General features: G+C 37.3%; 2 protein-coding genes, 1 non-coding gene and 1 pseudogene across 12 annotated transcripts; 2 read left to right on the forward strand and 2 right to left on the reverse strand.

Moving 5' to 3' along the window:
- Positions 1-9,965: 9,965 nt before the first annotated feature.
- LOC129563620 (U7 small nuclear RNA) lies at positions 9,966-10,025 on the reverse strand. Its single transcript, XR_008687364.1, has one exon. It is a non-coding gene; the product is annotated as a U7 small nuclear RNA (small nuclear RNA).
- A 1,941-nt stretch (positions 10,026-11,966) lies between these two features.
- Positions 11,967-23,568, reverse strand: LOC129563327 (putative ribosome-binding factor A, mitochondrial pseudogene; annotated as a pseudogene).
- On the forward strand, positions 23,038-117,625 carry RNF111 (ring finger protein 111). 10 transcript variants are annotated; one of them, XM_055435600.2, is made up of 15 exons: positions 23,039-23,790; positions 37,966-38,165; positions 58,722-59,620; positions 79,505-79,631; positions 84,717-84,880; positions 87,726-87,920; positions 95,625-95,944; positions 99,771-100,032; positions 104,475-104,823; positions 106,595-106,747; positions 108,079-108,205; positions 112,176-112,268; positions 113,501-113,596; positions 114,599-114,726; positions 116,442-117,625. In XM_055435600.2, the coding sequence occupies exons 3-15, from the start codon at positions 58,741-58,743 to the stop codon at positions 116,557-116,559; spliced, it is 3,012 nt and encodes a 1,003-aa protein (XP_055291575.1). In that variant the 5' UTR covers positions 23,039-23,790; positions 37,966-38,165; positions 58,722-58,740; the 3' UTR covers positions 116,560-117,625. The 10 variants fall into 10 exon arrangements, with proteins under 10 accessions (XP_055291578.1, XP_055291575.1, XP_055291574.1 ...); XM_055435601.2 differs by lacking the exon at positions 23,039-23,790 and adding an exon at positions 23,884-24,030; XM_055435603.2 differs by lacking the exon at positions 37,966-38,165 and having other exon boundaries at positions 23,038-23,790; positions 99,774-100,032.
- LOC129562477 (polycomb group RING finger protein 6-like) lies at positions 59,498-79,498 on the forward strand. The gene is made up of 3 exons (XM_055435611.2): positions 59,498-59,620; positions 62,313-75,762; positions 75,998-79,498. Exons 2-3 carry the CDS (start codon positions 75,121-75,123, stop codon positions 76,418-76,420), a joined length of 1,065 nt encoding a protein of 354 aa, XP_055291586.2. The 5' UTR covers positions 59,498-59,620; positions 62,313-75,120; the 3' UTR covers positions 76,421-79,498.
- Positions 117,626-118,157: the final 532 nt, after the last annotated feature.

Genomic DNA, 118,157 nt, shown 5'->3' on the forward strand with positions numbered 1-118,157 from the left:
CCAGTGTGTGAAAGTGAAAAGTGAAAGTGAAGGCGCTCAGTCATGTCGGACCCTTAGCGACCCCATGGACTGCAGCCTACCAGGCTGCTCCATCCATGGGATTTTCTAGGCAAGAGTACTGAAGTGGCTTGCCATTGCCTTCTCCAACTCTCTAGGCTATATTAACCCAAAAATCATGTTATCTGTTGAATAAATGAGTTTTTGTCTTTTAAAAAATCTGACAGTGGAGTTATCTTAAAATAGAGACCTGCACTTTCTGATCTGAATCACTGGAGGACACATCACCTGCCAAACTGTCAAGAATGTTTAACTTCATCATGAGAAAACAATCAGACAAATCTAGCAGTAGAACACTGCACAAAATAACTGTTCTGGATTCTTAAAGCAGTGTAGTTGTCTATTGGTATCAGTGGGGGACTGGCTCCAGGAATTCCTCAGATACTCAAATCTGCAGATGCTCAAATCCTTTATATAAAATGGTATCATGTTGGTCTTAGTCATGTCTGACTCATTGCAACCCCATGGATTGTAGCCTGCCAGGGTCTTCTGTCCATGGGGATTCTCCAGGCAAGAATATTGGAGTGGGTTGCCATTCACTTCTCCAGAGGATCTTCCCAACCCAGGGATCAAACCCAGGTCTCCCACATTGCAAGCAGATTCTTTACTGTCTGAGTCACCAGGGAAGCCCAAGCATACTGGAGTGGGTAGCCTATCCCTTCACCGGAGGATCTTCCCAACCCAGGAACTGAACCCGTGTCGCCTGCATTTGAAATGGATTCTTTACCATTTGAGCTGTATTTGCATATTTGTGCTTTCTAGGTGACTCAGTGGTAAAGAATCTGCCTGCCAATACAGGCAGGAGAAGCCGCAGGAGACGTCAGTTCGATCCCTGGGTAGGGAAGATCCCCTCAAGCAGGGAATGGCTATCTACCCTAGTATTCTTGCCTGGGAAATCCCATGGAAAGAGGAGCCTGGCAGGCTACAGTCCATGAGGCCACAAAGAGTTGGACTCAACCTAACACACGCATATTTGCATATAACCTGTGCACTTCCTCCTGCATATTTTACATCATCTCTAGATTACTTATAGTATTTACTACAATGCAAATGATATATACATAATTTTAAATACAATGTGAATGCTATATAGTTATCAGTACATGTAAAATTCAAGTTTTGCTTTTTGGAAATTTCCGGAATTTGGGGGGGAGTATTTTTGATCCAGCATTGGTTGAATCCATGGCTATGGAGGTCCTGACTGTATCATGAAAGTAAAAATAGTAGGGCACTTCTTGAATAAAGATGACTAAAGAAATATGGTAACTAAATTTTATCTATCACTGTTGTTTGGCTCCTGTATCAAAGACTGAAAAAGCTGCTAAATGGACAACTGGGAAATTTGGTTTTGTGTTAGATTGTGTTATGATATCAATGTTAAATATCTGGAGTGTTATATCATGGTTATTTTTTAGAATGTCCAAGTTCTTAGGAGATACTTGCTGATACTTCTTAGAAGTGAAGTGTAGTTCTGTCTGCAATTTATTTTCAAATGGAAAAGGGGAGCGGAGTGCAGAGTGAGAGAAAAAGAGAGAGAACATACAAATAAATTACAATAACTGTGGCAAGATGTTAATAATTGTGAGATGAATGTGACAAAATTAGGCAAAATTAACAATTAGGAAATCTAGATGAAGGGTATAAGGTTGTTCACTGTATACTGTTTATAATTTTTTATAAGTTTGAAGTAATTCAAATTAGGGGAAAACCATGTTGTTATCCAGTCGCTAAGTCATGTCCAACTCTTTGTGACTCCATGGACTGCATTCAGCACACCAGGCTTCCCTGTCCTTCACTATCTCCAGGAGTTTGCTCAGATTCATGTCCCATTGATTTGGTGACGCTATCTGACCATCTCATCCTCTGTTGCCCCCTTCTCCTTCTTCCCTCAATCTTTCCAAACATCAGGGTCCTTTTCAATGAGTCCACTCTTCACATCAGGTGGCCACAGTCTTGGAGCTTCAGCTTCAGCATCACTCCTTCCAATGAATATTCAGGGTTGATTTCCTTTAGGATTGACTGGTTTCATCTCCTTGCTGTCCATGGGACTCTCAAGAGTCTTCTCCAGTACCATAATTCGAAAGCATCAATTCTTTGGCATTCAGCCTTTTAAGGCATAATCATTTATTGATTATGTCTATTTTAAGACATAATCAATTGTGAAAACACATGTAAAATTGCAAATGTAGCTAGGGGGATGAAAGAGAAATATACAGCCTATAGTAGGAAAGGTTAACCCTTGTAGGTATGATAGAATGATCCTTATATTATGAAAGAGAAACCTGAGGTTCAAAAATGTTAATAAGGAACTTCTCTGTTGGTCCAGTGGTTAAAACTCCAGCTTCCAAAGCAGCGGGCCTGGGTTTGATCCCTGGTCAGGGAACCAAAATCCCATGTGCCGCGCAGTCAAAAAAATTTTTTTTATTTAAAGAAAAATGTCAATAAGTAGTCTAAAACATAGAGTTAGTAAATAGAAAATCTAGGATGATTCCAAACCTATTGCAATTTTTTCTGCAACATCTTGTTTTCCATCCAAGTTTATTTGCATTCCCCGAAAAGAGTTTTTTTCCTTCCTCCTAATGCTAAGCTGCAATTTATACTAGTCACTCTTTTTTATTTTTGAGACATCTTACTCTCTGTTTACCATCTTCCTGCCCAAAGTCAATTGTTCCTTACTCCTACCTTCAGGTAGGCCTTAGTGATGGTGGTTTAGTTACTAAGTCATGCCCAAGTCTTCTCAATCCCATGGACTGTCTTCTACCAGGCTCCTCTTGGGATTTCCCATGCCAAGAATACTGGAGTGGGTTGCCATTTCCTTCTCCAGGGCATCTCCCAACCCTGGGATTGAACCCCGGTCTCCTGCATTGCAGGCAGATTATTCACTAACTGAGCCATCGGGAAGTCCTCAGGTAGGCTTTAAAACCTTTTATATCATGATATATCCTTGCTTGACCTCCATATTTACTGTTGGCAATAGTTGTATAGTTGTATTATCCTTGCTTGACCTCCATATTTACTGTTGGCAATAGTTGTATAATTGTATCCTTCTCCTAATGGAGCTCTTCAGGTAATGACAGAGGAGATAAATCAGATAAGTACCCCCTCTGAAAATAACAAAAATGCTTGTTACATACAAATACATAGTTTCAGTTCAGTTCAGTTCAGTCACTCAGTCGTGTCCGACTCTTTGTGACCCCATGAATCACAGCACGCCAGGCCTCCCTGTCCATCACCAACTCCTGGAGTTCACTCAGACTCATGTCCATCGAGTCGCTGATGCCATCCAGCCATCTCATTCTCTGTCATCCCCGTCTCCTCCTGCCCCCAATCCTTCCCAGCATCAGAGTCTTTCCAGTGAGTCAGCTCGTCACATGAGGTGGCCAAAGTATTGGAGCTTCAGCTTTAGCATCAGACCTTCCAATGAACACCCAGGATTGATCTCCTTTAGAATGGACTGGTTGGATCTCCTTGCAGTCCAAGGGACTCTCAAGAGTCTTCTCCAGCACCACAGTTCAAAAGCATCAATTCTTCGGCGATCAGCCTTCTTCACAGTCCAACTCTCACATCCATACGTGACCACTGGAAAAACCATAGCCTTGACTAGACGGACCTTGGTTGGCAAAGTAATGTCTCTGCTTTTTAATATACTGTCAAGGTTGGTCATAACTTTCCTTCCAAGGAGTAAGCGTCTTTTAATTTCATGGCTGCAGTCAGCATCCACAGTGATTTTGGAGCCCCCAAAAATAAAGTCTGACACTGTTTCCACTGTTACCCCATCTGTTTCCCATGAAGTGATGGGACCAGATGCCATGATCTTTGTTTTCTGAATGTTGAGCTTCAAGCCAACCTTTTCACTCTCCTCTTTCACTTTCATCAAGAGGCTTTTGAATTCCTCTTCACTTTCTGCCATAAGGGTGGTGTCATCTGCATATCTGAGGTTATTGATATTTCTCCCAGCAATCTTGATTCCAGCTTGTGCTTCTTCCAGCCCAGCGTTCCTCATGATGTACTCTGCATATAAGTTAAATAAGCAGGGTGACAATATACAAGCTTGACGTACTCCTTTTTCTATTTGGAACCAGTCTGTTATTCCATGTCCAGTTCTGTCTGTTGCTTCCTGACCTGCATACAGGTTTCTCAAGAGGCAGGTCAGGTGGTCTGGTAAACAAATACAAATAGTTCAAACAAAAACAAATGTTTGTATTTGTTAGAAACAAATACATAGTTCAAATCTTCTATGTCCTTGCTGATTCTCTGTCTGTCTATTATATTAATTACTATGAGAGGTGCATTAAAATTTTCCCAAGAATGTGGATTTGTTGATTTTCTTTATAGAGCTGTCAAAGGTTGCTTTATATATTTTAAAGCTTTGTTTTTGGTGCATACAAAAGTACAGTTGTTAAATCTCAATTATTATTAAGGGAGCCTTTTTTCTTTAGTGGCTTTTTTTCCCCTTTAATACTGTACTAGCTGTCTCTTGGCTAGTGTTTACAAAGTTTTGCCTTCAGCCTTTATTGTGTGTTTCTTAAATGTGCTTTTCTAACTAGCATACAGTTGGCTTCGTTTATTTAATCTAGGCTGACAATCATTTCTTTTACCTGAAATATTTAATACAGTAATAGTTAATGTAATCACTCTTAAATTTGGATGTATGTCAGGGTTCTCCAGAGAAACAGAACCATTATCCAATGTATGTGTGTGTTTGTACACACACTTGGCTTATACAATTACAGAGACTGAGAAGTCTCAAGATCTGGTATCAGCAATCTGGACATATGTCTTCATATATGTTTTTTAGAAATATATCCTACTTGGTCTTTGTTGAACTTCCTAAATCTATAGATCAAGAAAACATCCTGACTTTACACCCAGGAAAGACAATGACATAATTAAAAGCCTGAGAACCAGTGGAGCCAGCGGTATAAATCCAAGTTCACATACAGAAGACTGATATCCCAACTCAAAACAGGCAGGCTTGATCTCAGGGATAGCACTTAGATCTGTCTCTCCTCAAAGATACTATTAGAAGAATATTATTATGACCTTAGATTAAGAAAAAAATTATTTATAATGACACAAAAAGACTAGCTACAAAAGAGAAGATTGATATATTTGACTACACTAAAATTAAGAATTTTGTTCATCAGAAGATACTATTGAGAGAGTCAAAATTGTTACAGGGTTCCCACATACCCTTCATCCAGTTTCTCCACATGATTGCATCGTATGCAACTATAACAGTATCCGAATCAGGAAATTTATATTGTTTTGATGCATGTGTATAATTCTATGGCATTTTGTCATACACAGGTTTATGCAACCACAGCTACAATCAAGATCCAGAACTGTTCCATCATCACATACATCTCCCATGTGCTACTACTTTAGTAGCACAGCCACTCCTCTCCCCCACCCCCACCAACCCTAATCCCTGGCAACCACTTATCTATTCTTCCTTTTTATAATTTATTTGAAGAACGTTATAGAAATGGAATCACTGAAATGGTCTTTTTTTTTCACTCAGCATAAGTCCCTTCAGATCCAAGATGTTACATGTACTAATAATTTTTATTTTGATTTATATTGTTTAGTATTCCATAGTATGGAGGTACCACAGTTTGTTACTAACTCACTCATTGAATAAAAGACTTTGGTTAATTTTGGCCTTTCACTATCACAAATTAGCTGCATTTTACACTTCTGTAAAAATTTGCGTGTGGGCTCAAGTCATTTCCCTCAGACAAAGGTATAGGTATGTGAATGCTGTGTCAAAAACTAACAGTTAATATCTCTAGTTTAAAAAGAACTTCCAAAAGTAGAGAAGAAAAAGTTATACAGTATGTATGTTTCAATTTTTAATAAACTGCCACACTTTTATCATGAGGCTATACCATTTTATAGTCCCACGGAGAAGGCAATGGCAAGCCACTCCAGTACTATTGCCTAGAAAATCCCATGGATGGAGGAGCCTGGTAGGCTGCAGTCCGTGGGGTCGCTAAGGGTCGGACACGACTGAGCGACTTCACTTTCACTTTTCACTTTCCACTTCCACACATTGGAGAAGGAAATGGCAACCCACTCCCGTGTTCTTGCCTGGAGAATCCCAGGGACGGGGGAGCCTGGTGGGCTTCCGTCTATGGGGTCACACAGAGTCGGACACGACTGAAGTGACTTAGCAGCAGCAGCAGCAGCAATTTGAGACATCCAAGTAGTATGCATATAAGTACTCTTTTAGATATATGACTTCCAAATATTTTCTCTTATTCACTAGCTTGTACCATATTTTTTTTTCAAAGAACAGGACTTTTAAGCTTTGAGGACCAGTCTATCATTCCTTTCATGATTAATGCTTTTTGCATCGTGTCTAAAAATACTTGCCTACCCAAGGATGCAAAGATTTTTATCTGATGGTTTTTTCTGAAGTTACTATAGTTTTAATTCTTAAGCTTCTGATCCATTTTAAGTAAATTTTTGTATATGTTGTGAAATAATAGTCAAAATTCATTTTATTACATGAATGGCCCCATTGAATGATCTTGGCATATTATGGGAAACCCACTGAACATATATATTTTGAACTATTACTGAACTCTCTGGGTGTTCCATTGAGGTATGTGTCTATCCTTAAAAGATTGCCACATTGTCTTGATTATTGTAACCTTATCATAATAAGGTCCTTTATACCAAGTTAATCCATAGATTCAACCCAGTTCCAACTAAAACCCCATGCTTTTTGAATAGAAATTGGAACACTGATTCTCAAATGTATATGGAAATGTAAAGGACCTTGAATAGCAAAACAGTTTTTCAAAGGGAACAAATCTGGGACTCACATTACCTAATTCCAAGGCTTATTATAGTAATTTTTTAAGGAGTTAGGAAAGGATTTCACTGTGGTGTAGATCTCCTCAGCTTCTTCCTCTTCATGAAATTCACCATGATAATAATTACAGGTATGTTATTAAGAATGCTGTTTACTGTCACACAGTGTTCCTTTAATATTATCTTTTAATAATAATATTTGTTTCTAGTCTCAACATAAGGATGATTCCTGATTCTTCTGAGATACATTACCTTGTTGATACTTGTGAATCTTGTAGCTGATTACATTTCCCTTTTGCCTTTGGCTGAAAGGAATCTAAAGCTAGATTTTTGGCTCTTGTCTAGAATTTGTCCAATATTCTATGGTATGTATTTCTGTATCACAACTATCTCTGGGTAAATTTTCCTATCCTCATTTATTTTTCATTGGTTTTCCACAGTCTAATTCTATTTAGGTTTCTACCCTGATATTGCATGTGTTCATGTAAACTCTTGCAAATGCTATTAGAGAATAGGACTGGGAATGTGTAAACATGTAAGTAAATGTAATAAAATATGGTTCATTTAAAGTGTCACTTAAGGCTTCCCTGGTGGCTCAGTGATAATGAATCTGCCTGCCAGTGTAGGAGACACAGGTTCAGTCCCTAACCTGGGAAGATCCCACATGTCACAGAGCAAGTAAACCCCTGCTCTAAAACTATTGAGCACTCTGCCCTGGAGCCCGCGTGCCACAACTACTGAGTCCATGTGCTGCAGCTACTGAGGCCTGTGTGCCCTAGAGGCCATGCTCCACAACAGGACAGCCACAGTGAGAAGCCTGGGCACCAAAACTGGAGAGTAGCCCCTGCTCACACTATTTAGAGAAAGTCCATGCAGCAACGAAGACCCAGGACTGCCAAAAATAAAATAATTATTTTAAAAATACAAATAAACTGGCACTTATGGCAAGGAATTAGTGTGTATTTCACATTGAAAATTCAGTTTCAAAATTTCAGATTGCATCACTGTCTCATTGTTAAGACAGGTTTGTTGCATAAACCAAAGGTGAAGCAGTGGAAAATATTTTTAACGTGAATCATCTTGTCTCTGTGTACTGCTTAACACTTAATACTGACCATGGTCAAGTAATTTAAACTTTCTCAGCCATAATTATCTCATTTATAATGGGAATGAAATTGACTTTACTTAATGATCAGTTTGAGGAGATGGTACCTCTTAGGTGAAAAAACAGAATAGATTATTACTGCTAACTAAATTGTTCCGGGATATTGGACAGCTATCTGATCTCTGTAGGGTTTACTTTACTTTGGTGGAAAATAAGATGACTGAACTAGATGATCCTTAAGACCCTTTACAACTCTTTTTTTTCTTTTTTAGTTGAGTTTTGACTTTGCTGAGTCTTCGTTGCTGCTCGGGCTTTTTCTAATTTCAGAGAGCAGGGGCTACTCTCCAGCCACAGTGTGCGGCCTTCTCTTTGTGGTTGTTTCTCTGTTGTGCAGCTCTGGCTACGTGAGCTTCAGTAGTTGCGGTGCACAGGCTTAGTTGCCCCGTAGCACGTGGGATCCTCCCCACCCAGAGATCAAACCGGAGTCCTCTGCATTGCAAGGTGGATTCCCAACCACTGGACCACCAGGGAAGTCCCCCCGCTTACAACTCTTAATTGAATTATTCAACAAATATTTATACAAAACTGAGTAAAACAAAGGACTTAGCCTTTAGAAGGTCACAGTATGGTTAGAGGGTAAATGGATTCAGTTCAGTTCAGTTCAGTCGCTCAGTCGTGTCCGACTCTCCGCAACCCCATGAATCACAGCACGCCAGGCCTCCCTGTCCATCACCAACTCCCGGAGTACACTCAAACTCATGTCCACAGAGTCAGTGATGCCATCCAGCCATCTCATTCTCTGTCGTCCCCTTCTCCTCCCGCCCCCAACCTTTCCCAGCATCAGAGTCTTTTCCAGTGAGTCAACTCATCACATGAGGTGGCCAAAGTATTGCAGCTTCAGCTTTAGCATCAGTCCCTCCAATGAACATCCAGGATTGATCTCCTCTAGAATGGACTGGTTGGATCTCCTTGCAGTATAAGGGACTCTCAAGAGTCTTCTCCAACACCACAGTTCAAAAGCATCTATTCTTCGGCCATCAGCTTTCTTCACAGTCCAACTCTCACATCCATACATGACCACGGGAAAAACCATTGCCTTGACTAGACGGACCTTGGTTGGCAAAGTAATGTCTCTGCTTTTTAAAATACTATCAAGGTTGGTCATAACTTTCCTTCCAAGGAGCAAGCGTCTTTTAATTTCATGGCTGCAGTCAGCATCTGCAGTGATTTTGGAGCCCCCAAAAATAAAGTCTGACACTGTTTCCACTGTTTTTCCATCTATTTCCCATGAAGTGATGGGACCAGATGCCATGATCTTTGTTTTCTGAATGTTGAGCTTCAAGCCAACCTTTTCACTCTCCGCTTTCACTTTCATCAAGAGGCTTTTTAGTTCCTCTTCATTTTCTGTAAATGTAATAAATGCTCTAGTAGGGGATATAAACATAATTTCATTGAGACAGAAAGGAAATTATGGGCTCTAATTGCAAAGGCAGAGGAAAATTCAGCCTGTGATAGTGACTTTCTTTGTTCCTTATTTTAGGGGGAAAGTCATTAGTGTTTCACTATTAAGGATGATATTAGCTGTAGGTGTTTCATAGCTAGATTGAGGAAGGTTCACCCCAACCATTTTTCATTTGCTGTGAGTTATCATGAGTGGATATTGAATTTTGTTGATTTTTTTTCTGGATCATTTGAAATAATCATCTAGTTTCTCTTTCATAGTGTGAAAATATGGTGAATTATATTGACTGATTTTTGTATTATTATGTAAACCATGCATTCTTATGATTAAACCATGATATAGTATCCATGTTCATGTATCACCAAATTTGATTTACTAAAATTTTGTTAAGGATTTTTGCACCTATGTTCATAAGGGATATTGTTCTAAATTTCCTTTTAATATGTTTGGTGTTGATTTAGGGCAATGCTGGCCCCATAGAATGAGTTAAGTTACATTCAATCACCTATTTTCTTTTTTTTTGGCTTTCTGGTAAGCTGGAAAACCTGCTAGACAAATTCCAAAAGAGCTGTAACACTCAGTCATCTATTTTCTACAAGAGTTTGTGTATAGAACTGGTATTATTTCTTCCTTAAGTGTTTTGTAGAATTCACCAGTGAAGCCATCTGGACCTCATGTTTTCTTTAGGAAAGTTCTAAAACAATGAAGTCAGTGTGTGGCTCTAATGTGATGTCCTCTCTCTCATTCTTGTTATTGACAATTTATTTCTTCTTTCTTATTTATATTAATCATAAACAGTCCGGTTACTGGTTTATCTGTATTACTGACATTCTCAAAGAACTAGCTTTAGATTTCATTCACTTTTCTCTTTTGTTTTTATTTTCTATTTCATTGATTTCTGCTCTTATTTTTTTCTATCTGGAAAATTTTAAAAATTTGTTCAGTTCAGTCGCTCAGTCGTGTCCGACTCTTTGCAACCCCATGAATCACAGCACTCCAGGCCTCCCTGTCCATCACCAACTCCCGGAGTTCACTCAAACTCATGTCCATTGAGTCAGTGATGCCATCCAGCCATCTCATACTCTGTCATCCCCTTCTCCTCCTGTCCCCAATCCCTCCCAGCATCAGAGTCTTTTCCAGTGAGTCAACTCTTCATGTGAGGTGGCCAAAGTATTGGAGTTTCACCTTTGCATCAGTCCTTCCAATGAATACCCAGGACTGGTCTCCTTTAGAATGGACTGGTTGGATCTTCTTGCAGTCCAAGGGACTCTCAATAGTCTTCTCCAGCACCACAGTTCAAAAGCATCAATTCTTCGGCGCTCAACTTTCTTCACAGTCCAACTCTCACATCCATACATGACCAATGGAAAAACCATAGCCTTGACTAGACGGACCTTTGTTGGCAAAGTATTGTCTCTGCTTTTTAATATGCTGTCTAGGTTGGTTTCATAATATGTGTAAACATAATGACATAGTACATAGGTATAAACATAGTACAGACTTTTTAAAAATTGAAATATAATTGATTTATAATGTTGTGTTTGGTTTCATGTGTACAGCAAAGTGATTCAGTTATAGATACATATATATTCTTGTTCAGATTCTTTTCCCTTGTAAGTTAGTACAGAATATCAAGTATAGTTTCCTGTGCTATACAGTAAGTCCTTATTGTTTACCTACTTTATATATGGTAGTATATATATGTTAATCTCAAGCTCCTACTCATTTATTCCCCCTTCCGTTTCCCCATTGGTAACCACAGGTTTCTTTCCTATGTCTGTGACTCTATTTCTGTTTTGTATATAAGATCATTTGTATCATTTTTTTTAAGATTCTACATATAAGTGATATCATCTGGTATTTGTCTTTGTCTGGTTTACTTCACTTGTATGATGATCTCTAGGTCCATCATGTTGCTGCAAATGGCATTAATTCATTGTTTTTGATGGCTGAGTAATATTCCATTTATATTTACAGCACATCTTCTTTATCCATTCTCCTGTTGATGGACATTTGGGTTGCTTGTCCATGCCTCGGCTGTTCTACATAGTGCCACCATTAGCACTGGGGTGCATGCATCTTTTTGAATTATGGTTTTCTCTGGATATAAGCCCAGAATTGGGATTGCAGGATCATATGGTAAGTCTAACATAGTAGAGATTTTTATGGCAGCTGTTGTTCTGCTTCAGTTTAACTTCACAAAAGAAGTTTATCAGCAGAGCTAATGTCTCACAGACTTACGAATTCACATTCTGTAACAAGTTAACTTGGTTCCTTTTTGTCACCTCTTCTCTCTGCCTCTTATTTATCTTCTAGCAGTTCACATTCATATTCCAGTGTGTGCTCCTCCAAAAATGTGTGCTACTAGCAAAATGTAGATCATTTACACTCATTCCAACGCAGCAGATCCTCTTTAAGAGAGATGTCATCATTCATGAGGGGTTTGTTTTCTTTTTCTACTATTTTGTCAGTTCAACCAGTCATTTCTCCTTTTGTTTTGGTCATACTGGGCTCAAACTTCTAAAGTCTTTCTTTACCCCCAAGCACTTTTGTCTTCCTTTTGTATTCTATTATTTGCTTTTTGAGTGCCTCCTGATTGAGCCCACAGAGATTTGAGTGCACAGCAGATTTCATTTTATTAGAGGAGACTGTAGGTTCCCTTAAGTAAATTTGTATGTGGTCTTCTTTTTCATCTGGGGTCCACAATCAGCAACTGCCAGTAACTAATCAGTCTCAGCTGGAGCTGCATTTTGTCTCAAGCAAACACTATAGGCAACACACTCCTCAGGGTCTACTGAGACATCAAATGGTGCCTCACATGGACAGTGCTTTTCAGTAAGATGGTTAAATCCTGTGCTCATTCTGTTCAGCAAAAAGAGTTGTCTTCCAATACACATAGCAGGCTGAAAAGTCTAAAGTCAGAGAGACTTTGGAAACCCCACATTCAGGTTACAGATCTCTTGGCTCACATCAGAAGTGTCCAGAGACTCTGTCAGTGCTTTATAAAGAAGGCCATCCCGGGCCTTTAGTGCTCATGATCCTCCTCCTTGGTTTTCTTTGAAGTGTTCTTCATTAGTAATTCCAACCTGGATGATTTGGAAATAGAGATCCCAAGGAAAGACCTTCATGTTGGGGGATGTATGTGGTGAATGCTTTTTCACCACTGATAAATTCTTCCCTAGGAGGATAATAAAAATAAGAATGGTTGTGTTAAGGAACTTTTAAAGTAACCAGTGAGAGAATAAAACAGTGATGCTGCAATAAGATGCCATGTTATACCTACTAGGATGACTACTAGATGACCTACTAGTAAGGAAGACCGACAATAACGTGTTGGCCAGGACATGGAGATATTAGAACCCTCGAAAAGCTAAGCATAGAGTGACAGTCTGACCCAGCATTTCCATTCATACGTATACATCAAAAAGAATTGAAAACAGGAACTCAGAGACTTGTACATCTATGCTTATAACATCATTATTCACAGTAGCCAAAGATAAAAACAATCTCAGTGACTCTGGAGAGATGAATGAATAAACAATGTTAGAACTTCAGAAATCTTGGTTTGGGAAATGTCTTATTACTTCTTTCATAATTTCTTCTCTCCGTGTTCTTTGTTCTTCCTTTGTGGAACTCCTGCAAGATATTTTACCTCTAGGAATTGTCCTCTATAACTCTTACCTTTTCTCTCATATTTCTTTCCTTTTGCCTTATATGCTGGAAAATTTTCTTCCTTTTATCTCTCAAACTTTCTATTGAATTTTAATTTTAGAAATCATTTTAGTTTCCAACCATTCTTTCTTGCTTTTATCATCGCATCCTTTTTTTGTTATAAAGGATGCAGTGTCACTTTAAAAAAATATCTGAGGATATTAGCAGGAGGGTTAAAATATTTTCCCTTTCTCTGTGTTAAATTATCTCTATCGCTGCAGTTTTTCTTAATTTTTAACTTGATCTTTTTTGCATTACAGGTTTTCTTCAAATACCTAGCATATCTTTGTTTTCAATATTTTTAAATTATGTAGTATAAAAACTAAATGTTTTAAAATTATATAGTATAAAAACTTTAATGTGTAAAAGGATGATGTCTATCGCCAGCCAGGTGTCGGCAGGTGGACCTATTAGTATTTAAAGTGAAGTAGTTAGTGTAACGGAGAAGGCAATGGCAAGCCACTCCAGTACTCTTGCCTAGAAAATCCCATGGATGGAGGAGCCTGGTAGGCTGCAGTCCATGGGATTGCTAAGGGTCAGACATGACTGAGCGACTTCACTTTCACTTTTCACTTTCACACATAGGAGAAGGAAATGGCAACCCATTCCAGTGTTCTTGCCTGGAGAATCCCAGGGACGGGGGAGCCTGGTGGGCTTCCGTCTATGGGGTCACACAGAGTCGGACATGACTGAAGTGACTTAGCAGCAGCAGCAGCAGCAGTTAGTGTAAGCTATCACACCAACTACTTAGCTAATTCAATCTGTTTTCATTTTTCTTTCAGAACTCCCTGCCCTTGGTTTTAGCCTAGGACTTCAAAGCCTAGATACTATGCATTCTATTTTAAAAAATATATTGTATTAGTATTTATTTGGCTAGGCAAGGGATCTTTTAATTATGTCATGTGGGATCTAGTTCCCTGACCAGGGGTTGAACCCAGGCCCCTGCATAGGGAGTGAGGTGTCTTAGCCACTGGCCTGCCTGCCTGCTAAGTTATTTCGGTTGTGACCAACTCTTTGCGACCGTATCGACTGTAGTCAGTCAAGGTCCTCTCTCCATAGGATTCTCCAGGCAAGAATACTGGAGTGGGTTTCTATGCCCTCCTCCAGGACACCTTCCCCACCCAGGGACAGAACCTGTGTCTCCTATAGCTCTTGCATTGCAGGTGGATTCTTTACCACTGAGCCACCAGGGAAGACCTCTTAGCCACTAGCCCACTGGGGAAGTCACGCTGTACATACTTCGTGCGCTGAAGAGAGGCATAGAGAGTTTTGACCGTGCCACATATAGACTTAATCTCTTATTTTTCATTTCTACATTTTTTTTCTTGGCCTCCCTTGTCTTTGGCCTGAGTCCTTTGTCTCTGGTGTATTCTGCAAGGTGCCCCAGCTCCCTAATTAGTGCAGCCCCTCTGGTAGTATTTCATGGTGTAGATTTTTCTTCACTCTGCTCAACAGTTAACAGCTCTCTATCTGATTTCTGTCTTCCAGATATTTGGTGGAATAATTTGCTTGGTGATGACCTGCTCCCACTCTTGTTGTTTCAGGTTTGTACCATTTTGATTCCTTTGCCATTTGTCAGGTGATATTGGGCATGATAAACACACATGACTGATCTGTTATTCCTCTACTAGGAAGAAATATTTAGTTGAATAACTTCAGAGGGTATTTTCTGTATGAAAAGTCCCCAAAATATACATCTCTGATGCTAGAACTTTAGAGGTTCTGAGAATGAACTTAATGTTGAGGTGTTTATGTAATTTTGATTCAGTAGGTGGCACTCTTTACTAGTTTAACTCAATCCTAAATTAGTGTTTGAATTTCAGTTCAGGGTAGAAAGATTTTATTTATCCTTATAATCCAAATAAGTACGTTTTCAGAATTGGGTTATCAACTCTGACCAATTTATATTTTTGTAACTTAAAATGTTTGAGTTAAATTTCAAAGTAAAGATCTGAAAAAAATAAAAATCTAAAATCTCCAACATTTCCAAATTTCTAAAACAGTAGTGTTAATAGTGACTTATGCTCTATCAAAAGTTAAAAATAATTAAAATCTTATCAGAAGTCCTGAGTACTAAAGACATTCACATTCAAGCTGTTAAATATTTTTAAAATGTCCTCTTATTACATGGACAGATTCATTTCATTCTCTTTTATTCTCTATCCTTCTTTCTGAATATTCCCCCATTATATCAGTGTTTTAAATTTGTACAATCTATAGAGTAAACAAAGCACAATGTCTGTTAACAGTCCTATAATCAAAAATCATAGTCAAGATACATGTTAGGCAGTTAAGTAAATACTAATACGGTTTAGGGAAACATTGAGTGCTTTTGGAAAACTTTACATAGTCTATAAATAACAAGCAAGTATAGAGAAACATCTTTACTTCCTGTTCTGAATTTGCAAATAATTTACCAGTCTTTAAATCATTCTTGAAGTTGTAATATTCAGTGTTCACATAAATCTTATTAGGTCTGAAGCAAGCCATGAAATGATAGAGTTTTAAGGGACTTCAGAGAGCAGAAGTCTAACTATTTAATGATCACAGACTTGTTTTGTTTATTACTTACAAAAGTGAGCTCTTTAAAAATTATGGTTTTTAACAACATTGGAAAAATATTCTAAAAAGAGTTCAAACAACTTACTGTAAAAGTTCACAGTTAAGTCTGTGACCAATTTTGACAAAATATGTAAAAAATATTAGTAGTGAGAAGACTAAACTACTCTGAGAATAATTATCAATCAGTCTGCAAGCCTCAGTGTGATGCTAGGTTTATGTAACCATGGGAAATGGTGACTTTATCTTTTATTTTTCTACAGCATTATTTAAAAAATATACTTCTAGGACTTCCCCAGTGGTTAAGACTCCAAGCTGCCAATGCAGGGGGTATGGGTTTGATCCCTGGTGGGGGAACTAAGATCCCACATGCCACATGGTTTGGCCAAAAGATTAAAATAAATAAAATGAATATGAAGAGGAAATCTTAAAAAACTAAAAATAAATAAATAAATACACTTTAAAGATACATACATACATAAAAATATACTTTCACAGAACCACATGGCTTTAAATATACCCAGAATTTGGCCAGATGGCCAGAAATATTTCAGGATACTTTAAGTTTCAAGTGCTTGTCTACAAAATTCCAGGAGTATTGTGTCTCCTTGTTAGTCCATAATTTGTTACTTCTGTTTTTCAGTAACTGAGCCACACAGATAATGTTAGTATTTGACTAATTCAAATATATCTTGAAGGTTGCATTCCAAAAACAACCAGAGAAACTTTAAAAAATGATAATACTCATGAAGATTATGCTATCTTTTGAAGTTATCATTCTACTCCCAAGTTTTCAAAATTGATTCCATTGACTTCAGAACATTTATTGCAGCTGATCCATTAGCACAGCTCAGTATTTCCATGTTTAGAATCAGCTCCTCAAATTCTTATCTACCAGATAGTTAGGCACTACTGGCCCATGTGTGCAGGCTAATTTGGTAAATATTATTTTGTTCCAGTTCCTGGCAAACAGAATTTGGTTTGAAGTATATATGTTGGGTGGGCTTCCCTGGTGGCTCAGAGGTTAAAGCGTCTGCCTCCAATGCGGGAGACCCGGGTTCGATCCCTGGGTCGGGAAGATCCCCTGGAGAAGGAAATGGTAACCCACTCCAGTATTCTTGCCTGGAGAATCCCATGGACGGAGAAGCCTGGTAGGCTACAGTCCACAGGGTCACAAAGAGTCGGACACGACTGAGCGACAGAATGGAACGGATATATGTTGGATAGCCCTGATCTTTCCATAGAAAGTAAAGTTAACTTTTTTGGAAGAGTTCAAAGATTTAAGACTAAAGATTTATGATTTCTTAGTGTGAAATTGAGACTAGGACCCCAATCTTCTTTTTTAAGCAAATTTTTATTGAAGTATAAAAATTTTTTAATTGAAGTGTAGTTGATTTACAACATTGTGTTAGTTTCTACTGTACATCAAAGTGACTCACTTATACATATATATACACTTTTTTCCATATTCTTTTCCATTATAGTTTATCACAAGGTATTGACTCTACTTCCCTGTGCTATACAGGAGGACCTTGTTGTTTATCCAGTCTATACACAACGGTTTGCATCTGCTAATCCCAAACTCCCATTTTAGCCCTCCCCCAAACCCTCTCCTCCATTAGCAACCGCAAGTCTGTAGAACTCCAATTTTCTTATTTAGTAAAGTCAATAGATATTTTAAGTGATATTTTTCTGCTAAAGAGAGAACATTATATATATTTGATCTTAGATTTTTGGGGGCAGTTCAGCTCAGTTCAGTTCAGTCGCTGAGTTGTATCCGACTCTTTGCAACCCCATGAATCACAGCACGCCAGGCCTCCCTGTCCATCCCCAACTCCTGGAGTTCACTCAAACTCATGTCCATCGAGTCAGTGATACCATCCAGCCATCTCATTCTCTGTCGTCCCCGTCTCCTCCCACCCCCAATCCCATGTATGTATATAAATAATTACAATACTTCTAATAGAAATATATGCAAAGATTGAAGTGAGTACCAAAGTTATAATGGTTATCAGATCTGTTGTGGGAGTGGGGAGAGAAGTATGGCAGTGCTTCATGAGGAGGGCTTTGAGGAATGGTTAAGAGTTTGGTGAGTAGATAAAAGTGGGGGTGGGGTCAGGGAGAGGGTGAGACTATTTTGAAAGAATGGATAGTAGGTGCAAAGGCAGGAAGATATTGGAACTGTACACTTTTTCTACAGAATGCAAGGAATTTGAGAAGTCTACTTAAGTCTAAGTGGGGACAGGGAGTAGAGTCATAGAACTAGGTGGTGTGAAATGACCCTGGAAAATCTGGATTTGGAAGAGCTTTATTTGCCAAGTTAAGGATTTTGGATTTTATCTTGAAACTGATGGAGGGTTATTGAAGAATTTTAACTTAGTGTCTCAGTTTCTGCCACTCTGATTTGAAGGTGGAGGTGATGCTGGCAAGAGTAGACCCATAGAAACCAGGAGACTATTGTATGTAATTCAGATGAGAGATGATTCCCCCCTCTATGTGAAAATCGCTCAGTTCAGTTAGTCATGTCTGACTCTTTGCAACCCCATGAATCACAGCACGCCAGGCCTTCCTTTCCATCACCAACTCCTGGAGTTCACTCAAACTCATGTCCATCGAGTCAGTGATGCCATCCAGCCATCTCATTCTCTGTCGTTCCCTTCTCCTCCCGCCCCTAATCCCTCCCAGCATCAGAGTCTTTTCCAGTGAGTCAACTCTTTGCATTAGGTGGCCACAGTATTGGAGTTTCAGCTGTAGCATCAGTCCTTCCAGTGAACACCCAGGACTGATCTCCTTTAGAATGGACTGGTTGGATCTCCTTGCAGTACAAGGGACTCTCAAGAGTCTTCTCCAGCACCACAGTTCAAAAGCATCAATTCTTCGGTGCTCAGCTTTCTTCACAGTCCAACTCTCACATCCATACGTGACCACTGGAAAAACCATAGCCTTGACTAGACGGACCTTTGTTGGCAAACTAATGTCTCTGCTTTTTAATATGCTATCTAGGTTGGTCATAACTTTGCTTCCAAGGAGTAAGCGTCTTTTAATTTCATGGCTGCAATCAGCATCTGCAGTGATTTTCGCTTAGTTGTGTCCAACTCTTTGCAACACCATTGACTATACAGTTCATGGAATTCTCTAGGCCAGAACACTGAAGTGGGTATATTCTGCCACTATTCCCTTCAACACAACCCCTGGCACCTGTCCTTCCTGTCAGTCTCACCCCTTTTCTGCTCTGGGTTTCCTGCCTTTGATCTGTTGCCTCTATTGTCTGCCTTGCCATCATGTTAGTGACTATTCTGAGTTTTTTTAAATCTCGCTTTTCTAATTACTCTCCACTCAGCAATTTCCAAATCTGATGTCTTAGTAGATGGCCTTACCTCATGTTTTGCAGAGATAAGTCTATTAAGAAAGCCCTCAACTTGTTCCCTGAAACTAACAAACTTAATTCATTTATACAATTACTTCTTCCTCCTCCCTACCTGTTTCAGTGAAAGGAATATCCCTTCTCTTATCCAAGGCCAATTCTCCCATCTGGGCTTTGAATCTCACTTCTTCTGCCTCCACTGAGCATTTGTTTATTTCCATTCACCTTTCTCATTTCTCCTTTCCCTTCAATTACCAATATGATTCAAGTCTCCCCTTTAAAAATTCCATATCCTGCTAGATATGTATCTTTCTTTTTCCATTTACTACAGATTTCATTAAAAAGTACTGATTCTTGTATAACTACCCCATTTAGTCCTTTCTAAACGAAGAATTGATGCTTTTGAACTGTGGTGCTGGAGAAGACTCTTGAGAGTCCCTTGGACTGCAAGGAGATCCAACCAGTCCATTCTAAAGGCGATCAATCCTGGGTATTCATTGGAAGGACTGATGCTAAAACTGAAACTCCAATACTTTGGCCACCTCATGCGACGAGTTGACTCATTGGAAAAGAGTCTGATGCTGGGAGGGATTGAGGGTGGGAGGAGACGGGGACGGCAAAGAATGAGATGGCTGGATGGCATCACTGACTCGATGGATGTGAGTTTGAGTGAACTCCGGGAGTTGGTGATGGACAGGGAGGCCTGGCGTTCTGTGATTCATGGGGTCGCAAAGAGTCGGACACGACTGAGCGACTGAACTGAACTGAACTGAAACCAGAACTTCTAAGTTGGAATATTATTAGCATTTTTGTTTAGATAATTCTTTGTTGTGGGAGGCTGTGCTGTGTATTTAGCAGCATTCCTTGTTTCAAACCACTAGATGTCAGTAACATCTGCTGCTGCTGCTAAGTCACTTCAGTCGTGTCCGACTCTGTGTGACCCCATAGACGGAAGCCCACCAGGCTCCCCCGTCCCTGGGATTCTCCAGGAAAGAACACTGGAGTGGGTTGTCATTTCCTTCTCTAATGTGTGAAAGTGAAAAGTGAAAGTGAAGTCGCTCAGTCGTGTCCGACCCTTAGCGACCCCACGGACTGCAGCCTACCAGGCTTCTCCATCCATGGGATTTTCTAGGCAAGAGTACTGGAGTGGCTTGCCATTGCCTTCTTCGCAGTAACATCTACCTAGTTGTGATAACCAAAAATAGCTCCATATACTATCAAATCATCCCTGGGGGTCAAAACCAACCCCAATTGTAAACCTCTGTTCTAAAATGTAGACGAGTTACTGAAACCGCTCCTACTTACTGATCTCCATACTGTGAAACTAACAGACATTTCCTATCCCTCACCATTCACTTCTTTATTGAAACTTTTTTCCTCATTGGTCCTGTTTGTTACATGTTTATCCCTTTTTTTCTGGCCCACACATAGCCTTGTGGGACTCTTTTTCATTCTTCAACTCTTAAAATATCAGACTTCCCTAGGTATCTGTCTCTTCTCACCTCTGCTCTGTGTGACCTCATCAGAACTATTCTTTTGGCTATCACAGTGTAAGTTAATGAGTCCAAATCTCTGTCTTCAGCTCAGACCTCTCTCCTAAGCTTCAAACATGTAAGTTCAACAGCTTGTGGAATCTCCACTTGGGGTAAACTCACTTGCCCAATGTAAGAATACTTTCCTTTCTCTCAACCTCCTCCCTCATCCTAACCAGGTGAAAGTTCCAGACACCCAAAGTTGGGTTTTTCAAGCCTGTGTCTCTTTCTTGAATGGTGCCACCCACCTAACCATTCACCATAAATCTGGAAGTCTCTGAGATTCTCCTCCTTCACCTCCTATAACCACGTAGTTATTATTTCTTCTTATTTTTTGTTTCTGTCCCTTCCTGCTCATTTCTACTGCCCTCACCCCTTTTTACCTGCAGTTCCAACTGGTCTTTGCTCCTCTCCTCTTGTCCGTCTCAGTCTATCCTCTACTTGCCTTATATAATGGTGTCTCTAATAGTCAAATCTGATTATTTTTCCTCTGCTATCCTTTAACGGCGTCTCATGGTTTTAAATATAAAATAGTTAAAATTCCTTTTCCTAGCAAAAATCTTACTTAATACATTTCTGTCTACTTTGCTTCCCTTATCTCCTGAGACTTTCCTTTCAGGATACATTCAGTAGATCTTAGTAGAGAATTTGTTTCATGATGTTTCAACTAGAGGATTCTGTAGCTTAGCATTGCTAATCTTTCTGTGGGCAGTGCCCTATTTGCTTTATGTAACTGTCTTATTTATGTTGCAAAATTTAAACGTCACCTTCTCTTGGTTTGACTACAGTATTCTATCTTTGTGTTCTCAGAGCATGAGTATGCTGTCCTATACCTTCCACATTATTTTGTAAATAGTGGGCTTGCTTTCTGGGTCTTCTCAAATACTTCAAGTAAAACAGTGGTCATGTATCTAGCACTCACAATGTCCAGCACAATGTCTAGCACATAGTAGGTACCTGATAAATATTTGTTAAATAAATGAATAGTACCAAATATACGAAAGACCGGAACTGGTACAGAGTCCAGAGAGGGATGGGTAGATTATCAATATTTGAAATGTCTTATTGGCAAAATTGGAAGTACTTACTGCCTGATAAGAGGTAGGGAGTGAGGAACAGAGAGTCATCAAAGATGACCATTATGTTCCTCATTAGATAATTGAAAGAGACAGTGAAATCTGAGATGGATGAGATTTAAACACTATATATGTACATTCATTTATTTATTTTGGACAAGATGCATTAGAAATGCCTGTGGGACATAACCAGTAAACAGCCATATGGGTCTGGATCCCAGTTAGCACTGTGCAACAGAAGTATCACATGAGTTATTAATGTAGTTTAAAATTTTTAACCTGCATTCGATTTTTAAAACTTGAGGTATAATTGACATTTTCTTTCTTTTCTCCCCCACCTTCCTTTCTTTTTGGAAACAGATTTACAAAGTTCAGATCAATTAGACACCTGCTATTTTCATCACTGATTTTTTTTTTAATTTTTAAAAATCACTGCCGATAGTGACTGCAGCCATGAAATTAAAAGATGCTTGCTCCTTGGAAGAAAAGCTTTGACCAACCTAGACAGCATATTTAAAAGTAGAGACATTACTTTGCCAACAAAGTTCCATCTAGTCAAAGCTATGGTTTTTCTAATACTCATGTATGGATGTGAGAGTTGTACCATAAAGAAAGCTGAGCGTGAAGAATTGACACTTTTGAACTGTAGTGTTGGAGAAGACTCTTGAGAGTCCCTTGGACTGCACAGAGATCAAACCAGGCAATCCTAAAAGAAATCAGTCCTGAATATTCATTGGAAGGACTGATGCTGAAACTGCAATACTTTGGCCATCTGATGCGAAGAACTGACTCATTGGAAAAGACCCTGATGCTGGGAAAGAGTGAAGGCAGGAGGAGAAGGGGACGACAGAGGATGAGATGGTTGGATGGCATCACCGACTTGATGGACATGAGTTTGAGCAAGCTCCAGGAGTTGGTGATGGACAGGGAAGCCAGGCATGCTGCAGTCCGTGGGGTCACAGGGTTGGACGTGACTGAGCGACTGAACTGAATGGAAAGATTGTTTTTCCATTTAGGTTATTACAGAATATTGAGTAGAGTTCCTTATGCTATTCAGTAGGTTCTTGTTGGTTATCCATTTTACACATAGTGGTGTGTACATGTCAACCCCAAACGCCCCCTCTATCCCTACTCCAACCTCTTCCCCTAACCTATACGTTCACTCACTGGAATTTGAAAGGAAGTTTTACTGATTCCAAGGCGTACATCCCTTTTGCCTACAGCCTATTAATGCACGTAATGAAGCATCTGTTGTCTCTTGATTTTTATAAAATAAGAAAACGTATATGATTGTACTGTTAGTTCCCAGCATATCTATTACCATTGTTTATATGATTCTGAAAGCAAATTCATTTCAACGGTGATGATCTCATTGATAAGGATGATTTGAGTACCATTTGCTGTGAAAGACTAAACCATGACGTTTTTGTTCGTTACCTTAAGTATAGTTAATAATTCTGTGGTTGTAACTTTCAGTTATGAAAAAAATCAACCAAGATGTAGTCAATATTTTGTTTAATACTGAACGCATTTCACAAATGAACATAAAATGAGTTTTATGATATCGTTAGGTTTCAGCAACAGACTGATAAACCGAGTACAAAGTGAGGGCCAGGGAAGAGGGAGCAGGACGGTGAGAAACAGGCATCTGAGCAAGCGCAGAAACAAACAGAGGAGGCTTGAAGGCTACTGCGCGCTCACTTTGCGAACTGTCGTAAAGCCTTGAGTGTCGTGCTCCCTCGGTAGAGGAGGGATTGGTTAGGCGGCGGCGACTGGAGAGCAGCAGCAGTGGCGGCGACGGAGGCGAGGTGTTCGGTCTGCGCAGCATAGAAACGCCCGCAGTTTCGGGGAACGAGTTCCCGTGGGACCAAATTAGGCATTCTGAACGCAAGCCGGGTCAGCTGGGCCGAACCAGGCGCTGCCGCTGGTACAGTTTTAGTGGCGGTGACAGACGCTGTTCTTGACCGTAGGGGCCTCTTAGGCCAACATCTGAGGCGCAGATCACTGGCTCTCGACGCGTCCTCTTCCCCGCTTCCATCTCCTGCCTTCCTTCCTGGGCCAGTGATTCCCAGAGCCTGGGAAGAGGGTGGCTAATGATTCAGGTGAGGGGGGCCAGGGGGGAGGGGATCGATCGGAGGCCGCGCGTGCGCGCAACGGGGGAGGGGCCGGGCTGGAGGGGAGAAAGAGGAAGGGCTGCGGCCGCGGAAGGCTGGGGTCGGCGACCGGTCGGTTACTGCTGCCTCCGTTGTGGCTTAGGGTCTGGGTTTCCGCGGAAGATTTAATTGTGTTTGACAGAGCGTTCGTCTACAGACACACCCACCCTCCTCAGTAAAGGACTGTGGGTGAGGGGATTTCTTTCCCTTTTTTGACTCTAGAGTCTTAGGACAGGGGCTGAGGACTGAGGCGTGAGAGTGCGATTTGACAATGGAGTGATGAAGGTAACCCGCACCCGGGGTGTTGGAGGGCGCTAAGTCAGCCCTGACGGTTAGGGAGTTGCCTTCTTCTGTGATCAAGGAAACGGAGACCGCGGAACAGCAGAAATACAGACGCGTCAGATTCTGTAAAGTGTTGGTTGGCTGGCTACTAAAAAAGAAGCTTAATATTTTTTTTTATTATTATCATTATTTATTATTTTTTTTACAGAATTTATCAGAGCCTGTAGCAATGTTGTGGAAATATTTGTTCTGTGCTGTAGAAATGAGGTTTGTCACATAGTTCTTAAATAGGTTAGAGTATATCTTTACAGATAAGTTCTTAACTCAGGTCTAAGTTTTAACATTTAAAAAAATACAAGGAAGTATAGGGTGTTCGTTTAATTTGTTCGTGTTTGTAGTGTGGGGTGAGTCCATTGTATTGCATGCTTTCCTGTTTCTTGATTTATGTGCATGATGAATTTAGAACTCTCTGGGGTGATAAGATGCCAACTGACATAGATTTCATTTTACAGTTCATAACGCTTTTTGAACCTGACTTAATCCAAACTTTATTTCATTTGGTGTTTTATGTTTAATTTTCTTGTTTTAGGGATCTCTTCAACCAGAAAGCTCAGACTGGGGAAAAGAGAAACTAAGGTTCCATTTCCTTTCCCATTTCTGTTTTTTTGGTCATTGCTTTCAAATGTTAGTATGTGATTTGGATATTACATAGAAGTTTTAAAATACTGGTTTCACTAGAGTGAAAGTCTACATTTTGATACTTTGTACTGTATGTTTTTGGTAAAAATTTTCATGTCAATGTAAACAATGTTATTTTTCATATTAAACAGTAGCGTTTAGTTGTGTTTATGAGACAGAACAAGTAGAATGAGAAAGAAACCCTTTCACTCGGAAAAGAATCTTAATTATTTTTTAATGCCTTGCTTTGTTTTACTCTCGTCCATCTCTTGTCATTTAACCTTGGACGAATGACATCTCTCCTGTGCATCTGTTTGCCTCTACAATTCATACTAGTATTCTAAGAACTGGCAAGGGTATTTATGAATAGGTCTGAATAATATTGTAGGGAAACTAGGAAGAGTAGAGTCTCTTCTTGTTTATCAGGGTTGCTGTATCTTATGTGTATGGATCTTTCTGTCACTTTCCCCCTTACATTTGGTGTCTTTTGGTCACTTGTATGTTAGTTCTTCACTGGAGTTGGTTTTTGAAGAAAGATACAGTAAGAAATAATTTCATTTTGAGAGCATCATAGGGAGGTTTCACCTTCACAGGTTTCACATCAGTACTCAATTTCTGCAAATAGTTGAAAAATAACTATATTGATCTTTTAATATAAGAGGTCAACAGTTTACTTGTTTAAAATGAAAGAATAATCAGCAGATATTTGTAAATAGTTATTTTCACTTTAAAATGTAAACTGTGGAATAAAAACCTCATTGAATCAAACCAGTTAGTTTTTTTCAGACCTTTATTATATTATTTTGTCAAAAAGGGATTTCTATAACATGCTTTACTTAGAGTATAATTATAGGTGTCCTTGTTTTGACTTTTCCTCTGGTGGCTAGGATTTCAATAGGAGAAAGAGAAGTGACATTACTAAACATGATGGTAAGACTATTATAACTTGATATTAGCATTCTATGAGTGACATTATCTTATGAAAGAGTATAGTGCTGGAGACAGGAGATATGGATTTTAGATGTAGCTTTGCTTTCTGTTCATTAGGTCTGTGACTTTGTATGACCACCCTGGGCTTCAGATCTCTCTCAGCTGTCAAATGAGAAGTGTGGGACAGATAACTCTAGTTTTCTCCAGGTCTCAAATTTAATGGTTTGCATTTTTAGTTAGGTGTTTTTGGTATTAATTGTATTCATCGTGACCCATTCCCCAGAAAGAAATGCTGTCTGAAAATGTAAAATTCTTCCATGGTATATGTATATTAGAGACGGGGTGGGGGGAAGGAGAAGAAAAAAAGTGAGTGAGCTATGGTCTAGATAATACTTCTGTCCCATTGTAGATATTACTCCTAATTTAATAGCTCTCATATGATACTAAAAAAATGAAACTTTATTTTACTCCTGGTATTGTGCTTTAAATCATTCTGAATAAAATTTCTTTCAGAAACCTGTAATCATCGTTCAATAAAAGTCCAGAAATGCTTTTGAATGCTTTATATCTCTGTTCTTTCTTTGCTGTATCCCATAGTGTCTTGGTAACAGCTGGCCTGAGTTTCTGCAGGTACTCAATTTATATCATGACGTGAGCAGTGAGCTACAAATGTTTAAAAACAAATACTAAACTGAACTTTTACTGCATTGCTATTTAATCATTCAGTAAGTATTATTGATTGTCTCATGTAATTGACATTATTCTTGGCCTTCAGTGAAGAAGTCACTCTGCCTCCTTGAAGTGTATGTTTTATTAGAGGAAATAATAAACAGAACAGCGTTATGTAGTGGTAAGTGCCATAAAGAAAACAAGGGCATATAATGGAGAATGAATGAAAGTGGGACTCTACTGTGCATTGAGAGGTTAGAAAGGGCCTTTTTATTTAGAGGTAATATTTGATTTGCAATCAGTTATTAGAAAGAATCATCTATAGAGGCAATCTGGAGGAAGACGGCTGCAGACAGAGGGAATAGTAAATGCATTAGATTGGGTTTGATTCTAGAGAATCTACAAGTGTGAATTAATTAATTGGTTTGTCTAATAGATTTCTTCATAATTACTAATAGACAATAGTAAAAAGGTTAAAAATATTTATGTGTAGTGACCAAATGTAATGTGTTGACATTATTTAAGTCCTGACTCAAACCAGTTGTTGAAAGTAATTTTTGAAGCACTTAGGAGGAAATTTGAATGTAGATAGCTATTAGATGATATCAAGGAATGATTGTTAGTTTTTATGAAGGATAATAATGGCATTATGTTTATATAAGAAAATGCCCATTTTTAGAAATGAAAACTGAAGAATGAGGAAGAGAAATAAGATGTCTGGTATTTGTTTAAAAGTATTTCAGAGCAAAAAAAGATGCGAGAGATGAGTGTAGATGAAGCAATTGTGAAATATCCTGATAATTGTGTTGGAGTGGTAGGTATATGCATAGTAATACTATTTTCTGCTTTTGTGAGGTTTGAAAATGTTCATATTTTAAAATGGATTTAAAGTAATTGATACCCTATTTAGATGTCTTCTCCTTTTCTTTCTCTTCCTCTCAATTTTGATAACATGTAGACTTTTGTTCCTCTTTCTAAACATTCATCATTTATTCAACAAATATGTCTGCTGTATTTCAGGCCCTGTGTCAGTGCTTGAGTTAAAACAAAGAGCAGGACCTTAAGGCCTGCCTGTAAAGGAGCTTATGGTTTGCTGGATGCATGGAGAATCCCTCAGTGTCGTCTGTGTTGACACGAAGTAATAGATTTCTGTGTTTTCCTGAGGGTATACAGGATCAGCATCTTAGTGTTTATGTGGTTACTTAAAAAACATTTTTCTTGAGACTTCCCTGGCAGTCCAGTGGTTAAGACTCCACACTCCCAATTTGAGGGTGGGAGTTGGTGGAACAAGTTCGATCCCTGGTGGGGGAACTAAGATCCCACATGCCATACAGAACTGCCTTCCCTTCCTCTCAACCCCCCAAAATTTGTTTTGTTTTGTTTTTTTAGAGAATTGAGAGTTTAGGAAGTTCTATATGCAGCACTGTGCCAGTCTGAGTCACTGTTGCATTCATTTCTCTTATTCATATGTGTTATAGGGCATCAGAATAAATAATTGTTTAAACCACCTTTTGACATCCAATTTGCCTTTATTTATCTGCGTTGGTGGTATATTGGTGAGCATAGCTGCCTTCCAATTTGCCTTTATTTAAATTTTTAAAATTTTGAAATAATTTCACACTTAAAAGTTTAAAAAAATGGTACTGAGAACTCTTCAGTATCCTTTAGTCAGATTTACCATTTTTAAAATTTTGTCTCATTTGCTTTAGTGGTCTTTTCTGAATCATTTGAAAATAAATTGCATGTATTATAACCATGTCTCTAAATATTCTTTGTGTATTGTATTCTTTTACATTATCACAATACAGTTAATGAGATTCAGGTAATCTAACATTGATAGTACTATATCATTATCTAATCTCTAGCCTCTATTCCTGTTCTTGCCTGGAGAATCCCAGGGACGGGGGAGCCTGGTGGGCTGCCGTCTCTGCAGGGTCGCACAGAGTCGGACACAACTGAAGCGACTTAGCAGCAGCAGCAGCCTCTATTCCAGTTTTGTCCCTTTGTCCCAGTAATAATAGCATTTGTACCTTTACACCATTGGCTGAGACAGTAAAGAATCTGCCTGCAATGCAGGAGACATGGGTTTGATCCCTGGGTTGGGAAGATCCCCAGGAGAAGGGACTGGCTAACCACTGCAGTATTCTAGCCTGGAGAATTCCATGGATGGAGGAGCCTGGCAGGCTAGTCCATGGGGTCGCAAAGAGTCAGACATGACTGATCGACTTTCACACACACACACAGCATTTCCCCCATAGGATTTGCGTCAGGAATTGCCAGTTGCATTTAGTTGTCATATCTCTTCAGTCTCCTTTCATCCGGAACAGTGTCTTAGGCTTTCTCTTTCATTGTTAACATTTTTGAAGAATACAGGCTTATATATGTCATAGAATATTTCTCAGATTGGATTTGTGGATGTTTCCTCTTAATTAGTTTTGGGCTGCTGCTGCTAAGTCACTTCAGTCGTGTCCCCAACTGGAGATTTTGTATCCTTTCCAGGGTATGATATTGAAGTACATGCCATTGGCCTGCCCCTCAGTGGTGATGTTAGTTTTTTAGTTTCTGATCATGGTGTTGTCTGGTTTCTTCACAGGGATGTATAGTTATTATTTTTCTTCTTCACCTAATAAGCAATCTCTGGGTATAACTTTGAGATAGTGCAGATATCCTGCTACTAATCACATCTGTATCTTCATCAAATTTCCCTCCTGTATTAACATCCATTGATGCCTCTTGCCTGTACTGATGTTTACACTGATGGTTGCAGAATGATTATTTTCTGACTCTTGTTTCTTTTATGTCAGTAGGCATTCTGTTTTAAGGAAGAAAAATCCTTTTATCTCATTGATATGGACTTATGTACTTCCTATCTGACTCAGTGTTTTATACGCTGTTACTGCCTTTATTTATTTTGTTGCTCAGGTTGTCTTGGATCTGTCCTGTGGGAGCCTTTCTTCCCTGGCTTCTGTGTCTTTTTGATATACTCGTAATTGTTTTTGGAGTATATTCTCTTTTTGCATAGCAAAATGTTCCAAGTTTAACTTACATCTTTTCTCAGTCCTGAATTCAAGCATTCTCCAAGGAGCCCTGGGTCCATATAGTGGGGAATGCAGTTTGCTTTTGAGTTACCTATTTATATGTAGAAATAATCGCTTCTTTTTTGATCAGGACATCTTATGAGACACTATATTTAAAATTGACTTTGATAGTGGGTTTATGAAGTAATTACATAAGATTAGCAATTATATTTACCATAAAGCAATTCTTTTATTATATTTTTCAAATAAGTAAGTTCTGATTTGATCTAAATTGTGGTCAAATGAAATAGAAGAAAAAAATGAAAGATTATTTTATGTTTTTTGTGTATGTGTGTGGATGTGGATATGTGAGGGGAGGGTTTAACCACTAAACTTAAAAATGACTCAAGATTTACATAAGACATTCTAGTCTAAGGAAATTGTTGCTTTTGAACTAAGCTTTTAATTTTTTTAAACTAGCTTTTTAAATGAAGATATTTTTGTCATAATATACAATAATATGTTATATAAGAGTGAAAACTCACAGGACATTATTCCAGGCATTTGCTGTTACATCTTGGTGTATTTCATGGCCATTCTCTCACCTGTGCGTACGTATTTGCTTTATTTGTCTTTTTAGCTTGTATTTTTCCGTGCAATATTTTGAATGATTTTTTATTTTTAAATTAAAATGTACATGGTTTAAAAGTTCCAAATGGCTTACAGTGAAAAAACAGCAGTCTCCTCTGCCACTTCTCCCCTTAGTTCTGCTTCCTAAATGGAAATATTTTCAGCTCTTAAAAAATTTTTTTTGCGTGTATTGAACTTTATATTTAAATAATATGTTTGTATATATACTTAGCCACTGTAATATGTCAGTTTACATTTAAAGAAAATAATTGTCTAATTTTTTATGATAAAATGCATACAAGGAATACCAAATTCACATGGTACAAAGGGTATACAGGGAAAGATGTTTCCTTGCCATCCCTGTCTTTCTACCATGGAGTTCTTTCCCCTGGAGATTTAGTTCCTCTTCTTATTTTATATGTATCTCCAGAGCAGCAGTTCTCAAAATGTCGTCTGTGGAGTCTTGAGAGGATTATCAAATGTTTCAATTTACCTGTTGGTTTGAAACTATTTCATAATAATACTAACTTATTCTTTGCTACTTTACTATGTTGACATTTGAATTAGTGGTGCAAACACAGTGATGCATAAATCTTCTGGTCCTGCAGTGCATATCAAGGCAGTGGCAAAAATTGTACCAGTAGTCATATTCTTCATCACTTTACATTTTCAGTTTGGGGGGAAGCTGATTTAATTTAAGAATATCCTCCATGAAGCAGTAGAGCTTGTTAATTTCATTAATCCTGATACTTGATTAGATTTTTGTTTTAATATTTGTTGTGATAAAATGAGAAGGATGTTATAAGACACTGCTGCTGCATACCAAACTATGATGTTTGTCTTGAAGAAAAATATTTGTGTGATTAAGATGTGAGCCGAACTAGCTAGCTGGTTGCTTTTTTCATGGAACACTATTTTTACTTGAAAGAGTGACAAACTATAGTTATTTAAACATGGATATTTATACCTATTTTCTCAAAAATAAATGAAGTGAGCCTCTCACTTGGACCAGCAAAATTTATTGCCAGGTAAAATTAAGGCTTTCAAGCAGAAATTAGAATTTTGGAAAACATATCTGCCGCTATGATCTTTGCAACTTCTTAGGATCTTGCTGATGAAATTGATGATATTAACATGTGATTTTTTTTTTTCTTTGCTATCTTACAGTGAAGTGTGTCAGTGTTTGGAAGATGTGCATAACTTAGTGGACCATCTTTTTTCAAAAGGTCCATGCGTGATATTACAAAATCATGTTGTGGATGTAAGACCTACTTAAGTGAAAGATAGAGCAATAGATTTTAAGTGAAATGGTCTGAAAAGTTTCATTGATATGGTTTCAGAGTCCACTTTGCAACTTACCTTTACAGAATTACACTTTTTAAGTTTTGGCTTAATATCAAAGAAGGATAATATCCACACTTACCTGAAAATACTATTAAAAATATTCTTCCTTGTGACTTTCTTAGTTGTCCAGTGGTTAAGAGTCTGCCTGTCAATGCGGGGGACAGGGATTTGATCCCTGACCCGGGGATATTCCACATGCCTTGGGGCAGGTAAGCCAGCACTACAGCTACTGAAGCCTGCATGCCCTAGAGCCTGTGCTCTGCAATAAGAGAAGCCACCGCAGTGAGAATCCTGTGCACTGCAACTAGAGGGTAGCCCCTGCTCACTGCAGCTAGAGAAAGCGTGCACACAGCAATGAAGACACAGAGCAACCAAAAATAAATACATAATAAAATTTTAAAAAATTCTTCCTTTTATCAGCTACATATTTGTGTGAAAATGGATTTTCATTTTAGATTGAATACAGAAGCAGATATAAGAATCCAGGTTTCTCTATTGAGATTTACAAAAATGAGCAGCAGTGCCACTCAGTTTTTTTTGAAAATATATTCATAAGTATTACTTATTAGCATGGAGTGGGTTTATTATTGCTGTTTTTAGAATTAAAATCTTTCATAATATTATATATACAACCCATATAATAAAAGCTCTTTAGGTTCCTCAATTTTATTGAGTGTAAAGGGGTTCATAAGTCAAAAAGTTTGAAAACTGCTGCTACAACTGGTTAACACGGTGGATTAAGCAGTTTTTTTAACCTTTTAAAAAAATTATTTGCCTACATTGGGTCTTAATTGTGGCATGTAGGAGCTTTGTTGCATCATCTTCCATTGCGGTGTGTGGACTCTCTAGTTGTGGCTAGCAGGCTCAGTAGTTGTATTGTGGCTTAGTTGCCTCAAGGCATGTGGGATGTTAGTTTCCCAACCAGGAGTCAAATCCACATCACCTCCATTGCAGGGTGAACTCTCAACCACTGGACCACCAGGGAAGTCCCAGGATTAAGCGGTTTTAAGCTTTACCTTTTGACTGCTTATGGAAAAGGAGTTCACACTTCTTTCTTTACTGTTTCTCCTAATATCGTTGAATCACAATTTTAGATTATTTTGCTTTATTGTTTTTGTTTTTTTGAGAACATACTTCATATTCCCTCTTTTATTGTATAAATATCAGTTTAACCTTTTACCGTAAGAATATAAATGTTTTAAGAGGACAAAGGTGGACTTCCCTGGTGACTCAGTGGTAAAGAATCCACCTGCCAATGTAGGAGATGTGGGTTCAATTCCTGGGTCAGTGAAATCCCCTGGAGAAGGAAATGGCAACCCACTCTAGTGCCTGGGAAGTCTCATGGACAGAGGAGCCTGGTGGGTTGCCGTCCTTGAGGTTGCAGAGAGTCATACACGACTTAGCGACTGAACAAAAGGGCAAAGATAGCAAGGGTTTATGTCCTTTGATTTTAGGAAATATTCTTATGTTAGCTTTAATAACTTCTTAGTCATTTTGTCCTCTGTTCTGTTTTTGTAATCGCTGTCAAATCCGGTGATTGTATTTTGTTGCTGTTCTGTACTTGCTGTTAGTTTTGTGTGTGTGTGTTTTAAAAAATACCTTTACTGACAGTTTAGTGGGGATTGCACGGAAATTTGAGATACAGTCGTGTGCATAATTTACCATGTTTGAATATAATGTGAACTCTTGCTTTGGTAAATAATAACAGTATTACTAGGAGCAGGTTATATTGTTGGTATGGAAATGGGCTTTTTTCTTAATTCTGTTGGTTAAATCATATTTAAATATGTGAATAAATAAAGCTTTTTAAAAATATATGCAGTAAATATGTTCACAAAACCTTTTTCTACTTTTAACCTCTGTATTCTTTAATACAAAATAGTCTTATTAAAATCATGTGGTAAAAATTTTTAATTACAGAATTTCTGCAGATTGTGATTCATTATCAAGGATTTAATTTAATTTCTCTGAAATCACGTTTCTTTAAAGACCTATATATAGTAACAGATGAAAGTGGTCATTTTATTTTCATAACCATCTTCCTGTCTGCCATTCCTCTATTTGCCATTATCCTTTTTCTCCACTTGAGGAAATCTTATTTTTGTGTGTGTGCTCAGTCATGTCCGACTCTTTGCAACCCCATGGACTGTAGCCCACTAGGCTCCTCTGTCCTTGGGATTTTCCAGGCAAGAATACTGGAGTGGGTTGCCATTTCCTTTTAAGGACCAGCTCTTAAGCTTCTGTGGTTTCTCCTCCAGAATCTGTAGCCTTCCCTTTTGTTTTTCTGTAGTATTTTGTGCTTTTCTTATCTTTATTTAGCAGTTATTTCATTTTATTAAAACTTAAGCATTCCCTCACTATGGAGGCTGAGTTCTGAAAATCGTCATGATAAAGAGAAGAAATTACGGTTGAGCATCTTAATGCAGAGTTCCAAAGAATAGCAAGGAGAGATAAGAAAACCTTCCTCAGTGATCAATACAAAGAAATAGAGGAAAACAACAGAACAGGAAAAACAAAAGAGATCTCTTCAAGAAAATTAGAGATTCCAAGGGAACATTTCATGCAAAGATGGGCTTAATAAAGGACAGAAATGGTATGGACCTAACAGAAGCAGAAGATATTAAGAAGAGGTGGCAAGAATACACAGAACTGTACAAAAAAGATCTTCACGACCAAGATAGTCACGATAACGTGATCACTGACCTAGAGCCAGACATCTTGGAATGTGAAGTCAAGTGGGCCTTAGAAAGCATCACTACGAACAAAACTAGTGGAGGTGATGGAATTCCAGTTGAGCTATTTCAGATCTTGAAAGATGATGCTGTGAAAGTGCTGCGCTCAATATGCCAGCAAATTTGGAAAACTCAGCAGTGGCTGCAGGACTGGAAAAGGTCAATCTTCATTCCAATCCCAAAGAAAGGCAAAGCCAAAGAATGCTCAAACTGCCACACAGTTGCACTCATCTCACACGCTAGTAAAGTCATACTCAAAATTCTCCAAGCCAGGCTTCAGCAATATGTGAACCGTGAACTCCCAGACATTCAAGCAGGTTTTAGAAAAGGCAGAGGCACCAGAGATCAAATTGCCAACATCTGCTGGATCATGGAGAAAGCAAGAGAGTTTCAGAAAAGCATCTATTTCTGCTTCATTGACTATGCCAAAGCCTTTGACTGTGTGGATCACAATAAACTGTGGAACATTCTGAAAGAGATGGGAATCCCAGACCACCTGACCTGCCTCTTGAGAAACCTGTATGCAGGTCAGGAAGCAACAGTCAGAACTGGACATGGAACAACAGACTGGTTCCAAATAGGAAAAGGAGTACGTCAAAAGGCTGTATATTGTCACCTTGCTTATTTAACTGATATGCGGAGTACATCATGAGGAACGCTGGGCTGGAAGAAGCACAAGCTGGAATCAAGATTGCCGGGAGAAATATCAATAACCTCAGATATGCAGATGACACTACCCTTATGGCAGAAAGTGAAGAGGAACTAAAAAGCCTCTTGATGAAAGTGAAAGAGGAGAGTGAAAAGATTGGCTTGAAGCTCAACATTCAGAAAACAAAGATCATGGCATTTGGTCCCATCACTTCATGGGAAATAGATGGGAAAACAGTGGAAACAGTGTCAGACTTTATTTTTTTGGGCTCCAAAATCACTGCAGATGGTGATTGCAGCCATGAAATTAAAAGACGCTTACTCTTTGGAAGGAAAGTTATGACCAACCTTGATAGTATATTAAAAAGCAGAGACATTACTTTGCCAACAAAGGTCTGTCTAGTCAAGGCAATGGTTTTTCCCGTGGTCATGTATGGATGTGAGAGTTGGACTGTGAAGAAAGCTGATCACCGAAGAATTGATGCTTTTGAACTGTGGTGTTGGAGGAGACTCTTGAGAGTCCCTTGGACTGCAAGGAGATCCAACCAGTCCATTCTAAAGGAGATCAATCCTGGGTGTTCATTGTAAGGACTGACGCTAAAGCTGAAACTCCAATACTTTCGCCACCTCATGCGACGAGTTGACTCACTGGAAAAGACTCTATTGCTAGGAAAGGTTGGGGGCGGGAGGAGAATGGGACGACAGAGAATGAGATGGCTGGATGGCATCACCGACTCTGTGGACATGAGTTTGAGTGAACTCCAGGAGTTGGTGATGGACAGGAAGGCCTGGCATGCTGTGATTCATGGGGTCGCGGAGAGTCGGACACGACTGAGAAACTGAACTGAACTGAACATAATGATTTGGAGAAGGAAATGGCAACCCACTCCAGTGTTCTTGCCTGGAGAATCCCAGGGAAGGGGGAGCCTGGTGGGCTTCCGTCTATGGGGTCACACAGACTCGGACACGGCTGAAGTGACTTAGCAGCAGCAACAGCAACATAATGATTATACGTAAAAATAAGATCTCAGAACTTAAGTGAACATGTAAAAGCCCTCATAACTATACATTTAGTTTTTAAAAAGAGAGACCAAATCCAACAATTTTTCTAGGAATTAAGATCCAAGTGTTTGTGTCAGACCTTTTTAGGCAAGTCATTTGACTGCCGTTGTTCTCAGTTCCCTGGAGATAATAGTTTTTAGTGAGGATAAAATGAAATAAAATCATGGCACATAGTTTCTTATAGGCTTTATCTGATCTGGCCTTTGACTACTTCTGATCACCTTGTATGTCATCCTCTCCTTTTATTCCCACTCCTGTTCTTTGTACATGTTAGGTTTGTTCCTACCACATGATCTTTCCTTACTATTCCCCCTGCTAGGAATGCTCTTTCTCCAGAACTGTGTAGCTTGGCTGACTGGTGGCTGGTTCCTTCTCATGATTGTGTCTTTTAGCTTCTTATCTAAGACACTATTGATGGTTAACATTTACTATTTGTTTTGTTGCCTTAAGAGCACATATTTCTAAAATTATCTTGATTATTTGTCTGCTTGTGTCTTGTTTGTCCTCATTTGCATGCAGATTCCTTGAGAAACTTTCTGTATTCCATTCACTGCTGATCCCTGTGCCTAGAACTTGTAATGGGCTCTCAATAAATATTTATTGACTGACCACAGTACATAAGTAAATGGTAACTAATATACTATCAGTGATATTGTATCTCTTAATATGTTAATAAACTGCTCTAAATTTCATTTCTATTACTTGGGTGTTGTTTCCAGATCTTGATCTGCTTCCAGATGCTTGGAATTGAAAAAGCTTGGGTAGCCTAATCTGTTATTATCCTCCTAGAACTGAATTGATCTTCCTAAAACCTTCTTCCTAGACTTGTGTTTACCTGTTTTATTCCTGTTTAAGTAAATATTTTTCCTCATGGATAGCAGTTCTGGGTAGCAGTTCTAAGGCCTGGACTTATTTTTCAGTCATCTGCCTTTATCTTAAACAAATTTCAGTTTAAAAGATTTTTGTTTTTTTTGTCTTCTGTCATCTTTACTGATCCCTAGTTGCCTCTTTGTCAGTTGGCAATGTCTTCCATAACAGGAAGAAGTCACAGTTTATGTACACTAAAACTAAAATCCTGAGGATTGCCTCAAAAGTATATGCGTAAATGTAGGTTAGGCTTAACATGTATGGAAATCCATATTAGGGTTAGGATTTCTGTATTTATGTAGAATGTGAAATTCTTGGAACAGGGTAGTGTTTTAACTATCTTTTAAATTATCACCTTGAGCAGTTACTGGTAGCAAAAAAAATTCAGAAGGTTTTTTTGAGTAACGTGGCTGACATTACTGTACTGGATAGTAACTACTTGGTTTCCCCAAACCAGTACCCTAGGATTGCTTAATAGCTTGCTAGTTTTGCTTTTTGCCACAAAAGATTTTCACTTGCTATCTGAATGCACAGATTCAAGGAAGATAAAAATGTCATTTAGTCCAAATAACCTTGGAAATCCCTAAAGTTGCCCATAAAATGTAAAATATAGATACACAGTCTCTAAAAGCCCAAAACATCCTATTTTTCCTTCAGTATTGGAACAAATTGTGTTTCATTGTTAAACACCAGATGAAGTAGTAGGCTGTAGTAGGCTGTGTTTGTGGTCCATGTTCTAGGAAAAATAAATGGCTCTAAACATTAGAATCTGACAGCACAGCAAGATGCTCATATCATGAGAGGCACATGGGAAGTGAAACCAACTAGAAAGTAGTAAAATATGTTTTTGTGTCCATTTTGGGCATTTACTCATTGAGCAGAATAGCAGGCATGACCTACATGGTCTAAATTATTCTTTTTTCTTCATGAGGTTCAGTGTATATGAGTGTATACTCTTATCTAGAGGTGTTCCCCCATTTAGTTTTCAGTATATCTTTACCTTCAGGTGTAAAATGTCAGTTTTTCTCTTATGACTCTTATTCTTTGGAACACCATATTCTTTAATTAATATTCTCCAGGTTACATATTTTGACCTAGATCACATCGATAAAGCAGAAACAACTTTTATCAAAGTATACATCTTGGAATTCACTCAGGGAGAAATTGTACCCTTGGATACTGTTGCTCAGGATGTTAGATCTTACATTCTCAAGGCAGCTGACATCTTTTCTAATCTAGTTTTCTGTTTTATTTTGTTACCCCAGTCCTTGTTTTCAGGCTTTAACAACTCAGGGTTTCAGTCTGATCAACAAGAGGAATTTGAGGTTCTTTCAAATAAGACTGACTTTTGCGGTGGGTGACCTTACAGAATTGAAGGCCTGCAAAAGAAAAAATTCATGGCAGGGGAAGATTGTGGACTTTTTCTGCCAGGATGATTGCTTAACATTTACAACAAAACTTTGAGGTAAATATTTCCATTATTCAGGTGAGGAAATTTAGGCACAGAATGGTTAGTAATTTGATGAAGGCTCATGGCAATGATGGGGTTGAAGGGATTTAAGTTCATTAGGTTTTGAGTCAACCTAAGAAAGGAATTCCAGAATTCAGGAGCTTAACATGTATTTCTGTATTGCCTTACAGGAAAACATTAAGCTGTATTTTTTCTCCACTGGGCATGGCTGTTGTCAAAAGAGAAGGAAAGATGGTGTGATTATGAGGGACTTAATTTTTCTGTGCTTTCTCTGTGTATTTCAGATTTTTTATAGTGAACGCATTTAAAAAATCAATTTAATTGAAGTATAATTTTATAAAAAGTATAAGGTACATATTTTACTATACAGTTCATTGAGTTTTAGCAAATATATACATCCATGTAATCAACACCCCAGTCAGGACATAAAACATTCCATTACTTTAGAAAGTTCTTTCTTGTTCCTTCGTCATAAGTCATCCCTGGCTCCTGTCCCAGGCAACCACTGATCTGATTTTTGACATTATAGATTAGTTTTGTTTGCTCTAGAATGTCATATACATACAGATTATATAATATTACTATTTTGTGTCTGGCTTCTTTTGCTCATCAAATGTTTTCTCTCTAACATTTTACTGTGAAAAATTTCAAGCATATTAAAGTTGAAAGAACTGTACAGCAAATGCCTATTTCCCTATTACCTAGATTCTACAGTTACCAATTTGCTTTTTTGTTTTATCACATATCCTTCTATCTATCCATTCCTGTAATCATTCACCAGTCAAGTCAATTACTGTTTGGCTTTGTATTTTAAATTAAGTTGCACACAGTGCATTTTACCCCTAAACAAATTCAGCTCCCATGTCATTAACTAGAGTTGAATACTTATATATTGTTCTTTGTTTTTGAAGTAAAATTTACATATAGTTAAATGCACAAATATTAAGTGTACCATTTAAGTCTTGTCAAATGTATACATTTGTGTAATCAAAATCTTATGAATAAGTAGAATATTAACATTACCATCACCTCAGATAAGTTCCCTAGAACTTCATGCAGATGAAATCAGTATAGGTATTTTGTATCTGATTTCCTTCCCTTAGCAGGATGTTTTTGAGATTCATCTATAATGTTTAATTGTATCAGTAGCTCCTTCTTTGCTGTTGTTATTGTTGCTGTTTGGTATCCCATTGTACCTATATATAGAAATTTGTTTATCTTTTCACTCCTTGGAGATTTCCCACTGTTTGGTTATTATGAGTGAATATTTGCATATTTGAACATTTTTGTATACCTGTATTTTCCAACCTAGGTGTGGAATTACTGAATCATAGGTTAGATAAATGTGACTTTGTTTGAAGCTACTTGGAGTTGTATGTGGAGTTCCACTTGTGCCACATCCCTTAACACATGGTGTTTTGGTCTTCTTAGCCTTTTAGCCCTTTTTGGGTATAGAGTTGTATCTTGTGGTTTTAATTTGCATTTCCCTGATAACGGAAACTATTGAGCATTTTTTTGTGTACTTACTGGCCATTTGTATATGTATATGTTTAGAAAAATGTTAAATATTGTTTACCTGTTATTTGGTGGGCTTGTCTTACTGAGATGTAAGAGTTTTACATATATTCTGGATTCAAGTTGGGTGTGTATTTGTGTAATATATACATGTAAATTATGTGTTGTTCAGTCGCTCAGTCATGTCTGACTCTTTGAGACCCCATGGACTGCAGCACGCCAGGCCTCCCTGTCCATCACCAACACCCAGAGCCTGGTCACACTCTTGTCCATTGAGTCGGTGATGCCACCTAACCATCTCGCTCTGTCATCCTCTTTTCCTCTTGCCTTCAATCTTTCCCAGCATCAGGGTCTGTTCTGATGAGTCAGCTTTCACATCAAATGGTCAAAGTATTGGAGTTTCAGCGTCAGCATCAGTCCTTCTATTCAGGACTGATCTTTAGGATTGACGGGTTTGAACTCCTTGCAGACCAAGGGACTCTCAAGAGTCTTCTCCAACACCACAGTTTAAAAGCATCAGTTCTTTGGTGCTCAGCTTTCTTTATAGTCCAACTCTCACATCCATACATGACCATTGGAAAAACCATAAATTTGGAAAAGACCCTGATGCTGGGAAAGATTGAGGGCAGGAGGAGAAGGGGACGACAGAGGATCAGATGGTTGGATGACATCACCAACTCAATGGACATGGGTTTGGGTGGACTCTGAGAGTTGGTGATGGACAGGGAGGCCTGGCGTGCTGCGGTTCATGGGGTCACAAAGAGTTGGACACGACTGAACGATGGAACTAAACTCATATCCATACATGACTACTGCAAAAGCCATAGCTTTGACTGCACTGACCTTTGTTGGCAAAGTAGTGTCTCTGCTTTTTAATATGCTGTCTAGGTTTGTCATAGCTTTTCTTCCAAGGAGCAAGTGTCTTTTAATTTCATGGCTGCAGTCACCATCTGCAGTGATTTTGGAGCCCAAGAAAATAAAGTCTGTCATTGTTTCCATTGTTTCTCCATCTATTTGCCATGAAGTGATGGGACCGGATGCCATGATATTAGTTTTCTGAATTACATGTATGTACATGTATGTACATGTAATTTTCTCTGTCTTAAGCTTGCTATCTTGACTTTTTCTTTTCTTAATGGTATTAATGGTATCTCTGAAGAGCAGAAGGTTTTTATTTTGATAAAGTCCAGTTTATCAGTTAAAATGTTTAGTCTTTTTTGTGATCTCTGAAATCAGTGTCACATGATGTGATCATGTACAATTTTTGCTCATTTCTTTTTGAAGTGTTAGCTTTTAGGTTTAAGTCTGTGATCTGTTTGAGTTATTTTTTGTCTCATGTGAGGTAGGAGTTGAAATTTTCCCCATGTAATTCACTGGTTGTTCCACCACCATTTGTTGAAAAGACTGTCTCCTTCCCATTGTCTTGGACCTGTTGTTGAAAATCATTTGATGATATGTGTGAGGCTATTTCTGGACTTTCCAGTGTATCCAAATGCTAATAGCACCCTGTTTTGATACAGTTGGCTTTAATGTCATCTTGCTGTTTGTTTTCTATTTGTCCCATCTCTTCTGTTCCTTTTTTCTCCCCATTTCTTGCCTCCTTTTGACTTGAGTTTTTTCAGAGTCTGCCTTCAAGGAATAATAGTTTATTTCATGTATAATACAAGAAACTTACAATGGTTTATTCTCTTTGCTTCCCTCCTGTGCTTTGCGCTATTATATTGACATACATGTTGCTTTTGCATGTTATTAGTTTGGGGATAATTTCTTTGTTGAAATTTGGGAGTGATGTCTAGAGAATTATCCTTGTGAAGGTGAGTATCGATGAGGAAGATGCTGATAAAACTCACTTTTTCTCATTCTACTTTGATAAAAGTGATCACACAGTAATGATTTATGAAAATCATAATTAAAAAGTTTAAATTTGATCAACTCAGAGCAGAAAACTTTGATATTTAAGGCCCCCAGAAAAGGATGGTTATATAATATATTCTTTTTGTAGAACTAGACCAGAATTACAACTTGGAGCATCTGTAAGTGACTGTCTCTGAATTACGCAGTTATTGACTTTAGGGAAATTATTGGGTGAAACATGTAAAAATTCCTCCCCTATGTTTTAAATCTATATATAAGGTAAACTTAGTTGTACTTTATATTAAAGGTTTTGCTTTTAAATAATTTTGTTCATCTTATTCTAAACTTTTATTTTCAGGTCTTGATTTTTGTTATTCAGTTTATATGTAATTCTTTTTCAGCTTTGTATCACTTGAGACTCTGGTGAACATTCCATTTATGCTTTCATGTGAAATCATTGCTAAAAACAGCTTTTAAAATTCATGGTGGAGGCTAATTTTTAATTATACACCTCATTTTATGTTGCTGATTATCTGTACATTTCCAGACAAGTTTTGGGACTGCTCTTTATTCTGTTTTAACTTCTAAGTGTGTTCTAGCTTACAGTTCTTCTCTGTCTACTGAAGGATAATGAAGTTGAGACTGTGCTGCCTGATGAGAGTGGTAGGGAGCTTAGTGTTTACAGGTAGAGGTTAAAGGAGAACATAGAGCTTTAGTTCTTGTGAAATAGATTCCTCTGTCTCAGATTAAATTCAGAAAACTTCTGGGAGAAATTTTGTAATTCTGTGGACCTTTGTCTCTTCTTTCATATGCTGATAAGAATCCCAAGAAGTCATCTTGGACTTCCCTGGTGGTTCAGTGTTTGAGAATCCAACTGCCAATGCAGGGTATATGGGTTCCATCCTGATCCGGGAAGATCCCACATGCTGTGTGGCAGCAAAGCCCGTGTGCCACAACTACTGAACCTGAACACTGCAGCTACTGAAGCCCTTGTACCTAGAGCTGATGGTCGACAACAGGAGAAGTCACCATAATGAGAAGCCCAAGCACTGCAATGAAAAGTAGCTCCTGCTCACCACAACTGGAGAAAATCTTTGAGCAGCATGGAAGACCCAGCACAGTCATAAATAAGTAGATAAATAAATGAAGTCATGTTATTTTCTTCTTTTATTCTTAACAGTATTAATAATTCTAGGCATAATTGTTTGAAGTGAAATGGCATCTTTGAAGATTATATGCTGTCTTTCAGAAGATCATGTGTTATCTTTCAGATCACTGGTTTTTAAAATTTTGTAGGTGTAATTCATCATTAAATATGTAGTTCATTCAGAGAACTTCTGCTGTGGAAAATAGGGTAACCAAGTCTCATTTCTTCCCATTTCACTTTTCTCTTTTATTCTTCTGAAAAACCTTCCTTGGTACAGCCTCCCCTTCAGAATTGAATTAGATTCTACTTCAATGTGTTTCAGTGTATACCTCCTTCATGACACTGTATTTTAATTACCTACTGATAGGTTTCTGTATCTGCTGCACTTTTCTTGGGTTCCGAAATCACTGCAGATGGTGACTGCAGCCATGAAATTAAAAGACACTTGCTCCTTGGAAGAAAAGCTATGACAAACCTAGACAGCATATTAAAAAGCAGAAACATTACTTTGCCAACAGAGATCGGTACAGTCAAAGCTATGTTTTTCCAGTAGTTTTTCCAAAGTTTTTTCTAGTAGTCATGTATGGATGTGAGAGTTGGACCATAAAGAAAGCTGAGCGCTAAAGAATTGATGCTTTTGAATGGTGGTGTTGGAGAAGACTCTTGAGAGTCCCTTGGACTGCAAGGAGATCAAACCCGTCAATCCTAAAGGAAATCAATCCTGAATATTCATTGGAAGGACTGATGCTGACACTGAAACTCCAATACTTGGACCACTTGATGTGAAGAGCTGACTCATCAGAACGGACCCTGATGGTGGGAAAGATTGAAGGCAGGAGGAGAAGGGGACAACAGAGGATGAGATGGTTGGATGGCATCACTGACTCCATGGACATTTTGTCACAGTTCTGGAGAGTAGAAGTCCAAGAACAAGTGTGTCTCTATGAGTGTCCAGATTTCCTCTTTTCATAAAGGACACCAGTCAAATTGGATTAGGGCCCACTCATAATGACCTCAGAGAAGGCAATGGCAAGCCACTCCAGTACTCTTGCTTAGAAAATCCCATGGATGGAGGAGCCTGGTAGGCTGTAGTCCATGGGGTCGCTACAAGTCAGACATGACTGAGCAACTTCACTTTCACTTTTCACTTTCACACATGGAGAAGGAAATGGCAACCCACTCCAGTGTTCTTGCCTGGAGAATCCCAGGGATGGGGGAGCCTGGTGGGCTGCCGTCTATGGGGTCGCACAGAGTCAGACACGACTGAAGTGACTTAGCAGTAGCAGCATAATGACCTCATTTAACCTTAATTGCTTCTAAAGAAGTAAAAGGGCCCTATATATAGTTACATTTTGAGATACTGTGGGCTAGGATTTCAACATATGAATTTAGATAGGACACAGTTTAGTCCATAACACATGAATTCCTTGATTTGGTATACATTCTAGCTGAAGAAGATTCATTATGGTCTAACGCCAAACCAAGATTGTCAAGGTTGGGACCAAAGATTTCCTAGTTTTCGTAAGAAGAAATGGCTTAATTCTGGTGTTTTGTCTTAATGTAATTGTAGTATATACTGAATGATTAAGGCACTGCAACGTTTAGTATTTGGAAGTCCTACCTAACTGTTCTCCTGTAATAATAAGTTTTATTTCCCTTATTCTTTATATCACAAAAGCATGATAAAACACACAGTCACACACAGTATATATTTAATGATTAAGACACTGTAACATTTAGTGCTTGGAAGTACTACCTAGCTGTTCTCATGTGATATAAATTTTCCTTTACTCTTTACATCAAAAAAGCATATTAAAACACAGTCACACACACATCTGGGCACATGTGTGCTTTGTGTACATATTGATTGTTAATGTATGGTTGCTGAACATTTTAACCCAGGAGATACATTTATTAATTGAAGTATTTGGTTTCCCTGGTGGGTCAGTGGTAAAGAATTTGCCTGCAGTTCAGGAGACCTGGGTTTGATCCTTGGGTCTGAAAGATCCCCTGTAGAAGGAAATGACAACTCACTTCAGTATTCTTGGCTGGAGAATACCAGGGACAGAGGAGCCTACCAGGCTACAGTCGATGGAATCACCAAGAGTTGGAGAGTCAGATATGACTGAGAGGCTAAGCATGCACTTGGTAGTATCTATGTGTGTTGACTTTGTCTTCTGCTGTGGAGTCATAAAAGCAGCTTTTCAAAAGTACTTCTACGTGTTTTTAAAAAAGTTAGAAAGCTTTAAGCCATGCTTGTTGTAGGGCATCCAAATAGGGAAGAGTCATTAGGTTCTTCTGTTTTATTCTGAATTTAAGAAAAAATGAACTCTCTGGATGCAAAAAGAAAGTGTATTACCAAGAAACCTGCAATGGACAAAGAAGTGTGTTTGAGAACTTCTGCTTACAGAAATTGCAGTCTTCTTAAAGCCTGTTCCTCTCCATCGTATTCATCTTTGTTGCTGTCATCATTAATAATATTTGTATTATTTTGTCGTAATTGCTATTATTTCAGTCTTACCTTTCTCTTTCCATAATGCTGAAATTTTTGGCAATGATTTGCACTGTCAGGGCAAGGGAAAGATTAGGAAGGTTGGAGCCTTTTTGCAAATTGCTTTTGCTGGACTTGGGTTCCAAGTAATGGAAATCAGAGCTTTTAAATCTATTTCTTCCTTGAAACTTTATTAAATATTTTAGACCTGGATCATGTAGAGTTTATTGTTTAATTATCTTGGAAAACGTGATTTGAAATAGTAACTGTAGCTCTCTGAAAAGGTTTTAGTCAGAACAGCAGAGTTCATCCTTGTAACAGTTAAAGAATCAGTGATACTCACAGGTTTTCTGAACTTTTCAATTTCTTGTTTTTTTAAAATTCTATAGTTCAGCCTTTGTTCTCCTACTTATACTTAACAACTTAGATCTGAAGAATGATACCTACTAGAGATTAAAGTTTTTAAATAACAAAGCTGAATCTCTTTCCTTTTTTTTTCTCTTTGGTTATTTTGCTCTCTGAATTTCTCAAAAAAAGACATTATAGATAGAAGTCACCTGTGTTTTCTTTATCAGTTAAGGAAATTTCATTTTAGGAATATAGTTTCATATTTTGAAGATATTTTGTATTTTTAACAGCTTTATGCTTTTACCGTTTTTGTGAATTTATTTGCAGTTTTTTTTGTACTGTTGACATTGTCATCTTGTACATTTTCAATAAAAATTAAGATGATATTGTTAGTCACAGTTGACCTGTAACCATGTTAACCATGGTAAGCAACTAAAAATTACCCATATTATTATAAATATGTCTGAAACATGCTGTATGCTTCTTTTATTGAGAACAGTCTGTCTTCTGGAGGGCTCAGAATCATGATCAGAACATGAGCCTTTTGCTTTATTTCAGTATTGCCCTCAGAATCTTTTCACATAAATAATATAATCTAGACAAACTGCTGACTCTTTAGTTATTGGGACAGGTGCTTTAGTTCTTCTGTCTTAATTTTTAGCTGTTGCCACCAGTATTATATCTGTTAAATCCAAACAATACTTATTCAGTTCAGTCAGTTCAGTTCAGTCGCTCAGTCGTGTCCGACTCTCCGCGACCCCATGAATCACAGCACGCCAGGCCTCCCTGTCCATCACCAACTCCCGGAGTTCACTCAAACTCATGTCCACAGAGTCGGTGATGCCATCCAGCCATCTCATTCTCCGTCGTCCCCTTCTCCTCCCGCCCCCAACCTTTCCCAGCATCAGAGTCTTTTCCAGTGAGTCAACTCGTCTCATGAGGTGGCCAAAGTATTGGAGTTTCAGCTTTAGCATCAGTCCCTCCAATGAACATCCAGGATTGATCTCCTTTAGAATGGACTGGTTGGATCTCCTTGCAGTATAAGGGACTCTCAAGAGTCTTCTCCAACACCACAGTTCAAAAGCATCGATTCTTCGGCGATCAGCTTTCTTCACAGTCCAACTCTCACATCCATACATGACCACGGGAAAAACCATTGCCTTGACTAGACGGACCTTGGTCGGCAAAGTAATGTCTCTGCTTTTTAATATACTATCAAGGTTGGTCATAACTTTCCTTCCAAGGAGCAAGCGTCTTTTAATTTCATGGCTGCAATCAGCATCTGCAGTGATTTTGGAGCCCAAAAAAACAAAGTCTGACACTGTTTCCACTGTTTTTCCATCTATTTCCCATGAAGTGATGGGACCAGATGCCATGATCTTTGTTTTCTGAATGTTGAGCTTCAAGCCAACCTTTTCACTCTCCTCTTTCACTTTCATCAAGAGGCTTTTGAGTTCCTCTTCACTTTCTGCCATAAGGGTAGTGTCATCTGCATATCTGAGGTTATTGATATTTCTCCCAGCAATCTTGATTCCAGCTTGTGCTTCTTCCAGTCCAGCGTTCCTCATGATGTACTCTGCATATAAGTTAAATAAGCAAGGTGACAATATACAACCTTGACGCACTCCTTTTCCTATTTGGAACCAGTCTGTTGTTCCATGACCGGTTCTAACTGTTGCTTCCTGACCTGCATACAGGTTTCTCAAGAGGCAGGTCAGGTGGTCTGGGATTCCCATCTCTTTCAGAATGTTCCACAGTTTATTGTGATCCACACAGTCAAAGGCTTTGGCATAGTCAATGAAGCAGAAATAGATGTTTTTCTGAAACTCTCTTGCTTTCTCCATGATCCAGCGGATGTTGGCAATTTGATCTCTGGTGCCTCTGCCTTTTCTAAAACCTGCTTGAACATCTGGGAGTTCACGGTTTACATACTGCTGAAGCCTGGCTTGGAGAATTTTGAGCATGACTTTACTAGCGTGTGAGATGAGTGCAATTGTGCGGTAGTTTGAGCATTCTTTGGCATTGCCTTTCTTTGGGATTGGAATGAAGACTGACCTCTTCCAGTCCTGTGGCCACTGCTGAGTTTTCCAAATCTGCTGGCATATTGAGTGCAGCACTTTCACAGCATCATCTTTCAAGACTTGAAATAGCTCAACTTATTAGTATTAGCTTATTAGCATTAAATATAAAATAATATAAAAGCTTATTAGTATTAAATATGAAATAATAGTTTCTGAGTATTTAATTGCATGTGACCTTCCTGATAATTATTTTTAACCTTCATAGAATCATTTCTCTTTAGGTTCTGTTCTCAGGAGTTAAAGTTACTATAAATCTGACTTCCAAATAAATGGAGTATTTATTTCTGCCTTATAGAAAGAGAAAAGGGGAGTTATTTCAACAACATGATAAAACCTGAAGAGTATTTTATGCAAAGGAATTATAAGTTACTGAATTATAAAAGATATAGCATATTTTAACATGAGTATTTGCTTGGGTGGGAGTATGAAGTTTAGGACCAAGTGTGGTATCAGCAAAAAACAACATTCATTCTGGAATAGCATAATTCTATAGTGTTCTGCAGTTTGTGGTTCTGGCTCGCTTGTTGAGCAGTGCTCTGAAAAAAGTTGAAGGCTTCAAGGTCATATTTTGGCTCAAGTTTGGTTGATGCTGGATATGCAATCCTTGATCTGGTAAATAAGTTCTCCTTCCTTCACATGACCCTCCACTCCTAGAACCACCTTTTGCCCCCACCACTGCAAAGCCTTCTCCCTGGTCTCTTCTTGTTTTCCTTGCACATTTTTTATTGTTGTATCTTATTTATATTCTGCCCACAGAACCATAAAGCCCATCATAGGTAGTGATTCTTGTGTATGCACTTTAACTGGTCATTGCATTTGCCTTTGACCTAGACTTCTAGTCATTCTGTAATTAATTGAATAACTGGGCATACACTGTATCAGTGAGAAATTTTCATTTTGACTTTTTCAGCCTACCATCATTTGGATCCACCCTACCTATCTTAAATAGTATTTCCTGCTTCTCACAAGGATGTGCTCACTTTTTTGTTGAGGTTCGCTTCAAAGAGTCTTGCATAAGTCACAGTAATTTTTATTTTTGTATTTTTTTATTTATCCATACTTCTTTGGCATCGTTCAACATATGTGACTGTTTATTCATAAGTAAAAGACCAAATCTCTTAAAATTACTGACAAAAATTAGTTCAAAGTCTTAAATGTGCTCCAGTGAATATTTCAGATCTTATTTAGCAGTATAGTTTAATTCTACATTTAGCTCTTGCATATTGTTAAATTTTGATAAGATATTAGTCTAGTTAAAGTAGGTATCTTTCCACTTATAAAGTCTTTTTGTTGGCCTCTGTCACTTTAAAAAAATAAAGAATTCTCGATTCCCTGAGTTCCTATTGCCAAGGAAACCTGGAGGCCATTTGAAGTTCAGTTTTGGAAAGTGAAAGTTTACATAATAGTAATCTCTAAGAGTAGTTTGTAAATTTGAAGCCTTTTGAAAGCTGACAGATTGATTACTTGAATGCAAGATTGTGGAGGTTTGTTTTCCTTGCGCACTTTTTGACTTTTTACTGATACTTTTCATTTAACTCAATAATAATAATTATTATGCTTTAATTGGTGAAAGATTTTGTGAAATGGTTTGATGATAGATTATTACTTTCCAAGCATGAAAATTTTCTTCATAGAGATAAGTTCAGAAACAACATGCCTAGGACTATAGAGTAGTATCATTAACTGAAAAGGATAATCAACTCTCAAATTTGCCAACAGTTAATTGCCACCTATCAGTTTCTGCCTTATTTTGTTATTAAATCGTCCAGGACAGGTGGTCATTTCTGGTCAGTAAGGAGAAATTTTATGCTTAGCAAAGATTCTCATAAAAATCATGCTATCATATATTTGATTTATATAGAAATCTGCTGATAACAAAGTTGTGTGTCCTAGTCTAGAAAAATAGAATATAATCAGTTCTTATTTTTCACTCCTTTAAAAATTCTTGTACTTTGATTTCAAAAGTGGCAAATGATCATTTTATAAAAAATTCACACCGTGCAGAAATTTGTAACAAAAATACATATGCTCCTAACCCGTGCTTTAAATCTCCATCCACAATTACAGTCCTAAACTAAGTGTATATTTTTCTATATTTTCTCCATGCATGTATAAACATAAGTTGTTTTACAAAAAAGGATAACATTTTAACAGACTTATTTGCAATCTGCTTTTAAAAAATTATCGAACAGAGGTTGCCTCATTTTCAAAGGCTGCATAGCAGATTATTTTATGCTTATGCCCTTAATTTTTAATTGATGTGTAGTTTATTGATAATATTTTGGTTTCAGGTATACAACATAGTGGTTCAGTATTTTTATAGATCATACTGCATTTAAAGTTGTTAGGAAATAACTTTGAAATAATGACTGTATTTCCTTGTGTTGTATTGTATATCCTTGTAGTTTATTTATTTTATATAGAGTAGTTTGTACCTTTTAATCTCCTGTGCCTGTCTTGGTCTCCCTCCTTCCGTCTCTCCACAGATAATCATTACTTTGTTCTTTGTATCTGTGAGTCTTATTTCTATTTTATTATATTCAGTTCAGTTCAGTCGCTCAGTCGTGTCCAGCTCTTCGCGACCCCATGAATCACAGCCAGGCCTCCCTGTCCATCACCAATTCCCGGAGTTCACTCAAACTCATGTCCATCGAGTCGGTGATGCCATCCAGCCATCTCATTCTCATTCTCTGTCGTTCCCTTCTCCTCCCACCTCCAATCCTTCCCAGCATCAGAGTCTTTTCCAGTGAGTCAACTCTTTGCATGAGATGGCCAAAGTATTGGAGTTTCAGCTTTAGCATCAGTTGTTATATTCACTCATTGTTTAATTTTTTAGGTTCTACATATAAGTGATAACAGAACATACCCTAATTTTGTCTTTGCTGTAAAATTATTGCTTGATTTTAAAAAAGGAAAAAAAAGTTTGAGTTCAGATTTGCGCTTTCACTTTTACCCTCCTCAGTTACACACACAGCCATATAGTTGCTGCTATTTTTAATTAACTGTTATTTGAAATTTCCAGTGAGCAAAATGATCAGAAACTGAATGTAGACAGTATGAATTTGAATTAATCTTTAGATAAAATTGTAAAAATATATCTTCTAATTTGTAACAGAGCCAATTTGGAGTGTTCGCTCATTTAGAAATATGGTATCTCTCCACTTATGAGGAGTGTGTTGTACAGGTCTATAGTTTATTGCATGTAGGCCTTTTTTTGTTGATCTTTCATTTTTTTTGATAGAATATACATTATATAATAGGTAATTAGCAATATCTTTATATCTCACATTTCATGTTGTAATATGAATTCCAGAGTCCAAGCCAGCCATGTTAGACATTTGTGCATTGTACCCTATAATTTGCAATACTGCCTTCCTAACCAGTTGAAACTGACTGCCAGATACTCTTCAAACTTGGCAGGATAGATACACTCTTCATTTTGCTACTGGCCATGATAATAACACAATCATGACTACAGCAGTAGGCTCTTTATAATATATTGAACTCCACCCAGTTTGTACTGATAGGAGACCTAAATAGGTGCTAGCTGAATTTTTCTTTGATGACTAATACTTAGAGATTTTAGAGTACTTTAAACAAGACAAACAAGAAAATCATTAAGTTCACTGAGTAATAGAAACCTATTATTTGAAAGACATTTAATTTCTTTTTCCAAAAGTAGTATGTCTTGTAATAGAAATTAGGGAGCTGAAACATCTTGCTTCTCAGTTAATCCTCCATAGTAAAGGAGAGTTTAGAATATTTTTTTCTTAAATTTATTTTTTAATTGGAGGAAAATTGCTTTACAGTATTGTGCTGGTTTCTGCCATACAGCATCATAGAATTTTTAGCGTTCATAGGTTTTGTGCCAAAAAATCTTTGTCCTTTATTTCTCTACTTTAAGGTTCTGTAGGAACAGATGATTTTATGCCTTTCTTTGACTCTGAGGATTTCATTTATTTTTAGTTATAAGGGAAGACCTTAAACGTTGTGTACCTTATGTGTATAATTGCTGCTCTGAAAAAGGAATAACAGCCATTATGCTAGGCACTGTGGTAGGCACTCTGATTTAACCCTTAAAGTACTTTTACAAGGTCAATACTGTTATTGTCCCAATTTTATAGAGGAGAAACAGTGTTAGTTTAAATAATATGCCTTAGGTTACACAGCGAGTCATGGCCAGAGACTTGAATCCAGGTCTTTTTAGTACACAAATGAAAACACTTAACTCTGGTTGACTATTTACTCCTTTTTGTCAGTGATCCCACTTAAATGTGGATTATAAGCTTCCCTTTCACTCAGTATCTTTTGTTGTTCAGTTGCTAAGTTGTGTCCTACTCTTTGTAACACCATGGATTGCAGCACACCATGCTTCCCTGTCCTTCACTATCTCCTGCAGTTTGCTCAGACACATAACCATTGAGTTGATGATGTCATCCAACCATCTCATCCTCTGTCATCTCCTTCTCTTCCTGCCTTCAGTCTTTCCCAGCATTAGGGTCTTTTTTAATGAGTTGGCTCTTTGCATCAAGTGGCCAAAGTATAGGAGCTTCAGCTTCAGCATCAGCCCCAGTGAATATTCACGGCTGATTTCCTCTAGGGTTGACTGGTTTGATCTCCTCGCTGTCCAAGGGACTCTCATCAGTCTTCTCCAGCATCGCAGTTTGAAAGCATCAATTCTTTGTCACTCAGCCTTCTTCCTTTGGCCTTCCCTGGTGACTCAGCCTGCAATGGTGAATCTGCCTGCAATGCGGGAGACCTGGGTTCAATCCCTGGGTTGGGAAGATCCCCTGGAGAAGGGAACATCTACCCACTCCAGTATTCTGGCCTGGAGAATTCCATGGACTATATAGAGGATCTCATAGAGTCAGACATGACTGAGTGACTTTCACTTTCAGCCTTCTTTTTTATGTTCCAACTCTCACATCCGTACATGACTACTAGAAAAACCATAGTTTTCACTATATGGACCTTTGTTGGCAAAGTGGTGTCTCTGCTTTTTAATACACTGTCTAGGTTTGTCATAGCTTTTCTTCCAAGGAGCAAGCATCTTTTAATTTCATGACTGTAGTCACTGTCCACAGTGATTTTGGAGCCCAAGAAAATAAAGTCTGACTGTTTCTATTGTTTCCCCATCTGTTTGCCCATGAAGTGATGGGACCAGATGCCATGATCTTCATTTTTTGAATGTTGAGTTTTAAGCCAGCTTTTTGATTCTCCTCTTTTTACCTTCATCAAGAGGCTCTTTAGTTCCTCTTTGCGTTCTGCCATTAGAGTGGTGTCATCTGCATATCTGAGGTTATTGATGTTTCTTCCAGCAATCTTGCTTCTAGCATGAGCTTCACCCAGCCCGCCATTTCACGTGATGTACTCTGACTTCCCTGGTGGCTTAGAGGGTAAAGCATCTGCCTGCAAATGCGGGAAACCTGGGTCCGATCCCTGGGTCAGGGAGATCCCCTGGAGAAGGAAATGGCAACCCACTCCAGTACTCTTGCCTGGAAAATCCCATGGACGGAGGAGCCTGGTAGGCCTCAGTCCAATGGGTCCCAAAGAATTGGATGGGACTGAGCGACTTCACTTTCACTTTCTTTCTTTTCACTCTTCTAATAAATAAGCGGGATGACAATATACAGCCTTGGCATACTCCGTTGTTCCATGTCTGATTCTATTGCTTCTTGACCTGCATACAGGTTTCTCAGGAGGCAGGTAAGGTGGTGTTCCCATCTCTGATCCACACAGTCAAAGGCTTTAGGATAGCCAGTGAAGCAGATGTTTTTCTGGAATTCTCTTGCTTTTTCTGTGATCCAGTGGATGTTGACAATTTGATCTCTGGTTCTTCAATTTGATCTCGGTATCCTTTGAGTATATTTTTTTCTTTAATATTTCCCCAAAGTTCTTAAATTCGCTATCGCTTTTTTGGTTATTATTGTAATGCCTTTATTTTCTCTAGCTTCCTAGAATATTTTGGAGATATAAAATATCTTTGTGTTGAAATCTTCCTCTTGGTGGTTTGGTTAGTCAGCTAGTTCTCTACCCTAAGTCATTTGAGGTCAAGTTTGTACTGGGAGGGTGGGGCACAAGACTTTTGCATTCACAGAGTAACCCTTAATGAGATAGTCAGACCATGTGAACTCTAAAGTGTAAACTTGTTGCTTTCTGTGCTTCTTGGTTCCTCTTTACCCTTTCAGGGGAGATAGTGATCCTGAGCAGACCTCTCCTAAGGCAACTTTCAGAGTTTGACAGTTCTAAACTCCATGGTCCTATATCTTCATTATTCTATATCTTCTTTCCTTTTTTTTCCATTTAATTATATGAAAGGGGCTTCTGGGCTTCCCTGATAGCTCAGTGGGTAAAGAATCCTGCAATGCAGGAGGCCCCAGTTCAATTTCTGGGTCGGGAATATTCATTGGAGAAGGGTTAGACTACCCACTCCAGTATTCTTGTGTTTCCCTTGTGGCTTAGCTGGTAAAGAATCTGCCTGCACTGCGGGAGACCTGGGTTGGCAAGATACCCTGAAGAAGGGAAAGGCTACCCACTCCAGTATTCTGGCCTGGAGAATTCCATAGACTGTAAAGTCCATGGGGTCACAAAGAGTCGGACACGACTGAGCGACTTTCATATATGAAAGAAAATAAAGAGCAAACATTTCTAGTTCATTTTCTGAAAACTTCTAAAACTTTAATAGGAAATTCAAAATTATCTTATGTATTCCTTTTAAAATCTTGTTCCTTTAGAGTTCTGTAAAATTATTTTTATTTAAAAATTTAAAATATTGTGTTAATCATAAAAAGGTATATTTATCATTGGTAGTGAAGTTTCAGAGAAGGCAATGGCAAGCCACTCCAGTACTCTTGCCTGGAAAATCCCATGGATGGAGGAGCCTGGTGGGCTGCAGTCCATGGGGTCGCTAGGGGTCGGACACAACTGAGCGACTTCACTTTCACTTTTCACTTTCACACATTGGAGAAGGAAATGGCAACCCACTCCAGTGTTCTTGGCTGGAGAATCCCAGGGACGGGGGAGCCTGGTGGGCTTCCGTCTATGGGGTCACACAGAGTCAGACACGACTGAAGTGACTTAGCAGCAGCAGCAGTAGCAGCAATGAAGGTTCATACCAATAATGATGACTCTTTCTAAACTTTATCACTGTATCGAAGTCAAAGTTCCTGAAAGTTGTATTGATAAAGTTAGTGGGTTTTTACCCCCATTATTAAATTTATACCATCACAGAAACTTAATTTATAACGTAAATTGCCAAATCCTAACCCTAATTTTTAGTTTTGAAAGTTAACCTTTTTAGCTGTTATCTTCTTTCATGCAGGATTTACTACTCATTCTGTATCCTAAACTAATATCAGGAGTAATTGGTATGCTGCTGTTAAGAATAGCGGTAAAATGATTGAATCAAACCAGTACAAAGAAGAACTAGTATTATGGTTTCAGTTTTAAAACACTGTATAATATCAAACCATTCATAATACGGCCAAGGAACTAGATATATCTAGTACAAAATTACCTTTATAGATGAGATCAACCAATAATTTTTATAGAAATAAAATACTAGATGGTAATCTTATTAAATAGCAAGTCGTTCAGAGCATTCTTTATTGATCCTTTGTGTCAATTTTGTTGCTTTTTTAATTAAAAAATATAGAATTGATATTTATTCTTTTCATGACCTTGCTCCTCTTCTTTTTCTTAGTTCAAAGTAGAGCATACATTTATACTCCCTTGGTGGGAACATCTCAGGTAATATGGGATGTTAATATTGCATCTAAGTACTGCGTGACAATGGAGAGAACAGTTTCTGGCATGCAAATGCACATACACATTCTGCACCATACTTACTTCTCTCCCTTACTCCACACTTCTCTCCCTTACTCTGTTCCCACCTTGAATTGGGCAGACAAAATTCACCAAAAATCAGAGCAGAGTTAACATAAAGAGTTCATTATTTTGGCCTTGGGGCATAAACTAATGGAAAAGAAATTGAATTTAGTAAATTATGCTGTGAATCATTTCTTCGTAAATTCTCTTATGGATTCCTGTTCTCAGAATTTATCTTGTTCTTTTGGCAGATTTTTATTGCCTCTCAGGATCTGCTTTACCAAGACCCAGAGGGTGATCGTAACTATCTGATGCCCAGAAATCTTAATTATGGCTTTACTTTTTGGCAATGGCTTTATTGAGATATAAATAAATATATAAAGATACAATTCACATACCTTACACATCTCACTTTAAGTGTACTGAATTCAGTGGTTTTTAGAATATTCACTGAGTTGAACAATCATCAAAGGAGTCTTCAAATAAATGGTCTTCTGTGACTTTTTTTTTTAGCATAGTGTTTTTGAGGTCCGTATAATGTTGTAAAGTGAATTAGTACTTCATTTCTTTTGATGATTGAGTGTTAATCAATTTTGTGGACTTACTTCTTCATCAGTTGATGGACATTTGTTAACACTTTTTGGCTCTTGTGAGTGGCTATAATGGTACTATTAATATTTGTGTATAAAGTTTTGTGTGGATATATATTTTCATTTCTCTTGGGTTATGCCTTGGAGTGGAAGTGCTGGATCATATGATAACTCTGTGTTTAATCTTTTGAGGAACTGCCAGACTACATTTTCAAAGTATATGTACCATTTTACATTCCCATCAGCAATGTGTGAGGGTTCCAGTTTCTTTACTTCCTTGTCAACATTTGTTACTATCTAGTTTTTATTGTAGCTCTCCTTATGGTACCTGCTTGAATCTTGAATCACATATACCTGTGCCTTACTCTGACTTGTTTTTCTTGCATTTAATTATGGTGATCCTGGTATGACTGGCTGCCTCTTACAGTTTGCTTATTGCTCTACACATATGTAAACCCATCTTTTGTTCCTCCTTTACTGCTGATCCTGCTGAATTACAGACAGGGCTTGATGACTGATCTTGGATACAACACTTCCTGCCCTTGAAGAAGATAGAGATTTCGATAGCTTCCTATAGAAATAGGTTGTTTTAATTTTTAATCGCTGTCATCTCTTTATCTATTTGATAATCAGTTCAGTTCAGTCGCTCAGTCGTGTCCGACTCTGCGACCCCATGAATCACAGCACACCAGGCCTCCCTGTCCATCACCAACTCCCAGAGTTCACTCAAACTCATGTCCATCGAGTTGGTGATGCCATCCAGTGGTCACGTATGGATTTGATAATAGTTACAAACAAAAATGTATACCTGTGATGTTGTTTATTCCTGTAATTGTCAATTGTGGAGAAAAAAATCTTGCTACTAAATATCTATCTTTTCCTCTTTTTTCTGGAAGTAGTTTACAAAGTGGGTGTTAAGTACAAAAATCATCTGTGGTGTTAGAAGTTAGGATAATGGTTAAAACTCTTGGTGGGTGGAGTGACTGGAAGGAGATTTCTGGAATGCTAGTTATCTTATGTTTCTTGATCTTGGAGCTAGTTATATAAGTGTGTGAGAATTCATTGGCTGTAAACTTAGAATACATGTGTTTTTGTTATACTTCAATAAAATCTTAAGTTAAAATTGTTAACAATGTTTAAATCATTTTTAGTACTAGTAAAGGTTTTCATTTGTCTTATTAACTACCTTTTAAATGAGTATATTTCTGTTTTAAAAAATTTAATTATTTTCAATTGGAGGATAATTATTTGACTATATTGTGTTGGTTTCTGCCGTAATCAGCATGAATCAACCATAGGTATGCATATGTCCCTTCCCTCTTGAAGCTCCTTCCCACCTCCCATTCCAAGAATGTATTCCATTTTGAGTCATGATATTTAATAACTTACATTATCACCATTCTTGTATATACACTGCTTTGGTGTAGATGTTTTAATTTCAGGTTCTCTTGTTAGGGCTTCCCAGATGTGCAGCTCATAATTTTAGAGACACAATGATTTAGGTTTTTAGATTGGCTGTAGAGAGTTTGATTTTTACGTGCTGCTGTGTTGCTTTAACTGAGTGATATGAAGCAGCTCAATCTTGGCTTTTTTCTTTTTATATGTATCTAAAACTTATAGAGAAGGCAATGGCACCCCACTCCAGTACTCTTGCCTGGAAAATCCCATGGATGGAGGAGCCTGGTAGGCTGCAGTCCGTGGGGTCGCTAAGGGTTGGACACGACTGAGCGACTTCACTTTCACACATTGGAGAAGGAAATGGCAACCCACTCCAGTGTTCCTGCCTGGAGAATCCCAGGGACGGGGGAGCCTGGTTGGCTGCCGTCTATGGGGTCGCACAGAGTCGGACACGACTGAAGTGACTTAGCAGCAAAACTTCATGAAATGTAGTAGTTGTGCCTACTGTCTGTTGGTGAGTTGAGTCTCATTAAGAGACTAGAGTAGTGTGAAGGAAAGAACCATGAAAGAGAAGCTATAGTCATATTCATTGTTTATAGTAATCCATCTGTCACAGTAACCATCAAAATATACAGAAGTATTTGGTATAATTATCACTTTGTGATACCAAAAGAAAAACATTATTGACTAATCAAAGTCTTTTGAATTCTGATCCTTTTATCTGTTTTTACTATAATAGGTTTTGGAGAGGTTGTTTGATTTTGACCAAATTCATTATGCTGCTGATGTTAGGAAGATACAATAAGATCAACTTTTTGATTAATATAAGTTTTGAAGTAGACTTATGTTTTATATTCCATGATCTTTACTCTGTTTCTAAAAATTGGGTCTGTAAGAGGTATCAGAAAAATGACTTGTTATAGCCATTTTATATCCTGATGAGAAAAAGGCATTTCTGCCCTATTATAGGAATATTCGTGCTTCCCAATTGATGCTTGTGATAGAGAACCTGCCTGCCAATGCAGGAGACTTAAGAGACGTGGGTTCGATCCCTAGGTTGGAAAGATCCCCTTGAGGAGGGCATGGCAACCTACTCCAGTATCTTTGCCTGGAGAATCCCATGGACAGAGGAGCCTGATGGGCTACGGTCCATGCAATCACAAAGAGTCGGAGAGTCGGACATGATTGAAATGACTTAGCACGCACTCACAGGAACATTCTCAATGGAATATAAGAACTCTTTAAATATTATAATAAAGCACATTGACAATCTTTTAAATATCGTGTTGTGTCTTCTAGGCCTTCCTTAAAGTTTCCCATGTCTCAATGGACTCCTGAATATAACAAGCTGTATACCTTAAAAGTGGATATGAAGAGTGAGATTCCTTCTGATGCACCAAAGACACAGGAGAGTCTGAAAGGGATCCTCTTGCATCCAGAGCCCATCGGGGCAGCCAAAAGTTTTCCTGCTGGAGTTGAGATGATTAATAGTAAAGTGGGGAATGAATTCTCTCATTTGTGTGATGATTCTCAAAAACAAGAGAAGGACATGAATGGTAACCAACAAGAGCAAGAAAAAAGTGTTGTTGTGAGGAAGAAACGCAAAAGCCAGCAGGCTGGCCCTTCATACATGCAAAATTGTGCTAAAGAGAACCAGGGAATATTAGGATTGAGACAACACCTAGAAACACCAAGTGATGAAGATAACGACTCCTCTTTTAGTGATTGTCTTTCTTCTCCTTCGTCTAGTCTACATTTTGGAGATTCTGATACTGTGACTTCAGATGAGGATAAAGAAGTCTCTGTAAGACATTCCCAGGCAATTTTGAGTGCTAAAAGTAGAACTCATAGTTCACGGTCCCATAAGTGGCCTCGGACTGAGACAGAATCCGTTTCAGGATTGTTAATGAAAAGACCCTGTTTTCATAGCAGTTCATTAAGGAGACTTCCATGCAGAAAGAGATTTGTGAAAAATAATTCCTCCCAGAGGACACAGAAACAAAAAGAGAGGATATTAATGCAGAGGAAAAAACGAGAAGTGTTAGCCCGAAGAAAATATGCGTTGCTCCCCAGTTCTAGTAGTTCCAGTGAGAATGACCTCAGCAGTGAATCCTCTTCCAGCTCATCAACTGAAGGAGAAGAAGATTTGTTTGTTTCTACCAGTGAAAACCACCAAAACAATCCAACTGTTGCCTCAGGTAAAAATTTTGTTCCTTAAATTTAGTATAGCGTGGAAGCTATTGCATTGTGTTTGTCCTTATTTTCTTCTACATTTGGTGATTTCATTATATTTAAAAAGAATATGAGGCTCTATTAACTTTTATGTTTAAGCTGTATAAATAACCAACTTTATTTAGCCATGACCCCTCTTCTGAGATACAAATGTTTAAATTTTCTAAAATTTTAAATAGAAAATTGTAATTTTTTTTTTTTCTGATGAAAATGAAGCAAGAAATTTTATTGAGGGTTGTTTTGAAAAAATTTTCATTTTATACATATCAGATTATATTTATGAATTGTTGATTTATGCTACAGTTTCTTTTTTTTTCCTAGAGTGCTTCTTTAATATGTTTATCTTTTATGAGTGCCTTTTTAGATAGCTATGTGACAGATTTCTTTTACATTAAGCCACAGTAGGGACAATTCTGATCACTAAAAAAGACACTTATTTTTCCTTAAGTATTCTATTCTTACTGTTTACTATTCTTTTGTCATGTTCTTTATAACCAAAAAATAATTTCAAGCATTTGAGAGGTAGCTTTTATTGTGATACTGGAACTCAAACTTTTAGTCCTGACAGTGCTCAGTCAAGCCTGTGATTAGTTAGTTAAAAATGGATTAATCATTAGCTCGAGTGCACCCCTCACCACAGTAAATGTTATATTTAGTTGAAATAAGTTTATGTTTAGTCTCTGAAATGTATATTACATACAAACCATTTTTACACTTCATAGTAACTTAAGGTAGTTTGATGAAGTGAGCCCTAAGGAGTGAAGTCTGAACTGAGGTAAAAGATTACTTTCTTGTGAAAGTATAAGGAAACTGGGATTTGAGAGAGCTTGATTTTTATGGGGCAAAGATCATGGTTTCTAGTTACTGGCAGAACTTTCCCAGTCTTTGCCTGGTGTCTTCCTGTTGAGGGCAAAGCCTACCAGCCGTCTCTGCAGATGACCGTTTCTCCCTCTTCTCTCCTTCTATATGGATGGGTCCCTTTCTTTTTTAAGACTCCCTTTCCTCTTCCATGTTTATTTTTCGATCCTTGCCAGAACACTGAAATCAGCAACTTTGTTCTTAATTTTATTTATTTTATTTTTTTATTTTTATTGGAGGCTGGTTATTTTACAATATTATATTGGTTGGTTTTGCCATACAGTGACATGAATCTGCCCCAGGTGTACATGAGTTCCCCCTCCTGAACCCCCCCTCCCACCTCCCTCCTCCCCTTATCCTCCCTCTGGGTCATCCCCGCATACCAGCCCCGAGCATCCTGCAACATGCATCGACCCTGAACTGGCGATTCGTTTCACATATGATAATATACATGTTTCAATGCCATTCTCCCAAACCATCCCACCCTCACCCTCTCCCACAGAGTCCCCAAAACTGTTCTATACATCTGTGTCTCTTTTGCTGTCTCATATACAGGGTTATCATTTGCATCTTTCTAAATTCCATATATATGCGTTAGTATATTGTATTGTTGTTTTTCTTTCTGGCTTACTTCACTCTGTATAATAGGCTCTAGTTTCATCCACCTCATTAGAACTGGTTCAAATGCATTCTTTTTAATGGCTGAATAATACTCCATTGTGTGTATATACCAAAGCTTTCTTACCCATTCGTCTGTAGATGGACATCTAGGTTGCTTCCATGTCCTGGCTATTATAAATAGTGCTGCAATGAAAGTCCTAGCTATGGTTAGTTCATTTTTTTTTTTAACCTACCAAAATACTTGTTTTTAAAAAAGTTCATTGAGATAACCTGAAAGAAGGTTACAGCAGCCATTCCTTGAAGTTGAAAGAAGGAAGTGATAATAGGAATTGTCTTGCTTAAATGTCACATTTTACATTTTTCTCAGGTAATTAGAATGTGAAGACTAGTTTGGGGAGTAGGAGTAACATAATCTAGTGTCTGCTTTAAATTAGTGAGACAGCATGGTTGGTTATGTAAAGCAGAAGTTCCAAGGAACTGGTATTTGTAAGGAAGCATAAGAGTAGAGTAAATGTAGGTCTGGATCAGTGTCTTTATCTAGGAAGAAAGGAGTTCCTATATCCTCAAATATTCAAGATAAATTCAAACTCTAATTCATTTAAAATCTTGTTTAGTACTGTTGTAGCATGTGGGTTTTTAAACTTTCTTTAAGAATTACATTATTTTCAAACATTACCCTTAATGGTTTGTCTCTGAAAACACAGATCCAAAAGTTGAAGCCAAGTACACATGATGTTTTCTCGTTTCTAGACCAGAATTTTGTTTTAAAGTAGTTTTTAATAATAATACTCATTTGGTGTGAAATTTTTAAAGTTCCAAGAAAGTATAAAGTAAGTTTACCTCTTCTTAGGTTCCAGTCTTGCTACCCAAAAGTAATCAGTTAGCAGTTTCTTACTTCCTTCAGAAAATGTGGAAGTATATATAAATGTAGATAAGTAATGTGGGTTTTAAAAATACCAGTATGTATAGTTACTTCATTTTTTTAAAAAAAAAAGCTGCATAATATTCCCTTTGTATACATGTTCCCCAATTTATTTAACTAACTTATTTTTGTTGATATTTGCTACATTCATTAGTATTCAGCGTTCTGCATGCATTTTTTACATGTCTAAGTAAGCATATCTTAAGGAATAATTTGAAAAGTATATCACAGGGTATATGCATTTTAAAATTTGGTAGCAGTTGTTGCCAGGACGCCCTCCAAGGAGTTTGCCTCAAGTTCTTCACGCCCCAACAGTGGAGGACATCATGATAGTAAAAATACCTAGTATTGGAGACTTCCTGGTAGTCCCATGGTTGGGATTTCCTCCTGCCAATGCACGGGACATGGGTTCAATCCCTGTCCAGTAAGATCCCACATGCCATGGAGCAGCTAAGCCTGTGAGTCACAACTCCTGAGCCTGCAAGCCTCAGCTCCTGAAGCCCAGGGCCCAGAGCCCATGCTCCGCAACAAGAGAAGCCACTGCCGTGAGAAGTCTGTGCACCACAACAAAGAGAAGCCCCTACTTGCCGCTACTAGAGAAAGCCTATTGTAACAATGAGTTTAGACCCAGTGTAGTCCAAATCAATAAATAAAAATTTTAAAAGTACCTAGTATTTGTTGAGTATTTACTCTGTGCTGGTAATGTTCTGGGCTTCCCAGGTGGCGCTAGTGGTAAAGAACCCGCTGGCCAGTACTGGAGATACAAGAGGTGTGGGTTTGATCCCTGGGTCAGGAAACTCCCCTGGAGCAGGGTATGGCAACATACTCCAGTATTTTTACCTGGAGAATCCCATGGACAGAGGAGCCTAGTGGGCTATAGTCCTTAGGATCACAGAGTTGGACATGATTGAAGCAACTTAAAACGCATGCACAGTAATGTTTTTAGTGTTTTATATGTGTTCTCATTTAATCCTCCCACTCTTTGGAGGTAGATTCTGTCATTATCATCTTCATATCATAGAGAAGCATTTAGAAAACCATTTTAGAATAATCTATATACAGAATAGTTAAATATTGATGGGACTTAGCTTTTATTCCACTTCATTGTATTTTTTTATTAATCTTTATTTTCTAACTTTTTATTTTGTATTGGGGTATAACCGACTAACAATGTTATGATAGTTTCAGGTGAACAGCGAATGGTGTATTGTCAAAAATTTTTAGTGCTCTCTTTAGATTCTTTGAGGTAGGGTTTTCTTCTAGATGTATTTTTAGTGCTGGCTTTTGACTCCAGGTCTAGTGTGTTTTAGTGTGTGTAAACAATTCAGTTCAGTTCAGTTCAGTCACTCAGTCATGTCCGACTCTTTGCGACCCCATGAATCACAGCACGCCAGGTCTCCCTGTCCATCACCAACTCCCGGAGTTCACTCAAACTCATGTCCATCAAGTTTGTGATGCCATTCATCCATCTCATTCTCTGTCGTCCCCTTCTCATCCCGCCCCCAATCCCTCCCAGCATCAGAGTCTTTTCTAGTGAGTCAACTCGTCGCATGAGGTGGCCAAAGTATTGGAGTTTCAGTTTTAGCATCAGGGGAGGATTAATCTACTGAACTTTAGTAATATAATTTGTAATGTGGATTTTTTCATAATGTTTTTTCATAACTTTTTATAATGCTATTCATCAGCGCTTATTGATTATTACTGTAGTGAACTGATGGAAAGAATGTTTTACATGTTAAGTCCTTTGTTTAAACTTCAAATTCTCTAAGGCAAAACTGTTGTAGATAAAGGGTTTTACCAGATTACCAAGAATGAGTTATTTAAGTCAGTACTTTATATTGTATAATAAATTAGTTCATATGTAGTCAGCAGATTTCTGTGTAATCCCTGTTTGCCTTTTGCTTTATCATTATTGTCTTTTAAATTTATTAGAGCGCTCTATTCAAGCCTTGAAAGCTAGAATGATACACAACTTGAGTTGTTGGACATTGAGTTATTTCCCTTTGCCAACTGGGTAGAGAATTTATACATCCTATTTTGTTCTCAATATTGCCAAGAATTTCATATATTTTAAAATAACCTAGTGACAGCTAAGTTTCAGAGAGCTATTCAGTGTGCCTTATAGTACTATAGGCTTTGGTTTCTCCCAATTAATTGTGCTTATGAGGATCTCCTTATTTTATTAACTTTAAATTAAATATGTATAGATTATGTTTCCTTCACACTTAAAGGAAATGTAAATACCATGTATGTCCCCAAATAAGAGAGCTAGAATATGTCAGTCCCACTTTCCTACTGAGGAGGAAAAAAAAGTTTTGAATCTCTTGAAATATATACATTTAGGGCTACAGTTAAAGTAGTAGTATATCTAAAGTAGTTTTAGTCTTAAATCTAAATCACTAATTTATTTGCCTATATAAAATGTTGAATAAATATCAATTTAGAAATGTTACGTGTCAGTACCCACATTTCCTGATAATAGGAATTGTAATAATAATTATTATTACTCACACAGGCCCTTAGGTACCAGTGACTTGGTAATTGCTAGAACCACATTTTAAGTCGGACAGTTTTCAAGATCATATTATTCTCATCTTTGTGTAAGATATAGCACTTACTGACTCCATGAGTGATGCTGTCACTGGAAATTTTATCCCAAACTACATATACCTTTTTTCCTTATATTATGACTGGAAGATCCCTTTTTCATAGGCTTTTTGTTTTGCTTTATATCTCATAGCTGTACACTTTATTTACAGCTTTTAAAAATATATCCAACAGGTGTATATTCATATTTTGTGACTGTACTCTGTACTGTATTGACTTTAGGGTTTTAAAAGTGTACTCAACTTGTAAAGATGCTTAACCCTTGGAATTGTAAAGTCCTTACACTGTGAATTATTTCTAAATTCATGAATATTTCTTTTATAAAAATAACAGTTTTTGTTATTTTATAATTTTTATATGGGAATTTTCACACTTTTAATATAAAAATATATAAGTATACAATGAACTCTTACATATTCAGAATCTAACTTCAGTTTTCAACATTCTGCCATTCTTATTTCATCTCTTACCTCTCACTTTTTTTTTTAATAGAGAATTTCAGAACAGTTTCTGACATCATACCATTTAATTTGTTTTGTATACTACATATTTCCTACAGACTGGTGGATCTGAAAGCTTGATTAGATTCAGGTTCAGTTTATTAACATTTCCTTGGTGGTGCTGTGCACTTTATGTTGTATCACATGTTAAAATTGATGAGAGGGTTTAGATTGTGTCATCCTGATCCTTCCACTATCCATCAACATTTCATAAAATACTTTTAGCAGCTTTGATGATCTTATCTAGATACATTATTTCATTAAGGGTTCTAAAATGCTGACTTTCTAATTCTGTCATTCTGTTACAATTATTAACTGAGTTCTCTTAAAAGGAAGAATTTTCCCTACATCAACTAGTTGGTTACTCTGAAATGTAGGTCATACAGGAAAGGTAAGACAAATGCTTGAATCTTTACCTTCATTTACTATTTTTTCAGAATAAACTCTAGCAATATTTAAAGAGACGGGCTTCCCTGGTGGCTCAGAGATTAAAGCATCTGCCTCCATTGCGGGAGACCCGGGTTCCATCCCTGGGTCAGGAAGATCCCCTGGAGAAGGAAATGGTAACCCACACCAGTATTCTTGCCGGTAGAATCCCATGGATGGAGAAGCTTGGTAGGCTACAGTCCATGGGGTCACAAAGAGTTGGACACGACTGAGCGACTTCACTTTAATTCTTTTCATTTTCAAGTACCATTTTGAGATCATGGATTTTGGCATAGTTGATGTGTTGCAGTCTTATTCTTTTTGATGTTCAAATAGTTTCATATTTGACCAGTGGGAGCATTTTCAAGTTGGTCTGTGTCCTTCTGATACCACTCAAGTAAACTTTGATAATTCCCTTACTCTCTGATTTAACAAGATAGCCAGATGCATCCTTTTCATTTCCTGTCCCAGACCTGGAACCAGTCATTCCAAGTACTCCTGATTGCTTTTACTGAGAAATGATATTTAAAAGCTATACACTGGGAATAAAACTGCTCATTGTTCTATTGGGTTATCATTGCTTTTCATCTTTCTTAATGGATGTAGTTTGTAAAGATTATAGAAGGATAAATCATTAATTCACATGACTATTTACTCTGAAAATTTAGGATTAGGGTTTTTATGTAAGCTTGTGTTTTACTTTTTGATCTGTTTACTCTTACATTGAAAATCTTGATTCTTAACAATATTAACTTTTATTCTATACAAACTATAAATACATAGACAAGTAAACATTCATATATGAATTTAAATGAAAATACTTAACAATTATTACTAACAATAATTCTGTTGAATATAATACAACATTTTTTCTGTGTGTTTCTTTGTTGCCCTTGGCTGGTTTTCTGTGTGGTTATGCCACCAATTTAATATGCATTTAGGATCATTTGTTTCATTGGTGCTGCAAGGTTTTGTTTTTTTCTTGTAAAGGATTTGTAAAAATTTTTAGTTTTGCTTTTTAATTCTGTGAAGCACATACCTGGTTCTGAAGTCAAAATCACTGCAGACAGTGACTGCAGCCACGAAATTGAAAGATTGCTCCTTGGAAGCAAAGCTATGACAGACCAAGACAGGGTGTTAAAAAGCAGAGACGTCTCTTAGCTGAAAAAGGTCCATATAGTAAAAGCTGTAGTTTTTCCAGTAGTCTGGTATGGATGTGAGAACTGGACCATAAAGAAGGCTGAGTGTTGAAGAATTGATGCTTTTGAATTGTGGTGTTGAAGAAGACTCTTGAGAGTCCCTTGGACAGCAGGGAGATCAAACCAGTCAATCCTAAAGGAAATCAACCCTGAATATTCATTGGAAGGACTGCTGCTGAAGTTACCTGATGTGAAGAGCCAACTCATTGGAAAAGAAAAGACCCTGATGCTGGGAAAGATTGAGGACAGGAGAAGGGGGTGACAGAGGATGAGATGGTTGGATGGCATCATCCATTCAATGGACATGAGTTTGAGCAAGCTCTGGGAGATAGTAAAGGATAGGGAAGCTTGGCATGCTGCAGTCCTTGGGGTCACAGAGAGTCAAACATGACTTAGTGGCTGAACAAAATCAAAACTTTTAAATAAGATGCATTCATTGGGGTCTAGTTTTCCATCTCTGCCCTCTCTTCCTGTCTTTTTCTCACTAATAGTCATTCTCACTATTTTTGTCTTAGTTTGTTCCATTTTTTCTCTTCAAAAAGATTAGCAAATATAAATATATGTATGTGTATATATGTTTACATATACACATCCTCCCCTTACAGCATAGCTCTCTTTTTCACTTAACAATATATTCAATTGTTAAGAGTATAGAGATATAATAGAGGAATAAAAAAAATGGATATGAGATGTAGGCTTTCATTCCTCTATTCATTCCTCTTTTATTTTTTCCACAGGTCCACAGTACTTATTGTATAGTTACATCCTAATTTGTTCAATCAGTCTCCTATTGATGAACATTTTGCAGACTTTTGCTATTATGAATCGACTTGCAATGAATAGCTTTTTGTATATGTCATTTGATAGTTTATGCTGTTGTATCTTTGGGATAGACTTGTAGGAGGGGATTATTGGGTCAAAGACAAAAGAGTATGTTATCTTTAGAATACGGCCAAATTTCTCTGTGAAGATTGTAACCATTTTAGATTCATCAGCATTTTATGAAGCCTATTTCCCCAAAGCCTTTCCAGCAGCCTCTGTTGTCAGATTTTAATTTTTTGGTCCATTTGATAGGCAAGAAGTAGTACATCAGTGTATTTTAATTTGCATATTTTATGAGTAATGTTTGTGTGTCTTTTCATGTATTTAAAGGTTATCTGCATTTCTTTTCTTGAGATCAGTCACTTCATTTGCCTGTTTTTCTCTCAGAATATTGGTCATTATTCCATCCATTTTTAGAAGTTTTTTATATATATTAGAGAGATGTATTCTGTATCACACATTTTCCTCAAATTTGTCTTTAGTTTTTGACTCTGCAGTGTCAAAAATTGTTTTGGATTAGTCACATTTATTGACCTTTACTGTTTCTGTATTTTTGATCATAATTAGTAAAGTTTTTCCCACTCCCAAGTTTATAAGGGAGCTAACCCATTTCCCTCTGGCCCCTGTATTGTTTACCTTTTTTTTTGATGTTTACAATGTGAAGAATGGATTCTTTTTTTCACATGACTAACTGTCCCAAACCAGTTTAAAATATTCTTTCTCCTATTGACTTGAGATGCCACCTTTGTCATATGTTCAGTTTCCATTAGCATTTGGATCTATTTATGGAGCTTTTCTGCTATTCCATTGGTCAAAAATATTCTTTCTCCTATTGACTTGAGATGCCACCTTTGTCATATGTTCAGTTTCCATTAGCATTTGGATCTATTTATGGATCTTTTCTACTATTCCATTGGTCAGTCTGTCTGTCCATGCACTAGAAGCACAATTTTAATTATAGACTCTTTCATATTTTCCTGATTATTTTCTCCTGTTTTTTCCTCCAAGTGAACATATAATCAACTTTTTATTTGAGGATGGTGGTAGTGGGAGACACATGATGATATATTTTTTGGAATTGTATTTGTAGGCTAAATTAGAGTGAACTGACATCTTTTAAGATTTTGAGTATTCCTATTCCAGAGTATGGAATGTCTTTTCATTTCATGAAATGTAGTTTTGATCTTGCAGTGAATGTTTTGTAGATTTTTTATCAGCTTTATTGAGGTATAATTTACCTATCATAAAATTTATCCATGTTGAATATACAGTTCAGTGACTTAGTAAACTTAGAGCTGTACAGCCATTGCCACAGTACAGTTTTAGAACATTTCTATTAATCTCAAAAGATCCCACCTGCCTGTTTACAGTTAGTCTCTGTCCTACACTTACTTCCTCATACAGCCTCTAATCTGCTGCTGTCTCTATAGACTTGCTTTTTCAGAACATTTCATATAAATGAAATCATACTGTATGTGATCTTTTGTATCTGGCTTCTTTCACTTCCCTTAGTGTTTTTGAGGTTCATCTGTGTTGTAGCAGATATCAGTAATTAGTTTCATTTTGTTTTTATTTAATTCTATTCATTTTATTACTTAGTTCCTTTATAATATGCCATTGTATTGATCAGCCACATTTTGTTTACCATTTGTGAGGTGGTGGACATTTAATTGTTTCTAGTATTTGACTATTGTAAATAATGCTACTTGTGAACATTTGGGTACAGATTCTTTGTGTATGTATATGTTTTCATTTCTTTTGAATAGATACCCAACAAAAGCGTCCCTAAGAAGAGTCAACGCTATTAAAACTTAAGTAACTTTGTGACTACAAAAGACAGGAGCAGTAGCAATGTCAACTGTAACAGGAAGATGCTTTGGATAGTAACTAGCATCAGCTTGTTGAGTATGCTTTGCATGATGATATATTTTGTGTAAGGAGTCTGAGTTCAGATTTGGAATTAGGTGTTAATTCCAAGTGTTGCTTATGTTTGTTCGACAAGTCATTTAAACTTTCTAAGTTTCAGTTTCTTATGGAGCTAGACACGTAGAATATTAAACGTGGGACAGAGTATATGCTAACAAATTGGAAGCTCTTCTTGTTGTTGGCATCATACCAGACTTAAGACACAGGGAAACAAAAATACCAAGTGATATGGAGGGATTCTTGAAGAAATCTGTGAGAGCAACCATTGTTTTTGTTAGCATTGTCATACTATCCAGGTTGTTACATTTTATTTTTCTCATGACGTACAAATAAAATAAGTAATCATAAAAGAAATAGCTAAGTCACCTGCAGTCCCATCACTTTTAGTTACACTAAAGTTTCTTGTCATTTAATATTTTTACGTGTAAAAGACAACATAAAAATGAAATTGGTCCAATAAGAAGTGACCTGTTGATTTTTTTAAAGCTTTATTAGGGTTAACTTCATAATTTCAGGAATATTTCCTTTAAATTTTGTTTTAAATAATAGTCATTCTAAAGATACCCAAATCTTGCCTAATTGTGATAGTTATTTAGTTGCATGATTTTTGTGTAGGGTGTTCTAGTAATGCTTATAAAGGTTCTTTTTGGAAAAATTACATTTAAGCAAATAGAGGAACAGTGCTTAAATGAGTTGCTTATATAACTTATACAGCCTCTATATTCATAAAAAATGATACAAATTGAATTTTAATCCTTTAGCAAAGTTAGCTTTGTATCATTTATTATTGGAAATGATGTTTGACTTTGCTTAACCATGTGAAAGGTGTTTAATATTACCTGTCAGGCTGCAGTCCATGGGGTCACAAAGTTCAGTCACAACTTAGTGACTGAACAACAACATTAGGTGATTTCTTTACAGGCTTGTAAAGAAATTTCATATATACATACCACGGAGGGAAATTATCAATAAAGTTGATATGCAGATGTAGCTTTTCTCCAAGTAAAATGGTAATGTCTACTTGATAGGTTAAGGGAGTTGTTTTTTTTATAAATCCATGGTGTTTTATTTTTATATATAATATTTTTAGTTCTAAATATATGATTGCTGAGAGCTTTTATCTTAATCTGTATCATGTATGAGATTATGAAGAATTAGAAAAGTAATTTGGAAATTGAATTGAGAATATTAAGTAGACACTTAAGTGCTGCAATTTTGTTGTTCTCTGTGTATAAGATATTCATAATGTTAAAAATACATTTAGGGACTTCCCTGGTGGTCCAGTGGCTATAAAACTCTGCCCTCGCAATGCAGGGGGCCTGAGTTTGATCCCTGGTCAGGGAACTACATCCCACATGCGGCATATAAAGGATCCTGCATACCGCGTCTAAGACCTGGTGCAGCTAAATAAATAAAAACAATTAGAAAAAAAAAAAGCAGAGAAGGCATGTCCTGGTTTCCCAAGTGTAAAAACAAAGCAAACCAGAAACAAACAAAAAAAAAACATTTGACCTGAACATGTCTATGTGTGTAGTCTTTAGAACTTAGAAATTACGTTAAAATTTTGCACATCTCATAGTTTTTAAATCTTAATTTTTTTCTATTTAGTGGATAGAACAATTTATAAGTATTCCAAAATAGAAATGTTATAGAATATTTTTAAAATAAATATTTCTCCAATCATAACATCTTTCACTGCCTCTATGATTTACTAGTGCCTGCTTTGTTATCCTCTTTGGAGTATCAGTATCAGAGAACATATTATATATTTAATCATGGACTTGTAACCTCCTCCAAATACTGGTCAGCTTTTGAAGTAGTGCAGATTTTTGATGATAGAGCTATTTTACAAATGAAATTCCAGGATGTCTAGGAATGGTGCCTCAGGTGAAGGAATGTAGACTGTGTAAACTCCACACTGAGAAAAAAGTTGAGCCATTTGTTATCATGTGGTAAGCAAGCATTCTGTCAGAACTGGATAAAATTGAATATACACTATCAATGGAATGCCAACATACTAGTAGAAAATACAGTGAGAAAAAGGTAACATGTTTACAAAAGCAGCAAAGAGAATAAAGTGTCTAAGAATAATCTCAAAAGGAGTACCTTTGGCTTCTCTGAAGAAAATTATATAACTTTATAGAATTACATTTATAGTCAAACCGTATTCTCCGTTTTTTTTAGGGGTTTATAAATATGATATTGGTACATGGCAAGATAGGATTTTGGATGGAAGTATATATGTTTTAGAGATACCAGGGCTTTTAAAGTGATGTCTAATGCCACCGCTCCAGTCCAAATCTCAGGAATTTTTCTCTCCCCTTGATTTATAATCCTGAAGAATAATTAAAACCTGAATGTACTAGGTATCAAAATAGAATTATTTTAGTCCTTTCAACAAATGGTGTTGGGACAGTTATAGATCTACATGCTCAGAAGGTGAATTTAGACCTTTAATATGTCAGACACAGAGATTAACAAAATGGATCACAGACATAAATGTTAAGAGCTAAATTACACAATTGCTAAAGAAACATACAAATTCTCAGTCACCTGTGGTTATGCAGAGGTTTGTTTGAACAGTCACAAAAAACGCGATCCATTAAAGAAATTGCTGACTTGGCATTTCATCAAAATGAAAGACTTCTTTTCCTTTTAATTTTGTTTAGTTTTTAATTGAAGAATAATGGCTTTACAGAATTTTGTTGTTTCCTGGAAAACCTCAACATAAATTAGCTATAGGTATACATATATCCCCTCCCTCTTGAACATCGCTCCCATCTCCCTCCCCATTCCACCCCTCTAGGTTGATACCGAGCCCCTGTTTGAGTTTCCTAAGACATACAGCAAGTGTCCGTTGGCTATCTGCTGTGCACATGGCAATGTAAGTTTCCATATTACTCTCTCCATACATCCTACCTTCTCCTCCCTTCTCCCCATGTCTGTAAGTCTGTTCTCTATGTCTTTCTCCATTGCTGTCCTGCAAATAAATTCTTCAGTACCAAAGGCTGAGGGAGTTTTGCCAAGAGAATGCACTGGTCATAGCAAACATCCTCTTCCAACAACACAAGAGATGACTCTACACATGGACATCACCAGATGGTCAACACCGAAATCAGATTGATTATATTCTTGGCAGCCAAAGATGGAGAAGCTCTATACAGTCAGCAAAAACAAGACCAGGAGCTGACTGTGGCTCAGATCATGAACTCCTTATTGCCAAATTCAGACTTAAATTGAAGAAAGTAGGGAAAACCACTAGACCATTCAGGTATGACCTAAATCAAATCCCTTATGATTATACAGTGGAAATGAGAAGTAGATTTAAGGGACTAGATCTGATAGATAGAGTGCCTGATGAACTCTGGACGGAGGTTCGTGACATTGTACAGGAGACAGGGACCAAGACCATCCCCATGGAAAAGAAATGCAAAAAAGCAAAATGGCTGTCTGAGGAGGCCTTACAAATAGCTGTGAAAAGAAGAGAAGTGAAAAGCAAAGGAGAAAAGGAAAGATATAAGCATCTGAATGCAGAGTTCCAAAGAATAGCACGGAGAGATAAGAAAGCCTTCCTCAGCGATCAATGCAAAGAAATAGAGAGGAAAACAACAGAATAGGAAAAACAAGAGATCTCTTCAAGAAAATTAGAGATTCCAAGGGATCATTTCATGCAAAGATGGGCTCGATAAAGGACAGAAATGGTATGGACCTAACAGAAGCAGAAGATATTAAGAAGAGGTGGCAAGAATACACAGAACTGTACAAAAAAGAACTTCACGACCAAGATAATCACGATAATGTTATCACTGACCTAGAGACAGACAACTTGGAATGTGAAGTCAAGTGGGCCTTAGAAAGCATCACTAGGAACAAAGCTAGTGGAGGTGATGGAATTCCAGTTGAGCTATTTCAAATCTTGAAAGATGATGCTGTGAAAGTGCTGCACTCAATATGCCAGCAAATTTGGAAAACTCAGAGGTGGCCACAGGACTGGAAAAGGTCAGTCTTCATTCCAATCCCAAAGAAAGGCAATACCAAAGAATGCTCAAACTACCACACAGTTGCACTCATCTCACACGCTAGTAAAGTCATGCTCAAAATTCTCCAAGCCAGGCTTCGCAATATGTGAACCGTGAACTCCCAGATGTTCAAGCAGGTTTTAGAAAAGGCAGAGGCACCAGAGATCAAATTGCCAACATCCGCTGGATCATGGAGAAAGCAAGAAAGTTCCAGAAAAACATCTATTTCTGCTTCATTGACTATGCCAAAGCCTTTGACTGTGTGGATCACAATAAACTGTGGAACATTCTGAAAGAGATGGTAATACCAGACCACCTGACCTGCCTCTTGAGAAACCTGTATGCAGGTCAGGAAGCAACAGTCAGAACTGGACATGGAACAACGGACTGGTTCCAAGTAGGAAAAGGAGTACATCAGGGTTGTATATTGTCACCTTGCTTTATTTAACTTATATGCAGAGTACATCATGAGGAACGCTGGGCTGGAAGAAGCACAAGCTGGAATCAAGATTGCTGGGAGAAATATCAATCACCTCAGATATGCAGATGACACCACCCTTATGGCAGAAAGTGAAGAGGAACTAAAAAAGCCTCTTGATGAAAGTGAAAGAGGAGAGTGAAAAGGTTGACTTGAAGCTCAACATTCAGAAAACAAAGATCATGGCATCTGGTCCCATCACTTCATGGGAAATAGATGGGGAAACAGTGGAAACAGTGTCAGACTTTATTTTTTTGGGCTCCAAAATCACTGCAGATGGTGATTGCAGCCATGAAATTAAAAGACGCTTACTCCTTGGAAGGAAAGTTATGACCAACCTAGACAGCATATTAAAAAGCAGAGACATTACTTTGCCAACCAAGGTCCGTCTAATCAAGGCTATGGTTTTTCCCGTGGTCACGTATGGATGTGAGAGTTGGACTGTGAAGAAGGCTGATCGCCGAAGAATTGATGCTTTTGAACTGTGTGCTGGAGAAGACTCTTGAGAGTCCCTTGGACTGCAAGGAGATCCAACCAGTCCATTCTAAAGGAGATCAATCCTGGGTGTTCATTGGAAGGACTGATGCTAAAGCTGAAACTCCAATACTTTGGCCACCTCATGCGACAAGTTGACTCACTGGAAAAGACTCTGATTCTGGGAAGGATTGGGGGTGGGAGGAGAAGGGGACGACAGAGAATGAGATGGCTGGATGGCATCACCGACTCGATGGACATGAGTTTGAGTGAACTCTGGGAGTTGGTGATAGACAGGGAGGCCTGGCGTGCTGTGATTCATGGGGTCGCAAAGAGTCAGACATGACTGAGCGACTGAACTGAACTGTACCATCTTAAAATCAAAGACTTCTATGCTTCATAAGACACCATTTAGAAAATGAATATATAAAGAGCTTTTATAATTCAACACCAAAGTCCAAGTTAAACATGAATGAAAGATCTGAATAGATATTTTGGCACAGTGGCTAATAAGCATTTGAAAAAATTCTCAACATCATTAGTTATTATAGAAATGAAAATTAAACCACAATAAGATACTACTGGTCTCACCTCGTCTGTTCTCTACCTACGGCATGGAGGGCGTCCAGGTGGTAACCACAGGCAACGCGGGCGCTGCCAAGGCCGAGGGAGCCGCAACCATGCCACCGCCGCCTCCCGTCTCCCCGTCTGCCCTCACTCCGGCGCCCGTAGCGGGTGAGGAGGGCCCACCGCCCCTACCCGAGGCGGGGGATCCCGGCTGCTCGGGCTCCCGGCCCCCTGAGCTGGAGCCGGAGCGCAGCCTGGGCCGCTTGAGGGGCCGCTTCGAGGACGAGGACCAGGAGTTGGAAGAAGATGAGGACCTGGAGGAAGAAGAAGAGGAGGAAGAGATGAACCACTTCTCCCTGAGGCTGGAGGGGGGCCGGCCGGACTCCGAGGACGAGGAGGAGCGCCTGATCAATCTCTCTGAGCTGACTCCGTACATCTTGTGTTCCATGTGCAAAGGTTATTTAATAGATGCAACTACCATTACAGAATGTCTTCATACATTTTGTAAAAGCTGCATTGTCAGGCACTTCTACTATAGTAACAGATGTCCAAAATGCAACATAGTAGTACATCAGACACAACCTCTTTACAACATAAGGTTGGACCGACAGTTACAAGACATAGTGTACAAATTAGTGATCAATCTAGAGGAAGACGAAAAAAAGCAAATGCATGATTTCTATAAAGAGGTCTGCTACTGCTGCTGCTAAGTCACTTCAGTCGTGTCCGACTCTGTGTGACCCCATAGACGGGAGCCCACCAGGCTCCCCCGTCCCTGGGATTCTCCAGGCAAGAACACTGGAGTGGGTTGCCATTTCCTTCTCCAATGTGTGAAAGTGAAGTCGCTCAGTCGTGTCCGACCCTTAGCGACCCCATGGACTGCAGCCCATCAGGCTCCTCCATCCATGGGATCTTCCAGGCAAGAGTACTGGAGTGGCTTGCCATTGCCTTGAAGTACCTAAACCTGCTGTTCCACAGCCAGTCCCTTCAAGCAAAGGAAGAACCAAGAAAGTCTTAGAATCATTGTTTCGTATTCCACCTGAACTTGACATGTCTTTATTACTAGAGTTTATTGGTGCTAATGAAGGCACAGGACATTTTAAGCCATTGGAAAAGAAGTTTGTCCGAGTTTCAGGAGAAGCAACTATTGGACATGCAGAAAAATTCCTCAGAAGAAAAATGGGTCTTGATCCAACTTGTCAGGTAGACATCATCTGTGGTGATCACTTGTTAGAACGGTATCAAACTCTAAGGGAAATTCGACATGCAATAGGCAATGCAGCAATGCAGGATGGTCTGCTGGTCCTTCATTATGGACTTGTGGTTTCTCCTTTGAAAATTACTTGAAGATTGTAAGAATACTATGAGTGGGTGAACATAATAAGGATGCTTCTGCATGATTGCATTCTCACCAAAGATTTCCATGAAACATGTAATTGCTATCATTTTGTGCTGTTTGAGATGTAACTTATCTATTTTCAGCACCAAGAATCATAGGAGTCTTATAAATCATAGGATTTTTAAGTATAACTTGGAATGATAGAATGCATCTGTTTAGTGAAAGATCTGTTTAGTAAAGTCTCTAGTAAGTGACTATATAAAAAGCATCCATAGCTCAGGGGGAAATTTTTTAAAGCATTTACTTTTTATGATTTCAGATACTTTGATATAGATTTTGTTTCCTAATCTTTGAGGTAAATCAGTCACTCTTTTTGTCTTCATTGAGCCATACCCCTTTCAAGTTGGTGATTGGGATTCTGCTCTTTGGAATGGCATCAGTTGGGCAGTCATCCAGTTGGAAAAGAAGTGTGCTTTTGAACTGAAAATTTAAAACCAGACTCTGTTAAATTACAGATTGTGGAGACCTGGATTCAATCCCTGGGTCAGGTAGATCCCCTGGAGAAGGAAATGGCAACCCACTCCAATATTCTTGCCTGGAGAATCCCATGGATGGAGGAGCCTGGTGGGCTACAGTCCATGGGGTCGCAAAGAGTCGGACACGACTGAGCGACTTCACTTCACTTCACTTCAAGATACTACTATATATGCACTAGAACAGTTATAATAGAAAAGAGAAAATAATAATTCATGGCAAAGATGTAGTCACACTGGAGCCCTCATTTTCCTGGCAAGAATGTGAAATTGAACAATCACTTAGGAAGGCAATTTGTCATTTCATAAAAATGCTAAACATAAATTTATGATCCTATTTAGAAATTGCATTCCTAAGAATTTACCCAAGAAAAATGAAATCACATGTATATAATGAAGTACATGCATTTATTTATAATAGCCAAAAGTGAGAAACATTTAGGTGTCCATCAATAAGGATGGATAAACTTTGATATATTCATATGATAGGATACTTACTCAGCAGTAAAAATGAATGAACTATTGATATGCCAGAAAGATGAAAAAATCACAGAATAAGTATGCTTAGTGAAATAAGCCAGGTATGAAAGTATCTATAATGTATCACTCCATTTATATTGAGCTTTTGAAAATACAAATCAATCCATAATGACAGAAAGCAGGTTAGTTGTTGTAGGGGTGGTTCAGTCACTAAGTCGTGTCTGACTCTTGGGATACCATGGACTGCAGCCCACCAGGCTCCTCTGTCCATGGGATTTCCCAGGCAAGAATAGTGGAGTGGGTTGCCGTTTCCTTCTCCATGTTGTAGGGGTGTAGGAATGCAGATAGAGGGATGGTAATTGACTGAAATAGACCTTGTGGGATCTTTTTAGGGTATTGGAAATATTAAAACTGGACTGAGGTGACGGTTATGCTTCATGAATGTACTAAAGTCAGTGAAATGTACACTTAAAGTGGATGTAATTTTAAGCTCCCAATATCCTTATTATTGGAAAATTCTTATCTCAAACATGTCTTAGAAATTGTTGGCTGACCTTTGGACAGGTGATAGTAATGAAGAGAAAAGACTATTTTTAAAAAGATAGTTTAGCCCTAGATTTGTGGAAAATACAGCAAGAGAAGAAATGGAGCGTAACTTTTATCTTTTTTGTTGTTGTTGTTTAACTGTCTTAACCAGTTTAAAGGGTGCAATTCAGTAGTTTTAAGAATATTCACATTGTTGTGAAACAGATCTCTGGAACTTTTTCTTCTTGTAATCTGAAACTCCATACCCAATTAACAGCTCCCTTTTCCTTCTTCCCCCCTCAGTCCTGGTAACCACCATTCCACTTTATCTGTGAATTTGACTTCAGACAGTCACTCATAAGTGAAATCATACAATGTTTTTTTGTGTGTGTGACTACATTATTTCATTTAGCAAGGCCAAATTCTAGTAATAATCTTATCTAATGCCATAAGTGAAAATTAGTTCTAGGTGAAGTAACTACTAAGTAAACACATTGAACCCAATATAATGTCTTCTAGATAAGGAAGCACTTACCAAACTTAGAATACTTTAGAAAAGATTGTGTACAGAAAAATTAAAGATTTTGTAGCATAAAACTAAAAAGTCACTGTGTTTCTTAAAAAACACCATATCACACAAATAAAAACAACCCTGAAGAAAGTGTGCAGAGTGTCTTCATTTTATATGTTAAAGGGTTAGTATCTCACAGAATGTGAATATCTTACATAAGATCTTAAATGACTATTTCCAAATATTACAGTGTTAATGTACTTCTATGATTATGCAAATTCATATGGAAACTACTAAAAGTTTGTAAAGCATAAAAATCATAAGAAGAATTAAAAATGAACTCATGTACAGATTAAGAAAGTAAGTACTGGGAATTCCCTAGTGACCCATTGGTTAAAAATCCGCCTGCCAGTGCAAGGGGTTCGATCCCTGGTTTGGGAAGATCCCACATGCCTCAGGGCAAATAAGCCCATGCTCCGCAACTGCTGAGTGGACACTCTAGAGCCCACATGCCACGGTTCCTGAAGCCTGCGTGTCCTAGAGTCCTGTGCTCTGCAACAAGAAAAGCCACCACAATGAGAAGCCTGTGCACTGCAACTAGAGGGTAGTCCCTTCTTGCTGCAACTAGAGAAAGCCTGCATGCATCAGTGAAGACCCAGCATAACCAAGAGTAAATAATAAATAAAATTTTAAAACAAAGAGTAAGTAACTTCTCACTACGTGTAGTGAACTCTGGTTTTAAAGACTTTGATTTGACAGATAAGATTTTTACTTTTGTGACTAATTTCTGTCAAAATTTTTTGTCTATAAGTTAGCTGACAGGCTTATGCCCTTAATTTTTTAAATTGAAGTATAGTTGATTTACAATGTTGTGTTCATTTCTTCTGTTTGGCAAGTTGATAACATTACACATGTATATACATTCTTTTTTTATATTTTTCTCCATTATGGTTTATCACAGAATACTGAATATAGTTCTTTGTGCTGTACAGTAGGACTTTGTTTATCTCATATATCCTTCAAATGTATTTTCTTCTTTCTAGGAAATATTGATGAAGATGTTGTGGTGATAGAAGCTTCCTCCACTCCCCAGATCACTGCCAATGAAGAAATTAATGTTACTTCAACTGATAGTGAAGTGGAGATAGTAACAGTTGGGGAAAGCTATCGGTAAGATTTTAATTCCTAGTTGTATATTTGAAGTTTTAAGTATAAATATTTAGACACATTTGTGCTGCAGATATTTTCATTGTTTTACTTTTTTTTTAAACCTAGTTTGAGTATGTGGTTGTTAAACCAGGCTGAGTTAGATTCATCTGGGAAGATTATAAAATACATATTGTTAGTGGATCATGGCCCAGACCAGTTGAACCAGAATCTTAGGAATCAGTATGTTTTAAGCAACCTAAGTATACAGTGAGAGTTGAGTCATTTGCTCTGGATAAATATTGATTTTACTTGGTGTTTTATAAAATTGAGTTTGTTTTATGATTCAGAGTTCACAAACTCCTGGTTTCTCATTAATACCAGTGATGTTTATGCTTTCATGTTAGGACAACTTTGTATAAAACCTCTTTTAAAATTTTTTTGTCCTTCACTCAGTAATTTGTTATAAGCTCTGTAGTAAAAAATGAATGGGATATCCTCGTTTGTTTTGATAAATAATTGAAATGACTGTCCTTTTGAGAATCACTTTGACCAAAAAAGAGAGAGAGAGAGACCATAATACTGTGTTCATTTTGGGCTTTAGATGGTTACAGATACTGGTAAAGGAAGCAGTGAACTGCTCCTCTCTTTCATTTCATGCACAAAACTAATCTATGGATGAACCTTAATTTTTGTGTTGGAATGAATTTAGAAATGCATTTGCTTATTGTATTTTAATGTTATTGATTGGAAAAAAAATGTTCATGTTACAGTCATATCTAGAACATTCTTCTTTACTTAACACTTTCTCATTGGAATACTGCTCTAATGGCATGGAAGAGAGCACTCTATAACATATCCTTGTTTAAATTTAAATGATTTTCCCATACTTGGAGGAAAATTGATACTCCATGGTATGTGCCATAGATACCTGTGACTGCCCATAGTGTTTGATACAACATTAACTTGGCTTTTATGAGCTATCAGTTCAGTTCGGTTCAGTTGCTCAGTTGTGTCTGGCTCTTTGCAACCCCATGAATCACAGCACGCCAGGCCTCCCTGTCCATCACCAACTCCCGGAGTTCACTCAAACTCATGTCCATCAAGTCGGTGATGCCATCCAGCCATCTCATTCTCTGTCGTCTCCTTCTCCTCCTGCTCCCAATCCTTGCCAGCATCAGAGTGTTTTCCAGTGAGTCAGCTCGTCGCATGAGGTGGCCAAAGTATTGGAGTTTCAGCTTTAGCATCTCCAATGAACACCCAGGATTGATCCCCTTTAGAATTGACTGGTTGGATCTCCTTGCAGTCCAAGGGACTCTCAAGAGTCTTATTATGAGCTATAATGACTGTTGAAACTAAGAACCTGTTTTTTCATGGAATTGGAGAGCTTTCTTACCATGCAAATGTTTAAATATTCAAGCAAATGCATTTACATAGTGATAGATAATGCTCTTGAAAGAGACATATATGCTCATTACTCATATTTATTTTCCTTATGGTTACCTAGAACATTAACTTTGTCAGTTCAACTGGCTCATCGCCCTTCCTCTCTAAGAGAGAATGTATCCATGTTTCAGATCTCCTTGTGTCAGGATTTGACGGTTGCCATTAAGGCCTCTCTGAAACTGTTCCTTATACATCAGGCTTTTTGCTGGTACTTCACTCAACAATATATTTGGAGTTAGTACATCCTGTGAAGTTTTCACCAAAGTACTGCAAACAGTGGAAGTTTCTTCAGCTATTAACAGTTTCTCGGAAATAATAGGCAGCTCAGTTTCATCAAAGACTCTTGGTTTCTCAAGAATTTTAAATGGTGATCATTCTCATCTAAAACATCTTGAAACATTTGTTTATCCTCATGCCTTAATATGTACAATTCTTGCAGGAATACACTGTCTTTTTTTCTTTTTTTTAAATCTGTGTCTCAGGATTTAACCTCTATATTCCTATTACTTGAAAATTTAATTTTACAATTTGAAGTTCTTTCTAAACTTCTAGGCTCTATGATTGCTGAGGCCAGTTTCAGCTCAGTTTGAACTTTGGAGTTCTTCTCTGAACTTCCCTGTATGAACTTTGAATGATCAATCTCATTTGCAGACAACTACGTGTTAGTGGATCTGGCTCACTTTTTTCCATACATGCTGACATACATAGATATAAGCATATAGGCAGTTTTACATTCATTTTGGGCAGGATAAAAACCAACTTTGTAATAAACCCCATCTTCCTAAAACATTTATTTTTTTCTCCTTGGTTCCTGAGAACTGCATATTCTATATACTATCTCTCTGTACCTTTAATCCAGATCATTACAGTGAATCCTTTACAATTTTTTAAAAATAAAATATATGCCTGTAAGTAATTTAGTACAATACACATAATTAATAGATGATAAAAGGCATTCAGTGTTGAGGGTTTGTAGTTATATGCCTTTAAAGCATGAAGTGGCTCAAACAATGATGTTATTATGTATAGCTGCCAAAGTATAGTTAGCTGCAGTAAACTAGCTACAAATATCCTTACTTCTCCTGACAGCAAGAAATCTCTCTCGTACTTTAAATCTCTTTTAGGACAGTCCCAGAAACAACTTGGTTCTGGACTCCCAAAGCTGAAGATCATGTGAATGTTATTAAATGGTTCAGTTCAGTCGCTCAATTGTGTCTGACTTTTTGCGAACCTATGAATCGCAGCACGCCAGACCTCCCTGTCCATCACCAACTCCCGGAGTTCACTCAAACTCATGTCCATCAAGTCGGTGATGCCATCCAGCCATCTCATTCTCTGTCGTCCCGTTCTCCTCTTTCATGGGGATGGTCTTGATCCCTGTCTCCTGTACAATGTCACAAATCTCCGTCCATAGTTCATCAGGCACTCTATCAAATCTAGTCCTTTAAATCTATTTGTCACTTCCACTGTATAATCATAGCGATTTATTTAGGTCATACCTGAATGGTCTAATGGCTTTCCCTGCTTTCTTCATTTTAAGTCTGAATTTGGCAATAAGGAGTTCATGATCTGAGCCACAGTCAGCTCCCGGTCTTATTTTTGCTGACTTATAGAGCTTCTCCATCTTTGGCTGCAAAGAATATAATCAGTCTGATTTTGGTATTGACCATCTGGTGACGTCCATGTATAGAGTGTTCTCTTGTGTTGTTGGAAGAGGATGTTTGCTATGACCAGTGCGTTCTCTTGGCAGAACTCTGTTAGCCTTTGCCCTGCTTCATTCCATATTCCAAGGCCAAATTTGCCTGTTACTCCAGGTGTTTCTTGACTTCCTACTTTTGCATTCCAGTCCCCTGTAATGAAAAGGACATCTTTTTTGGGTGTTAGTTCTACAAGGTCTTGTAGGTCTTCATAGAACCGTTGAACTTCGGCTTCTTCAGTGTTACTGGTTGGGGCATAGGCTTGGATTACTGTGATATTGAATGGTTTGCCTTGGAAACAAACAGAGATCATTCTGTCATTTTTGAGATCGCATCCAACTACTGCATTTCGGACTCTTTTGTTGACTATGATGGCTACTCCATTTCTTCTAAGGGATTCCTGTCCACAGTAGTAGATATAATGGTCATCTGAGTTAAATTCACCCATTCCAGTCCATTTTAGTTCGCTGATTCCTAGAATGTCTACATTCACTCTTGCCATCTCCTGTTTGACCACTTCCAATTTGCCTTGATTCATGGACCTAACATTCCAGCTTCCTAGGCATTATTGCTTTTTACAGCATCAGACCTTGCCTCTATCACCAGTCACATCCACAACTGGGTATTGTTTTTCTTTGGCTCCACCCCTTCATTCTTTCTGGAGTTATTTATACACTGATCTCTAGTAGCATATTGGGCACCTATCGACATAGGGAATTCATCTTTCAGTGTCCTTTCACTTTGCCTTTTCATACTGTTCACGGGGTTCTCAAGGCAAGAATACTTAAGAGGTTTGCCATTCCTTTCTCCAGTGGACCACATTCTGTCAGACCTCTCCACCATGACCCGTCCTTAGGTGGCCCCAAACGGCATGGCTTAGTTTCATTGAGATAGACAAAGTTGTGATCCGTGTGATCAGATTGACTAGTTTTCTGTGATTATGCTTTCAGTGTGTCTGCCCTCTGATGCCCTCCTGTAACAACTACCCTCTTACTTGGGTTTCTCTTACCTTGGACATGGGGTATCTCTTCACTGCTGCTCCAGCAAAGCGCAGCCGCTGCTCCTTATTGGACTAGGGGTATCTCCTCATGGCCGCCGCTCCTGACCTTGAACGTGGAGTTGCTCCTCTCAGCCCTCCTGCGCCCACGCAGCCGCTGCTCCTTGGTCGTGGGGTTGCTCCTCTTGGCTGCCACCCCTGACCTCCGACGTCGCCCCTGACGTCGGACGTCGGGTAGCTCTTCTCGGGCCTCCTGCGCTTGCGCAGATGCTGCTGCTTGGTCGTGGGGTACCTCCTGTCCGCCGCCGCCCCTGCTTGGACGTGCGGTGGCTCCTCTCGGCCGATGCCCCTGACCTCGGAGGTCCCGTAGCTCCTCTCGGCCCTCCTACGCCAGCGCAGCCCCCGCTCCTTGGTCGTGGGGTATCTCCTCTCGGCCGCCGCCACTGCTTCGACGTGGGGTAGCTCCTCTCGGCCGCCGCCCCTTACCTCAGACGTCGGGTAGCTCCTCTCGGCCCTCCTGTGCCCGCGCAGCCGCTGCTCCTTGGTCGTGGGTTAGCTCCTGTCGGCCGCTGCCCATGAACTCGGACGTGGGGTAGTGTAGGATGTTGATATTTTTGTTACTGTATCTATGGTGAATAATTTTAGGTAGTAACATAAAATGTAAATGATTAATTATAACCCAGGTGACTATTCAAAGTACACCTTGAAAAGAGAGTAGCATTCTTGAAACAGAATCCTGTATTTTACACCAATGATAGGCCTAACATATTTTTCGTTTTCTTAGGTCGGTTGGTGAACTTTTATTAAATATTTAATTCAGCAGATGTTTATTGAGTGCCTGGCATTATGCCAATCCTAGTTTTAAATTCTATTGTGATTATCTGGAGAATTATTGCATGAAGAATTTCACAACTTATTTTGTAAAAAAGGCTTATGATTTCTTAGGTGAGTAAAAATTTTGTTATTTAGGTCTAGGTCAACCCTTGGACACAATAGATCTCACTGGAGCCAGGGTTCAAGTTCTCATACAAGTCGACCACAGGAGCCACGGAACCGCAATAGAATGTCTACTGTTATACAGCCCTTGAGGCAGAATGCAGCAGAAGTTGTGGACCTTACTGTTGATGAAGATGGTAAGTTGGAGTGCTAGCAGTGTGGAATTATGAAGACAATTTAGTAAAATGAAATATCTTAATATGTTAGAAACTCTTATTGCTACTTATTATTGGTAATAATATGTCAATAATATATTATTAAATTTCAGAGAAGTTGGCAGATATCCTAATGTTATTTTTCAATTGATAATATAACGCCAGTTTGTAAGTTGTGTCTAAAAGTTCTTTCTGGTTATTGTTTCACTGCTAGGTAGTTGTTTTCTTAGAAAAAATTATTTTTACAGGTGGTAGTTTGATCTATCCTCAGACTTATGTATTACTTTAATTTATAATATTGCTGTCATACTTTACTATGGAAAATAGAAACAACAGTTTTAAAATACAGAACAGAAAAGCAGTGTAACTGAGTTTAAATGATTAATACTAGTTATTTGAGATGTTGAATTTGCTTTTATAAGTTACGTTATCTTTCAGTGTAATAATATGGTTACTTTATGTGCTGCTTAGCTTTAGTGTTTCGTTTTGGCTTACAGGGCTTCTATAGCTCAGATGGTAAAATACCTGCCTGCAGTGCAGGAGACCCTGTTCAATCCCTGGGTCACAAAGATCCCCTGGAGAAGGAAATGGCAACCCACTCCAGTGTTCGTGCCTAGAGAATTCCATGTACAGACCATGGGGTTGCAAAGAGTTGGATATGACTGAGCAAAAGACTTAAACTTCATTTCTTTGGCTTACATACAGCTACACCCAAGTAACTGAGGAAAGAACGCTAGAGTTGGAAAGCAGAGGTTAGGAAATGTGGTAAGCAAGTATGAATATATGAATAGGTTTGTGAATTTCCCCTCAAATTGAGAATTATCTTCAGATACTGATAGTTAAATCTTAGAAGGAAGTAATTGAGAACTCTGCTTAATGAACTGTGGTAACCTGAATGGAAAGGAAGTCCAGAAGGGAGGAGATATATGTATATGTATGGCTGATTCGTTTTGCTGTACAGTAGAAGCTAATACAACATTGTAAAGCAACCATACTCCAATTAAAAAAAATTAAAAAGAAGCCCTCAATCATAATGTCCTTAATATTTGGTAAGCCATATAGGGATTGGATTCTTTACCATCCAAGCCACAAGGGAAACCCATTAGTTTTGTCTGTTAGCTATAAATTAGATAAAGAATACATTTGCTATGTCGGAAGAGTTAAGGGTCTTGGGCAATCAACTCTAATATTGGCTATTGGCAGTTTGGATGATCATAACTTTCAAAGTACCAATACTTTGGAGTTAAGATGTTTATGAAGACAGAATTTATTCTCAGTGTCTACATTTCAGTTAACAATGTCTTGGTTTTTATTTTGGAAGTACCATAAATCATCTGTAAGAAGTGGTTAATATAATAGGGATTTGTTAAAGATTATCCAATTAAATATCAATGACTCTTTTGGAAACTTTTTCTGTTTTCCTATGTGACACCTGCCATCTAAGCAACTTTTTAATCCACTTGAATTTAGTTCAAACAGAATACTTTTATGTTAAAAGTATTCCAGTGATTCGTAGACAGACTCCCTTCTCTCAGTGGAAGGCTTCCATCTTAGTAAAAATAAATCTAAAACATAAGTTTAGTTAGAACAGTGGTTCTTACCTAGTGGCCGTTTTGTGTGCCTGGAGACATTTAGCAGTATCTACACACTTTTGATTCTCAGAGTGAAGGGAGAGTGCTGCTAACATCTAATGGGTGGAGGCCAGGGGTGCTGCTAAACATCTTATGATGCAAAGGACAGCCCACCTCTAAGCCACTCCCACCTCCAGTCCAGAATTATTCAACCAAAAAAGTTAATACCTCTGATTGAGAAACTGAGATAAACTATTGGCAAATAAACAGAAGTTCCTTCCTCTCCCTTTTATGTTTAGGCAAATATGTTTCTTTAAGCATCTGAAGTATCGGGTTCCATAACAGGCACTATTTGTGTTTCAATAATCAGTGTCCTGTACTGCATTGTATAGAATGGTTGTCTTCTCATTCTTTCTGTATCACTTTTAAATATCTTTTTTGCCAGTCTAATTATTGTGACTATGCTTTGGACAGATTTATTCCCATTATTAATTATTAAAGTCATGTAACAATTAGAGTCTAAAATAGAACTCATTCATAAGTTAAGGTCTATCTAATTTCTTTTAATTTCTACCACAGAAACTTTAATTTTTATTAGAAAGCACTGATAAAAATATTTGCAAAAAATTGGGGGAAAACATACAAAAAGACGTGAAAAATTAAAACATTAAAAATCACAGTTAATGTTTATTAAATGACTTCCATTTGTAAAGCATCATATATAAGTACTTCATATGTGTGATCTCTATTCATCCTAGCAACAGTTCTATGAAGAAAATTTTGTACTTGTTCTATAGATGAGGAAATGGAGAGCAGTTAAGTAATTTCTCCTAGATCAATCTGTCAGTGGTGAAATCAGAATTTCTATCCAAACCATGTGACTCTAAAATCCATAGGTGCCAGAGAAAGTACAGTTTGTGTGCTAACAGCCTGTGACAATGTGTGTGAACATAGCAGAGGGACTTTTACTTAACCTCTCTGTGATCAGAAAACTTACATAGTCCTTACCCAAAAATCTATGTTAGTCCTTTGAATTATTGGAATATTCACATGTATGTTTAAAAATTCAGTAACATTTCAGTAACATTTCATGTTAATGTTGATTTAACTTTATGAAAGCTTTTCTTTTTGAACTATATATTGTACTTATCAGAGGGTTCACATTTTAATAGCTATAAAAATATTAGCTTTTATTAAAATATAACCCATTTCCTAAATTGTATTGAAGTGCTAAATAAACATTTTGTATTTTGTAGAACCTACTGTAGTACCAACCACTTCTGCGAGAATGGAATCACAAACCACAAGCGCTTCCATTAACAATTCAAATCCATCTACCTCTGAGCAGGCCTCTGATACTGCTTCAGCTGTCACTAGTAGCCAACCCTCCACAGTGTCAGAGACTTCAACTACTCTCACAAGCAATAGTATGACTGGTACTTCTACAGGAGGTATGTTTTAAAAATAAAAAGGGGCAGGGAGAGACTCTTTGTTAGAAAAAGAATTGTTGTTATTAAGATTTTAGCTGTGTTAGCAACAGTATGTTCTTAGAATAAACATCATATGTTAACAAAGTGGTCTCTATTAGAATTAGACTATGACTTCATATTTGAGTTTCTGGGTGCTATGTTACCCTAGTATTATAGCTCATCTGACAGAGATGGGGGAGAATTGAATGACTGACACCAAAAATACAATCAACAAAAGAAAAAAATGAATAGGATTTGATCAAAATTTAAAATTATTGTACATTAAGGGTAATTATAAGAAAGTGAAAAGATAGCCTACAGAACGGGAAAAAATATTTGAAAGTCATATATTTGATAAGGGTCTGGTATCCAGAATATGTAAAGAACTTGCACAGCTTAACAGTAAAAAGAAAAGCAGCCCAGTTTTTAAATGGGCAAAGAATGTACATAGCCATTTTTCCAAAGAAGAAGGTCATTTATATAAATGACCAAGAAGCACATGAAAACATTAGTTATTAGGGAAATGCAGATCATAACCAGAATGAAATTCCACTTTTCTCCTACCAGGATGCCTATAATTAAACAAAAACAAGAAACAGGAAATCAGAAGATGACCAGTGTTAATAAGGATATTGAGAAATTGGAACCTTTATTAACATCTGGTAGGAGTGTAAAATGGTAGAAGACACTCTGATGGTTCCTTAAAAAGTTAACCACGGAGTTAACATAAGACCTAAAAGTCGACTCCTAAATACGTATCGAAAAGAATTGAAAGTAGGAGTGGGAGTTTTAAGAAGCTTGACAATGTCCATTTTCCCAATTTTATTGTTTATTCTTTTGGTGTCATGTCTAAGAAGCTGTTGCTTAACCCAAGGTTGCAAAGATTTACTCTTATGTTTTAAGGGTTTTATAGTTTTAAAAAAAGGGAAAAATAAATGCAAGAAGGGCCCCCTGGGGAGTTAAGGGAATATGATTGTACTGATTGTGTGCAGTATGAGCTGATGGACTTCTCACTAGTCCTAGAACAATTTCCTTCTTGCAACAAAACGTTGTTTTCTCCTTCATCCCTAGGGGCTTGGGATTAAAATATACACACATTGATATATAAAACAGATAACCAACAAGGACCTACTGCATAGCTCAGGGGAACTATACTCAATATCTTGTAATAATCTATAAGGGAAGAGAATGTAAAAAAAGAGGATGTGTGAAAGTGTTAGTCGCTCAGTCGTGTCTGACTCTTTGTGACCTCATGACCATAGCCCACCAGGCTTTCTCTGTCCATGGAATTCTCCAGGCATCTGAGCCACCAGGCATCTGAGCCACCAGGGAAGCCCACCCACTACCCCCCCACACCCCGAAAAGAATATATATATGTAAATAACTGAGTCACTTAATACCTGAAACTGACACAACATTGTAAATCAACTATATATCAATAAAAACTTTTAAAGAGAGAGTTTTATAGTTTTAGCTTATAGATTATTTCTTAAGTTTCAGTTAGCAGTGCTATCTCTGGTTCTTTCTTATCAGCTATTTGACTAGGTCTTAAACTAGCCATTTTTCTCTCCTGAATGATGGCACAGAGATAGGAACTTGCTATTTACTAACAGAGGCATCATAGACCCTATAGGTTGTAGATTGCCTCTATCACCAGTAATAATCATAATCACCATTAATAATGAAGCCACCATATATTTTATATCAAATATGTTTTTTGTTTTTAATAATATGTTTAATTCTTATATCCTTATAACTTAACGGTGAGCAGATTGGAAATTATGTCTGATTTAGATCTCCCTTCCCTGGAAACTAAAGGTGAACCTTGAGGAAACAGGAGATTTCCTAGGGGTATCTTTTAAATACTGCATTTTTTGAAAAAGAAAATGTAGGCAGAAGTGAAATGGGCTTTTATTTCATCTATTGATTGCACACTCTTTTCTGGTTGCCTTCTGTACCTTATGTTTATCGAGATGTTATGTGAAACAGTCCCAACTTTATTTCAAGACAACTTTGAAACAGTCCTAACTTTATTTAAAGAAAACTTTATTTCAGAGCTTTTATTTATATACTTATTTTTTTAACACTCTGGTTTAGTTAGGATTCATATTGAATCTATTAAGTAGTAACATCATTGCATGAATGGACCCTCTCCATGATATTTATTCTATTTTTTTATAACGGCCCTTCTGATAGACTTAATCATGTTACGTTTCTGTAGACTTGGAGAATCTTGTTTAAGGCCAAGTTGTTCCTCTCTATAAATCTGATAAAAGCACATACAGATAGTCAGACTATATTAGGGGCATTCAGTTCTGCTGTCTTCATTTCCTTCTAGGACTGTAGAATATCACCTATTTTCGTCACATCCTGTCTTTACTTTGCACCTTCTTGCATATGTCCAACCTTGAATCACTTGAGCCATCTAGCTTCTCTCTTATCCAGGTTTCTAAATGGGGCTGATAAAAATCATAGAACCATGCAGATCGGTGCCTCTTAAATTTATGGACTCAAATCTTGGGCTGTTGGTAATAAGTTGTGATAGTATGATATACCTCAATTAGTTCCCTTCCCTTTCCTTCCCCTCAGTGTCTATTCCAGAATTGTCTTATTTTTCTTAAGACTCTCATTTCTGGGGATGGAAGGAGGATTAAAAAAATAAATGAAAGTTCTCATGCCTGAATACTTGTAACTTCTAGCCCCTTTAATAAAAACTTGTGTATGTTTATACCTATCCATATATCCTAACTGCTGGTCTTTTAACTCCCTTCCTGTAGCTTCCAGTTTCTTTATCTTTGCTCTTCATGCTATCCTTTTTTGTGTCCTTGACCTTGTTTTAATCTTGCCTGTGTGTTCAGCATCTGTGCTGGTTTCATTCCTTTCATATATGTACTTGTGCATTTGTGTTGTACACCTAAGGGATTTTCTTCACCTTAAACTCCTTCATTTAACTTTGACTCCTTTTAAAACAAACATGATGTTTAAAAATCTGGCAGTAAATTTTCTTCTCATCTACTTTTCTCCCAGAACTCTATTCTCATCCCTTTTTTCACTGATCTAATAATTATAGGTGTTTTCACCTGCCACCAGTAGTCAGTGACTCACCATTTTGTGCTTCCAGAGTGCTCTCCTTGTTTTAAACTTTCATATCCAGCTTCCTCTCCTCTGGACCATTCTGCAATCACCTCAAACTCACAATACCCCCAGTCAGCTTATCATCTGTGTGATTTCTCAATGTGTACATATGTGTGTATATGTGTACATATCTTGTGTATTCATTTATTCAGCAAACTATTTATTGATTGCATGCTATGTATCAGGCACTGTTCTAGAAGACACTGGTAACACAACATAAAAAGAGCTAACAGCTGTAGCAGATAATAATAGCTAACACCTGTTAAACTCATAATATTGGTTAATTTATTTATAGTAGCTCTGACTTCTGTAATAACCTATGAGATAGATTCTATGATTATTCTCATTTTGCAGGTGAAGTAACTTATCTAAGGTTATAAGACAGTAGAGCCAGAATTCAGACCTACAAAGTCTAGCTTGAATCCTGTGTTGTTCTTTATGCCAGTATATCTCAACCTTGGTACTCTTGTCTTTGGACTGGACAGTTCCTATAGGGGTGGGCAGGCTCTCCTGTGCATTGTAGGATATTTAGCAGCATTCTTGGCTTCTACCCACTGAATAACCAGTAGTGCCTTCTCCCCTCCAGTTGTGACTGCTGAAAGTATCCCCAGTTGTTGCTGGATATGCCTTGGGGGACAGTGTTGCTCTATACTGTACTAGAACCCAGTGCTTCTGTTACAATACTGGTTGATTTCTTTTTAAATTTTCTCTGTGCTTGATGATGAGCTCCTTGAGGACCAAAGATCAAGTCTTCCTTTTTTTAGCACTAAGCTGCTCCCATGTAGGCATGCCTCTTTTCCCTTGGGAGGTTAGCTTAAATTTAGCAAGTGCTTATTGATCTGCCTATGTTGTAGCTTGTTTCTAGTTGCTAGAGATAAAACAAAAGCAGACAATATCCCTAAATTATTTTAATGGTCAAGATTTTCCTTTTTACTGTTGTATTTCCAGTACCTTTATAGATCCTTAGCCATGTTATCATTATATGGTCAGTTCAGTTCAGTTGCTCAGTCGTGTCCAACTCTGCGACCCCGTGAATCACAGCACGCCAGGCCTCCCTGTCTATCATCAACTCCCAGAGTTCACTCAGACTTATGTCCATCGAGTCGGTGATGCCATCCAGCCATCTCATTCTCTGTCATCCCCTTCTCCTCCTGCCCCCAATCCCTCCCAGCATCAGAGTCTTTTCCAGTGAGTCAACTCGTCACATGAGGTGGCCAAAGTATTGGAGTTTCAGCTTTAGCATCAGTCCTTCCAATGAACACCTAGGATTGATCTCCTTTAGAATGGACTGGTTAGATCTCCTTGCAGTCCAAGAGACTCTCAAGAGTCTTCTCCAGCACCACAGTTCAAAAGCATCAATTCTTCGGCGATCAGCTTTCTTCACAGTCCAACTCTCACATCCATACGTGACCACTGGAAAAACCATAGCCTTGACTAGACGGACCTTGGTTGGCAAAGTAATGTCTCTGCTTTTTAATATGCTGTCTAAGTTGGTCATAACTTTCCCTCCAAGGAGTAAGTGTCTTTTAATTTCATGGCTGCAGTCAGCATCCGCAGTGATTTTGGAGCCCAAAAAAAGTCTGACACTGTTTCCACTGTTTCCCCATCTATTTCCCATGAAGTGATGTAGGACTTGCCAAATAAATGAATAAATGCATGAGTACATCTCAGTAATCTTCCTAGAATTACAGTAAAAGTACTTTAACCAGCTTGATGTCACTGTGATGTGGAGTTAATTTCTCTGATGTAGATTTGTGATGATCTATTTTTAGTGGACACTCAGTAGGCTAATTTTAATTTTAAAAAAGGTCAGGGTTTATTTACTTAATCGGATATCTTTGTATTTCACCCTGCTCTGGCAATTTTCTTTGGTTTTAACTCTTGAACAAGAGGAGATTCAGTTGTCTTTACTTTGGATTTCTACCTTGTTTGAGCAACAGAGAGCTTCTGGATTGTATGAAAACAGATATTAATTTAATTGGAAGTCAAAACCGTACCCTAAGAAGTAGAGATATAAGGTCAGTCCTCTTTTGAGGGGCGTACTGTTAATCATTTAACCCCTTAAATATATATTCAGCCTTAAGAATATTATAGTTATTGTGCTTCCTCTTCTCTCACGCTGACCTTTCTTTTTGGAATAATTGAAGACCAAGAGGGCAAGTCATTTTTAAACAGATAAATGTCATATCTATCACTTTGGTCATGCAGTCCCTAGGTCTCTTGCTCTGGTTACAGACTCATCTCCTGAGTCTTAGAGTTTTTGGATTTGTAAAATTAATGTGTCACAGTTGGAACGAACCATAAAGGTCATTTAGTCCATTCACTGAATGGATTTCGTGTCCTAAAGGTTTTTGATTTTCTTTTCTGAAGTAACACATGATAAATGACATTTACTTGTGTAACATTTTGACATGGGGACTGAGATATAACCCCAGAAATGTTGTAGGAAGTGAAGATCCTATAATAATGATATTGCTATAAATATTATAGCCTGTAGAGAATAGCTCCTTTTGATTCAGCATAACTAAGATAGCTGTTGACCATAGTCAGTGCCTAGTATGCCAGTTGTGATTCTATCCAGGTTACTCAAGAAATTTGAAATGCAAATGAATAAAAGGGATGTAGTTATTGAACTGACTTTGAATTTGCTATCACTTATGTTTTAAAAGTGAACAGTTTGTTGACTTTTTATCTTTTTTGTTTTTGTTACAAATTACTTGTGATATTTAACCTCTCAACTTATGATAACAAGGTAGTACTATTTCCAGGATGCTTCTAGAGATTAGTGTAATTCTTTTCTATCCAAGTTTACAGACTCCTGAATTCTGGTTCTCAGGTTAAGAACCTATATAAAAGGGCTCAGGAAATTAGCCCAAATAGGCCAGAATAGGAACTTGAGGGAGATAAAAACAATATTCAGAGATTTAGAATAGAGATACTGCCTAACAGGGTTTAGGAAGAGTTTAGGTTTGCCCAGAAGAGAATCAGCAACAGCAGAATAGGACATGTATAGGAGGGCAGATCCTGGAGAATTACAGGGAGGTATACTGCAATCACACCCATCAGTCAGAGCCACCCAGATTCATTTATGTGAGTCTGTAAATTCCCTTCATTGTTTTAGCCAGTTTTGGTTGGATTTTTTGTATTGTTTGTAAATAACTAGAAGATTCCTAATTGATACATTGGCCCAGAGAGAATAGCTTTGTATTGTGAGTCAGATAGGAGTAGGGTATCCCTGGTATTGTTTACTCTAGAAATATGGCTGGAACACAGGTGTACTCTGGAATCCTAAGAATTCTGAGGAGGTGCCTTGTGTCATGTGGGGGAAAGGAAGGACAAGCCTTTGGGTTTTCTATTCCTGTTATTTTTATTTTTTAAGTAAAAAATGTATCTGCATTTTTATCCTTTTTTAATTTACACATATGTAGTTTGAGGAAAGGGTGCTATTTCTTAGAGGAGTTTTAAACACTAGGATAAACCTTCTGGGGACACATTTGCTTTTCTTCTGGCCTGGAAGACTGTACCTTCAAAGTAACTCTGGGCACGTGACAGAGCATAATTAGGACTCAGATGTTTTGTACCTAGAAGATTATTATCTTTTCTAAGAACAGCCATGCAAGATAGTTACTGCTACATTTAATAGGCGAGAAAGAGATTAAATAACTTTCTTAAGGTCATTACTCAAATTAGACAGGCTCAGGATTGGAATTTAAGCCCATCTGACTCCATGCTTTTATCCCACTATTCAACTTTGAGTCACAAAATTATTACAAGAGACTTTTAATTTTCAGCCAGGTAGAATCTTATCGTTATTTTTGTTCTATTGGGTCTGAGGTTAGAGACCAGAGAAAGGGAAAAGACGTTGGAAGTTAGTGAGACTTAGCCAGATATGTTGTGAGTTGGATGGTTATATCTTTAAGAAGTTAAGATTTTAAGAAGTATGAAATAGTAGTCTTCATTATATAGGAATGAATTATAGTATTAAGAGTATTTGTTGTATATAATGGAAGGACTCCCGTGATGCTTTGAAATTTTTAAAATGCAATTTAAAACTAATAATTTATTTTTAAAAGCTAATAATTTATCATGACCTAGGAAAAGGTGATTTATTGCCATATTTAAACATCATGGTAAATATAAGCCTCTTGAAGCTTGGAAGAAAATCCCAGTGAAGACCACTGCCTAAAATTACAGGATGTACATGTTAAGAATGTGACTATATCACATTATTATTTACAGATACTTGAATTCACTAATCACTTATTATTTACCTATTTATACATAAGGTTGCTCAGATGGTAAAGAATCTGCCTGCAATGCAGGAGACCCAGATTGGTCCATGGGTCGGAAAGAACCCCTGGAGAAGGGAATGGCTACCTTACTGCATCCAGTATTCTTACCTGGAGAATCCCATGGACAGAGAAGCCTGATGAACTACAGTCCATGAGGTTGTGAAGAGTCAAACATGACTGAGCAGCTAAGCACACACACATATTTTTTACACAGTGATTCTTGATCATTTAATTGATCTGTGCATTTTTTCATTTCAAGATGACTCGAGGAGAACTGCGTCTAATGCTGTAACAGAAACTGGCCCTCCTGCAATGCCTAGGTTACCTTCCTGCTGTCCCCAGCACTCGCCCTGTGGAGGGTCGTCGCAGAATCACCATGCATTAGGACATCCACATACAAGTTGCTTTCAGCAGCATGGCCACCATTTTCAGCATCATCACCACCATCATCATACTCCCCACCCAGCTGTCCCAGTTTCTCCTTCCTTTAGTGATCCTACTTGTCCTGTGGAAAGACCTCCACAAGTGCAGCCACCTTGTGGAGCAAATAGTACTTCTAGTACCAGCTACCATGACCAGGTATGTGGAATTTGATGAGTTCTTCCTAATTTTTTAAAATAGCAGTTCCTTCCTGAGAAAAAAAATCTAATGATAAAGTTTATGTCCCAAATAAGTCATTCTTTTTGCCCCTGCAAGTGTGGCATAATTTAATGATTTGTGATTTTTTTTTTTTAATTAAGTATTTAGGATTTTCTCATGTTGTAAATGATTGCAACCAGTTGAGGGGAGCAGGGATGTGGATAATTGGATACTATTTTTTATTCTGGAATGTTTTTCAGTGTTTTTAGTTAAATATAATTGGATTTAATGTTTAGGATTTCATTTCAAACAAAGGTGTTGAAACTGCAGTGTCAGCCTCATTTCATGAGAAATTGGGGAATTCTCCCAGTTTTTTCCTCCTCTGCCTCCTCTTCTGGAGCCTCCTGGTAATCTTCACTCATCCAGAAATAAACAGACTTCTCAGCTGCAAAACCATACAGGGAGGAACCTCCTATTTCTCAGGAGCAGATTAGGTTTTTAGTTTCTGGGAAATTGAAATGTCAGCAAAAAAAATTATCAGTAATTTTTTTGCTAATTAAGTAAATTGGTTGATATTATTAGTTAGTACTTAAAATGTCAAATAATGTTAAATTAGTATTGGTGATCACATGGAGTAAATAAAGTGAGGTATTATGTGCTATTTTAACTTTTGCTATGTTGTTTCTGTGTATAATTGTGATGTAAACCTGGGTGGTGCATACTTTAAAAAATAAAATGGGTAATATAAAATGGTAAGTGACACATGTGCTGAAAAAAATGGGCTAGAAAAAGTTAAAGTCAGAGTAACTGCTCCACTGTACCCTTTCCCCTTTCCTCAAGTATATTACTTGCTTTGTCTTTTAAATTTTTCATGATTATCTCTTCTGCTTCTGACAAATTAAGAAAGTGAAGTGTTCCCTTAAGAAAAAGAAACTAGCTGCTGATATTAAAAAAAAATTGAAAGGGTTTAGTAGGAAATGTGATTGAAGTAGTAGGAAATGTGAATTTAGATGATGTTCTGGCTCTGGTAACAGCAGTTCTAAGTACTAACATCTGTTGATTGACTACACCTGTTCTACCTTTTGGGCCTAAAAAAGCAACCTGAGTGACTTAATTATAGGTAGAATCTCTTTTATTGTTTTATGTCAAATATAGGTGTAACCTATTCGTCTCTCTCTCTCTCAAATGTTAGTTGCTCAGTTGTATCTGACTCTTCGTGACCTTACGGACTGTAGCCTGCCGGGCTCCTCTGTCCACAGAATTCTCCAGGCAAGAATACCGGAGTGGGTTGTCATTTCCTTCTCCAGGAGATCTTCTCTAACATCTGTCTCTAAGTAGAAGTATTAGGACTACACACAAACCTTGAGGAAAATCAGCAGGATCAGACATTCATTAGTGATAATGGATATGAAGCTAAAGAGTGAGGTTTTGGAGATAAGAACAGTTTGAGATTCATGTAGCTCTTTGTCTCTGAAATTAGCCACACGTACATGGGATAGCCTCATATAGTCTACATTTGAGACCTGTGTGGACATAGTAGGAAGCTGAGGAGGAGGAGATTGGTCTTAGAATTTATAATTGTGTGGTGTCTCATGATTATCAAACTGTAGATAGGCAGAGAAGGATTGGGGAGGATTAGTCTTAACAACAGAGAAGTTTCAGTAGTCACTTGACTCTATCATACTACTCCTTTGGGTGTAGCTTTCTCTTTTGATAGAATAGTTTAATTAGTGTTATGCATTATTTATGATCTATGTAAAGGACTTCCCTGATAGCCCAGTTGGTAAAGAATCTGCTTGCAATGCTGGAGACCCCGGTTTGATTCTTAGGTTGGGGACATCTGCAGGAAAAGGGATAGCCCACTCCAGCATTCTTGGACTTCCTTTGTGACTCAGCTGGCAAAGAATCAACTTGCAGTGCAGGAGACCTGGGTTTGATCCCTGGGTTGGGAAGATCCTCTGGAGAAGGGAAAGGCTACCTACTCCAGTATTCTGGCTGGAGAATTCCATGGACTATGGGGTTGCAAAGAGTTGGACACGACTTAGCAACTTTCACTTTCCCTGGTGGCTTAGTGGTAAAGATGCCTGCAATGCAGGAGATCAAGGTTCAGTCCCTGAGTCAGGAAGATCCCCTGGAGAAAGAAATGGCGACCTACTCCAGTATTCTTGCCTGGGACATCCAATTGACAGAGGAGCTTGGTGGACTACAGTCCATGGGGTCGCAAGAGAGTCAGATATTAGTGACTGAACAACAAAAAAGTAATATTTGCTATTTCTGTACCATCTTGCTTAACCCCTCTTTTCCTTCTAGAATAAGAATTGAGTGAACTCTTGGAATTGTGAAGAAGAGGGTTTCTCTGTTGGTTTTTTCCCCCTTTTTATTCTCTACTTTTAACTTTACCCTCGGTTGCTTCTAGGAGGATCTTCACCCTACCTTACTCACTCTTTGGGAGTTTTCTTAATCACTGACTGGAGAAGAAGATAGGAAATTTGCTCACCTTCATAGTATGTTAATATTCCAGTCCATTTGCCAAATTTTAACCTAAATAGGAAATACACAAAGCATTCGCGTCATCAGTGATAATTCACTATCTTAAAATACTGTTCTTAAACCTTATTTATCCAAATTAGAAGATGATATTGTATTTGCCAACTCAGAAGAAAGACGTCAGACATTTACTTAATTGATTGTAGACACATAATAAAGAGGAAAGTAGTTCTATTGTCGTTCCCTCATTCTGTACCATTGTCCTCCTTCCCTTTTAATATCCAGAGTTTCTTATGTTTCTATTATCCTCTGAACAGGGTGGCCACTGAAACCACAAAGACCACTCTGTCTCTAAAAATAATAATAATAAAATAAATTTTTAAAATATACTAAGACCGCTATGGTTCCTTACTGGACTGAGTGACCTGGGCCTCTAATAAATGCATAACCCTAGCTTTCCTTACCTCTAGCCCCTCAGCTTTCAGTAGTGAACAATCCTTACATATGATTCCATATATAACATCTTCATTTTCTTTAATCACATTTTAAAAATTGCAGCTGTACTGAACACTAAGCAAAGGCTTATACTTAAAATACTTAAGAATATAAAGAAACAATTCTGTTTCTGTTATCTGTTAACTTCTGTTAGAGTAGAAGGTAAAGTGTTTGTTTTCCTTAGGACTTTTCAAAGTGCTATAGTAGGGATGGAATTTAGACTGTGATTTTTCAACTTGGTAAATGATCCTTCCCTAAAATTATCTTACTAATAAAAGTAATCGTGGTTTAATTTTTTTTAAGTGAAAAAGGTTGTGAGGCAAAGCTAACTAATGGTTTTAGCTTGAATAATCTTAGACCCTTTGTTATCTTGGATAATGTTTTCACTATTTGAGTTTTAGTTGAATCCTTGCTGTGTACAGTTTAAAAATGAGGCAGATTTTTATCTGAAACCTTAAATGTTTTCTGAAGGAGTCCTAAATTACCACTTAGAGTTTTGGTGTAAAGGAGGATATCGAAGTATAATTTAAAAGTTTTTCTCTTAAGACCTAGTATATGGAAGATAAATAGATCTTAAAATAATACATTAACTTTTGTTCAAGCACTATCACATGCTTGGTTATTTAAAATTGATTATAGTTTTTAAGTGGATAAGCACTATAATTTTTACAATCCAAGATACACGTATTTTTTGGTGCTCAGTAGGTCTTCACACTCAAAATTTTACTAGTTTCAAATTTATTGATTCTATTTTTCTAGATTACATTGAGTACTTTTACAGTATACCATAAACAATGTTTTGACCAAATTTTAGAAAGATAAAACATAGTTCCTCTTTATACAGCAGGCATTGCCAGTAGACCTGAGCAGCAGTGGTATCAGAAGTCATGGAAGTGCTGGTTTTCATGGAGCATCTGCATTTGACCCCTGCTGTCCTGTTTCTTCTTCCCGAGCTGCAATCTTTGGCCATCAGGCTGCTGCTGCCGCTGCCCCGAGTCAGCCATTATCAATAGATGGTTATGGATCAAGCATGGTTGCCCAGCCCCAGCCCCAGCCCCCTCCACAAGCCTCACTGTCATCTTGTCGACATTATATGCCACCTCCTTGTAAGTATAAATTTAATAGGCAAAGAACTTAGAGGCACATATGAAGCATTGTACTCTCCTCCATTTAATAACCTTTTAATAATTATAATTATAATTTATAAATTTCTAGTATTTCCTTGACCTAACAGTGGAGTGTATTTTTCCCATTTCATCCTTCCTTCACCTCACATACCTAAAGTGGTCTTCTTAAGCAAAAATGGCAGATGTTGTTTTAAAAGGTCTGGTAAAATAATAAAAAGTATCATATTTGTCTAATTTACAGTTTAACATTTACGTTTTAATATCTATCAGAAGTACATTGAATGGCAGTTTAGATTCCTATAAAAGGAAATTTTAAGGAATTTATATTTATCCTGTAATATTAAAAGGAAATTAGAAAGTTTAGTAGTTGTTTCTATACTTTCTAGGAAAGTAAACTTCAAGAATTCTGAAACTGAACTGAGTGAGACACAGGAGAAAATTCCTTGACAGAAAGCCAATTGTAGAAAGGTTTTCTGTACTCTTTTCATGCCAGCAATTAAAATAGAATCAGATATGACTTTTCTAAGAAATTGAAATCTATAAGATACAAGAAATGAGAAATAACCTTAGGCTGTGTAACATATATTTATTGCTTTAGTTAAATCATAGGCTAATAATCAGTTGGAAGCTTATTAAATATTTTGATTTTTAAAAACACTGAAAATTCATGCCAGGAGTAAAGCAAAACATTGGCAAGGAAATTTGCTTTTGTCCCCTGATTACATATGAGGGATAATGTTCAGTTATTTATCTTCTTACGATTCCAGTCCTATAATTTTAAAAATCTGTGTCCTGCATATACAGCTAGAGTCAACCCAGAATTTGTACAGTGAAATCTGGTGATACATCATTTATCTTTTCAAGAGTGTAAGTTTTTGCAAAGCATTAACCAGTGGACAAATTCCATGTGTGAACACTGGCAGAATGTGCAGGCTGTTCTGTAATAGTTGTTGATATACGTCTTTCATTTATCATCTTTTATTGGGAACTCAAAATGTGTGGTTTTCTCCCCCTCCTCTTTAAAAATAATATACTGAAGCAATTTATAAGTGTATCCCTTTCTTTTTTTATGTCCTAATCTAAAAAATTGTTTTCTTTTTATCATAAAAGTAACTTGTGTACACCTTAAGAAATTCAAACTGCAGAATAATATAAAATAAGTTAAAAGTCCTTCTCCATTCTTCCCACTAATCCCAATACCTCAGTGGTAGCAACTGTTTATAGTTCATTATAAACCCTTTCAGAAATTTTCTTTCTCTGCACATGTTATTATGACACATCTCTTATTATGACATGTCTCTCCTTTTTTAAAAAAATGGGATCATATCAAACATAGTATTTGCCTCTTTCATTTTTTATTTAAAAAAAATTTAACAATATGTCTCAGATTTTTGTAGTGCATAAAATTCTAGCTCATTGTTTTTAATATCCTCATAATTTTCCATTGTATACTGAATTAGTCCTCAGTTGATGAACATTTCAATTATTTGTAGTTTTCTACTAGTCTGTACATTGAACATTACCTTCAATTAAACTGATTGTGGTAATCATTTCACGTGGTATAATGTGGTATAATGTGTCAAATTATCATATTATATACTTTAGATATATTGTTTTAATTGTTAATTATACCCTAGTAAAGTTGAAAAATGATTAATAAAGAGTTAAATAAATTGATTCATTCCAAATAAAAACTTTAGCATTTTGTGTTATTTGTGAATATTATTTCTTGTATAATAATTTATAGAGTTAGAGAACCTTGCTGTGAAACTGGGCAAAATGCTCTAAATTTGAGGAAGAATAGTTAACAGAGAAATTAGTGACTTCTTTTTTGATGACTAAGAAGTACTGAGTGTTGTGACTTCTTTGAGTAAAACATTGATTTGAAAATACAACTTTTAGAAAATTAGTTTAAAAATATGTCTCACAACTTAAATTGAGCTCAGTCAAAGTTTCCTTTAAATATATGCTAACAAGTTTTCCTTTGACATATGGCTGAATGAGTATGTGGTTACCTAACTTTCACCCTGCTGCGTGAATCAAAGCAATTAAAAATTGAAGGTAATGTTTCTGTAATGAAACTAGAGAAATGCTATGGCTCCATACCAGGCTACCAAGAATATCTTACAAATAAAATGAAATTAGAGCTGAAATCCAGGGAGGAGACACACTTATTTTTAGACCTCAAACTGATGCTTATCTCTTAAGAGTAAGAGAGAGAAGTATTTCTTTAGGGGACCTTTCAACAGTCATTTTGCAATATAAAGATTCAGATTGAAGAAATGGGTGAAAGCATCTTTATAAAGGCTGATTTTCATGGCAAGTTGCTAGCAAGTATGCCCTCTACTCAGTGTAGCACAGGAAAAATAACATGGGGCAGGGAGAAAAGTGCAGTGGTGAAAATGCATGTTTACAGGCGTGCCTGGGACTTACAAGTTCCTTTCCTCTCTATAGTGCTCTGTAACCATTAATGATGAAAGAAAACATGATTTATCTGTTTATAAATATATAATTTATATATTTGACTTTACAAAAGCAAAATACTTATGACAGAGTAAAATTACCAGGAGACAATTTGGAAAAATTTTTATACTACCTTATGGCAAAGCTCCCATGTATACAAGGAATACTTATAAATCAATAAGAAAAAGGTGAATTATAAGCTAAGAATGTGAATAGATAATTCTGGGAAGAAATATAATTGATTAATGAATACAAAATTTTTTCTGATAAACATGTAAAAAATGACTGTAATTAGTCAGGAACTCTCATGTACTGTTGATGGTAATTAATTATGGTAAGCTTTTGGGAAAGGTGTTTTGTCAACTAGTATCTGAATTTAGATCAAATTGCCAACATCTGCTGGATCCTAGAAAAAGCAAGGGAATTCCAGAAAAACATCTGCTTCATTGACTACACTAAAGCAACTGTGTGGATCACAACAAACTGTGAAAAATTCTTAAAGAGATGGGAATACCAGACCACCTTACCTGCCACCTGAGAAACCTGTATGTAGGTCAAGAAGCAACAGTTAGAACCTTACAAGGAACAACTGACTGGTTCCAAATTGGGAAAGAAATACGTCAAAGCTGTATATTATCAGCCTGCTTAGCTTATATGCAGAGTACATCATGCAGAATGCTGGGCTGGATGAAGCACAAGCTGCAATCAAGATTGCTGAGAGAAATGTCAATAACCTCAGATATGCAGGCGATACCACTCTAATAGTAGAAAGCAAAGAGGAACTAAAGAGCCTCTTGATGAAGGTGAAAGAGGAGAGTGAAAAAGCTGGCTTGAAACTCAGCATTCAGAAAACTAAGATCATGGGATCTGGTCACATCACTTCGTGGAAATAGATGGGGGAAAAATGGAAACAGTGACAGACTTTATTTCCTTTGGCTCCAAAATTGCTGTGGATGGTGACTGCAGCCACGGATTAAAAACACTTGTTCCTTGTAATAATAGCTATGACAAACCTAGACAGCATGTTAAAAAGCTGAGACATCACTTTGCCAACAAAGGTCCATATAATCAAAGCTATGGTTTTTCCAGTAGTCGTGTATGGATGTGAGAGTTGAACCGTAAAGAAGGTTGAGCACCGAAGAATTGAAGCTTTTGAACTGTGATGTTGGAGAAGACTCTTGAGAGTCCCTTGGACTGCAAGGAGATCCAACCAGTCAATCCTAAAGGAAATCAGTCCTGAATATTCATTGGCAGAACTGATGCTGAAGCTAAAGCTCCAATATTTTGGCCACCTGATGCAAAGAGCCAACTCATTGAAAAAGACCCTGATGCTGGGAAAGATTGAGGACAAGTGAAGGGTGCAACAGAGGATGAGATGGTTGAATGGCATCATCAGCTCAGTGGACATGAGTTTCAGCAAACTCTGGGAGATAGTGAAGGACAAGGAAGCCTGGCGTGCTGCAGTCCATGGAATAACAAAGAGTCGGACATGATCAACAACAATAATCTGAATTTAAATTATTTTCTCAGACTCAGAACTGCTTATAGGAATTTATATTAGAGAAACTTTCTGTGAGTGGTGTGTATGAATGTGTGCCTTTGTGTTCAGACACTCGTGTACATACGTGTATGAAAGAGAGCACAAAAGGAATTATACACAGAGATGTTTATTGCAGCTTTAGTTTGCTTCCAATTTTTATCAATGGCCTTTTCTTCAATAAATTTTGTTGCCTTCCTGTAATGAAATGCTGTGAATGAAGTAAAACTATATATATTGACTTGAGAAGATACCTATAATTACTCAAAGAAGAAAACAGGTTGCCAAACAAGACTAAGCAGACTCAAGCATTGATAAAGTATTTATAAAATAAAAATACACTAATATGTTTGTAAAGTATAACACGAATGTATTATGGCAATATATGTTTAACCTTAGGGTGCTTGTGCTTTTCTTACAGATGCTTCTTTGACAAGACCACTTCATCATCAAACCTCTGCCTGCCCCCACTCTCATGGAAACCCTCCTCCTCAGACTCAGCCTCCACCTCAAGTGGATTATGTTATTCCTCATCCTGTTCATGCTTTCCATTCTCAAATATCGTCTCATGCAACATCTCACCCCGTGGCACCCCCACCTCCAACTCATTTAGCCAGTACAGCTGCACCAATCCCTCAGCATCTTCCTCCCACACACCAGCCAATTTCACACCATATTCCAGCCACAGCACCTCCAGCACAAAGACTGCATCCTCATGAAATGATCCAGAGGATGGAAGTTCAAAGAAGGAGAATGATGCAGCATCCAACGTATGTTTCATGTTTTTAAAAAGATAATCATCCTTTATTCTTTTGCCTTCTGTTTCCATTGGCTTTTAAAACTATAAAGTCTTCAGAAGTGATATAGCTATACTTAATCCTCAGTTCACTAGGAAATTAATATTTTACTAACCAGAATGTCTTTTTTTGTGTGTGTGTGTCTAATAAAGTTTGATTAAAGTATAAAGGAGATAGAGAAAGCTTCTGACGTAGACATCAGAAGCGGGCAGAAAGAGTACCCCCTGCTAGTCTTCAGCTGGATGTTATATAGTCACTGCTGCTGCTGCTAAGTCACTTCAGTCGTGTCCGACTCTGTGTGACCCCATAGACGGCAGCCCACCAGGCTCCCCCGTCCCTGGGATTCTCCAGGCAAGAACACTGGAGTGGGTTGCCATTTCCTTCTCCAATGTGTGAAAGTGAAAAGTGAAAGTGAAGTCGCTCAGTCGTGTCTGACTCGTAGCGACCCCAGGGACTGCAGCCTACCAGGCTCCTCCATCCATGGGATTTTCTAGGCAAGAGTACTGGAGTGGCTTGCCATTGCCTTCTCCACAGAATGTCTTATCCTAAGTTGTAGGTGCTGACAGAAATTTTATATCAGGTTATTTCATATGAAAAGACTATAAAAACAAAAAGAACTTTTTGTTTTCTTTGGAAAACTCAGGATTTGATGTTCAATTTGGGGCAGTGTACTTTGTTGGTCTTATTCTGCCTGCCTATTAAAGTTATGCAGGAAAATGGCTACACTGGTTCATCTGTATAGTGTCTGTAGCTTCTTTTACACTATAAAAACCAAGTTGAGTAGTTACAACAGAAACCATGTGGCCTATAGAGCAAGCAATATTAAGTATTTGTCCCTTACAGAATGTTTGCAGACTCTTGATTTAATCAATGATCTGGCACTTGTGTAACTTCTTTCTTTAGTTATATAATTTAAGGTTATATTTAGAATCTGTGACTGTTTCTGTCATTTTAATAAGAAAGTTGCCAATTAATATTTCTATCTTCCAGTATCTAGAAAATTACTTGTTCTGAATCATTAAGGTTAAACATGAAAAATCTGTATATGTGTTTGAAACTAGTAGAAAATAAGAATTAGACTATAAAAATGAAAATCCCTAGAACTGATTTTTCTTAAGTGCCATTCGTTTAGAACTTTGTTACCATTTGCATTTGTAAATTTGATAGACTTTAGAAAGAGAAAATACGGTAAGATGGACTGATGAATAAAGAGTGTGAATAGAAGTAATACCAGTTTCCCAGATGTGTTGACATGTATTTGCATGTGTTTGAAGAAAATGCACAGGTTAAATTTTTTTCCTTAGAAGTTTTATCCATTAAAATGGATGAATATTATTACAGCAAAAAGATGATGCAAGATAGTTCCCATTTCTTCTGTTTTATATGTTTATATAAAACAACTTCCTTGTGTCTATAGCATATGCTGGAGTATTAATTTTTAAAATTTTATTTTCATTTAGTTCCTGTTATTCTATTTAAAATATCTGCCATATAAAGATTATAAATATACTGTTTTTTCCCTTGGATGATATTTGGATTGGAGACATTGAAATAAATGAGTAGTGAGAATTTGTGGGACTATGGTTTCTTGATTTATTGTTAATCATTAAGTTATTTTATATTGCATTTTTATAATTTATTGTTACAGAGTTAATTTCAAGACTAGTCTATAGATGTTTATAATATTAATACTAGATTGTTTTTTTCTACATAAAGAAATAACCAATTATTCAATTATTTCCAGTGGTCTTTTTGTGTTCTGTGTTTCCAGGCGGGCACATGAACGCCCCCCACCCCATCCACATAGGATGCACCCAAATTATGGTCATGGGCATCATATTCATGTGCCTCAGACTATGTCCTCACATCCTCGACAGGCTCCGGAGAGATCTGCGTGGTCAGTATTGTGTTTATTTCAGAGCTGTGATCAGTTTCTTGTGGTAGAAGGGAAGGGTAATGTGGGGACTTGCCTGGTGGTCCAGTGGCTGAGACTTGACTTTCAATGCAGGGAGTCTGGGTTCAATCCCTAGTCAAGGAACTATATCTCGCATGCTGCAACTAAGAGTTCGCATTCCGCAAGTAAAGATACCACATTGCACAACAAGATTGAAGATCCTGAGTGTTGCGACTAAGACCTAGCACAGCAAATAGCTAGATATATAAATTTTTTTTTTTTTTAAGGATAATACAGAGAAACTGAATTCCAGCTTAGCTACGACTCACTGTCTCTGGGTGAGTCATAAGAGACTTGGGGAGGAAAGAGTAGCAACTTGAGTTCTAGGGCAGGGAACCCTGTCAGACTGGAGTAGAGCTTTTTTGTTGTTGTTTCTCAGAGATCTACCATCAAAGTAAAACCCCTAAATTTTTCATAACTTCTTTATCCAGCACCCCCACCTTTGTACTCACATTTGCTGTACCTCCCTTAACCCCAGCTATTGACAGGGAAATCCAGCCTGGATCATCCAGGCTTGAGTTGTTTCCTAGAGAAATGAAGGCAAATTTGCATTAATTTTCTTTCTGATTCTGTTGTCTGTAGGTAGTTATTGAGATCTTGATCCACAATGACTTTTCCGACAAAATATAAAATGAGAGTAAATAAATGAAGATTTGATATTTACCAGTTTTACTTTCTAAAATTTTGTTTACCCTTGCTTTATAAGGTATAGAAGTGTTTACTCTTCGAATTATCCTTGATGCCAACAATCCAGAGCCACTATCCAACAAACAAAAGACCTGGGAGCCACATTCATATAAACCAAAAAAGTAAACTCAATTGTATATGCTTCTCATGAAAAATCAGACTTTTAGATTGGAAGGAACCTTAGGGCCACTCATTATATGTCCTTCCTTTGTAGGGTGTGAAACTAGATACACATGCCTTGCTCCTCATGGTCACAAAGTTGAACCTTTGAATTTTGGTTTCTAAAATGAACTTGAAATTATTAGTTATATCTTTTGGGCTGCTGCTGCTAAGTCGCTTCAGTCATGTCTGACTCTGTGCAACCCCATAGATGGCAGCCCACCAGGCTCCCCCATCCCTGGGATTCTCCAGGCAAGAACACTGGAGTGGTTGCCATTTCCTTCTCCAAATCTAAATTGTCTTTTTTTCTCAGCTAAGTAAGATAAGAATCTTCAGATGACATTAAAAAATGTAAACATACTCCTGCATTTCTGTTGATAATAGACACTGTAAGGATGTCTAACATTTAAACTATTCTCCTTTGTCAGGGAACTGGGAATTGAAGCTGGAGTAACTGCAGCTACTTACACACCTGGAGCATTGCATCCTCACTTGGCCCATTACCATGCACCACCTCGGCTTCATCACTTGCAATTAGGAGCTCTACCTTTAATGGTAAAATAGGAAGGTTTCAAAATTGTGACATAGTTACCTTCAAAAACTGTTCTTTTCCTTTTCTAAATTATTTTTTGGAAATATTTTTAATGTATTAGTTGTTAATAGGTGTTTCAGTAGAGGATTAGAATTATTATTATTAGATTGAAATTGTGCTATAAGAAGGTATTAGATACAGTAAAATATGTGTTTGTATTTGCAGTGTTACATATACTCTTCTTGATGTAAAAAGTGACATTTTTTTTCCTTTTATACCAACATGACAATCTTTATCCACTTTTAGTGGGACATGTGCTTTATCATCATAAATGGTAATAGATCTGTTCTGATTCATTCATACTTTATTTTCTGATCAGTAGTAAGACTATACTAATTCTCTGTAACTGATTTGAACAGATTCAGATTTTGTTGATACCAGTTTGAGTTCTAAAGAGCAAATTCAGCAAAAACTGAGTTTGCTTTTCACGTAATACATATTGCGTAGTACAGAGAAGTGAGTAGTTTTGTAGGGGTAGAAGTATTGCAGAGAAGGTTTCCAAGACACTTTACATGCAACTTCTAAGCAAGCTTTGGAATTGAGAATGGTACTCTTAAAGTGGCTACATCATGTAAAGAGCTTTCAGATAGCATGCTGCTGCTACTGCTAAGTCACTTCAGTCATGTCTGACTCTGTGTGACCCCCTAGACGGAAGCCCACCAGGCTCCCCCGTCCCTGGGATTCTCCAGGCAAGAACACTGGAGTGGGTTGCCATTTCCTTCTCCAATGTGTGAAAGTGAAAAGTGAAAGTGAAGTCTCTCAGTCATGTCCGACCCTTAGCGACCCCACGGACTGCAGCCTACCAGGCTGCTCCATCCCTGGATTTTCTAGGCAAGAGTACTGGAGTGGCTTGCCATTGCCTTCTCCATAAGCACAGGGAAATCCACGTTGCTGTTTCTAGATCTTAGGGGTGAAGGTCACTCAGCAATGAAATACGTGCCCTGCCAAGAAACTAGAACTTAGGATCCATTAAAAGAGGAATGTCTTGATCATGTTTGTGTTGTTAGAATGATTTAATCAGATTGTACCTAAATAGACCATCTCTTTAGTTGTGTGGAAAGTAGGTTTCATGGTGGAAGCAAGGACACATTATAGTAGAAGAGATGAAAGTTGATGAATGCCTGAACAAGGGCAGTGGCAGTTGACCTAAAAATGATGGGCTCTGTTTGAGTAACATTTAAGATGATTCCCAGATATCTAGCTTTGGTTGTTAGGTGTATAGTGCTGCCATTCACTAATTTGGAGAATGTTAGATGAGGATTTAAGGAAGGGGTTAGGTGAGTTAGATTTTGGACATATTGAATCTGAGATATATGTGTGTCAGGGTGGACTGTCCAGTAGGAAGTTGAGTTTATGGTCTGGATCTCCAAAGAATAAACTGGTCTTTGAGTTAAAGATAAGTTGTGATCTGTCAGTATAAAATATTACATGTGTCACATGTCTGTCATATTACATGAATCCATGGAAGAGGATTAGGTTTCTATGAAAAATGTGCAGACTAATGAGAGATTGAAAGAACCTTGGTGAATAATAATACTGTATTTAAATGATAATACTGTATTTCAGGGCCTCCTGGGTGGCTCAGTGGTAAGAGGAACCTGGCAGGCTACAGTCCATGTAGTCACAAAAGAGTCAGATACAACTTAGCAACTAAACAACAACAACAACTGTACTTCAAACAAATAATTCCAAGAATTGGCTAGGGTAGTTGAGGAGAAACAGAGTTAGAATAATGTCAAAATAATATGGTTAGTAGTGTTTCATCACAAAAAAGTAAAATTTGAAAAATGTTGAATGCATTAGAGTGGTTTTTGGCAGCTTTTGTCAAAGTGATTTCAGTAATGGTGAGGGATGGAGGTTGGGGTGCCTCTTAGATCACAGTAAAGTAGGGAAAGTTAAAATATGTGGAGATTGAATATAAATTACCTGCCTTATAAACTTGGCTGTGAAGGGAAAATGGGAAATAGCGTTGGCATTTGGTCCAGGATTGATTCTTCCTTGGTGGCTCAAATGGTAAAGAATCTGCTTGCAATGCAGGAGACCTAGGTTCTATCCCTGGGTAGGTACAAACCCCTGGAGAAAGGAATGGCTACCCACTCCAGTATTTTTGCCTGAGGAGTTCCATGAATAGAGGAGCCTGGTGGGCTCTAGTCCATGGGGTGACAAAGAGTCGGACACGACTAAGTGACTAACACTCTCTCACTATTAGGTTTAGAGAGAGAACCTGGGTTTGGAGAAACTTGAAGGTAATTTTAGGTTTAAGACAAAACAGTGGTAACATTAGGGAGGACTTGTTTGAAGATATACAGGAAAAGGGTGGGTAGCAGTTAAGGATGGTCCAGATTGGGGAAATAAGAGAAAAGGGGAGCAAATGATAGTGCTTACCTTTGGGTAAGAGAAAGAGGAAGCTTATCCCTAAAAGTTAGAGAAAGGAGGTTAGGGAGGGTTACAGGAGAAGCGCAGGTTTTAAGTAATTTGGAAGGCAGGAGTTTCTTTCTGATTTTTTCATTTCTCTTGGAGATGTGTAGGAAGATAGGTTGTCTGCTTAGAGCTGGATACTATTGATCTTGATTATAAGGAAAGTTGCATATACTTAAATAATAGGCTATTTTAAAGGGTAAAAATTTATTGCTTATTTTAAATTATTTTCCATGTGTGAACTGTCTTTTAAAGCCAAATAATTCTGGAGATTTGTTTATAAAAATGCAAGAATGGTCCTGGAAATCCCTTTCCTAACACTACGGTCCGCTCTTGTTATTCATGGTAGTTAATGTACTATAGAGTTACTGTGAATGCTGACAAAATAGATATTGAACCATTATTCCCAGGGTAAATACAGCCCTAGGTTATTGCAAGCCTCCAGTCCCAACAACCAATGCATAACCTTGTTTTATTGTATTTTTCTGTTTAGAGATACCTTATCTGATATATACTGTTGATTCATTGACATTGAGCACATGGCCAAGTTCATGACACCATAACTCATGCCTGAATGAAGCTTATATACACATATTTTCTCCATAAGGCACATCACAGCCTTCTTGCACTTAGGAACCCTAGCTAACAATTAAGCATTGTGTTTGGGGATGAGTTTAAAAAACAAAATGACCTATAAAAAGTATAAAAATGTGAAAAACATTGCACTTAATACATTGCAAAAAAGACACTTGTTTACAGTGTAAGAACTGAAACAAGTGGACAGGGTCTTGTTCTTCCTTAGCTGGAGCATGTATTGGGTAACTCAGATTTTTTTGCTCCTCTGTGCAGGTCTGTGAATGACTTGTGAGAGCACAACTATTGATTTTGGAGTTACAAACAAATTCTGTCAAGTAGATGAGCTCACAAATAAGATTGTGAAGATTGACCTTAGCTAACAAAAAATTAGAAACTGTTAAAACTTTCACTAATAAAACCAAACCAAAAGAGCAGCCAAAGGTACCTTTGGCTATTTGGGAGTTAGAGAAAAGGAAATAAAACTTTTATCCTGAAATTAAGTTCTGTTAGAAAATTTTATGCATTTCTATTTCTTAATACTGTATAATAAAGCTCTCTGAAATTGACCAGATCTTATGAAAATTTTAGTTGGTATATGTTTAGGCTACTAAGAGCATCATTCTTAGGTTTGAGTATTCTCTACTTAGGATTCTTTGTGCAAAATAAATCAAGTAGAAGAGAATGTGTTATCTCATGGAACTGCTGTTTCTGTCTTTTTCCTTCTGATGATAATTTAAAAGTTATTATAAACGAGATCATTTTTGAAGAGGAACTTGTTAACAGAATGCCTTTTTTGGAGTTATGTATACTTCCTGAAGTTTATTTTTTTGAGAAGTTAGAGGGAGAAAATTGAGTTATTTAAAACTGAATTATTCGATGGTAGCAGTAAAACTTGAGCCTGTTCTTAATTCATTTAGCTTACCTGGTCTCTTAAAATAGGTTCCTGACATGGCAGGCTATCCTCACATTCGTTACATTTCATCAGGCTTGGATGGAACATCTTTCAGAGGTCCTTTCAGGGGCAATTTTGAGGTATGTAATAGCATTAATGAAGATATTTGCCACAGTGTCTATAATGCAAAAAGAGAGTATGTGTAATATTAATAGTTACAGGTATAGGATTGCTGCAGTGACTGGGGATCAAAAGGCGGTAACGCATCTATATTGCTTCTAGGGATTGTTATAGAAAGATTTATTAGTAGTATAAATCTTAGCATCAGAAATTACCCAAATATTGAAGACGAGTAATTGAAAATATCTAATAATAGAAGAATGTAGAAATTTATTAAATAAATATAAATATCACATAAAGAACCATACCATTAAATGTGCGAGAAAAACCTTAATTTTTTCTTTAAATAAATGCAGTACGTGGAACTGTGCTCAGTGTTTGTGGCAGCCTGGATGGGAGGGGAGTTTGAGGGAGAATGGATACATGTATGTGTATGTGCTGAGTCCCTTTGCTGTTCACTAGAAGCTGTCATAACACTGTTAATTGGCTCTACCCCAATACAAAATAAGAAGTTAAAAATTTTTTTAAATGCACTGGACTTATATGCTTTACTGAACCCATGTGATGCTTGTAATACATTAGAATTTAGTGATAACATTTTTCTATAAATTTACTCTTTGCCATATATCTGGGAAATAAAGTACTATCAGTTTCTTGACTAGTACATTGTTTTTGATAGTTCTGATATTCTCCTGGGTGGATGAATATAATTTATTTAACCATTCTTCTAGAAAAACATTTAGGTTTTTAAAATATTTTTCTACTGTAATCAATGCCTAATGCTTTTTGACTAAGCTTAGTTTTTAGAGAAGCACTTCTATAGAAAAAGAAACCTAAGTAATTCAGTTTTTTGCTAAATATCCTTGAATTTTCTGGAAGAACAGATCATTTAAATATGATTAAAGTTTGTTTCTTCATGTCAGTTTGGAAGTTGGAGTCAAGAATTATTGTTTGACTTGTTTCCCTATTTTGCTGTAATGACTTCATCTTCTAGATGCATACATGCTTACTGACTCATATAGGATCATGTGGTAATACGTTGCTCTAGTCTACAAAGATACTTTGCCATACCATTTCAGTTAGCTGAGAAATAATTACGTACAGCCATTTGCCTTACCATGTATGGATTTTTGAATACTCTATTTACATTGCATGTTTTTAAATATGGTACATTATTGCTTTTATAGTACTGACTGTGCTGTTCAAGGAATAATAATACTGGCTTTTAATACTAGTTATTCTTCTTCTTCAGGAACTTATTCATTTAGAAGAAAGATTAGGAAATGTCAATCGTGGAGCATCCCAGGGGACAATTGAAAGATGTACATATCCACATAAATACAAAAAGGTAAGCATTTATTCTATGAAACATCTACATTATTGTTGAAATGCATAATATTTAATATCAGGGACTTTTTTCAAGTTTGTGGAGTCTTATCAGCTACATTTTTTTTATTATTAAAACAATATATGCATATGGTTAAAAAATCTAAAACTATAAATTGAAGTCTGTTACTCTAATGATCCTAGTTTTCCTTCCCAGAAGAAAAAGCATGCTTAAAGATTTCTTAGGTAATCTTCCAGGTATTTTTAATAATGTACATATATATATTTTTTTTCTTCCACTTTTAAAAATAACTCAAAGGGGATAATATGCATACAGTTTTTGTCCATTTTCTTTTTATTCTATATCAGAACCTACAGATGACCAGTATTATTAATAGCTTATACAGAATTCCATCCTATAGTGGTACCATAATTTAGCTAGTCAGTTATTTGGGTGGGAACTTAATTGACCTACATTTCTTATATTCTACCCTTATATTCCTTATGTAGTGTTACAGCTAGAAGATGTGGAGTAGGCATGTTAAATAAATTTCTTTCAACAAACAGTGTTCTATACTATAGAGACTAATGAAGTGTGAAAATGACTGTTCGTTGTATTTTTCACCCTTTTCCTAAGAGTATTAATGGGGTATTACCATTAAATGTAAGCCCTCTCAACTGTTTAAGCTAAATACTATAACTGGCATTCATTTTTTAACATTATCTGAAACATTTATTAATGAAACGAAGCCTCATGATGGGACAGAATAGTATATATGATCCTGATTGTGGGTTAGAAATGATAGATTTCAGACTAATGAATTTCTGTTACTTTTAATTTTGATTCTGATTATTTAAGGGTCTTACGAGAACAGTTCGTTGATAATAGTAACTTAATTCATCCTTTAATTCATGGCAATTTTATCTGGGAAATATGTTGTGGGTGAATGTATGGTTTTGTTTTGTTTTTCAAATAAACACAAACTTTACTCAGTTGTTCAATAATGTCATCTCTACTAACAAGGTAACAACTGATTGGTTCTCACAGAGGAAACTGCACTGCAAACAAGATGGGGAAGAAGGGACTGAGGAAGACACAGAGGAAAAATGTACTATCTGTTTGTCTATTTTAGAGGAAGGTGAAGATGTGAGGTAACTAAACACTAATTATCTAAAATTCATTGTCAAAACTGTACAAGAGATTTTATTTGAGGGAATTCTCTTGTCTCCCAGTAGTTAGGACTCTGCACGTTGAGCTGCTCCGGGTGCTGATTCAGTCCTCAATCGGGGAACTAATCTCCCACAGACCTGCAACTCAGCCAAAATAAGACGAATTTTATTACAACGCAGACCAGAAACCAAATAAAGATTACTCCTAGCGTACCCTGTTACCAGTCTCTGATATGTAGAATTGCCTTCTAATAGTGAATAAAACAGTGAAAAGATTAAGTTTCTGTATTAATATCAAAGAGAAATGTGCTACCTGTTTTAGGGCCACACCAAGACTTGGCCAGGGAGATTTTGTGGTCTATTGTCTTATCTGAATCTTGTAGGATGGAGAACTTGAGAGGTGAGAGACTTCGGAGGCCGAAACACATATATTAATGTTTCTCTAAAGCTTAAAGAGAGGGATCCAGATTAGCTCCATGCAGTTTGTTTTACATCATCTTTTGTAAAGTGATCTTGTCCTAAAATTTCCTCTCAATTTGTAGACTGTTTTCTTCTTGCAACTATGTGATTATTATGCTAATCAAATATTTTAGACTTTTCTTTTTATAATCTGTTAAGTAACTGTTTTGTTCCTATTCTGTTTTTTCTAATGTAACATAATCCCATATAAGCAAGTTCTATAACATATATAAAACTGTATCGTATTTCTTCAGTTGACTAAGAGGAAAAAAGTTAAACTTTTATTGTCTACTATATCACATAGAAGGTTGTTTGAACACTGTATTTCCAATGAAGATTTATAAATATAGATAATTGTTTTTTACAGTGTTGACAATACTGTGCAGAGAGTAATTAGAGCACCTCTTTTTAGCTATTTTTACAAAATATGAAATCTGAAATGTATGACAACTCAACAGTGGTGGAAGTTGAAATTGACATTTAAGTCTTTATTCTACCACTTAAGACCTTTATTCTACCGTTAGGTTTGACGTTAGCATGTTAATGCATGGAAGCTTTATTTATCTATTTCTAATTGATAGTGTAGTGTACTAAAGCAAACATATCTGTTTAATCAGCTTTTAAAAGAGTAGCATAGTACGATATAACATTGAAACAATCTCATGAAACAATATTATTAACCTTTAATCAATCATGTAGTTTAATGTGTTAAAGAGATCCTCTCGACAGAAAATGATATTGCATATTAAGACATTCCTTAATTAGTATGATATGGCTGCTGTATGTTTACAGAATTCTTTTGATAGAGAATTAAGTGAGAATTTTTTTGAAAGTGTTCATAAATAGTGATTTGATATTAAAAATTTATTTACAATATTATGTTGTGGGGAACATATTGCTAACTCCAATGCATTGGCAGCTCATGTATAGAAACAAAGCTGGAATAATTGCAACTGTAGTTGTTCTTAAAATTCTTGAGAGTTTATATAATTTGATTCTTTAGCTGTGACAGGTAATTATCTTGGTCATTAATACATTACATTGCCCGAAGTATTAATTTAATGTAGGTGTATAATCTTGAGTAGGGAGGGTTTTTTTGGTTTGTTTTTTTTTAATAGAAGAGAAAATGTTTAGTAACTTCAGAACATTACTGAAGTATTGCATGTATCATTTGTTTAAATGCCACTGCACTTGTCATAAAATTAACTTTTGCTTTTTGTTTTGTTTGCTTATAATAGACGCCTTCCCTGTATGCACCTTTTCCACCAAGTGTGTGTTGACCAGTGGTTGATCACCAATAAGAAGTGCCCCATTTGCAGAGTGGACATTGAGGCCCAGCTGCCAAGTGAAAGTTGACACCATGTTTCAGAACTCTTACCCTCCCTCTCATTCCCACCCTCCTGGTACTGCAGTCAACCAAAGATGGCATGACTTACCTGCGCAGATTCGGAAGCCTTGAACTTAAGAGTGCTGGCTCTGCTACATGGTACAACTAATGCTAGACCTACAGTTTATGTATACAGTTGATTTTGATGTATTTATAAAAGCTTTTTTTTTTTCTAGATTTGACATTTTACCTGTATCATTTTACTGTATTTTTGCATGGTTCCTTGTATTGCATTTCTTTGCACATATTATGGGCTTGTGACCCTAAACTTGCAGGCAAGATTAGCTGCTTTAGTAAGTAGAATTTGTGGTCTTTTTGTTTTTTACATAGTACCAGGTCTTGAGAATTATGAATTTTTTATCCATTACTAACGTTTAATTTAATCAATCATGTACTTTAGTTTAATGTATAAAGATCCTCTAGAAAATGATAATATTGTGTATTAAGACATTCCTTAATTAGGACAAAATGGCTGCTGTATATTTACAATATGGAGTTCTGAGTTCAATACCATCCTTGATACCGGGAACAGAATACAAACCATTTTCAATCAGATGCAGGTGGTACTCACATCACCAGAGTGATCAATAGAATTCTTCTTGGTATATCTTTTTCCTTTTAGCACAATGCAGATAGAGTTGAATATTAATACCATACATTTAGACTGCTGTTCCTATTGTATTTATCTTTTTCCTACATCATTTAGAACTTTATTTCCCAGATTCAATTTTGCTGCTGTGAAACAGCTCTGATGAACACTAAATATTAATTTTAATTAGCTGGATTGTATATACTTGCAGATTTAACAAAATTTTAGGGAAATTGAAGAAGACATGTAGAATTTCATTCAGTCTTCTGCTAAGCACGCATAGTAAAGATATCTGCTTACATTGATTTTTGTAAACACGTTTAGTCAGGATTTAGAATTGCAGTCATCAGCAGGTGTCTATGCATTCATAGAACTTCTAAAGGTCCTAGAATCACTTTTAAAGGGATTTTTATTAGTTTAAAGATAAATAAAGTCAGCTGAATCTACATGTCTCTTGTTTTATTTCTTTTTAAGCTTGAAAACAGTAAATCTGCAGATACTGTGAGGCACAAATTATACTGTCAACCTACTGTTGCTCTGGTTTTAGACTCCCACTTCATACATTACCAAGAGTCGATCACTGATTTAAAATTTTTAATTTCTATAGTTAAGATTTACTGCATAATATAGAATATTAAGTTAATGTACTAACATTTCTCTTTTGGAGAAAGTTTTAATCCACTTCAGGATGCATATTATCAAGATACTTTCATATACAGGATAGCCTAATTTTATTTGTCTAAATATGCTTAATATGCCCCAGATTGCAAATGCATCAGTCAGTAACATCACTGTCTGTATGTGGAAGACATGTTCCCATGGATCATATGTGAAGATGTCGATAAGCTTGCATTAAGCCACCTGCTTTGTAAGTGGATTGATTAATAAATAACTTATATTTCTATTGTCTTTGTGTTTCATAATTCATTTTTATAAAACTGCCTACATTGAACATTATGGGATTCAAGAACAGCAGTC

This window comes from Moschus berezovskii, chromosome 9 (genome assembly GCF_049115385.1).
Source record: "Moschus berezovskii isolate FMDL1 chromosome 9, NW_MosBer_1.0, whole genome shotgun sequence".
NCBI lineage: Eukaryota > Metazoa > Chordata > Mammalia > Artiodactyla > Moschidae > Moschus > Moschus berezovskii.

Bases quoted from the DNA above. Each gene is read 5' to 3' on its own strand.
- RNF111 (XM_055435600.2), top strand. From the start codon at position 58,741: ATGTCTCAATGGACTCCTGAATATAACAAGCTGTATACCTTAAAAGTG. The intron at 87,921-95,624 runs GTATGTTTTAAA...TTTCATTTCAAG, and splicing joins GACTGGTACTTCTACAGGAG to ATGACTCGAGGAGAACTGCG. The intron at 100,033-104,474 runs GTAAGTATAAAT...CTTTTCTTACAG, and splicing joins ACATTATATGCCACCTCCTT to ATGCTTCTTTGACAAGACCA.
- LOC129562477 (XM_055435611.2), top strand. From the start codon at position 75,121: ATGGAGGGCGTCCAGGTGGTAACCACAGGCAACGCGGGCGCTGCCAAG. The intron at 75,763-75,997 runs GTCTGCTACTGC...CTTCCAGGCAAG, and splicing joins TGCATGATTTCTATAAAGAG to AGTACTGGAGTGGCTTGCCA.